General features: G+C 48.1%; 3 protein-coding genes and 1 long non-coding RNA gene across 5 annotated transcripts; 3 read left to right on the forward strand and 1 right to left on the reverse strand.

Moving 5' to 3' along the window:
• Window positions 1–1,173: 1,173 nt before the first annotated feature.
• On the reverse strand, window positions 1,174–77,534 carry Rsph14 (radial spoke head 14 homolog). The gene is made up of 6 exons (XM_042666345.1): window positions 77,293–77,534; window positions 75,426–75,528; window positions 71,475–71,593; window positions 5,345–5,570; window positions 3,311–3,447; window positions 1,174–1,415 (listed from the first exon to the last, which is right to left on the reverse strand). The coding sequence occupies exons 1-6, from the start codon at window positions 77,489–77,491 to the stop codon at window positions 1,174–1,176; spliced, it is 1,026 nt and encodes a 341-aa protein (XP_042522279.1). The 5' UTR covers window positions 77,492–77,534.
• On the forward strand, window positions 12,296–64,280 carry Gnaz (G protein subunit alpha z). 2 transcript variants are annotated; one of them, XM_042666343.1, is made up of 3 exons: window positions 12,296–12,442; window positions 35,283–36,480; window positions 62,312–64,280. In XM_042666343.1, the coding sequence occupies exons 2-3, from the start codon at window positions 35,758–35,760 to the stop codon at window positions 62,654–62,656; spliced, it is 1,068 nt and encodes a 355-aa protein (XP_042522277.1). In that variant the 5' UTR covers window positions 12,296–12,442; window positions 35,283–35,757; the 3' UTR covers window positions 62,657–64,280. The 2 variants fall into 2 exon arrangements, with proteins under 2 accessions (XP_042522277.1, XP_042522278.1); XM_042666344.1 differs by lacking the exon at window positions 12,296–12,442 and adding an exon at window positions 17,320–17,389.
• Window positions 77,535–84,841: 7,307 nt separating the features above from the next.
• Rab36 (RAB36, member RAS oncogene family) lies at window positions 84,842–108,192 on the forward strand. Its single transcript, XM_042666251.1, has 11 exons — window positions 84,842–84,947; window positions 86,584–86,673; window positions 88,548–88,639; window positions 98,130–98,195; window positions 99,444–99,545; window positions 103,570–103,634; window positions 105,191–105,242; window positions 105,807–105,888; window positions 106,099–106,189; window positions 107,088–107,207; window positions 107,636–108,192. Exons 2-11 carry the CDS (start codon window positions 86,605–86,607, stop codon window positions 107,698–107,700), a joined length of 804 nt encoding a protein of 267 aa, XP_042522185.1. The 5' UTR covers window positions 84,842–84,947; window positions 86,584–86,604; the 3' UTR covers window positions 107,701–108,192.
• Window positions 108,193–111,991: 3,799 nt separating this feature from the next.
• LOC122095849 lies at window positions 111,992–112,532 on the forward strand. Its single transcript, XR_006145224.1, has 2 exons — window positions 111,992–112,120; window positions 112,375–112,532. It is a non-coding gene; the product is annotated as an uncharacterized LOC122095849 (long non-coding RNA).
• The last annotated feature ends 9,674 nt before the right edge of the window (window positions 112,533–122,206 follow it).

Genomic DNA, 122,206 nt, shown 5'->3' on the forward strand with positions numbered 1-122,206 from the left:
TAAGTTCCTCCAACAAAGGTTGGTACCATTATTGCTCTCCAAAACTAGGGGAGCTGTCACCTGACCAGACCTGACAAGACAGGGTAGAGAGACAGAGGAAGGGGCTCTTTCAACTGCTCCCCTGCCTCATCACCAAGTCTCAGTTTCACTGAGAAGAAAACCACAGATGGAGACACTGATAGGAGGCTAGACATACCATAGGGCTACCCTGTTGTGGGACCAAGGTAATCAAGGAGGGTGTGGTGAACTTCAGGCTAGCTCAGGAGTTACCTGTTCTGATGACTTCCTTGCACTGGCCAAGAATAAAGCTGTTTAAGGTAAGACCTTAAGGAAGAATCTAGAACCTATCACTATCAGTGTTTAGTCCTGGATGATCATCCAACTCAACATTCCCTAGGAAGAGCCAGCATCAAGCCATACCTCTTACCTTCCTGCCTGCCATTCAGTGTGGGACGAGAAAGAACTGGCCAAGCAGAGCACTGAAGAGGTTGTCCAAGAGGGCTATGTCCATCTGTACCCCCATAAACCTGATCATTTCAGTGTCTGGAGCTTGGATGATACCTGACCCTACTGTGTTTCTTCCAAAAATCCAAGCCAGCTCCCTACCCCCACTTACCTCTTGAAGGGCTCACTCCTGATCTCTACTTCCTGAGGCAACTCTGGGCCCCCAATGGAGCAGAGATGTGCAGACCAGCTCCTACCAATGCCAACTCTGAGTTGTGCCTATGCTGCCTAGGACCTGGTGCTTCTGGCCCTGATATTCTTTTCCTCCCTCCCTCTCTCCCTCCCTCCCTCCCTCCCTCCCTCCCTCTCTCTCTCTTTCTTTCTTTCTTTCTTTCTTTCTTTCTTTTTTTCTTCCTTTTTGGTCAGTTGTGGGGCCTGAACTCTGCTCTTCAGCTCTAGGCTAGCGCTCTACCACTTGGACCACAGTGCCACTTCTGCCTTTTTCTGCTTATGTATGTAGTGCTGAAGAATTGAACCCAAGGTCTCATGCATACAAGGCAAGCACTCTACCACTGAGCCACCTTCCCAGCCCCTGATATTTCTTCTTTGGCAGGCAAGATTGATGTGACCATGCTGCAGAAACATAAACTGGGGCCCAAGACAAAGAGATTCAGTCCGTTTATTCAGGTATGGAGGCTGCTTAGCAAATGTGACCTGATGTAGGGCTCATCAGGGTTTCCACTCAATCACGTCGAGGGCAATACTGGCTGCCCACTGTATGTTCTCATTCTTCTCTGTCTCAAGCGCACGGAAGACTGGTACGTGAACCTGTAGTAACTTTCGGCCCTCGGGGGCCTCCGCCAGCATGGTGAGGGCCTTGGTGGCATTCAGGCGCACTTTGGTGCTAAGTTCTGGGTCCAGCAGCTCCAGAAGTGGGGGGATAGCATCCGCGTCCAGTGCTGCATACTTCCCTGTAAGCAAGGGGTTTGCTAACCAGCCTCTCCCAGGACCACTTCTCCCTGCCCTCATGCCTTGGTGCAGTCTCAAGGGGAAGCACCCTCCCATACCCACTCAGCTTCTCCCGCCCTATCTCTCTTGCACTCTACTGCTAAGTCAGACTTCACCCCTTCCCTTCTGCCCTTCTAGCCCCTAAGTAGCCTTTCCTCCTCACCCACCCTGTTCCTGTCCTAAAATTCGTTCTCCTCAAGAAATACAAATGGTCTTATTAAAATGGAAAACCAATTGGTCATGTGGCAAATCCTTCTTGAGCAACCACTCTTCACAGGTGTAATTTAGTGATGGAAGCTTAGACTGAAATATTCAGGACCCTAGGTCTGATCCCCAGGACAATACAAAATAAACCAGAACAACAACAATCTCATGGTGCCAGTCTGCAGGGAACACAGACTTTAATTTGTATAGGAGACACTCTCCTGAAGTCTCCACCAGCTCTTCTTTCCTCTGTGTGTGTGTGTGTGTGCGCGCGCGCGTGCATCCATGTGTGCATGCATGCCTAACACTCTATGTTGATCCTCAAACCCTTCCTAGAGGAGGCTTTTCCCCTGTCATGTGTTCCTCACTCAGTACTGAATTTCTCTGCATCCATTGTCTCTCGTGCCAAGTGAGACACCTCAGACCTCTGGGTTCCCACTATCCAGCTCATGGCCAGATACATGGCAGGGCTCACAGACCTTCAGCAGGAGTACCAATAGGAAAATATGTGGCTCATTTCTCTAGGTTCTGGCTTTGGCATCTCTGGCCATTGCTTGAGTCCCCACAGGCCCCTGGCTATTCGAGCAGTTTCCTCCACAAGAATCCTGAGGTGCTCCAAGATGAAGACACAGGGGATGATTCTGCTCCCTGTGTACTCAACCTCCTCTCTATACAACAGAAAGGTGAGCTGTGGACTCGAAGATCCAAATCTCTCTCAAGTTCCATCATTAAGGTACAGTGAGAAGTTTCCAGCAGAATCTGTCTTTGAGAGGCTTTGCAGCATGCCCATTACAAATCTGAAACTCAGAGAGTCCTCCATGGTATACAAAGAAAGCACAGTGCACAGCATTGGTACAGGTGAGTTTGGGCCAGCCAGGAAGATCAGACAACTTTAGAAGGTCTTGGTATGGAAAGCTAATCCTCACCCAATTTAAGAAAAATAAATTATGATCAAGAAACACCATAGAAGACTAGATAAGACAAAAAGAGAAGATCCATTTCAATATAAAATCTGGATATGGTGGCACCTTCTGTGGTCTCAGCTACAGGGAAAGAATAAGTAGGAGAATTGGAGTCCAGGCTATCCCAGACCTCAGAAAAACACAAGATCCTACCTGAAAAATAAATTAAAAATAGTTTCTCAAATGGTAAGAGTGGCTGTCTAGCAAGCCTGAGACCCTGTATAGTATATGTTTAGTTGTTCATTTGTAAAAAATAAATAATCTGAAGGAAGGGAGAGAGAGGAGGGATGGAGAGAAGGAGGGAGGGATCATCTAGTCAAGGGTTTGTTCTGAATCCCTGATGAACAGAATCACGGATCAAGGCTCACAAAGGGCCTGAATCCGAAGTGGGAATTCCAGGCCCAGTGAACAGCCTGGTGTGAAGAGAGGCATCTTAAAGTGAGTGACTACTGAGGGGACCACAGGCAGCCTGCAGTATCCAGGAAGAAGAGAGAAGGCTGGGTTTTAGACAAAATCTCAAAAAGGTTTCAGTGATAGGCCAAGAGAGAGACTTTGATGGAGCCTCTAGGGTGTAGATCTGGGATAACAGTTGGCTCTTGAGCATGGGAGGCATGAGTTTTATAAAGCTTTGTGGCTGATGGGAGACTCCCAAATGGACCCACTCCCACTTAGGGATCCTGGTGTGGCCTTACCTTCTGTGGTCACTGTAGCATACATCAAGGCCCCTGCAGCGTTGGCTCTCACCTCCGTGCTGATGTCTTTTAGCCCATGCACCAGGATGGGGATGACATCATACTTCCACACCTGGTTCTTGCCCTCCAAAGGGATGCTGGGAAATAGAGAGGACAGCTAGGGGCTCTGCTTTGGGAAGGAAGGTGGTAAGGCCTAAGATTGCCCCACTGCCCACAAAAGGAAAGGACCTAGGTTGGGACTGCCCTTTGTAGCCCAGAACTAGCCATGGCCAGAGCACCAGGGCACAAAGGAACAGAGGTGTGAGCTGCTAGTGAAGGTGAGATCAAGGGACTAGGAGGCAAAGGGACCTTGCCCCATGCCATCACTCAAAGAAGAAACAAGACAGGTTCTTCTTGGTTCCAAAATGTAGAGGTGCAGAGTCTAGGGTGTAAACCACAACAAGGCCCATTTGATACTAGCAAGTCAGCTAGTAAAAACCAGGCAGTGAGCAGCCCAGTGCTGGGCACCTGGAAGTGGGAACTTAAACAAGGTGACTTTTAAGTCACTTCTCACTCTAGCATTGTAAGAAGCTGTGAAAAGAAGGTAGACTTCCTAATATTTCCCTCTAGGAGAGGGCCAACACTGTCCTCTTAAAAGAAAAGGCTTTCTGGGCCAGGGAACAGTGCCCACAAGCCCCATAGGAATGCTGCAGTACATACTCATTCCAAGGATTGGAATTGCAAGGAATGTAATCATTGCAAGGATTCCTCCTTCACCTTACTGAATCAACCTTTCCAAAATCTCAGTTCCCAGACAACTCTGTTTTGTAAAACCCAACGTTTCAAAGGCATATGTGTTCCATAGGAACACTGGAAAACGGGCTTGGCAGCCATTCACTGTGATGCAGTGAGGCTGTTAGGACTTTCTGCTCAGTGGACCTTACCCCTAGGTCACTTGATCAAGGATGCAGAACCCTGGGCCCACCTGCAGGAATTCTCCTGGTTCACTTATGTATCACGTGTGAGCTATGCCTCTAACAAGTGGCATTTGGCCCTATACAGATACTGAGCCAGGAGCAGGACTTCTCCCTCTTGACCCTGTTGACATTTGGGGCCATATAATCCATGGTCTGTAGCAGTGACAAAGCCAAGGCCTGTCCTCAGGTAGCATACTGTGTGGGTAACACACAAAATGGTAATAGTGGTAAAACACAAGCCGGTGAAGGGGCTCCAGGGGTGCTAGAGAGAGGTTACTCTCTCCAGGCCACTCCTGGAAAACCTGGTTGGGAAAGATCCTCTAGGCAAAGACCTGAAGGATGAATGGTCTGGGCTAAAGCCTGGAAATATGTATTCTGACAACACACAAACACAAATGCATGCGCGCGTGTACACACACACACACATACACACCCACCTCTAGCAAGAATCATAACTGATAGAAAACAAAGACTTAGAGCTATAACTAAGGGGATATGGCTACAGACAAAGCAGTGGGGCTCTGGGAGTTGGTCATAAGCAGTCATAGGAATGAAAGGCCTTGTGTTCACAGGCCAGGATTCAGATCATGATCCCATGTGGCCTCCAGCAAGCTACTAGATCTTATACCTCAGTTTTCTCCCCTTAAAAGAGAGCCATTCCTCTTACCTGTCTAAGTGTCTACATGTACAACTTGTAGACAACTTCTGGCACACTATGGTCACTTAGTGGCCAGAATGTCATTATTAGCACTGGAGTTTTGTTTCCCTTCCTCATGAAAGGAGGTGACCAACTGTCTGGGTTAGTCTAGGAATGGGGTAGGGAATGGGTCACTGGTATAGAGGACACTGATGGGCCAAAGGAGAAAATGGTCACACTAGTAGAAAAGCCCATATTCCATCCCAGCACCCTCTTCTCTCCAGGACACAAGGACAGAGGCCTTTGGCCTCTGGGGAAGCCCTAGCTGGAAAAAAGACCTGCTGCTGGCCTGCTGTTGGGCCAGTGGCAGCTTAGGTGCCCTCTCTGGAGCTTAGCGGAAGCCCAAGGGAATAGCTGCTTTGTCCCACCAGGTCTTCTCACCTGATGGCCATAAGTGCTTCAGCAGCCTTGCTTCGGATGTTTTCATTAGGACTAAGGAGTTTCTCTTTGAAGCAGGGGACAGCGCGGCTGCCCAGTGCCTCTGTGGCATCTTCCTGCAGGCAGGTTGCCAGTGTGTCCAAGATGAGCTCCTGAATATTTTCCTCCTCCCTCTGCAGCTTCCATACCAGTGCGGGGATCAGGCCACAGTTGACAATACCCTGGGCCCCTGCAGGACAGGAAATAGTACAAGGATGAGACCTTTCTCCTCCCCCAATGGTGATTGGCTGCACAAGTAGGGTAGAGGATTGGCAGGGGGACTTGGCAGGCAGTCCTGGTAACCAGGCTATCTGGCCACACACTGGAGGCTATGTATATAGCCATGACTGGAGCTGAGGCTGAGAGATGAGCCTACAGGGGTTACAAAGGGCTCCAGCCTTTGGTTATCTGCATTTCAGGAGCATCAGCCCTATATAGGAGTGCAGTGGTCAGAGAAGCAACAGCTCATTGCCTTAAGCCTAGGCACCTAGAGGCTCATGTGGGTGAGAGATGATTGGGTCATCAATGGACTAAACTATGAATGAGTCAGTCACCAGGTTCATGTCAACAATCCTAGCTACTCAGGAGACTGAGATCTAAGGATTGATGGTTTGAAGCTAGCCCTAATAGGAAAGACCATGAGACTATTATCTCTAATTAACTATCCAAAAAAAAAAAAAAAGCAAGAAGTAGAGCTGTGGCTCAAGTGGTAGAGCACTGATCTTGAGGGGACAAAAAGTTTTAATAAGTCATTATTGAAAAAATGAGTCATTACTGAATGGGCTATTAAGAAGTAGGGGCCTAGCTGGAAGAAATAGATCATTGTATGCATGCCTTTGAAAGGTGCCCACAGCCCATTTCTCCCCTCTTCTTTGTTTTTGTTTTAGTACCAGTACCAAGACTTGAACTCAGGGCCTTGAGCTCTTGGCTTTTTTGCTCAAGACTGGTGATTTACCACTTGAGACACACCACCACTTCAGGCTGTTTGTTTTGGTTTTGGTGGTTAATTGGGCATAAAGAGTCTCTTGGATTTGTCTGCCTGGGCTGGATTTGAACCTCAGTCCTCAAATCTTAGTCTCCTAAGTAGCTAGCATTACAGACAGGAGCCACCAGTGCTCAGCTCATTCTGTGACTTGCTCTCTCATTCTCTGGTTCTTTCCCTCTCCATGCTTACTGGCTACCATGAGTTCTGACCACCACTTCTAACACCTGTTATTTACTCAGAAATGTGGAGACAAATGACTATAGACTGAAATCTCTGAAACAATGATCCAAAGTAAATTTTTCCTCTTTTAGATTGATTCTCTGAAGCATTTTGTCATAGCAAGGAAAAACTTATCTTCTCTTCCCTTATAGTGTGTGTTTGGAGAGGGGTGAGACCAATCTTCTTTCCCATTCAAACATGTTATAGATGTTGGAGATGTCATGGACTAGATGTCATAGATACCACAGAAACGAGGAGTCCAATGGCACAGCTAGGGTACAGATACTAAGAGAAACACAGTAAAGTAGATCCCATACGAAAGCTCTGCCCTGTTTACTTTGGCTCTCCTCCCTCATCCCTCCTGAGAAATGCCTCCATGGAGCCATCTAGAGAACCCACAGCCTGGCACAGACAGAAGCCAGAGGGGCCCAGAATCTCTGAATAGCCTTTCTAGCCTTAGGGATGAGGAAGGAACAAGGGGCAGCCCTTGTACATGCCTCGCAACCCACTCTCCTCACTACTGCCCTATAGCTAGCCCTCTTTCTGTCTTCCCAGTAACCTATACTGCCCACTGAGAAGATGTATAGATGTGGTTATAGATGTATAACCACTGGGGGAGATGGCCACTAGCAAAAAAACTCTCTCTTCCTTCTGCCCTCCCTAGCTAAATCCTCTAATTTACTCTAGAGAGACAAATAAACAGGTTAATTAACCTAAAGGTCTCTGAGTGCCAATTAGCACTGGGGATTTCCTCTTTGAAGACATAACCTTAGCCTTCTTCCCTTACTCCCTGAGGACATCAAATGGCGGGTGCCCAGGGCCAGGGGGTGAAGTGGCAGAGCAGGCTGTCCAACAGTTCATACTGCCCCCCCATGCTCCCTGACGCCCAGCTGCTTCCTGTGGTCTCTGGTTGGAGCAGCTAGCTCTGCCCCATTTGTTCTCAGGGCACTGGGAAAACAGTTTCCTCTTGCTCCAAGTGTGTTAGGATTTGCTTTTTAAAATTTCATACCCACATGACTTTCTCACCTCTTTAATGGTTTTATTACTGTAATAAAGTCATCCAAATTAGCAAAGGGAATATATGTGTAAGGTTTTTTTCCTTCTATTCCCCCTCCCTATCTCTCTCTTTCATGTATCTCTCTCTCTTTTTTGTGCCAGTACTGACTTGAACTCAGGTCCTGAGTGCTGTCCCTTAGATTTTTTGCTGGTACCCTACTACTCGAACCATAGCTCTACTTCTGACTTTTTACTGGTTTGTTGAAGATAAGAATTTCAAGAGAGAGGAGGCAACAATGCTTGATAAGAAATGTACTCATTACCTTGCCCATGTAATTGTAACCCCTCTGTATGGTATTTTCACAATTTAAAAAAAAGAATCTCAAGAGAGTTTTCTGCCTGGGCTGGCTTTGAACTCAGCCTCCTGAGTAGCTAGGATAACAAGCATGTGTACCCAGTACCTATCTGATGTGTGGGTTTTGTACCTCATCCCAAAAACAGTTTTCATGTCCAGATTTCCAAATAAGCCTGGGTTGATTCTTGAAAGTGTCCTCTTCAAGCTGTGTGACCTTGGACCAGGTACCTAACCTCTCTGAGTCTAGTTTTCTTAAGCACTGAAATGAGCACAATGGCAGAGGGTGAACAAGAAGAATGGAACAGGAGCCTGATTAGAATCTCTCTAAGCTTCCCAGGAAATATCAGCACAGGTACTGTTGCTTAAACTGCCAGGAACTGATGTCTGAGTTGAGATGGCCACAGGCTGGGGAAAGAACAAAAAATGGTAGTTGAGATGAAAAAGATCAAAATATTGGAGGTGATTATCTCTCCTGCTCTGCTCCCCCTTGGTGAGGAAATCCAGGCCCAGAGAAGAAGCTCGAATGTCCAAGTTAGCACAGCAGATGGAGACAAAGCTAGGGTCCTCAGCTACTCAGTTTGTGTCTTGAGCATCTGTCTCAGGGACCTTCTCCTAGAAATACTCAGCAACAGGACCTGGGTTCATTTTGAGACAGAGGGAGAAAATTAAAAATAAAACGCGTGCCGGGTGTGCCTTTCTGCTCGCTCACTTTGCTTCTCTTCAGCTAAAAGGAGAGTGGCGGGCCTGGCTATTTATAACTAACCCAGATCCACAATTGCTTGTTCATGTAGGGGCAGGGCCCATGGACCCCAAGGAAACAACCCATACGAACCCATCCAGCTGCTGCAGATGAGAGGAAGTGAGGTTTGGGAGCAGGCAACAGAGAGGGACCAGCTAGGATGGGGTGGCAATGTGCAGGCAAGACCCTGGACACTGAATAATCACAGCAGTTTGAGACTTCCCATTCTACACTGGGGGAGTAAGAAGTTGAGTGGGAGAATCAGTTGGGTCAAGCATTACCGAACTGATTGTCACACAGATAGGGAAGGAAATCCAGAGTCATGAGGGCTCTGGAAGTGCCAGAAGAAAGGCCCAGGAAAGTGTGTCTGCAGTGAAGTAGAGGATAGTCCAGAAGGGCAAACAGTGGGAAAGACAAAGGTGTGTGTTTGGAAGGAACAGGAGGAAAGGGAGCTTGACTAGATGTGAGGGATGGCAGATGCCCATAGCATGGAGTCACCTGCAACCAACGTTTGATCATTTTGTGAGAGCGCAGGGGTCAGCCTGCTGTTCCTGATGAGTCAGGAGGCTTCCAATGGGCATTCTTTTTCTTGCTACTATATAAAGCCCTAGCCATTGTCTCTTAGGTTCTGGTACCAGTCCTGACCCAAGATCCTTCCTGACTCACTAAAGTTCCATCCTTGCTCCCTATCCTCTCCTACCTTCTCTCCCCCCAGTGCTGCCACCTGGCACATTTGGTGTCCCCATAATCCCATGGCCAGAGCAGGCTCTGTGCTGAACTAGAACTCGGACAAGCTTTTCTACTTTTCCTTAATTCTTTTAGACTAATTGATACTTTCGTATTTGATTATTCCCTGAGTAGAGCTCACATGGTCTGTGAGACCATGCCAGAAACAATATGAAACAAAAGCTTGCTGTCCATCTTCTCAAATTTCAAAAGCTCATCTTAAAATTTTTCAGGGGTGTCTGGTGCCAATGGCTCATAGCTGTAATACTAACTACTCAGGAAACTAAGATATAAGGATCTTAGTTCGAAGCCTGTCTGGGCAAGGAAACTTATCTTCAATTAACCACCCAAGAGCTGGAAGTAGAGCTGTGGCTCAAGGTGTAGAGTGCTAGCCAAGAGAGAAAAGGCTAAGGGATAGCCCAAGCCCTGAGTTCAAGCCCCAGTACTAGCACGAAAGACACATAGAAATAAAGAATGGGGGAGATGAAAAGAAAAATCTGTAGTGGTTCTTAAGTCTAACTGAAAGGCCACCAGTCAGGGATGACTATCCCTATTCCTAGTATTGGTGCAAGCTTGAGCACCAATGTGGCTGAGCTGGTCTGGAACATCTTGGAACTTACTTCTCTTCAACCTCCTTTCACTAGTTATCTCCAGTCCTACTGTGGCCTCAAGGCAAGCATCTCTTCCTTAAGAAAGCTGACCCCAGTGCTCAGTGTTCCCCTTGCCATTGCCTGAAGAGCCTTGGTGGGTCCCATCCAACAGCCAGCCCCATAGGACTATAATGCAAATTAGTTCTTTCCACACCTGCTTTAGAACCACAAGGCCTATCAGGAAGAGACAAGGTGTAAATCCTAGAACTCTGTGCCACAAGGAAGAGGCTGATAATAAATAATTGTCGTATGAATGAATATAATCTTTAATTTACTACCAGTAAGACCATCTCATTTCACCTCACCTTGATGTGGTCTCCAGGGAACAGGTCAGGGAAGCAATAACCAGAACCAGTGGACCCCTTAAGGGGCTAGCCTCTGATTTACAGCTGAAATGCAATAAGGGGTTTCCTACTCTTGTACTTGGGCTTGCTCTTTACAAAAAAGTGAACACTGAACCCTTGGCCCTACAGTAAAAACTAACTCTACTCATATCTGACTGTGCAAATGTGTGTTTCCCATGAACATTAACCCTACTAATTGCCCTTCCAGGAGCCAGTGTCTTTTTTTTTTTTTTTTTCACTTTTGAGAAAACAGTTGTGGTCAGGGACCACAGTGCTGGGCTCTGAAATTTCTCCCAACACAAGGTTGGCCTGACACAGGCTGGTGGCAGAGCAGACATGTACACCAAGTAGCTTTTCAACTGCTGGGCAAAGTCCTTTAGTTCTCACTGGCCATCCCAAAGGAGCATGACTGTGGTTCATAACCAACATCTATCTGCTCTTAAAAGTTTAGGCAGTAGCCAAGCAGGTGGCTCATACCTGTAATCCTAGCTACTCAGGAGGCTGAGATCTGAGGATTGGAGTTCAAAGCTAGCCCAGGCAGGAAAGTCCATGAGACTCTTATCTCCAATTCACTACCAAAAAAGCCACAAGTGGAGCTGTGGCTCAAGTGGTAGAGCCCTAACCTTGAGCAAAAAAGCTCAGGGACAGTACCCAGGCCCTGAGTTTAAGCCCAGGACTAGCACAACCATAATACATGGGCTATGACTTTTCAGGTTTCAGCACAAATGTCAGAGGAGGTTATGGGATGATGTGTGCAGGCTAGAGTCACCCAGCGGGCAGAATCCAACCCATGCCCCTGCCTTCTTACTTCAGACTTGGCCTAAGGCCTACTATCCCATCTGTCCAGCCCATGGCCAGTTCCAGTGCTTCTGCTTAACAAAGGGGGAAATCTAAGTAATTTCACTATGAAGATGTAAAGTGACAAGAAAGGGGCCAATATTGGGTGTCACATTTGTATTTTGTCAGGGATGCACTAAGATGCTTATGCTTCATGCTACAAGGATGAAAAAGTCAGCGTAGCACTAATACCTTGACTGTCCGACCTGAGCCTTTTAAGCACTGAAGTGAGGGGTTCCTGCCCATAAATAGGATCTACTTGAAATAGAAAGCAAAATTGCTTAGGCTCAAGTGCATGCTGCAGGGCTCCGAGCTACCCAAAGGTGTCAACAGGGGAGCTGGCTCCCTCCTGCTGGGACCAGCTCCTAGAAGAGTCCTTATGTCCCCGACAGAGTGACAGCCTCTTCCAGGGATGCACAAACCTCACCGAGTGTTCAACCTTTAGGGTTTGCGTTTGTCTTTCACATGTCCTAGAGGGCTGTCACAACAATCTAGTGAAGCAAGTGCTACTGGATACTTTGGAAATAGAAACGGTGGGAGAGGTTGGTGGGTTGTCTAGGGTCGCAGAACACAGGAGGAACCCACTTGGGGTTGAATGAAGTTGGGAAGAGGCCAGCAGAAGGGGGAGCGCGCAGTGGAGGGAGCCAGCGCCATTGCGGTTTTCAGATTGGGTCTCCCTAGTTTCTAACAGCAACTCTACTGGAGGGGGAGTAGGGCCTCGGCAAAGTGGCTTGGACACTTGGCGCGGGAAGCGCGTGCGGGACTGCGGCGCGCGCAGAGCCAGACCTCGCCCCTGTCTGTTGCCATTGGACCCTCGGTGCGTCCGTCGGCCACACACGCCCAATGGGCGATGAGCCGGCGCTAGTGGAGGGGCGGCGGCGCCCGGCGCGTGGTGCCCGGCGGGCGCGCGGCCCTCCCCCGCCCGCGGTTGGCCTGGCAACGCGCTGCGCTCGCGGCTCCGCCCCCTGCCGGCGGCGGCGCTGCGCGGGGCGGGCGGACTTGCGGGCGGGCGGGCGGCTGGCGGCGGGCGGCGCGGGAGGGCGGGCGGAGGCAGCCAGGCCGACCCGAGTGTGTGCGCCGCCCGCGGTCCGGTCACGTCCCCGCGCGGGTGTCGTCGCCCGCGTCGTGCGGAACGAGGAGGCTGCGGCCCGCGCTCGCCGCCCCGCCCTGCCCAGATCAGCTCGGCAGATGCACGGTGCCGCGGCCGGGAGGTGAGTGAGCGGACCTGCAGCCGGGGCGCACTCGGCGAACCCCGGGAGGTCGGGGGCGCGGTCGGGGCGCCACCCCACCCCCACCCGGGGCCCTGCCTGGGCCTTTGTGCTCGAGATTTCTCGGGGCTTGGAGGACACCAGTGTCAGGGATGCCCCTCCGTGGTGGGGGGCCGGCAGGGCGCGGTTGTCTGCCAGGTGGGCAGGGGTGGGGGTGGTGGCCGAAGGCCTGACAGGTGCCGGCGGGAGGGAGGCGCGCGGGGCTGAGGACTCCTCTGGAAGGGGCGACTGCGGGCCTGCGAGGATGGGCAGGGGGCGGCTAGCATGCCTCTCGGGGCCTCAGAGCACCCAGAGCGGCCTCGGGTGCAGAACCCAGGCCGGACGACCTGCAGGAGCGGCGCTAAGGCGGGGTCTCCCGCCGGGGATAGAGGGGCGAAGGCGACCCTGGGTGGCCGGAGCGCCAACGCGTGGCCTTGGCCGGAAAGGAAGAGAGGGCCCCGAAGGCCTGGGCCTGGGGACAGACAGATCGCAGTTTTCGGTCATTGCTCTTGGAGCTAGCAGGTTCCTAGGAGGCATTTAGAGCAAGAGAGGAGTATCGACCTGGTACGATTGTAATATGTTCCCAGCTCAATATTTTTTCCCTTAAAAGGCGGTGGGGGTGTTTGAGGGAGGGCCTGAGAACTGGGGTTCGGTATCCTGCAGTGAATGCCAGAGGGGCTCTGCCTTTAGGGAGGTGCTGAGACTGTCTAGGGTGACGGTGGCAGGAATCTGTCTAGGCCGAGAATTGGGACTCCTATTACCGAGAAAAGGATGGGAAGGCAGTTCCAAACAAGAGTAGGGTTCCCTGGAGTCTGAGTCTCAGGTGTAGGGACTGGCCTGGTAACTGAAGTCTGTCTGGCTTGGGGAAGCAGCTGAGCAGCTGACAGGCTCCTTTCTGCCTCAAATGATTTCTGTGCCCTGGAGATCAGTCCTGCTGCCCTCATCCCTGTCTGGAAGAAGCTCCTTTGCCAAATTCAATTAAGCAAATATTTTCCCTCCCCCCCCACATACACACCCTGCTTGGGTGGACAGAGTGGGAATGGACTGAGACTGCCCTCCCAGGACTGACTCACCTCCCCATAGGGAAGAATTGTCTGTGCCCAGATAACCCAACCCCCAGTGCAAGGCACTTGGGAGTTGCCACCAGCTTGGTTCCAACCTGCCTGTGGGCAGTGACATTTGAACTGGAGCTTGAAGGACACTGGCAGGATTGGGGTGGGCATTGCAGGCAGAGGGGAGAGAGTAGATGGAGACTAAGAGGAGCTTAGGCAGCTGGTTCTCGTGGGAATGCTAGGCTTCCTTGAGAAGGAATCAGAGGTATGGAAGGAAAGGAGGTAGGAGGCTTCACAGGACTGGGAGGTCTGGGGAAATGGAATGACCCCATTGCTTGTTAGCTGTCTGCCCTGATGGAGACTGCAGCCTTTGTATCTCTAAAAGGGGAACCATTCTGAGACCTTTTGAAATGAAGTGGGCTTGGGAAAGAACTTTAAAGATCAGAGAGAACTAGTTACTTGAAATCTCCGGCTGCCATTCCAGGCACCCTGTCCTTTGGGCAGGGCCAATGCTCTAGGTAACTATCCAGCCCCTTTTTAAGCCAGGAAGGAGCCATTTGTTTAGGGACAATGCTTAGCTAGTGAGTCTGCGTCTTTTGCTTGTGGGTATTTGAGATTTGTGACTATGACCTAGGAATATGCATCTAGGGATCAATAGGGGGTATAGAGGGCTGGCTCCTGTTTGCATGAATCAGTGTGCCTTCAATGTGCCTCCTTTGGAATGATGAGATACTGGCATTTGGTTTAATTCTTCCTGTGTGTTCCTCTAACAGATGTTGATTTTCTGCAACAGGCGGTGAATAAGACAGAGTTCTTCCCCCTTGGAAGGCCAGAGTTACCTTCTGCCCTAGATCTGTTCCCTCACTTACAGAGTGGTTTGCCCCTCCCCCATCTTTCTTTGCTCTGTGGGTCTGTCTGTCTCTCTGTCTTTGAAAGGGCTGTTTATTACTCATTTGGGTAGTATCCCCCCCTCCCCTGCCTACACACATTTTAGCTAAAGCCCAAGAACCAGTAGTAAGAACAGGGCCTGCCTGCATGGAGTATGTGGTCTGTTTTTCCACTCGACTCATCCAAGGGGCCTGCTATGGACTCTGGTTTGGAGACAGAGATAGATTCCTCTTCTGTGCTCTGCCTCTCAAACTTGTTTCCCAAAAGAAAAAAAAAATGGCTTGGTCTGGACATCAGGAGCTTCTAGGGTGATTCTAGCAAACATCTGGGTAATTGTAAAGACTTGGCTGCTAAAGTGGTAGGCCTTCTCACAACTGAACTCAGAGCATGGCCTCAGCCTAGCCACTCAGTTGTCTGGTGTGTGAATTTGGACAGCTGTGCATGTGGTTTCCTTCCCTGGAAGCTAGGATAAGGCAACCTGGGAGACATAAACACTCTGCCTATAAAGGCAAGCTCACAGACTCTGACCGCAGCAGGCAAAGGGGAACTCTGAAGGAGGCAGATTAGTGTACCTATCTTCCAAAACCCCAAGGAAGGAAACTGGGGTAACAGTAGAACCTCTAGGGCAGCCTTTGAGTCCTATGCTTGACTAAAATTAATATGAAGGGAAATAGAGGCATCAGGGCAGACGCCAAAGGTCAGTCCCCAAGAGCTGCCACACTACAGCTGTGTGGACTGGGAAGGGCAAAGGGGCACCCAGCTTCTCATGACACAAGAACTCCAATTTAGGTATAAAGAAGAGGTAGGATCAGGCTCTGATCCCACTGCCTCTTGATCCAGTCCCATCTTCTCAGAGCCTTCTTGTCCTTATCTGTAAACAGAGCCATAAGTGCCCTGCCTAGCTCCCACACCAGCCTTCCCACATGTTTAGCCCCTTGTGTTGTCCACAATGGCAGTGGAAGCTCTTCATAAGAATGAGCCCACAGGGCTGGGAAGGTGGCTCAGTGGTAGAGTGCTTCCCTTGTATGCCTGAGGCCCTGGGTTCGATTCCTCAGCACCACATAAACAAAAAGAAAAAAAAGCCAGAAGTGGCACTGTGGCTCAGGTGGTAGAGCCCTAGCCTTGAGCTGAAGAGCTGAGGGACAGCGCCCAGGCCCAGAGCTCAGGCCCCATGACCAGACCAAAAAAAAAAAAAAAAAAGAATGAGCCCACAGGGATCATATGTCAATTCTGGAGCACACTGGAGCTGACACCAGCCCTCTTATGAGCCTGAGGAGCAGAACCCTAACCTTATACAAGGCCTTCATTCATTCATTCAGCTAATATTTACGAGTGTCTGCTGCATGCTGGCCCAGGGGTATGGCAGGGATGCAGTGCCCACTCCTAGGGCTCACATCTCATATACGGACAATAACACATGTAACCAAGAACAGGGGGATGAGCACCTTGCTGTGTGGAACACTGAAACCAGAAGCAGGGGTGAGGACATGACGTCTCTGAGGTGGGACTAGTACAGTGCCATGGAGTAGCCCTAGGCAAGTTATGTTATGTTCAAAGAAGAAGCATACTAGGAGGGCACAGCAGGTGCAGAGGCATTGAGGGAACACTGCTCAGCTGCTAGAAGCCCTGCCAGAAGACCAGGTGGCTAAACCTGGGCATAGTGTCATAGACTCATAAACTAATGCTTGGTGGGGAGTTTGAGACCAGCCTAGTTACATAGCTACATAGCAAGAGCTTGTCAGAGAGGCAGGGGGAGGGGGGAGGAGACAGAAAGAGCCAGAGAGAAGGAAGGAAGGAAAGGAGGGAGGGAAAAGCCAGATGACTGGAGCCCAGTGTAGGTTTGTTGGTAGGTTGTCTGGGAGGATTCCTACTTCCAGTGAGATAGGTAGGAAGACCTGTTTAGAGCAAAGGGGAGACTTGAACTAATTTATGCTTTTCAAAAGAGCTCTGCTGGGCTTGGAGTATAGCTCAATGGTAGAGTAATAGCCTAGAAGGGGTGAGGCCTTGGGTTCTTACCCCACCCCCACCCCGCACCTAAAATAAATCAAATGTATGCATGCAGGCATGCATACATACATACATACATGCCTACAGACATATACACACATTTACACAAAGACCTCTGTTGATATGAGAGAGTAAACTGAGCTAGAGGTAAGACTTGAAGTTATCTATAGCCATGTTACATTTCAGGTGAGGAAGATGAACAGAGAGGTGGGAACAGCAGAGATGAGAGGTGGCTGAATTAGAGATTCATTTTCAAGAGTGGTAGATCAGACCTGGTGATGGATAGAGCTTTGGCTCTGGCTGAGGAATACATGGACGGTCTCATTTGTGAGACACAGAGGACCAGGAGTTGATCTAAGATCCTAGTAGATACAGGCCTATGCAGTGGCCAGAGAGAAGAGTGAGGCTAGAGCTAGCAACCTGGAATCTTTGACATCAGAGTTTGAGAGAAGCAGCTAAGGTTACTTGAGGATCGAAGGTAGATGCGTCCTAAAGGTGCTGGTGGTGGGCTGGTGAGCCTGTGGAGTAGGAGGGCCTTCATGATGTCCTCTCAGGAGTCTGGAAAACAAGGCATCCAGAGGATATGTCTCCTGAAACAAATACCAGGGCAGATGGGTACCTGGGGACTGAGCAAAACTGGCAGCTCTGGCTGCACAATTTATGGAGTTATTAAGACATTATTATGCATTGCATGATGGTGACATGTCACAGGGCATTAAGCCTACCGTGGGGTCCTATATGACTACTTAGGTGTGTACCTGGGAAACTGGCCTGGTCCTACAGACCATGGGGACAGTACTAAGGCTGTGGTGGGTAGAGAGAAAAGGCCTAATAAGGGCATGATGTGTCCTCACTCCTTTTCTTTCCCTTTCCTTTCTCTGAGTGGCCACATGGATTGGGACCAGTCAAACCCAGCCTGCGATTCTTGCCCTAGCCTCCCTGTCCAGGAGCCCAAAGTCACAAAGTAAGTGAAGAATCGCCTGCAGATGGGGAAGAATCACCTCTTCCCCCTCTGTTTGTACATCCCCAGAATCTAGCAGCCCCTTGGTCAGCAAGTAGCACATCTGGAAGTCAGCCAGAAGCAGACCTTGTGTGAGCACGGCTGGCATCTGCACACAATGGCTTCCTTGAGTTCATCTCTTTTCCACAGGAGTCTGCTTCATCACGGAGTTTTGAGTTATTTGCTTCTAAATTAAGGTATAACTCTCTTTTAGAGATATCCCTGGAGAATTCATTGAACAGTGCTAAGAACTAGACTGTTAAAAGCCACAGTGCAGGGAGGGGCCTTACAAACAGTGGCAACTTGCTGTTTCTCCTAGCAGCCTCAAACCAGAAACATGGCCTAAACCTGAGAGTTCAGCCTGGTCTCTTATGATCATGGCCATGCTGGGGGTGGGGGCACAGTGGTCAAGAGAACTTTTCAGACCCATGCTCCTGGGGTAGAGAGCTGCCAAGACAGGGTTCCTCAGTGGGGCCAGGTCTGAGTCCTTTTACCACCTTGTTGAGGCTTCCTCTGTGAGTCATGAAATCCAAAATCCCTCAAAATGTTGGGAGGGTGGAGTAATGGACTGTGTGCATGCTTTTCCAGAGACAGATATAGGTGTTCTCAATGGTATGAAGCACAGAAAATCTGTCCTGGATTTCATAGCCAAGTGCTTCCAGCAGGCCAGTGCTCATCTCATCTTCTCACCACTAGAGCTGCCAGCACAAGGACAAAGACTGTAGATGTCCAGGAACCTGAGGGTTCTCAGCACCTTGAGGTGGCCCAGCCTCCTTCTGCACAGCCTGGCTCCATTGCCTAGTTGGTCATGAGAAGGATGGTGGAGGAGGCCTGGTAAGACCTGAGCCAGAGCCAGCATGGCAGTGCTTCCAGCTCTTAAGCCCTGGCCTGTTCCACATAGGCCACATCCTTCCAGCCTGATCCTTTCTCAATCCACCCCTAGGAGAGGGAGCTTGGGGACTGGATTCAGCTCCTGCAACCAGTCCCCTTGGACTGATGCTATATACACCTCTTTGGGCCTCTGTTTTCTTTTCTTTAAAGTGAGAACAGAAGCTCATAGGCTACAAGTTCCCTTCTATGCTAACACTAGGCTGGTGACTGAGAGCTGGCTGCCAGGTCAGGTCCTTAGTGGAGGTGGCATGGGAACTTGCCATCTTTGCACATGCTTGGTTTTTGCCTAAAATTATTGTCCTCCAGCTGCTCTGGTTTTTTTCTCCACAAAGCCAGCTGGGCCTTGCAGCTGCTACTCCTTCTCAGATATTGCCACATAAAAGGAATCTCTAGATCCTCAACCTCATGCCCACTTGAGGCTTGTTGGGGCCTGTCTGTATTAATGCCTGTGCCCCCTACATTCTCCAGTGTCCCTTCCGAATGCTTTCTTTCCCCTTGGCACTTGTCGTAGTCTATATGCTCCATATTTTATTTAATTATTGTGTTTTCTTTTGTCTTCTGGGCTTCAGTGTAAGCTCTGTGAGGTAAGAATTTTGCTCCGCTTGCCTCCCAGGATGTGTCCAGGAAGTCCTTGTGGACAGTGAGCAAGCACTACCAAGCAGACATGCCCCCATTCATCCTGTCTGAACAGTATAGGATGGGCACCTTGGGTTGACTACACAACACAAACCATCCACAGGTAGAGACCACAAACTGGGTCCCATCTGGCTCAACCATGGTGCACTTGTCAACCAGAGGTGAGAGGATTGTCTGTCTTCTTCCACTGAATTGGATGATTCAGGCTGACACCTGGTGTCACCTTCAGTGATATGATGTGCCTCATCCAGGACTTGGTCAAATGTGGGGAAGATTCACATAGTTATGACCTACAGAGGTTTGTCCATAGGAAAGTGTACTAAGAACATGAGACAAGACTCTGCTAGAAATAAAGGAACATGGTGATAGCAGAGTGGCCTTTCCAGATGCTCATGGATCTTGCTCCCTAGGACAAGGAGCAGCCTGTCCGGATCTGGGTCTGCCTATAAAGGTGAACCTGGTAAATCTTTTCACTTTGTAAGCCTTGATTTCCTCAACTTTATTGTTTGGTAAGCATGCATACATGCATGCATATGTGTATGTATGTATTTATACAGTGCTAAGTGTGAAACTCAGAGCCTCACCCATGTTAGGCAAGTGGTCTACAACCGAGATGCACTCCCAGCCTACCTCACCCTTAACATAAAGGCTCTGGCTGAGTCAGGGTACTGAATAAGAAGTTTTTACTTTCTATTCCAAACTTGGAGTGGCTGCCCAAAGCACAGTGCTGAAGAGGATTCTAAGGGTATATTGTAGCTCAGAGAGGAAGCATAGCATGGTTGATTATGATGTCTTTAGCAGGTCCAGGAGTCAGGGTTAAGACATGCTTGCCAGCAGCTGGCCAGTCTTGAACCTTTTGCATCTGGCCCTTTCCTTTCTCGTGCCACACCCCTGAGAAAGGCAACTTGAGTGTTGCCCTATCTCATCCCTATCTCTCCTTCCTTGGGAACAGTGCCCCTGGCCCCATACTAGATGAGGATTTCCAGTGCTCCATCCTCAGTGCTTCCCCAGCTGACATATGGAGTTTATGAGCAGCTCAGATCATTATTTGTTGACTCTTCTCCTCTTAGCTGATTCCTTGCCTCCTGCCTGGCCCATGACAATCTCTGTACACAGAATAAATGAATTAACTGGTGAAGAAGAAAAGGCAGAGTCTCAATCACTTAGCAAGGTTGAGAGCCTATTCCTAGACATAAAGTTCACATAGGGTTTTGTTCCAAAATGGATCCCCAAGAATGCTACCTGTCTATATGGATCAGGTGACAATGAAAGGAGGTACTAAGCTGTGTCGAGTGTGGCCACATGGGAAGAGGGAACAGGGAGAAACGTGGTATGTGAGTTATAGGCTTTTTGTCCTATGGGGGGACCCATTGTTCCTATCTGACGTGGGCCATGGAATGCTCCATCAGCCTTCAAAATGAGAATATCCTGCAAACTGCTGAGGTGGGTGATCTCTGGAGACCCTCTTTGATGCAGGTTTGAAGACCTAGACTCCTCAGCACCTCTTATGGTGCCGGCTCCAGCAAGGCCTGAGATCCTCGTGGGAGAAGCAGCTTGACTTGAGCTGGTGGCATTTGCCCTTTTGCTCCTTTGCTATTATGGGGTTGGATGAAAGGGAGGGAGGTGGTGAGGCCAGGGAAGCAGCAGTCTCTAGATTAGAGTGGGGGCTTTGTGTTGATTGACTGTCCTATACTTCTTTCCTCTCTCCTGCTCCACTCTGTATGGCATGTCCTTTCTAGCCTTAGCTGTTCTAGCTGTGTGTCATCTCAGGCATGTCCCATCTACCTTTCCTGCTTCCTGTGGCTCTCTGGACTGGTTACCAGGACCCTTACCATCCATCAATGCTAGTGTGGGTCCAAGTGGCCTGTCCCCAAGCTAGACTTTCCCTCTAAGTATGGCAGCCCCCCCACACCCACTCCATTACCTCTGATATGCTGTGTAAACATATTTCTCGATAAAATGCCGGGAAGAAAAATAATTAGAGTGTTGCCGCCATTATCCAATTTCTGATTAATCAAACTCTCTTTGTCCTCGGCCAAAATCTATTCATTTCCCTTAAACACTGGGCCAGTGCCAGGCATCGATTTCCTCTATGATAACACCATGCACGCACACACATTCCGAGCCCTGCCCTTCCCTGCCCTGCCCTATGGCTGGGACTGAACAGAAGCACTGAAGGGGCTTCTCTTGTCCCTACCTATCCCCCAGCTGCACACATTTCCTCTGGTGAGCCTCTTGGTCATAACAGCACCCTCATCCCTGCCCCCTGCACTGGAGGGGGCTGAGCTTGCCCTCTACTACTTGATCTCAAGCCCATGTATGTTCTAGGATAGGATAAGCTGCAGCCCTAGACCCTGAGCTTTCCAGGGTTTGGGGAAATGCCCCTATCACTGGCACAGGAAGGAGGCTAAATGCTGGGTGGGAAAGGGGCAAGAGTGCAAAGTGAGCTGAAGAACTACATTGTGTGTGTGTGTGTGTGTGTGTGTGTGTGTGTGTGTGTGTGTGTGTGTTATGGGAGCAAGCTTCCTATTAACACAACAGAAACCTATGCTGGGTGGGAAAGGGCCAAGAGTGCAAAGTGAGCTGAAGAACTACATGTGTGTGTGTGTGTGTGTGTGTGTGTGTGTGTGTGTGTGTGTGTGTGTGTGTGTGTTATGGGAGCAAGCTTCCTATTAACACAACAGAAACTTCACCCCAGAGGACTTATGAGAAGACATCCGTTGGGCCTGGTGGCAGCCTCACACTTGACCATCCACATACCATGTGCCCCCAGCAGAAGGGCCTTTCCAGAAGACTGAACAGATTCTCAGGTCATCCCCTCTCTGCCCTCAATTGACATGGGAGGACTTAGTTACAAGGGATTGAATTTCCAGTACCTGGAATATCTAGTACTTGTAGGCCCATGGGATATGTCAGTGAGCAAACAGACCAGCAGCCCCTGTATATGGTGCTTCCACTGTCATGAGCATTGTGGGAGAAGCAAATGTGGCATTAAATCTGTGGTGGTTCTGGAAGAGAACTTTCCAGATGGAAGGGCCAACTGTCACCAAGACACTGAGAGACAGCTATGAATGCTGGAAGTCAGCAGGGAGGGTATCAAGGGGCTAGCACAGCACAGAGTAGAGGGGAGGCAGGCAGATCTGATGGCTCAGATGTGTCCTCCTTAAAGGCCACTCTGCCCTCCTATAGACAATGCAAACCTACTCCCTTGGTCCAAACATCCATAGCACTGTCCCTTCTCAAACACCACTGAATGCCTCATTTGGGAGGACAAAGAGCCCTGGAAGGACTGTGACCATGGCTCCAAACTGCGATGGAGAAGGACAGAAGGCTTCAAGCACAAGAGAAACCCACTGTGTCTTGTTTTTACAAAGTTCCCCTTGGCTATTGCTGGAGCACTGAGTTCATGGGGCTGTGGACAGTTGTATTGCCACTGCAGTCTAGAAGAGAGGCTGCGCGGTGTGGGCTCCATAGTCAGGGTACCCACCAAGAGCTTTCCTGGAGTCTCCAGCCAGACCTGATTCTGACCTGAGGTACCAGACCCTGTTAAAAAAAGGAAGTGGGGATTGACCTCCCTTAGGACCCAGTCATACCACTTCTAGGCATCTACCCTGAACAGGAACCAATATACAAGGACACGTGCATCTCCATATGTATTGCAGTACTGTTCACAATAGCTAGGATATGGAAACAACCCAGATGCCCCACCACAGATGAATGGATCCAAAAATTGTGGTATCTATACACAATGGAATATTATGCAGCCATTAGAAATGACAAAATAATGGCATTTGCAGGGAAATGGATGGAGCTAGAAGGAATCATGTTAAGCGAGGTAAGGTAAGCCAAGAGCAAAGAGACAAAAGGTACATGGTCTCCCTGATAAGTGGATGCTAAATCCAAAATGTTAGGTGATACAACAAAACTAACAGGACTTAAGAAACAAAGAACTCCTACTCATCTGGTCGAACCACTACTAAATATCCCCATGCTGCTGATCACATGTATGGTGTATAACATGTGTACACCGTTATATGTTATAGACTGTGATAGACAATTTGCTCCTGGAAAGTTAGAATGAACTTGTGACTTTAAATGAGCATCATTATTCCACAATACTGCGAAATTCGGGAAATTATGTAATCACTTAATCACAATCAAAAAAAAAAAGAACCTGGGGAAGGTAGAGAGGGAAGGGATGGTAGGGGGAAAACAATGGAGGGGGTAACAATGCTCAATAGGAAGTGTACTCATTACCTTACTCATGTAACTGTAACCCTCTGTATAGTATCTTCACAATAAAAAAAAAGGAAGTGGGAAGCCAGGCACCGGTGGCTCATGCCTGTAATCCTAGCAACTCAGGAGGCTGAGATTTGAGGATTGTGGCTCAAAGCCTGCCCAGGCAGAAAAGTCCATGTGACAATTCATCTCCAGTAAATTACCCCCCAGCAAAAAAAAAAATCCAGAAATGGAGCTGGGCTGAAGTGGTCGAACACTAGCCTTTAGCAAAATAGAGCTCAGTATAGTGCCTAGGCCCTGAGTTCAAACCCCAGGACCAGCACCCCCACCCAAAAAAAATGAAATAAGTAGAGGGAAAGCATGCCATACATGCCACCGTATCCTTACTAGAGCTGCACTGTCAGTAGTTCTAGTCCAACAGTTCATCACTACACCCCTCCCTGAGGGTGTAGATACTGATTGAGTCTCTTCTCCATGCTTTTAGAACCCCTTCCTGAAATGACTAGGACGATCTGCCTTATTCCCTCAAGGTAGCCAGCTAGAAGGCCCTTCTAACCTATTAGGCCAAGGCTCTGCCATGACTGAAACCTCACTGTGCCCCGCTTCTTCTCTGATCCTGTCTTGGGTCCTTCTCTTGAATATTTCTCCTGAACATTCTCCATCTATTGGTCACTGGCTTAAGAATGCCCACCATGTTTGGCTAGTGCCACTTGAGGACTTTATCAAGATAAGTTGAGGGCAAACTGTAGGCTTAGACCCTCTTGGGAGAGGCCTGTCACAGGCAGGAGGACCAGGGCCAGCTCTGAGCCAAATCTGCAGCAGTAGCTCCCAGTGCAGGGGTTCTACACTGCTGGACTCAGGAGGACCCACAGCATTTGACAAAATGTACATTCTTAGGTCACAGAAAGACCATAAACCTACACCTTTCCGAGCATCCAGTTCCCTGGGTAAGTTGGGTCTGAATATATAGGTATGAATTTAAAAGCCTCAGGAAACAGACTTTGGGGAAGAGCAAGGAAGAAAAAGGAACAGACAAATGGAAGGGACTGCTTGCCTTAGGAGAGGGACAGAGAAAGGGGCTGCAGGGAGGCCGAGAGGGCCTGGGAAGGAGCCAGACTCTCAGCTGGCCCCATGAAATCCTCAGCAAATAGGGTTCAAGAGTAGGAGGGATGGGATTGTTGGCTGTCACACTCAGTGGCAGGGGCAGGAAATTACAGGGACCCAGAATGATAAAGTCAGATTTCCCACCCAACAGAGAGACCCAAAAGTCAGCAATTAACTTTCCCTCTGGCAACTGAGGGGCCTGGGGCAGAGCTTCCTAAGGCAGCAGTCCCTTTGATGTTGTTCTCATTGAAGGCTCTACATCTTGGCTGTCATTTCCTCCTTCTCTTATAGGTAGAAACTCTCCATTTTATCTACTTATTTACTCCTGGCTCAAGGAAGCATCTGGCCTGATTTCCTTCTGAGTCAGTGTTCTTTTGGTGATGCTATCACCTCTTGTCTGGCCAGCCTTGGTGGCTGTAGGCCAGAAGAGTGGACACGTGGCTGAGCGTGTCCAAAGCCAAGACAACACAGGGACACTGGAAAGAGCCTTGTGGTGGTCTCAGATTAGCACAGAAATACACAGCTGGAACACAGGCATTGACTAGGGCCTGTTTGTGGATGGGGACAGTGGATGTACTAATTCTGCTCATTCTACTTGCATCCTAGTTCTAAAATAAGCAGAGAGATTGGAGGAGGCAAAGAAAGGGAGACCTGCTGCCAGTTTATGGATGAGGCAGATTGTGGGGGGAAAGAGGAGCTAACCCAGTAGCCTAGTCCCTGACTTGGGTGACAGCAAAGAACCCACAAACATGTCCCTTATCAGTAATATCTTACACGCACACATGCTATCATTTTTCAAACATTTGCAGGAGCCTTTGTGATAAGTGAAATGCAGAGTCATTTCAAGCCTTACAGAAAACTGGTGAGATACCCTTTTCCCTCTGGCATCAGCTTGCTGGGTGAATCCTTGCTGGAAGGCATGCTGGCTGGTATCCATGGCTGACTGAGCACCCAGGCCAGTGGGCAGCCTTTGATACCCTCCAAGCTCTTTTGCTTTCACTCCTTTATGTCAGCTGTGTTTGTCCTAAACCTGTTGTCCTTGAATATCACATAAACCGATAGAAGATGAATATAAAATAGGCTTCTGTTCAAATGAGAGTAGGTGCTTTGGAAAGCTTCAAAAGCCATGGTTTAGTGTAGGCAAATAGTGAAGTGTGAGGACAGAAAATTCTAACAACCTGGGGTTTGAATTCTGATTACTTTGCCACCTCAGTGATGTTGGAGAAAGTTAACTAGATGTCACACTGGTGTGCTGTTGTTTGAGCAAGGACAGTGCTGGCAAATCCAAAATGTGGGCCTGTGCTCCAGGTAAAGGTCTTGACCCTGACTCTCTCTGCATCGAAGTATGTGAATGAACCTGTGTCTGTTTTAAGTGCAAATAAAACATTTAGAGCTATTGCTAGCACTTCCTGCTGTAACTCACTTTTCAGTAGAGCAGTCAGCCCAGCAACTCCAACTCTGAGGGTAAATTTTGGTCATTAATAGATATAAGATCCAGGCATTGATTCGCATCTATAATCCTGGCTCCTCAGAAGGCTGATATCTGAGGATCTTATTTTGAAGCCAGCTTGGGCAGGAAAGTCCCATGAGACTTTTATCTCCAGTTAACCACCAAAAAGCCGGAAGTGAAGCTGTGGCTAAAATGGTAGAGCACTACTCTTGCACAAAAAGTGTTGAGGGGAAGCATATAGAAGCTTTAGGAGGACTGTTGCCCCACATGTGAGAAGGAACTAGTAACTGTTGAGTTTGAAGTCCTTGATGGACTAGCTTGCAACTCTTGAAAGGCCAGGGTAAATACCTGCTTTAGGAGTGTGTAGGGAGTAGGAGCCAGAGGACAGGGAGAAGCAAGGGACGTGATCGAGAGACCTGGGTCTGAGTCCTTGTGGTGAAAGCTTGAAGAGCCATTGTGGGTCAGCAGAGATCTAAGGTCCAAGGCATGATATGGTTGTATTCTGGTGTGACCCCTCTGTTGCACGCTCCTGGAAGAGGTCATGCTAGGTAACCCTCAAAAGGAAGTACTGGGAAGCTTTGAGCTCTGCATATTTTTTGGTATTCATCCATCTACCCATCCATCTGTTCTGCAAATTTTTTCCCAGCACCTGCTTCAAGGGAAATAGAGCTGGCAGCTGGGGCAGAGGGGCAGAGCAGGAGCCCAGACTGGCTCCCAATGGGGACGCTAGGAGTACTATACATACAGTCTGGTCAGGGCCAGGCCCACTACCAGTTCTATGCCACACTTAGTTCAAGGTCACATGACACTGAGTGGCAAAGTGAAGGCTGAGTGCCCTGATCTTATCCAAGGAGGACATTTGCAACCAGATGGGCAGGCAGAGGACTGTGGGTACAGGAGTAGAGAGATACAGCCAAGGTAGGAGCTCGAGGGTAGCCTGTCCCAGACTCTTGTCCAGTGACACAGGCATTAGTGTGAGTAGTTTTTATCTCTTCAGGAAGATGTGGCTTTTTCGTCCCAAAATACGTGTTGTATCAAAAGCCTAAAGCCATCAGGCCCTTCCTATAGGCAGCCACACAAAGAGGCTGTGCCCATGTGGGGCAGTGGGGAGAGTGCACAGGGTGCTAGTGGCCATGTCTATCAGAGGGGGAGAGGGCAGCGGGGTGCTGGTAACTGTGTCCATGGGAGGGGAAAAGAGCAGTGGGGTGCTGGTAGCTATGTTAATGGGAGGAGCAGAGTGCAATAGAGCAGTGTCCTTAGAAGGGGAGAGGGGCAGAATGCTGGTGGCTGGGTCCATTGGCAGATGCAGAGCAAAATGCAAGATGGTGGCTCTATCTGTGGGGGTTCATAGTGCAGTGAGGTACTGCTGGCTGTGGCCATGAGGACAAAGTGCAGTAGGGTACTGCTGGCTATGTCCACGAGAGAAGGAGAGTACAGTGGGGCACTGGCGTTGTCCCAGATACTGACTGAGCACCTGCTTCTTATTGGCACTGCTTGGTGCTGGGCTGATGCTTTGAGAGCAAGGCAGCCCTGCTGGGGCCTAGTGGGGAGCTGGACAGCCAGCCATTTAAAGAGGATGCTTCAGATAGCTGAGCTGGAAAAGCAGGGAATTTTTGTCTACACCTGCCAGACAAGCATGGATTCAGTGCCAGCTTGCCCTTACCCAGCACACAGTGTGGTTCAGTGTGTTGCCTCCCCAACAAGGGTCCACATGCCATCACATACTGCAACGCGTAGAGACTGCAACATGAAAGTGCTTCTCCCCTGTCCAGGAGCCCAGACAGCCCCGTGCTGTCCCACAGGGAACCTAACCCTGCACTGCCCTGCCCTGCCCTGCCCAAGAACACTCAGTCTGTCCACATCAGCTCTCTGCTCCAGGTGTGAGCCTCAAAAGCTTTTGAAGGGCAGTTCTCGGGCTTAGAACCCCACCTTTGAGATGCAGATGTGGTTTCCAGAGGCTTTTCCCTCAGACTGCTATGATGAATCCTAGAAAAAATAGACTGTATGTTTTGCTGCTCCATCTGTGAGATTCTCTAGATGCTCTAGAAGTTATTCTGGCCCTTCATGTCCTCAACTGTTTCTCACTCACACCTTCTGCATCTTCTGTGTCCTGGTCTCCATAGCACTAGCCTTCCTTTATCAGGAATATCCTGACTGACTTGTTCATAATCCTTCCAACAAGAATATGAGCACCTAATGCACATGCGCAACCTCTCCTCACCCATTGCTCTGCTGGGTTCTTTGCCCCAAGCAAGACTACACACACTGGAGTTGGGGCACGATATTGATCATCACCAGCTGATTGATTGCTCATCTGCACAGATCTAAGGGTGAACAGCCTCAAGCTGTTGTACATGAGCTGGGTTATTTAAGAGGAGTCAGCAGAGCAGTGGAGGACACCCCGCTGAACAGGCCAGTGGAACTGAGCCAGAGTGGATGACCCACTTTTCTGCGACAAGAGGTAGCCTCTGGCCTGAGGGTGAGGGGTACTGGCAGTTTTAACACATACCACAGACTGAGAGCCCCAGCCTACTGGTATCCCAGCAGAGAGGGCCTCTCTAGCTCCAAGCTTCTCTCTTGCTCCAACCATATTTCCAAGAGGCAGTGGGGAAGAACCCAGCTTCTCAGAGCAGGGGGGTTATGACTGTATGAGGTGACTAGAGGCCATAACTGTTCTAGCCTTTCTTATAAGGAAGCTAATTCTTTTGATTTCTCTCTCACAGTCCTTTTCCTTTGAGGAGAAAGTCCTTCTTTGGGGCCTGTGTGACTCTCTTGCCTCCAGCAGGTGCTAATCTCTGTTGTTTAACAAGCAGGAAGTGGCCTTGCCTGGCCCTCATGCAGCAAAAGCAGTTCCTTTACACTGTTGTATAGTTTCAGATGGCTTCATTTTGACAAGTGCCTGGTTTTCCACTAAAGTTGGGGTATGGGGTTGTTTTTAAAGTACAGTTTAAGGAAAAAAAAGGTCTATTAAAAAAAAAATAACAGCAGGTACTACCCAGGCCAGGTTAGACTGAATTCTGGGTGTACTAGTGGGTAATGGGTTGGGTGAAAGCCTGGTCTCCCAGCTAAAAGGCCCCGAGGAAGTCTCCTCTTTAAACTCTAGTATCTATCTGCAAAGATCTGGTTGTCCCTCAGACCTATTTTTACATGTGTACAATCACAACAAGCAAGCACCTCAGCGACAGCAGCAGACGTGCTAGAGGTACAGCTGTCCCCTGAGTGTCTCTAGCCACAGGTCTAGCCCAGGCTCCCTCAGCACTTGCCACCTCCTGGTAGCCAAAAGATGCAAAGCACAGCTGAGCTCCAGATGGGATACAAGGTCTTCTCCCTGACCCCACTGTGCCATCCTCCCCTATACACATGTGCAGTGCTCAGCCAACAGCTGTCTACAATCATGTGTGGATGGCTCCTTAAAGAGACTGTGGACATTTCAGTGATGTGCTTGGAACATCTGACTGGAGAGGGAAACCTCAGCCCTGGAGAGGGTCTTTGCTTCTCAGGGGGAGAGGCTGGGCTGGCAGGGAAAGGAAGTTAGAGCTAGCAGGAGAGCCAGGCAGCACTTAAGAACACCTGGCTTCTAAGAGACTACAGGGAAGTGGCTGCAGTGAGGAAGAGCCTTGCAGGCCCAGTCTAGGCAGGGAAAACCTGTGAGAACGTGCAGTATGTCAGCTGTGAGCAGAGAGTGCAGTTCCAGTAAGCCAGGCGTGAAAGGGCAGTGGAAAATGTTTCCTTATTAAGAGGGAAGGAAACTGATTATCAGTGGTGGCTGCAGGCACAGGCTTTTCTGGATCCTTTTTTAAAGGCAAGGTCTTACTATGTAGCCCAGCCTGGCTTGTAACTTGTGACCCTTCTGCCTCAGTTGAGATTGAGTGCTGAGATTACACACATGTGCCAAGACACTAAACCCAAACCTTGGTTTCTAAACTACAGTTAATGGTGGAAGCCAACCTGGGGTTGGGGGTGGGTAGTACTGAAGGTTTAGAACCCACTGTTGAAAAGAAGGGGGGTAGAAATATCTAAGATGAGCTCAGGCTTTCAGGCTTGCACACTGGCCTGAGAGGCCAGCAGTATATGAACTGCTCACATGGCTCAGGTATGTAGGCTCAGGAAACTCTGTGTACATTCCCTCCTGCTGTTCCTGCACACTAAGGTACCAGCTGAATGTAATGTTGGGGGTCTTCCCACTCTGCCTAACATCCTCGTGTGAGGATCTGAAGAGCAACCACCACAGGGCCAGTCTCTCTTTGCCCACACCAGATCACCACAGAGTAGCCATTGGTGTCCAGAGGTGGAACTGAGAGGTGGCAGGGCCACTGCTGCCAGGGAGATGTGTCAGAAAACTAGGGTAGTATCAAAGAGCTTGGCCCCTGTTGGGGTTTCTAGGCATGGCCAGAGACAGGCACAAACAGCCTCAGGGTAGCTCCTGTAAAACAGGAACAGAAACCCTCAGACACCACCAATCTCCATGCTGGCAGGGCCTTGGCTGGGCACAGGATGGCAAGAACTTAAGGATTCAAGGTATATGCTAACAGAGAAACTGGAAGTCCATTAGTGTGCTGGGGACGCAGCCTCACTACCCTTGAGGCTTCTCTCCACCATCTTCAGCAGGGTTGGCTTATATGAGTGGCCTCTTGTTGGGCCTCAGACATGACCATGTCTCATCTAGTCACAGTTGAATACTGATTATCTCCTCAGTGAGCACAAGCCATCTTCCTGGGAAAGAATTGGTGAGTGGAGCACTTCCCATTGGCCAGGCTGGGTGGGGGTGGGGGGGTGGAGGGTAGGCTTTTCCTATAAGGATAGGAAAGAGTGTGGCAGGCAGCGGGTCTGGAGAGTGAGAAGCTATGCTCCCCTCTGTCTTGCAGCTTGTCCCTAAGGAAGTGTGGGGGTGCTGTTGAGGGAGCCTGCCTGTAAGCTGATAAGTCTTTCCATCCTAGAGTGCCCCTGGCTTAGCCTGGCTTGGGCAGCAACACCCTGGTGACCTTGACTGCCTTCCCCCACCTCAGAGGGGCCAACTCACTGGCAGCTGCAGATGAAGGGAGATGCTTTCTGGGGAGAGGTGTGGGGTGGGAGTGTGAGGAAGGTCAGAGCCGGAGTTCCACAGCCTGGTCCTATCCTGGTGGGTTCAGAGCAGCCATGAGTGTTGTGTGGTCAGGGAAGGTGGGGTCTGCAGGGGTGGCAGGCCATGGGGACAGGTTAGGAAAGAGCAGTGGCAACTAGTATAAAGAGCATCATGGATGCCAGGTCCCTGGGAAGGGTGGCACACTGTCCCTCCACAGCTGTGCCTCTGTGCTGGCTCAGAGTTGTCACTCCATCCCAGAAACAGACCAGAGAGGCCCACATCTAAAATGGGCAGCATGATGTAAGGACAGCCAGCCTGCCAGTTGAAATGAGGACCAGGGTCAGGAACCCAGGGGACAGACCAGAGGCGTCTTAAAAAAGGACGGCCCATGTGTGTGATGAAGGGTCTGCCCCTAGAACTAGAGGGAGTGAGGTCTTTCAGGGCTGGAGAATGAACCCAAGGGTCAGTGACTAGGGTGAAACTGGTTTCCAGAGATCTCAGGAGAGAACAGGACAGCCACATATGCAAGCTGGTGAATTAATCATGCTCTCAGTGCCTCTGCTATGCATATCTGATACAGGGCAGGGTGTAATGGGCTGGCTGGACTCACTGGTTGGTCTACTACACACATCTGTACTGAGCTCCCACCATAGTAGGACAGGGTCCCGCACTGGAGGGTCAGCTGACAGTCCCCCCAACACCTGCCACTTCTTGCTGCTCCCAGCCCACTGGCCAGGCCCTGATACCTTTTCAATACCCAGCCACTGCTCCATCACCAGGCACTGCCCACTGTGCAGCATCTCTGTGCTGATACCACTTGCCCAGCCTGTACCACATTGTCACCTTCCCTCCTAGATGTCTATCCACAGTAACCTCCTCCAGTCCAGTCTCAGCCCAAGAGCCAGAGAGCAGGCCATGGCACACCACACCTGAACCTTGGCTTGCTTCTGATTGCCAGACTCTCAGACTAGCCAGGGACATTCCTAGCACAGGCCCTTTGCACTGGCAGTGGCTTCCTCATCACATGTTTATGGTCATCTTACCTGTTGAGATGCTAGCCCCACGCACATTTGCAGATGTGCATCCTGCACCCCCACCCATTACTCTGCTTATGTAGTGCTGCATTTAGTACCTTCTGTCACTCACTATTTATATACTGTTCATGGTCTGACTCTGCTCTTCTAGCTGAACAAATTCTAGGACTAGGTTTTTGCCTTGCTTAGCAACTCTAGCTCCCCCTCCCCCTAACCCCACTGCCAAGTACCATGCTGTGCAAAGTAACAAGGAGCCATTAGTTCATCTCTTTCCAGCCCAAGTTGTCATGTCACAGCCAGTTCCCCCCCCCCCCGTAATCATCTCTGTACCTAGACACCACATGGAACTACCCAGTACATGTGCAACTGCACACACACACACACACACACACACACACACACACACAGAGGAGTCTACCCATTACTGTCACAAACATGCACCTGCACTCATGGCTTAAAACTCTTCAGTGGCAAGCAGGGCACCAGTGGCTCACACCTGTAATCCTAGCTGCTCAGGAGGCTGAGATTTGAAGATGAAGGTTCAAAGGCAGCCCGGGCAGTAAAGTCCATGAGATTCTTATCTCCAATTAAACACCAGAAAACCGGAAGTGGCACTGTGGCTCAAGTGGTAGCGCGCTAACCTTGAGCTGAAGAGCTGAGGGACAGTGCCCAGGCCCAGAGTTCAAGCCAGATGACCAAAAAAAACAAAACAAAACAAAACAAAATATTCTTCATTGGCTTCCTCTTCCTCTTCTTTGATGCCTCTTCCTCTCACCTGTTACCTCTCTCCTTTCTCAGGGCTTACTGACACAGCCCACATACATCACACAGAGGGGGTACCCCCCTGCTACCAGGCCTAACCCCTGTTCACATAGGCCTGTCTGCTTTGTAGAGCCAGAGACTTCACAAAGCTGACCTCTCTCCTAGCCTGGAGGGCAGAGAAAGGGCCCACAGAGAGGGAGGCATAGGGCATGGAGATACTAGTGGCAGAAGGGGGGGGGGGGGCGGGAATGAGGCCCACTGGCAGGAAGGCACTGAGCATGAGCTGACCTATGAAAAGCAAACAGTACTATTCAGAAGCCAAGAGGGGTTCCTGCAGACTAGAGCAATGAGGAGGCTGTTGAGGGCCTGCCACGCACTGGGTACTGCTCACCCTGTTCTCCTGGTCAGGAGGTGCAGCAACAAGGTCATGTGGGTCATATGTTAACTGAGGGCTGCTGTGGAGGCAGCAGTGAGGCTAGGGCAGCAGCAGAGGATAGTAAGGTGTGATGCTCATAAATCTAAGGGATAGAAGGAGAGTAACTGCTATGTACTGGCACTTGCTAGTCTGGTACTTGCCAGGTAGCAAAAGGTGAGGTGCATACCTGGCCAAAAACATATAAAAAATGAGTTTTCTGAGAGCCTCAGGTTTGACTTAGGGAGAAAGGTGCCATTAAAAATACTATTGAAAAGGACAGCGCCCAAGCCCAGAGTTCAAACCCCACGACCAACACACACACACACACACACAAAAACTATTGGAAAGCCGGGCTTCGATGGCTCACACCTGTAATCCTAGCTACTCAGGAGGCTGAGATCTGAGCATTGTGGTTCAAAGCCAGCCCAAGTAGGAAACTCCATGGACTTTTATCTCCAATAAACCACTCAGAAAACCAGAAGTGGCACTGTGGCTCTAGTGGTAAAGCACTCGCCTTGAGCTGAAGAGCTGAGGGACAGTGACCAGGCCCAGAGGTCAAGCCCCATGACCGACAAAAAAATAAAACTATTGGAGCCCAGTGCCAATGGCTCACACCTATAACCCTAGCTACTCAGGAGGCTGAAATCTGAGGATTGAGGTTCAAAGCCAGCCTGGGAAGGAAAGTCAGAAGATTCTTATCTCCAATAAACCACTCAGAAAACCAGAAGTGGTGCTATGGCTCAAGTGGTAGAGCACTTGCCTTGAGCTGAGGAGTTAGGGACAGTGCCCAGGCCCAGAGTTCAGGCCCCACAACCAACCAAAAAAATAATAATAATACTATTGAAGGTAGGTGGGTCCAGGACACAGGAGAGAAAGGAGGCCACAGTAGCTGAGAGAAGCCAGAATCTGGGGCCAGGGAGAGATATGGCACCAGGGCCAGTTCAGAGCAGGATCACTGGGATTCGTGGAGGAAGGTCTATAAGAGATATGAAATAGAGAGGGGCACAGATAACAGCTAACTGGATGATCTGAGGGTTTTGAACCAGGCTGGAGAGTGAAGATTGTTTCTAACACTATCTAGAGACAGAAATAGAGACCCTTTGCTGTTAGGGCCTGTCGGCCTGGGGTCTTCCCACCTGGGACCTGCTCTAGGGGAAGAGAGTACTGGAGTAGTAAGAGCATGACTGTGGTAGGATGACTGGAGAGAGGACATCAGGAAGGAAAACAAGAAGTATGCAGTATCATTAGGCGCCACCCTGGGCTCCCAGTCAGAGACAGAAGCCTGAGTGGAGGGACCTAACCCTACCATCCAGAAGGCCACAGAGGTGTCCTAGGATGTATTCCTCCCCCATTCTGGTCGACAGGTAGCCCTCAGAAGCCTGGATGCTATAGACCTGCCCAACCTGTGAGCACAGCTGTACCTCATTTCAGTGCCTTGGCCTAGTCAGGGTTAGTGAGAATGGGGTGGGGGGGGTGGCTGGGCTCCTCTGGAATGCCTGGACCTAGCAATTCCCAGTGCCTCAAGAACTGCCCTGGCCTATCGCAAACACACCTCACCATGTCTCCCTGTTTTGTTGACTGTCCCCTTCCTGAGCCCTAGCTTCCCTCACACGACCAGGAGTAAGACCACCTCTGCCCTTCTCAAGGCCTGACCCCCACCTCCAGCTCTTGTCACTCAGGCATCCAGTGACCCCTGGCCTGCAGCCTTCAGCTTGCTTTGGCCCAGTCTGTTTGCTTAAGAGTTGACCCACAGACTGCCCTTGAGGGCAGGCAGGACAAGATTCCCCTCTAGACACATCCTAGGGATCTAGGCCTCCTTCAGGCCTCCAGTCAGGACCACATTGTTAAGTAGGGTGGGACTGACCTCCCTCAGTGCTGTGGAAGAATGGGAGTACAGGGCTTCATCGCAGTTATGTTATAGAACCCTCAACAAACAAGGAGGCTCAGGGAAGGAGAGGCCAGCCAAGTCAGTAGGCAGGGAGCCTCAGCAGAGTTAAGTCCACCAAAGAGGTAAGCAGGTGGGGGATTGAACACTTATTCCCCTCCCTCATGCACCTGGCTTCAACTGTCTTGGCAGGGAGTGAGGCATGAAATTGGTGTCAGCTAGGAATGTCGGGTTTACTGTGGTTTGGTCACTACCCTTACAACACCCCCAGAACAGCAGGGAACTGTTGGATTATCCCTGTGTTTTCTAAGATCTGTGGGCTTCTCCCTTTCCCAGTCCACCTCATGGGAGATGGCTCATGCTGTTCTCTGTTTGGCAGGTGAAAGGCCGGATGCAACGCAGGGAGCCGGAGCAGCCTGAGGCAGGGGGGCCACCAGGAGTGCAGGGCCCTCCAGCCGCGCTTAGCAGCATCTCCACAGCAACCAGCAACCAGACGGCAGCAGCCTAGGCAGACGCAAAAGGACTACTTCCCACCGTGGCCAAGGAATGACAACGGCAAATCAGGCCACAGCGCTGACAAGGGAGGTGGAGTGTCACTAGAAGGGAGGGTGCGGCCACCGCCCCACTGCACAGAGCGCCATGCTGGCTGGAGAAGAGGCACTGGGGCAGGGGCTGCAGTGTGTCACAGTATTGACCACAGTTTTGCCTTGAACACTCCCAAAGCACCTGGCTCTTGTCTGCTGGGCACACCAGCCCACATTTCAGCATCCCTCATTGCAGCCGTCCCTACTTGGTGGCCAGAGGGAGAGGCGCACAGTCAGTGCTCCCACATCTGGGTCTGCCGCTGCCGGACCATGGGATGTCGGCAAAGCTCAGAGGAGAAAGAGGCAGCGCGGCGGTCCCGAAGAATCGACCGCCACCTGCGCTCAGAGAGCCAGCGGCAGCGCCGCGAGATCAAACTGCTCCTACTGGGTACTAGCAACTCAGGCAAGAGCACCATAGTCAAACAGATGAAGATCATCCACAGTGGTGGCTTTAACCTGGAGGCTTGCAAGGAGTACAAACCCCTCATCATCTATAACGCCATTGACTCGCTGACCCGCATCATCCGGGCCCTGGCTGCCCTCAAAATTGACTTCCACAACCCAGATCGTGCGTATGATGCAGTGCAGCTCTTTGCACTGACTGGTCCAGCCGAGAGCAAGGGAGAAATCACACCTGAGTTGCTAGGCGTCATGCGGCGGCTGTGGGCTGACCCTGGGGCACAGGCCTGCTTTGGTCGCTCGAGCGAGTACCACCTGGAGGACAATGCGGCCTACTACCTGAATGACCTGGAGCGCATCGCCGCACCAGACTACATCCCCACCGTGGAGGACATCTTGCGCTCCCGGGACATGACCACAGGCATTGTGGAGAACAAGTTCACCTTCAAGGAGCTCACATTTAAGATGGTGGATGTGGGTGGGCAGAGGTCGGAACGCAAAAAGTGGATCCACTGCTTCGAAGGTGTCACAGCCATCATCTTCTGTGTGGAGCTCAGTGGCTATGATCTGAAGCTCTATGAAGATAACCAGACGGTGAGTAGAACCCAGATTTCTGTGCTTGTTCCTGCTGGGTTGGGAATCAGGTGGACTCATGTAGGCAGGGAGAGTCTGTAGCTGGGTCAATCCAGCCACATGATGCCTGTGATGGCTCCAGTGAGATGGGGGTGAGTGTGCCCCTCCTGCTGTGCTCAGAGAACACAGTGTAGAACACAGTGTCTTGCAGGCACCACAGGACTTGCTAAGATGTCAGCCACAGAGGGGCACCCTTGGCAAGCAGGGCTATGCTGGGCTTAGGAGCCTTGTTTTGACCTAGGTAACCATGCTCTGACATTCCCTCAGCACATTGACACCCTCCAAATGAGGCCGCACACCTCTGGGCTCCACAGACGGTGGTCTGGCTCACCAGGCAGCCCCACCTCTCCCCATCAGGTATAGCCTCCCTCCATGAGTTGCAGGTAGCACTAAGTGTGCCCTCATGGCATATGCTGGCCCTGCTGCCCAGGTTCCCAGCTTGCTCCCACCTCAGTGCCGTTAATAGATCATGCCTAAACTATGGCAGCCACAGTACAAGAGAGGACAAGACTCGATCAGGCCTCATTTTGGTTCACATGGTGGTCTGGCAAATCCTTGAAGTTCTTACCAACACCAAATAGCCTGTGGGTCCTGGAAATAGCTATCACTGCTATAACCCCATCTTGATCCTAAGAATCAGGTGGTGATGGAGTAAAGAAAGTTTAGTTCTAGGTACCAGAACCTGGGCTTGGAGTCCTGGTGGTAGAAACTCAGTAAGTGTGTGGGCCAGGGTGGCTGTTGGATTCTTTGAAGTGTTCGGCCTACACTGAGAAACACTGTGTGCGGAAGATTAGAGTCATGAAGTAGATGGGGGTGACCTGAGGGAGAATTGGGTTCAGTACTGAGCTACTGGGAGCTTGAGAGAAGAATTACTAGAGAGAGGGAGTGAGAAACTCCTGGCAAGGAGATGGAAGGCTAGCAGGCACAAGTCTCATTAAGTCTTGAAGTACCTGGGTGCTCAAGAGTAGCAGTAGTGGAAGCCATGTACCAGACAAGTGACCAGCATGGCCAGGTTCAGCCCACCCTAGAGCTGTCCTGATCAGCAAAGCTTGTTACCAGACAAACACTCAGAACCTATACTAAGAGAAAGACCTTTAAGCCTGCAGGTAAGTAGAATGGGAACAAAGAGGGAGTCCTTGAGGATCTATGAGTGTGGCTGTGGGTGCCCTGTAGTTCAGAGAAGATGGCACAGGTGGAGGTGGGCACAGTACCTTCATTGAGTCTTGTTAAAGCAAGTGACAGCTTTATTCTTTGGATCACCCAAGCACTGTAAGTTCAGCCTGCACTCCTTCCCCTGGGAAATCTGTGGAAAGGCTGCAGGATGTGACCACCGTGCTGAGAGCCTGAGCATTCTTCTAGGCAGAGAGGGTTGGTGGTCTTTTGCCAGGTGGCAGTGACAGCAGGAGTCAAACCTCTGGGTGTTGATGGTGGCCCCAGTCTAAGTCAGGTGATGAGTCACAGGTGCTCCCAGTCACGTCCATCTAGGAGTAAATGGTCTTTAGGGTTTAGTTTGTTTTACTCCTCTGCTGTCCCACCTGAGTATCATGTGGTTCCTGTAGAGATGACATCCCAATGGATGAGCAAGATGAGACTCCTTTAATGAGGCACCACTATGAAGTAGCTGGGCTGGGCCTGAGGGATGGTGTTGTGGCAGTTCTGTCAGTCGGCAGTCACACAGGCTCAAGCTCCTGTTCACTTCTTCTATTCCCTGGGGCTGACTAGAAACTGTTCTCAAGACTTCTAGATCCAGATGGGCTGCTTCTAGATCCAAATGGGTTGCCCATCCCTCATCTCCAGGGTCTGCATAGCAAATTCTCTTAGAGGCATTCCTGACCCCAGCCCATCCTTGGCAGCCTGTGCCCAGAGGCGTGCCTGGATCCAGGATGCCTTAACACTGAGTTTCATAGAAGAATTGGTTGTCACCTTTGCTCTTTGAAAATGTCAGTTAGGTGGCAATGTCCTCAAAGATGAGTCCAAGGGGGCTGGGAAGGTGGCTCAGTGGTAGAGCACTTGCCTTGCATGCCTGAGGCCCTGGGTTCGATTCCTCAGCACCACATAAGCAAAAAGAAAAAAGCTGGAGGTGGCGCTGTGGCTCAAGTGGTAGAGTGCTAGCCTTGAGCTGAAGAGCTGAGGGACAGCACCCAGGCCCAGAGTTCAGGCCCCACGACCGGACCCAAAAAAAAAAAAAAAAAAAAAAGATGAGTCCAAGGCCAGATTTTTGCCTGCTCCAGGCCCTTATGCTTCACCTGGCCTATGCCACTTCCCCAGCAACCCCTCCCTCAAATTCCATTCATTAACAGCTTGTTTTGCTCTCCTAGCACCATTCTGTCCAACCTTAAGCTCATGACCATCTTGTCTTCCGATTCTGTCAGGACTGTCCCAAACACTATCTCCTTGGCAGCCTTCCCTTCCCGCCCCCCCCTCACTGAGTCACTCATGACAAAGTGGGTCGCTGATCACACATGAGCAAACCAGCACCTGCTGGTAGGGCCCAGTGAACTTCTTGTCTCTAGCCTTCTCCAGCCCTATCCCCATGTTAATCTTTGTTTGCTTCAGCAGTACTAGAGTTTGAACTCAGAGCTTTTTGCTTGCTAGGCTGGCATTTTACCACTTGAACTATATCTCCAGCACAGGTTTCTGCTGGTTATTTTAGAGATGAAGTGTAGTGAATTTTTCTCCCTAGACTGACCTCAAACCTCGATCCTTCAGATCTCAGCCTCCTGAGTATCTAGTCTTACAGGCATGAACCACCAGCACCTGGCCCCATGTGCATCTCTGTGAGACCCATATCTATCTCCTGGAGAAACTAGGCTCTGAGGTGGCATAGGGTGGCATTCAGGGTATTTTCTAAAGGGAGAGGCTGGCAACTGGAAACACATACACACACACACACACACCACACACACACATACACACACACACACACACGCCCCTCATCTCCACATCCTAGCAAAGTGGTTGTTCGCCAGAAAAGGAAATTCTTGATTTCTGGCTGGAAATTCACTGGCTTCCAAATGATTCTGACCTTTCACGCTCTACCAGTAATATCTGAGGATGCAAAACAAACAGGCTGCTGAGGAAAGACAATACCCTCCCATGCTTCCTCCAGCCAGCAGCCGGCTGTGCAGGGTGGGGACAGCACTAAGGACCTGCCTGTTCCTCCAGCTGGGCCAGGGATAGTACCATGGATACTAAGACAAGCCTTCCACCGTTTGCTCTCTCTTGGAATACCCTGAGCTGGCCTCCAAGCCCCAATAAAGACAATTCAGCCAAGAACAGACCACGGGCCCAGTGCCAAGGGTTGGCCACAGCTCCTCTACATCTTTCTTGCTCAGTTCCAAGGCCTCATCTTCCCTCTAATGGAGGCTGGCATTCCCCTTCTGCCCCCATGCCTGGAGAAGCATTTACAGCCCCCCCCCCCCCCCAGCCCGCCTGCTGGCTTTTGCGTCAGCATGTTGCCAAGGAGAACATTAGCATCTCTGGGCTCCCGGCTGCAGAGAGCACAGGGCAGCACCTTAGAGGCAAGGGAAGGTTGATTCCCAGGCATGCATGATCTGTGCCAGAGCACAGCCAAGGAGCTGTAGCCACCCTTAGTCCCAGAAGGATAGGTGATCTGACTGCCTGAGACCACTTCTCCTTGTAGGCCTTCCAGGCACCTGGGGCTCCCAAAGCCAGGTAGTGTTCCAGTGTTCTCTTTAATACCCACCTTCCCTCACCCCATTTGACATCGAGGCTAAGATATAGTCCAGTGATTTGTGGAAATTTCTCTTAGCACTGTCCCCTAACTATAATGTGGCAGTACCTGTTATTTCTGTCACAGGCAGGGGCACTGGGGCACAAATGCAAGGCAGTGCTGTCCAGCTGCCAACTCCCACCACCTTCTCCCACCAAGAACAGCCCTTCTCACTCAGCCAGGCCCAGGACTAGGGACTAGGTCATTTTGAGACCTCAGGAGATCTGTGGACAAGGAGGAGAGGTAGAAGTACTGGGTCCCAGCAGCCCATGTAGATGAAGAACATGGCTCAGGACAGCAGGAGTGCACCCTCACTCCCCTATCAGAGGCACCCCAGTGTCAGGCAGCATTCTTGCTCCAGGCCTTTGAGGAAGTGGGTGACTGCCACCCAACCTCTTCTAGTGCAGAGCAGCTTCTGGGCTCCAATGGCCACTTATGGTGGAGGGATCTTCAGAAGGAACAGATTAAAAGGCCTGGTTGTAAAGTGTCATATGTTCTCATGTGGAAACCCACAGGGAGCTCACTGCCCATTTCCCAGTGGAGCTGTCAGCATCCCAAGCCCAGCAGGCAGGCCTGTTGTGTTCCTGCGGTATGCCTGCTGTGTGTGTATGCTGAGTACCCACTGTGGAAGCCCAAGGTCCCTGCTGGGGGTTGGGTATGAGTTTGAGCCAAATTCTAACTGCATGAGGAAGGGGAAGGGAGTCACACCACCATAGCTGCCAGAGACACTAGCTCCCTCCTGCCAGAGCCAGTCGAGAGTTCCTAGAGATGTCCTTCATTTTGCTTTTACCTGTGACCACCTGGAAGCCACAGGTGAGTTGGGCCACAGTAAGGCTCACCTTGGGAGACTAGATACCCTTACTACTTATTGAAGAGATAGTTGGTCAGCATGTCACAGAATTAACTGGACTCAGGGACATTTGCTTTTGGAGAGGAGGCAAGTTCTGCAGGTAGTGAGTGCTATAGTGGCCAGACTCCAGGCAGATGGCTTCCAATGACCCTTGGCATAGACAGCCCCTCCTACCCCCAGACAGGTCAAGCAGCCTCTGCGTAACCTGCAGAGGGATGAGTACCCACCACATGGCCTGTTCTGTGAGCTCAAGACCTGGCACACAGTAGGTGTTCAGTGGACTAGGCAGGAGGCAGACTGGTTTGGGAAATGCTACAGGCATGGGGCTCTGGCTTCAGCTCTTCTAGGATAGAGTCATGGGTGCTGGTCCCTAACAGGTGATGGGGAGAATGCCCTGAGAAGTGAGCTGCTAGAAGTGGTCCCATAAACATAGCATGTACCAGACCCCCTAGCCGCTGTGGTTTGTCATTTAGCCTGAGAAGACAGCTTGTTTTTTAGTGCTTTGGAAATGGAATTTAAGCTAGGTGTGGTAGCACACATTTGTAATCCCAACTACATAAGAGGTAGAGATACACCTCAGTTTAGGATTAGCTAGGAAAAGTGAAACCTTAACTAAAAAAAAAAAAAGAAAAAGGGTTGAGGATACATGGCTCACGGTGGTAGAATGCTTGCAAACATGAGGCCCTGAGTTCAAACCCCCATACCACCAAACAATAATAATGGAGTTTAAACATCTGTGTCATAGAATGAGGCTGGGGAGGAAGGAGGGAGATGGGAGATGTCTGTAGTCAAACAGGCCCTCGTCTGTTAATAACGGAGTTGTTTATATCTGGCCAAAGGAGAGATTTTAAATGGGAAACAGGTAGGTGTGAAAAACCTCTTTCTCCCCAACATCCATGCTTGGAATTGGAAGATCCCTTTTAATGTCCTTAACCAGCCGGCTGGTTGAGAGCCAGCTAAGGCTAAGAGGTTACATCATATGCTCAGAGGCCATCTCTAGTTCTCGGGAGAGATTCAGCACTCCCACCTGGAGGTTCTAGAGATCTCCTCCCAGCCATTCCCCCATTCTGAGGGTGAAAGGGTGCTCCAGGAAAGGCCTTGGGGGAGGGGCATAGGCTCCGTACCACCCTGCGGGCCACTCTGGCCAGCCTCCCTTCCAGAAGGATGGAAAGCAGTTACAGTGCAGCTTTGGTTATGTGAGCACCTATCTAGGCTGGCCCTGCTTCTTCTCCCAATCAGTGGCAGGATCACAGGGAGCTTCAGGAGAGCTGTCTCCACCCTGCCTCCTGCTCTTGACTCAGCCTAGGTAGTAGTTCCAGCCATAGTTTCTAATGCTGAGAATTGTGCCAGAAAGGCCTGTGGCCCACCCACCAGAAACCCACCACCTTTCCCCCTCTTGCTGCTGGAAGACCATGATCTCATTATGTGCCAGGATGCATATAGTTTGTCCCCTCATATCCATAAATCATAGCAACCTCATATGGGACAATGGAGACCTCCTGGGCCAGAGACAAAGGTAGGCCAGGCTGGCAGAGGGTCCTGGATTCTCGGGGATGAAATGACTCCAGGGGCAATACCATTTTGAAACATTCCACAAAAAAAGTGGGAGGCAGGTGCACAGAGGCAGGTGCAGAGTAGGGGAGAGGGTTCAGTAGGCCTCATACAGTGAAAAATAGTGTCTTGGCTTCACAGTAAGTCCCTGTGAGGCAATGGCTCCAGCCTAGGATAGGCAGGTAAAGAAGCATGTCCTGGCACAAAGCTAGGGGTTTGCCAACTGGCATTTCAGAACCTTGGGTTGGACCACCATCCCTCTGCTCCTGGGGAACAAGGGGCATGAAGCCACAGTGACCCTTATCAGTTGCAGCTTCCATTCTTCTCTCATCACTGGGGACTTCCAAGAGCAGAGCTATTCCTTAGCCCCCTTGTGTGGTAGCTCTTGCCTTGATAGGTTCTCATTGAGCCATTAACCAAAAGGTGGGATGGAGTCTGAGCCCTAGGCTTGAAGATCTGCTGTGTAGGACATCCCCTTGCCCCATATACCAACCCACATCTTCCTTGGGTTCCTAATAGGACCTTTTCATTTATTCCTGTGTCTTCCCCTTCGGAGGCTAGCTCTCATTCACTGTACCACTTCCTACTGTGTCACTAGAGGTACCCAAGACCTAGGCTGTCACTGAACACAGCTGGCCTTGGCAGAATATATATATATAGGAATGCCATATTGGTCCTTGGATCTCTGAGACCAGTGGCCATGCTAAAGCAGGAAGTCAACCAGCTTGGGACTTGGTGGAGATGCAGAGCTGATTCCCATTTTTGGCTGGGGTCAGCCTTTTGTCCAGGTGCTGTTTAAGTTTAAGGAAGGATGGCAAACCACCTGCTGGTGGTGCTTGCCCATCCCGAAGAGGGGTTGTTGAGACTGAAAATATGGGTTAGCAGTGGCAGAGCCTTACTTTCTTACTGCCAACCCAGTGGCTGTAGCTGATTTATATACCAGATCAAACGCCAAATTTTCATCTCTAGGAAGTTTATGAGCTAACATCTAACTGATAGTATCAGAGCAGCCAAGTAGCAGTAATTACACCACAGAATTGGCACATTACAAATCAATATAACCCCACCACACACATACACACACACATATCACACACGCGCGCACACACATGCGCGCGCGCACACACACACACACACACACATACCTTGTTAAATATTTGCCAGCACTCCAAAGATAGTGAGTCCTCAACTCCAGTGGGAAGAATCATACCCAGGTCAAGCTCAATTATTGATAAATTATTGGTTCACTGTTTGAGGATAGTGGTCTTGGCTTTCCATCCACCTCTGGTTCCTCGGTGATTCCACTAACCACACAGTATTTTTGTTCACATTGGTCCTATTGGAGAAGAGTTATTTTCCAGAGTGGCTCTACAGTCCTTCTGGTCCTTACTCTTGTTCTCCTTTGGCAGATTTAAGAATTCTACTATGCCGAGAAGCAGCTTCAGAACTGAGAGTTCAGCATGCTCTCTGTCATCAGGTAACATGAGAACAAGCCTTGTGACATTGATTCAGGAAGTGTCATGCCCAGAATATGCAGGCCCCAGACCCAAAGAGGAGCATGTTCTTCCCTCCATGAGGTCAGCTGGGGAGAACCTGAGTAGCTGGGGAGGACCTATGGCTGGCCATGTAACAGCCCATGAAAAAATGCTTGGGGCCCAGAGACCAGCTTGCAGAGAAGAGGATCCAAACATGGGGAGCAGGGCCTAGGTGAATAGGACAAAGATGTGGATGGTAATCTGATCTGGAAAAGTTCAGATTTATACAATCCAGCCTATAAACTATGGGGTACAGGCTGGGCAGCCAGCAAAGGAAGGACCAGTGGGGCCTTTTGAGTCTGTGGAAAGCACAATAGTGTATATGCATAGCACCCTGAAGGGAGAAATGGGGCACCAGAAATCCTGCACCAGGGGCAAAGAAGGATCAGGAGCAAGGTCCTAGGTACCTAGCACTGCCCAGGACAGGCAATACCAACTGAAAACACAGGAATGGCAGTACTGGGGTTGGTTTGCATCTTCCCCCTCAACTATCTGTGCCATCCTTTGTGCCTACTAGGTGATTTTGAAGATGCCCCTCTGAGCTGTGCCAAGAGCTTCAGAGCAAAGTGGCTTCCCACCTCACATTCACTCAGCTGTTCCGGGCAGTGGTAATTAATTTCCTGAGTGCATTAGCCCTGCTCATTATGCACACATCAGACTAGCTATGGGTTTTAAGATTCAAAGTATTATTATATAAGCCAAGAACTGAAAAACTTTTCCATTTATCAATAACAGAATCCAGGATGGAGGCTGAGAGAACAGGGCCTTCACTGGCTTGGGGGGCCTCCCGGTCACCAGGGAAGGTGTTGGGAGGTCTGCCACCCAGGCAAGTTCTGTTAACGGCATCTAAAAAAGAGGATAGTAGGTAAGACAGGACACCTAGGTCCACCTAGAGACAGAAAAGAAGCTCCCGTGGTGAGAATACAGGACCCTTTTCATCCATCTATGGAGCACCCAGGCCTCACAGGCACCAACCATCTAGTTTCTGAAGGGATTAAAATGATGATCCTCCAAGGAAAGGCCCCTGGGTATCTGAGGGAGGCATTCAGTACTGGACAAGAGAGGAGGGGACAGGGGACAAGATTAGGCTAGGAGCCTGGACTTCATTGCACCCTGAAGTTAATGCCTTTGCAGCTGTGGCACGTCCTCTAATTTCATCAATAATGAAATTACTAATGAGACAGGCACCAATGGCTGACACCAGTAATACCAGTTATTTTAGGAAGTTGTGAATCGTAGTCAAAGCCAGCCCAAGCAAAACAGTTTCCTAGACTCCTCTCCAAAATAACCACCAAAAAATCAGGTCGGAGCAAGTTGAGCAAGCAATGGGCCCTGGGCCTTATGTCCTGAGATTTCCCCCAGAGGACAACTTAGGGCCCCAACCCCATATACCTTTCCTGTCTGTGGTGTCCTGGGAGACCACTGTGCCCCACAGAATGGACCTGTATGCCTGACCCAGGAGACTCGGAGCCTCCACAGCAATTTGGCAGGTCTCTGCCCACCACGCTGCTAGCCTCCTTTGAGCAGTGACAGATGAAAATAGAAAACTCAATACCAGTGCAATGTTCCTCAAGAACCATGGGCTTTTGTGTCCCAGGGCCCCAGGACACCAGTTGGAAAGAGAGTGCTCCAGAAATACTGAAAAACACAGCCTGTGGTTTGGGGGTGGCATCTCACCTGTGGCCAATAGGACAGAAAGCAAGGGAGGTGACTATTCCACATGATCCTGCATTTGCCACCTGCAGGGCTCCAAGCATGTCTGTCTCCTATTTCTCTTGAAGCCTCGTTTGCCCAAGGAGGGGTTGCAGAAGGCGAAGGGGCACAGTCCAGCTCAGCCAGCCTCTGCTCTGGCTCTGCCTCTGCCTCAGCCTGGACAAGCTCATCCAGCTTTGCTTCCTTGGCTATGAAGTGGGGCTTATTGTGGCTCAAGGTAGAAATGCTGCTTAAGCAGAAATAGATAAGTAGGGTGCTGGTGGCTCACTCCTGTAATCCTAGCTACTCAGGAGGCTGAGATCTTGAGGATCACAGTTCAAAGCCAGCCAGAGTAGGAAAGTCTATGAGATTTATCTGCAATTAACCAACACAAAGCTGGAAGTGGGGTATGAACCAAGTGGTCAAGTGCTAGCCTTTAGCTTTAAAAAGACTCAGAGATCACACCCAGTCCCATACATAGTTCAAGCCCCAGAACTAGAAAAGAAAACAAAAAAGAGGGCTAGGAATGTGGCTTTTGGTAGAGTGCTAGCCTTGAGCAAAAGCAGCTCAGAGACAGTGCCTAGGCCCTGAGTTCAAGCCCCAGGACTGGCAAAAAGAAAAAGGTAAGAGAGAAAGGAGAAAGAGAAGAAGGAAGTTGAGGAGGAGGAAGAAGAAAAGGGAGGAGGAGGAAGAGAGAGGAAAGAAGGAAGTTATGAAAACCTGTAATGTGGCTGAGAACTGAGCACCAGCTTTGGGATTTAGACCTGGGGGGGGCGGGGGTCAGGGCGGGGAGGGGGGTCAGCAGGACAGCGAGCCTCTCCCAGCCCTAGCAGCCTACACATAAAATACACTTCCCTGCTGGGAACTGTGAGAACCTGAGGGGAATATGGTGGGTGCCATCTGCCATCAAGTCTACCAGCCACTGAGTTTTTCTCTCACTAAAGATTCTTCCAAGTACCACTTCATAGGCAAGCTAATAGGCAGTGCCCACATACAGCATGAAGCCTGGAGGTCTCAGAGTAAGGAAGCTAGGGCACCATGAGCCTGATACAGAACAAGTTCCTCTCAGGAACATGCTTCCTTGATGGGGATCCAGTGAGGGCTAGGTCTCTACTAGGCAATGTGGAGCCGTGAGGCCTTGAGATCCTTGAGCATTTCACCTGACAGTGTCTTCCCCTGAGGACAGCACAAGACATGGTGACCCAGCCTGGCCTGTTCGCTTGCTCTTTCCCCATTCTGTGTCTGCCTAGTACCCTGTCTGTGGGCACAGCTGCTGGGGTAGCTCTCATACCTCTGCTGGGAATCCTTCCTCAGCCCACCTATGCCTTGGCCACCCGAGATCCCGACTGTGGCCCAGCTTACATGGTACTTTGAGTTGTTAGCCCTACTCTCAACCTTATTGCCTGGCATGGCAGGATGGGCTTAGACAGCCATTAAGTATCATGGGTGAGGACAGGAGTGGAGGTAGGGACCACTCAGGAAGGAGTAATGCTTGACATGCAAGAACATCATTCTAGTGAAGAATTCAGACTCAGAAACCCTCATGAAAATAGTTGTCCCTGATGGGGCAGAGGGCTCAGAAGATGCAGCCAGAGTAGATGTCATCAGCTGATAAGAACCATGTAGGTATGGGGTATGTCTACTGCAGTAACAGCACTGCATCAGGGCTTTTCTTACCTACTTACTAGATTGTGGCTCATAACCTACTACCCAGGTTTTACAATACACCAGAAAATGGCAGCCTGCAATGTGAATATGGCTGCTGCTCTAGACACATCCAATGACCAGGCCATTGGCCAAGGATGCAAAAGCTCTTTTGTCTCCTAGAGCTGCTGCTCAGGAAAGTCAGAAAGCTCCATCTTGGTGCTGTCTACTATCACACACTTCTTACAGCTTCTGCAACGGGACATGTGAAGTTGAGGCCTGTCTAGACCCTCCTACCAGCCCTCAGTCCTCACATCTGTAAAGCTGTTGCATTCTGGACAGAATCTGTCCTCCATCTCAACAAACGCAGTGATGGTTAACTGGAGTTAGAAGCAGCCACTCCCTGGTTCCAGTAAATTACATCTCCACTGTATAGCCACTCAAGCACACCTGTTTGCACCCTTCTCGAGGGAGGCTCTTTCACTGCAGCCAGAGTTTGGACGGGGCCTACACTTGCTCTAGCCCTCCCTGTCCTGCAGATGAGATGCTGAGTGAGAGTGGTAATGTGCCAAGTGTTTTGTCTCTTCTCCGGAGGATGAGCATTGTTGAAATTCATCTTACAGGCCACACACACAGGTTCTGTGCTTAGACTCACTCTTCCTTATTGTTTCTCATGTCCCTCGCAGGAATGAACCCAGACCTGCTTCCAGTGTCACAGCCTTGATGGCTACAGTTGTGAGCACAGAGCATTCACCTTGCTGAATGGGCCAGGCAAGGTGCTGGCCTGGGAATCCCAGGGATCTTCTGGGGCTGAAGTAGAAAGAGTATTATGTATCAGTTTCCTTAACAGCCTGTGTCTATATTGACAGCCTCCAGTCCACCAGGCTCCTGCATCCTGCTGTCTGTTAATTTCCTGTCAGTGACTAGCAGCAGGAGCACTTAGATCAAGCCTGCAAGGTTCAACATTGAAACAAATAAGAGACAATTCTCATTTCAGCTGAGGCAAAGGCAGGCTAGGACTCTGCAGGAGGTGGTTCCTCCTTGCAAGATGGGAGAACATGGGGGCTCTAGCACCACCACCACCTGAGCGTTATCCTATAGTATGGCAGCCTGCCATAGTATGGCTAGTCAGGCAGCAGGATTCGGCAACTCCAAATCCATTTAGGGCAAAATGTTCCCAGCATCTTGTGAGAATTTGCTGTCCCAGAAGTGGGACTTTTGGATCATTCCTGAATCACACCATCTGGTGCCCACTGCCCATGGTCACAGTATTCCTGGGGCTCTCCCTCTATGGGGATCTTGGTCAATGTGTATTGAGATGAGTAGGGTCTCATCAGGCTCTTAACACCCTGCTTGTTACTTGTGCTGAGTTCTGGTGAGAACAAAAAGCAAAACTAACTATAGAGCACTGCACCTATGATGGCTGCACTCAGACTCCTGGAAAGCCCTGTCAGGTGGGAAAAACCCCAGTGGGACACAAGCAGTTGTTCTGGGCGCCATGCCATCTTCAGCTCATACTGGGCTCCCCAGGTGGATAGGTCCCTGCCTCAGAGTTGTTGTGGAGCCACCTTTGTCCTTCTGGACTGCCCAGGTCCAAGCTGGCCAAACAGCCCAGCCCAGGCTCCCTCAGCCCATCATCCAGTTCCTGAGGTTTTGGAGCAACTCACGAGATGTGTTGTGGGCTCAGCTATGGAAAGCGATGTGCATCATAAATGGAAATAGAAGAGCAGGAGATGTGAATAGTGGCACTGAGCCTTGCCCGGGATGTGTGATGCCTTGCACAGACAGTCTCTTAAGTGCCCCAAACCTACAGGAAGTGGCACCTCCACCAGACAGGACAAGAAACTTGAAAACCAGGAGCCTCCTGACCTGCAGGTCCCTTCCCTCCTGAGGAGGACCCAGGACCTGACAGGATTGGAAGGCAGCACAGCCTCTCTTGCTGTCACTTAGGGTTACCCCAGCCCCCACTGTACCATGTACAGGTAAACAGAATGTGGCCAGGGCTGAACTGCATGCGGCAGGAAATAACTCTGTACTGTCTCCGGCAGGTTCAGAACAGGGCCTTTCCAAGCCATTAGGGCCCCAGTTACAGCTTTACCAGCAGCCTGTTATCTTGTTTAAACAGCCTTTGCTATTTGAAGTGTATGTCTGGCCAGTGCGGTTACTATGAGCGTTGGCCTGTCACTGGGCACAGTTGGGTACTTAAGGCTCTCACTTGTTTGGAACACAGCCCTACCCCAGTCTGCAAGTCAGGGAAGCCTCAGTGGCGCTACTGGCTACAAAGCTTAGTGACTAAACCCTGAGAGTCTTCCCGTCCCCCTGTCTGCAGCCCTAGGAGCAAGGGGGCCGAGGTTAAGAGAAGAGGCATTGAATGAGGGAAGAGAATTGCTAGCCCTAAGGTTGAGAGAGCCCTGTGAAATCAGGGCCCAGAGCATGTCTGACTCCAGGAGTTGTTAATCTTTTGTGTCACTTGCTAATCTTCATTTGAATGAGGCTGGTTCTGTGGATTCAGGCTGTTTATAGGTGGCAGCAGCAGCTGGGATAGGGAGCAAGATCCAAGCAGTTGGGTCACGCAATGTTCCAGCCAGAAGCACAGGGTACCCAGCATAGCATCACCATCATGGAGCTGTGTCTTGAGGTCTCTCTACACATAACCCCAGGGGAATGGCAAAAGGGCCCTAAATCACAAAGATGAACCCCAAGTCATCACCTGCCAAAGTATGAGATCAGATAGTTCCTGCTCATTTTAAAGCCTGTACCTTGTTGGTGTATTACCATACTGACCCACTGAAACACAGCTGTCATGAGGAAGGATGCAAACCCAGGCCACCTGTCACTGCAAAGCCAGGTCCGGCCCAAGCCTGCTATGGGGGAGGGAGGCCCTCGTCCCACTCCCTTCACTTGTCCCAACCTCATCTTAAAAGTCCTCATGGAAGCCTACAGGCCCTTCCCCATCCAGCCATGGTCAGACTTCCTATAACATGCTAGGCTTAGAGTAGATTCTGTACCCTATAGGTAGTGCCCAAACCTAGGCTTCTTCTCCTATGGGAGGTTAGCTCCAATCTTCCATGGCCATCCCAGACAGCCCTTTGTGCTACCTGCTTCTCAGATTGCATAGAATGGTACTAGCTTCCCCCATCTTTTTGGACAACTGATAGCTTGTTTGTCCCTCAAGGCAAGGGAATGCTTTGTATACAGTAGTTTATGAACTATCTGGGCATGACCTCCAGAGGTACAGATGTGTCTGAGAGGCTGAGCTTGCTTCACAGTACAGACCCCATATGCCCTCTGGATGCTCAAGTACCTTCTTAAGCCCTCTTTGCACCTATTGGGTGACTAGGACATGCTGGGCTCCAGCTTCCTCTTGTGGATTTTTGTTTGTTTGGTTTTTTTGGAGGGGGAGGTCTGGTTGTGGGGCCTAAACTCTGGGCCTGGGCGCTGTCCCTCAGCTCTTCAGCTCAAGGCTAGCGCTCTACCACTTGAGCCACAGCGCCACTTCCAGCTTTTTTCTTTTTCTTTTTCTTTTTCTTTTTTTTTTTTTGCTTATGTGGTGCTGAGGAATTGAACCCAGGGCCTCATGCATGCAAGGCAAGCACTCCTACCACTGAGCCACCTTCCCAGCCTTGTTTGGTTTGGTTTTTTTTTTTTTTTTTATGCTAGTTCTGAGGCTTGAACTTGGCCTCAAGCTCTTGCTCAGCTTTTTCACAGCTGGCACTCTGCCACTTGAACCATGGCTCCACTTCCAGCTTTTTACTAGTTAATTGGGTATGTGAGTCTCATGGATTTGTCTGCCCAGGCTGGCTGCAAACCAGTCCTCTCCTGAGTAATCAGGATTATCATAAGCATGAGCCATCCAGGTCCAGCTCCTCTTGTTTCTGCCTGCTGACCATGTCATTTCACAAAACCACCACTGTCTTACAGCCACCAGGACCTTTGAGGTAAGATGGAATTCAAGGAGAACCACAGTAGCCCACAGTGGGCCTGGCATTAGGGTAAGTGAGCAGCCCTGCAGATGAGCAGAGGATCCAGCTCTAGGCAGCCTCGAGACAGCCTTTCCCTCTACTCCTCACTCTGCAGGGCTGGGTCTTGACTTGCTAAGGGGCCAGTTACTGCCCTTCTAGGCTGTCCCCCACCTTCCCCACTTGCCAGTACTACCTGGGGAACCTGAAAGGTGAAGTGAGCCAGGGAGAATGGATTCAATGGAAGAGGAGTGCTGAGCTGAGTTTGTGTCTAACCAAAAGGACCTGAGAGCAAGGGTACTGAGGGCTTCTGTTTGGAAGCCTGTGGCTAGGTCAGGAGACAAAAGAACAAGGCAGCGTGTAGAGCTGGGGTAATAGAGTGGCTGGTGGGGAGACAGAATGGGAATTGGGATCACAAGCCAGTTGTGGTTGGAGCCAGAGTACTCTCCGATGTGGGTAGGGCTATTTCCATCTTCCTTAACATCCCAAGTACTCATATGACCACAGGGGCAGCAGTGTATGGAGGCTTCAGGGTCAGGCTTGGTGAATAGGTGAGGCTTCTCCAGCTTGGACAGCAATAGAAAGCAGAAGCTGGGCCTAGAGGGTAGACAGGCATAGCCCAGGCTCTCCTGCGCTGGTGCCCTCTCTGTACTACCCATGTAAATTGCCCTCTGGCCTGTGCTGGGCTCCATCATCATTAACCATCATTAAGCCAATTCTCCAGCCCATCAAGGCAGTTTTAGGTTTCTAGGAAGAAGAAGAGAATGCTAACCAGGTTGGACTAGAAGTGACCCTGGCATCTAGCTCTGTCTCCAGATACCTCCTCCTCTCTGAGGCCAGTAGCGGAGATAACCAGGCCTAAGGGATGTCTGGGGCTCTTTGAGGCAGGGTAGTGGGCCTGGTGGTGGTCCAATTTCCATATCTGTGAAAGAGGAAGGTTGTGGGAGCCCCATTAGCTTTCTCTCCCTGTAGCTCCTTATTACTGGTTCACTAGTGAACAGAGCACAAGGACACCAGGGCAGTCACCACCACTGAAAAAGCCAAAGCTAAAATGGCTACAGGGTGTGTAGGGTAAGATAACTCAAGCTCCTCTCCATCATGCTCCTTTAGTAACAAACACCATACCACCCTGCACCTTCCCCCTAGCCCCACTTCCCTGCTTACTACCTGCCCATCAGGCCAGGGAGAGCCAGGTCCCCTAAATCCCAGAGGTTCTCCCACTACCCCTAGGTCAGTGGGCATTGGATGCTGTCTGCGTTCAAGGACCAGCAGCTTCCTTTTCCTGCCTTTGGTTTAGGTTCCTCTGTGAGACTAAGGGTGGAGGCATCCTCCCCAGTTGCCATGGAAACAGTATTCTACTGAATGTGTGCTAATGCTGAGCAGAGGGAGGGGCCACTACTCCTGAGCAGAAACTGCTGTTTCCACCTTCCAGAGGGGCTGCCATACACCTGAGCCTGGCAGGCACACATCTCCTGTGGGTGGTGGGACTGGTGGAACTATGGGTACATGTCTAATTGGATTAGCTGTGATTCCATCCAGGTGCTGGGGTGCTTTCGTATGTCCTACCCCAGGAGCCACTTGACTGAAGGGACAGGATAGCATCAGGATTCCAGCAGACAGTAACTGGGAATGCTTGGGAAGGCCCTCAGTACTGCAACTGCGATCAGAGATGACTCGTGCCTTGCCACCTGCTTCTGCACTGGGCTTCTTCTGGGAAGCAGCACTATACTGCCTGTTTGGGTTTTGTCTGGTTTCCCACTGGTTCCATTACTCCCATGTGTCATAAACATGGAGCACAGACACTGGCCTCCTCACCACAGTCTATTTGGGTTTTTTTTTTAACTGTATTTTTTTTTGTCTTTTCTTTTTTTGGTACTGGGGATCGAACCCAGGACGTTGCACTTGCTAGGCAAGCGCTTTGCCACTGAGCTACATCCCAGCCCCTCACCACAGGCTAAAGCAAAAGGGTAGCTAGTTACTAGAAAAGAGCTGCAATCACAAATCTGAAGGCCCATATACTCATACTAGACCTGTTGTATCCAGAGGCAAGAAGAGACCCTGGAAAGTCTCAAGGGTTTGGGGCAGGACCCAAACCTGATATCTGTGCCAAATCTGATATCTGTGGGATACTATGGGGCCTGGAGACACAGAGGTCTTGCAGAGGTATCTCAGAAGCGATAGGGTTGCCTTGACCAGGGCCAGCTTCACAAGGACAGCAGATCAACCCAGACCACTATAGTAGCCATCTCAGATGAACAGTTTGGTGGGGTGATTGGCAGGACTGGGGTTTGAACTCAGGGTTGCCAAGCACTTATTAGGCAGTTGTTCTACCACTTGAACTGCACTCCAGTCTTTTTTGCTTCAGTATTTCTTTTTTCAGATAGGGTCTCATGGTTTTTCTCAGGTCTGGCTTTGGCTGTGATCCTCCTACCTATGCATCCTATACAGCTAGGATTACAGGTTTGCACCAGTTTGTGGAGATGAAGTCTCACTAGCTTTCCTTTGTCCAGGCTGACCTTGAACTGCAAGGTCAGCACCTAATCTCCACCTCCTGAGTAGCTAGGATTACAGGAATAAGCCACCATGCCTGCTGTACAGCTTGTTTTACTAAGTTATGACCTGAAGAATAGAAAGTGACACACTCAAGAGTTGCACTGCTCTTTGGCAGTTTGCCATTTGAGCTCTAGAACGCAGGTCAACAAGGACCTACCAGGCCCTCTCCCCAGGGAACTGGCAGGGATGTGTCCAACAGAAGCCTTTCCACAGCCAGCCCAACAGTGATATCAGCAATGGACTTTCTCAAATCTGATGATTCTTTGTCATTTCCAGACATGGTATGGCAGTGGGAGTGTGTCCTGAAGTGCCAGGAGCCTGGAGCACAGGTTTACATCCTCAGATGATCCTTGCTTCTGCCAGCCTATTGTCCACAGCACAGTTGGGCTGTAGGGGCACCCAGGAGGTGAAAGGCACTGAGAGAGTGCTTCATTTCTCACCTAGCTGTATTTATAGGTTTCAGGGCCCCTTGTGGGTTTCCCAATTGTCATTGTCCCAAGCATTGCTGGAAAGGTTTCTAGAAGAATTAGAAGAGGCATTCCTCCCTCTCCCTGAGAAGATGCCAGACTGACTAGGGGGCCCAATGCCTCATGGGTCATTTTGTATCTTGACACATTTGGCGGTGGCAGCCCAAGACTCTGGAAAGTCCAGGCACCCATTCACTCAATATGTCTTCATAGGATTTGTAGCTGAAGAAGTGGAGGGAAGAAAGCAAAAGAAAAGCATGGAAGTATGTGTAACCAGGTACCCACCCAGCAGAATAATGACAGCAAGCTGACAGGGATGAGGAAAGGAGAGATGGATACTCAATGGGACATTTGGCCAAGCACTCTGATGGGTCTGGTAGGACACTGAGATGCAGGAATAGTCCTCTGTAGTGCAGGAACACAAGCATGCACCTGCAGCCAGAGTGGCTAGGGTAGGGTAGAGAACCTGGCAGAGGGGTCTAGACAGGTCCAAGTGCTGAAACACAGGAGAATCTGCAGGGGAGGACAGGATTTCCAGGTTCTAGCAGAGGCCAGGAGCAAAGAGAGAAAACAACACCTAGAGGCAAATTCCAGCATCCAGCTTCCTGAGCTAATAAGGCCCTCAAGGGTTCACTCTGAGCATAGCAGTCTTTTTCTACCCAGCCCACTTTTTGGGACCCTACAGGGTGTGTCAATACCTGGGCAAACACCCTGGCCCTCAGACTGGACAGCTGCTTGGCCTTAGTGCTCTGCCAGAGGAACAGGGTGTCCAGGGCCTAAGTAAATGGCCTCTTAGTGAGAGCACATGGCCTTAACAACACCGGCCCTGTGTCCAGAACCCTCCTGCCTAGATTCTCCCCTTCTCTGCCTGACTCTGGCCAGCATCACCACCATATCCCCACCCACCCACTCTACACAGCTGAGCCACCAGCTGCCACCCCGGAGCTGGCACCCTTGCCTCCATTCCTTTGTCCTGAGGGTAGGTGCCAGCCAGGTATCACCTCTGCAGGAAAGGAAAGCAAAGTCAGAGAAGCACAGGGCTGCAGTGAGCCACAGAGCCTGTTATATTCTGGGCCTCGTCTGTCCTGTCCTATCTCAGGCACATTGCACCTGCCTCCTACAGCAAGCCAGCAGGGCCTGCTGCCCACCCCTGCCACCTTACAACTGTCTGCCACTTGCAGGGGAGAAGCACACACTGCCCTCACCCAGAAGACCTGTTCTCTTTGAAGACAGTAAGCTTCTTTCTCAGTGGCTACCACCATCCTCAGAGTAGCCTTTTCCAGTACGGTCACACTGTTCCACGCTATAAAAGCTTTCAATGTGTGTGCCGATAGCACATTGCTGAGGTCTCTTCACCCTCTCCCTACTAGAGAATTATGGATTACTTGTGTCCTGCACTTCCTGCAGCCATGACTCAGGGTAGACCAGGGTAATATGAGGCTCTTCATGCTTACCAGTCCCAGAACACTAGGCTCTGGGTCTCAATTGCTTCACCAGATGGTGGTAGAGAGGGGGAAGGGCAGTCCTACACTGAGGCTGCAGATGTGGGAGGATATGTTGGTCACCGTGTCAACACAACACACACACACACACACACATACACACATGCCCCTTGAGTCACACCTGCCCAGCTGGCAGGCACCCTCATCCCTGGATTTCCTCTAAGTCTTTTATCACAAAGGGAGGCTCAGAAGGTGCCAGAGGTTTAGCTGTCACTTCATAAAGATTGCCAGTGTGAAGTCTAGCCCATGTGAAACCTCTGCTGTGGCTGCTCCAGTCAGGGTGCTACCCTCACAGCCTGGCACTCTGTTGCTCCGGCTGGGCAGCTGTGGGGCTGGCTCTGTTGAATGAATGGAGTTCATTCATATCCCCAGCCCTGCCCTACTTCCAAGGTGAATTCACTGTTTCATGAACAAACACTCCAGGCTTTTCTATGATAGGCTGACTTGAGCCTCTCAGACTCCAACTGAGAACTTCGTTCACAGATGAGGAAAAACTAAAGCCCACAGCAAGGGTGTCTCTCCCAAGGAACTGTCTGACACCAAATCCCTACATCCCAGCATGCCCTCACTACAGCTCTGAGCCTTTGCCCACTCTTCACCTCCACCTCAAAATCCCAGCCAACACATTCCCTACTGCTGCAAGCCTTGGGTTGCACTTAGCTTAGACTCACTGTCAACAATTACCAGTGCCGGCTGCTGGCAGTCACCTGGGCCTGGGTGTGGGAACCACATGTGTCCCACTTAAGCCTTCTTGTTGGGGGGGGTGCATTGACACAGGCTGCTTTACCAAGTTGGGATGCTGGGGCTATTTCTAGCTAAGAGCCTGTCCTTGTCATCCACTCAAACAGCACCACACCAGTTTACTCTGCTCACCTGGAACACACCTGCCCAGGGAGAGGACTAAGAAGAGCTGTTTGCAGGTCATCACACCAAGGTCTACTAACACCAGAAAGACCTCAAACCTTGGTTTCATCCCTGTTTTCTGTGAGGGCTGGGCTTGAGATGTCTGGTTGGAATAAGATGTTCTTGTCCTGTGTTGTACTCTAGTAAGCTCTGTCGTGGGCCAAGTAGGATGAGGACCTGGTGGGGAGGAAGTGGAGGGAAGGCCACAACCTTCCACAGACAGCAGCATAGGTGTACTTCACTATACTGCACTGTAGTGCCTACTGGGAGGGGTATGCTGTATCAAGAGGCAGAATGTATGCTGCGCCAAGGCCCCTCAGCAGTTCTCCTGTGGCCAGCACATAACCTGACCGGTTATCTGGGGACAAATGGTAACTTGGGAAATGGATCCCTGGGGCTGTTGAATATCCCACACACTGGGAGAAGCAAGGAGGGGTATTCGGGGAGGGACGAAAGTCCCCAATGCAAGGAGACTAACCCAATGTGGAATAAGGGACCACACATCACAGGCTGGCCAGCATGTTACAAGGTCCACGTGGTCAGCAGTGTGGCCTTGGCCATCTGATCTCTGGAGTCTCAAAGCCAGGCCAACCTGGTCCTGTGGCTGGCACTGAGGTGTTCTGTCACTAGCTCACTCTGGTTTGAAGAGTCAAGGCCACTTCCATCCCACTGAAGCCCCTCCCACAGACCTCAGTAGTAGAGGAAGTCCTCACAATAGCCCTGGCATCTTGCAGATAAAGAAACTGAAGCCCAGAGAGGGCAAAATAACTTGCCCAGGGAAAAGCAAACTCTAGCATGAAGAGTGGACTCAAGGCCTTGTGTGCATACCCAGAGTGTCTGCATCTGTTTATGCATCTGAACAGCCTCTCAAGAGGCTAAGATCTGAGAAGCACAGTCCAAGCCCAGACAGGAAAGTCTGAGACTCTTAACTCCAATTAATTACCATTAAACCAGAAATGGAGCTGTGGCTCAAAGTGGCACAGCACTAGCCTTGAGCAAAAGAGCTCAGGGACAGTGCCCAGGCCCTGAGTTCAAGCCCTATGGCCACAAATGGGGGTGGGGGAGCAGGCATGAGATCTCACATACACACATACCCCACTCTCAGTGGTGATGAAACAGGCTCAGGCAGGTGTCACTTGGGGGTAAAATAGGTTCCGTAGCATTAAATGTATTTAGACCTATCTGAAGATCTTATTTCTCATAAATGACCACAAAATGACTATATCACCCCAGGGAGTGGTGCCCAGGCTCCTATCGGGAATCATCTGCTCTGTGTTACTTATGTAAATATGCAGGCATGCCCCAGCCTCCTAGAAGGTGCCATCTCACTGCTGAGTAGGCCCTGAAGAGAGCTGAGTGGGCATTAGTCCTGGGCTGGCATTGCAGCAACCAGTGTCAACTGCACTTCCAACTGTGGCTCCTCCAACTACAGCTGCAGAGCTAAAAGCAAGGGAACTTTTTTGCTGGAAGAGACATTGTGGCTGATGAAAAACAGGGTTCTCCACTGAGCCTGGAAAGCACGTGAAATGGAAGCCTTCCCCTGGCAGCAGGGGCAGCTCTCTACTCAGGTCACTGAGAAGAATGTCATTACTGGACATGGGATGTGGTAAAAGTGGTCAGTTAGATAACTCCAGTGCTGCCTGGGTCCTTGCCCTGGTACCCAGCAGCCCCCATCAGGCTGCTTGGATAGTGTCCAATACTGACCTACCACCTTCAGACCCCTCATAGCAACTCTACCCCATAACAGCAAATGGGCTGAAATAGAGGGAAATAGGTAGAACTCCTCCCAGGCCATGCATGCCCACTGAGGGGGTGAGGAAACTCCAAAGACCAGCCTGGAACTAGGATCTTCCACAGACTGCAGGGAGGTGGATGGGCTGCAGGGAGGAGCCTGGGGTAAGGTCCCACCGGGGGAGCCCAACATGCACGGGTGGGAGGTGCTGCAGAAGGCCGGGAGCCCAGGCAAGAGGCATGGCCTGGCTTCAGTCCTCCCATGCTCATACTCGTGCACCCTTAACGTAGTTTCCAGAGTTACATCCTGAAATAGCACATGCTCCTTCAATGGTTGTGTTTGTTTCAGTCTGCCTACTTGTCTGCAAGTGGGGCTGCAAGAACACTGGAACACACCCGTTGGCAGGCACGGGACAAAATAGGGCTCCCACACACACACTTCCGCTAGCTTACTTAGTTACAGGCTTTTCTTGTTAGCTTTAGCCGGGTCCTCACTGACTGCCTGTGGTTCCTAAGCCTCCCTGCCCCATCTCTGACAGCCACGGGCCTCTGGGCTATGTACAAACTGGATAGGACACAGCTTCTGCCTCACTCTTGCCAGTCCCTCAGACCCTGTGAGGGGGACATCACAGCACCACCCCAACTGTGCTGGGCCTTCTGGGAAGCCTTCCCAGTGTGTACACGCATCCATCTTCCAGCAGTGGGGTGTCTGTATGCAGCAAGGATTAAGCCAGCAGAGGGACTGAATACCCTGGCTCTCCTGAATTCTGCTGGGCAGATGATGAGACCAAAGATGCAGGTGACTCCACAAAGAACATTTTACTAATATTCTTTGAGGCCCGTCATTTAGTGGCAGCCCACTAAATGATGGTCAACTTGATTCACCATGATTTGTCCTAAGTAACAGAGAAGAAGCCAGGAGGCCCCCAAGTACCAGCAAAGCAAAAGTTGCTGTGGGGTGTGAGGATGGGGTGTGTGTGCAAAACACTGTAGTCAAGGACAATGGGCCTTCCTTCTGCTACCCTGTAAGAAACATGTCTGCCTTTCTGTGGTCTGAGTCAAATGCATGAGCTTAAAGCTTTAGGGTCCCCACAGTGTTGAGTCATTGTCAAGGAAGCAGTTCAGACCACTGGGGTTGAAGGGATTCATGGTGGATTAGGATAGTGGAGCCCAAGAGAAGAGTGGCCAAGATGGCTTCAGTGATGGGACAGTCCCAAGACAGTCCAAATAGTCTGTTGTACTTCTCACAGGGCTCAGCAGCTGAGCTCTTGGTCATCCTCCGATTTCTGACCAAGAGCTTCTAGGCTGAGCAGGATATAAGACACACTCTCTGCTGTCATCCCAAGCAACCCAGAATGACTTGAGGCCAGCCCTTACCCCAACTTTGTGCTAGCCTTTGAACCCCAGGACATGCTCTACTGATGGCCAAACCATCCATCTCACAGGCTGGCCCACCCCTAGAAGGAGCCTGCTTTCCCTGCAAGGCTCTGCTCCTGCAACTCCAAAGCTGTCAGCCTCAAGACTCCCAGCTCGGCTCCATACCTCGCAGAAGAGCCCTGAGCCTGCCCATGGCCTTTGGGCCCAGAACATGCTCAGCAAGTGCTCAGCGAATTGACAAATATGTGTTAATAGCCATATCTGATACAGAATTTAGATTCAGAAGCATAGCCCCCAATTATGACATCATTTCTATGAGAAGTGACAGCTCCATTCCCACAGTCATCTTTATAAAGTGGTTTCCAGGAATCCATTAGAGATAATGATTCTCCCAGTAGAATGTGACATTCCTAGACCACCACTGATCTTGCCTCTAGAAGCTGGCATCCAGGTCCAGCTGTGGAGGGGTGCTAGCTCCCTGAGAGGTACTACTAGAACTGGGGACCTGCCTCCTGAGAATTCTCTACAGACAGGTCAGTTCCAGCTCATACCCCAGGCTTTTTGGAGTTTCTCTTATCCCGAGCTTATTTTAAAGAAGGAACAGGATTGGATTTGAAAAAACAAGGGCTCCTAGGTGGACGCAGGCTCCCATTTTCTTCTCAGCATAGAAACTGCAAAGCCTATACCTTAAGAACACAGGCTCTGGGAAAAGTTTCTGTGTGGGATCCTCCTGGACATCCCCACCTCATGGCAGCTTTCTTTGGGTTTACCCAGCAGGAGCCATAAGCCCAAAACTCCTGGCCAAGGGGCTTAGAGCACTTCCTGCTTTCCAAGTCCGTTTGTCTGTAAAGTAGGAGTCAGAAATGGGGGAAGGTGAATTGGAAGGACAGTTCACCAGCAGTGATTACCAAGTGGCAGTTCTGAGTAGTTAATTCCTTACTGGAGCAAGAATTGTCAATCTTGCCGGGTACCGGTTGCTCACTCCTGTAATCCTAGCTACTCAGGAGGCTGAGATCTGAGGATTGCAGTTCAAAGCCAGCCTGGGCAAGCAAGTCCATGAGACACATACCTCAAATAAACCACTAGAAAACTGGAAGTGGCACTGTGGCTCAAGTGGTAGAGCGTTAGCCTTGAGCTGAAGACCTGAGGGAAAGCGCCCAGGCCCAGAGTTCAGGCCCCACAACCAACAACAAAAAAAAATTATCTTGTGGGGAAGTCATGGGTTTGGAAGCCAAAAAAAAAAAGCAATACAGTCCTTTAAGCCCGGTTACTGAAAATTCTCAAAGGAGAGAGAAAAGCTGGATGCAGGAGCTGAAACCTGTAATTGCAGCTACTTGAAAAGCAAACAATAAGAGGTCATGGTTCAAGACCAGCCCATGCCCAAAAAGTTTTGGCAAGACTCCATTCCCAGGTACGGTGGTACATGCCTGTCATCCCAGAAATGCTGGGAAGCACAAGTAGTATCACCATCTAGACCAGCTCTGACTATTTCAAAACTTAACAAACACAGACATGAGTAGTGGAGTAGCTCAGTGGCTGCCTGCATCGCAAGCATGAGGCCCTGAATTCAGACCCCGGTACTGCCAAGAAAAAGTAAGAAAGGTAAAGTATGAGGGACTGCTCTGTGACTTGGTACAGCTGTCCCCTGGGTGCTGCCCCACCCCTCTCTGCATATGCTGAGCCTGCCCTATCCAGGCCACCAGGGAGGGCAGGGAGACGCAGCTGGCATAGGGCTGGTGCTTTACTCCCAGCTCCTGGAAACTGGATATTCGGGTTATAAAAGGAAGTACATGCTGCCCCTCAAAGGTGCCATATGGTAGGATCATAAGTCTCAAAGTACCACGTGAAACCTAGACTTCCCATGATCTGACAGCAGCTCCCATGGAAGACAGGCTTCAATACAGGGCCGAGCTGGGCTGGGCTGGGCTGGGGACAGATTGGAGACAATGGGTAAGGCTATGAAGGGACTGTGCTGGGCACTGCCACAGCCCTGAGGCTACACCAGTGATCATCTCCACTTGAGGAGGGGCCCCAAAGGGGAGAAAGCCCCTTCCAATCACATAGAAGGCTCTCAGTGATGTAGGCAGCATCAGCTGTTTCTAAGGAAGATGGATAAACCCATTTGACCTGATAGAGGAAGGGGCTCCTGGTGCAAGAGGATGCTTTCTCAGGGGCCAGCATTGGGCTGGCAGATCCTGCTAAGGGAGCCTTCCTCCTGGCAGGGCTGTAGGGCTAGGATCACTGTTTGCTGCATCCCCTGACTCATGCCAAGCACTTTTCTCCACCTCCACCCAGAGTCGAATGGCAGAGAGCCTGCGCCTTTTTGACTCCATCTGCAACAACAACTGGTTCATCAACACCTCACTCATCCTCTTCCTGAACAAGAAGGACCTGCTGGCGGAGAAGATCCGGCGCATCCCGCTCACAGTCTGCTTCCCGGAGTACAAGGGCCAGAACACGTATGAGGAGGCCGCCGTGTACGTCCAGCGGCAGTTTGAGGATCTGAACCGCAACAAGGAGACCAAGGAAATCTACTCGCACTTCACCTGCGCCACCGACACCAGTAACATCCAGTTTGTCTTTGACGCTGTGACAGACGTCATAATACAGAACAATCTCAAGTACATTGGCTTATGCTGAGGAGCCAGGCCTGTCTGGCTTGCCTGTGGTGAAACCCACGGGGTGTTACACCCCGACTCGTGCTAGAGAGGCCCAACTCAAGGGCAGAAAATGGGGGGGCCTGAAGAATGTCATCCCCCCCGTCCCTTGGCCTTGGCCTCCTTGGCCTCAGGTTTCTGCAAACAAATATATATGGATAGATTGCTAGGTAGGTAGCCACACAGGCGCACACACACACACACACACACACACACACACACACAAATCTGGAGATGTCAAAGTTCTCCAAAGCATTGAGGTCTCTTGAGGACATAGGAAGCTACTGTCACAAGTTCACTCCAAGGCCATTCTGTCCCTTCACTCTGCCTTCTTGAATTGGCCCCAGTCTGCATGGGGTCCGCGTTGGACTTCTGGGGAAAGGCGGCAGGGTCTGGGCTAAGTTGAGCCAGTGGTGCCCATCACTCAGAAGAAGGCCAGCTCACCACCCAAGTGCTGGACTGGGGACCTTGCCACTGAGCAGTAGTGAGGATCAGAGCAGGGATGTGTCCCTTCCCTGCTTGGCCGCATCTGACACCATAGCCTCTCTGCACAGTGTTTGTCTCAGACCTGGGACCTAAGGGGCCAGGTTAACAGCACTAACCAGATCTCCAGCCACTCCCAACTGGTTTTAAACAGCTTCAAAATATGCAGCGAAAATCCACACAAGCAAATGAGTGGCACATATTCCTTCAAACTAGGCCAGCTGGCTTTCCAGCTTTTCTTCTACTAGTCTGATGTTTTATAAACCAAAACCTAGTTTTTCTTCTCTGACATCTTTTTTTTTTTTTTTTTTTTTTTTGCCAAATCTTGTGGTAGTTCACAGAACTACAGAAATTTCCAATGCAATTGAGTATTCTTTTTTAAATGCAGATTTTCAAAATATAATTTTTTTCAGGTGGTCCTTTTTGTGTCTGGCTTGCGGAGTATAAAAGTTGTTATCTGGATGATTCTGTCCCTCTGCTCCAAAGAATTATGGGGTGAATGGCCGTCCTGTGCCACCTTGTGGGACACTTGTATATAAGCCTCTGCAGTGTCCTCTTGTTATTGGTGCAGTTTCCTGCTTTGTTTTTATTTAAGAAAAATAAATGTGACGTATTTAAAGAAAGGTTCTTCACCTAGGAGCGAATGAACAATAGCTAAATGTCTTGGTATTTAAAGCGTAAATTATTTGTGGCTTTGCTGAATGAAGGAAGGGGAGGCGAGAGATGGCGCTTCCCCACCCCACTTCCCCGGTCCCTGCCTGCCCCCAGCCGTCCACAGGCTGGGAGCTGCTACTCCTGTGAAGGCCTAGTCAGTGTTGTGGCCTGAGGGAGGCCCTGCTGGGACCATGTACTCTGGGCCTTCCCATCCTGTCCCAGGGCCCTTGGACACTGGCCTTGAAAGGACCTTGGCCCAGGGCCCCATGTAAATACGCCTCCCATCCCCCTGCTGCTGAGAAAGGGAGGTTCCCACCAGAGCCCTTGCCAGAGCTCCTCTCCCCTTGTTCAGTACCCATGTGTCCAAGGGCAGTGAGCAGAATCACAGCCAAGGACTTGAAGAGAGATACAGAGGGAAAAGAGGAGCTGGTGACCATATGAAAGTCAAAGATTGTCTACTTTAAGAAAATAAAATACCCTGAATGAAGCCAAATCTTGCTTCAGTGTACTGTGTGTGTGACTGGTGTGTGCTACACTTGGTGTCATGGGGGCAGGGAGGACCACTGGGGACACCTTCCATTCTCAGGCTCCTCTCCTCCCTCCCTCCACATCTCCACACATTTGAAATGAATGCCACTTTGAAATGAATGCCAAGAGTAACCTTAGGAGGATGGAAGAAGCAAAAGGTTAGGGGGTGATGATGGCCTACTGCTCCCACAGCCATCTTCCCACAGCCACCTCTATGGAGGGCTGAGTCCTCCCCTCACCACAGAGGGACACCTTGTTGGGAAGGAGCCATCTCACTATAAGGCAGCCCCTGCAGGGTGCTGCAAAGGAGGTGTTCCCAGGGACCCAAAGCCTGCTTGTGTGGTAAGCGGCATCTTGGGGTCGAGTGAAAACAGTGATTAGAAGGCAAGGTGGTGTGTCCATGTGCCGCTGCAGCTCACCAGTGGTGAGGTGACTCTTTTTACCGATGAGGAAAGGTACCCAGCATTGGGTCCCTTTAGGTCATGAAGCAATTGGTCAGGGATTTATTTCCCCAAACCAAAGAAATGTACTCCCCCTAGAGGAAGGGTGTAGTACCTTCTGGAGCCCTGGGGCTCTGTCCTGCCCTGTACCTGGATGGGACAGGGATGCAGGGGGAGAGCTCAGAGCCCAGAGTTACCCTGCAGCCTCTTCCCCAAAAGCAGAACCTGAGTGGAGAGTATGACATACACATGTGCACATGGACACAAACACAGGCACCTCTGTGTAGATACACGTACTCAGACACACACAGACCTGGTCCTGGCCAGGGAGGATTTCTTTCCCACCTTCCCACATCACTAAATGGCAAGAACCCAAAGGCACTCTGATTTAAGATGAAATAACATGTGACTGGAAATCACTGAGGCTTATTTTGTGCTTTTAATACCAACTGTGAAAATGAGCAGGGCTTTCACCGTGAGCATCTTTAACCTAAAAATACCCAGCTACAGAGAAAGTAGTATTCTACCTTCCTTCTTGGTGTGTTCAAGGAACAGAGGCTTCCTCTTATTCCCAGAGCCTCATGAGGGCTCCATCATTATGGAAGACCCTAGACTCTCCAATCCCCAATGTTGGGTCTCCCTACTGGCTCTTCCCATCCCCCATGTCCACTCTTGTTTTCTCTGCCTTAAATATCCTTTGCCAGTCCCCCCCCCAACACACACACACACTGAAGGCACCATCCTCTACCTGACTTAAGCCTGACTCCCACCTCCAGTTTCCTCGGGTAGAATCTCCTTGTCTTTCCAGGCTGGTACTCTCCTCTGAGTTAGGAAATGTGTGTGCCTCCATCTTGAGGGCCTGACCCAAGTCCAGGCTGTACACATAGGGTTAGGAACAGGAGGTTCTACCATACTTCTGCCAATTGTGGGCTACAATCTCAAGGCCTGGCATGAAAGCTGGCAGGTAGATGAGTGAGGCCAGACTCACAAGTCCCAGGGGATACCTCCGGGGCTGGTAGTGAGATACTTTCAGGGAGCCCTAGAGGTAGGTTCAATTGCACTCCAAAATACAGAGCAAGTGTTTTCCATATCAACATTTGGCTTCTTTCCCCCTAGCCACTAAGTGAGACCTTCATGGGGTTGACAGAGGTGGGGTGGCAAGGATTAGGGAACAGGAGCCAGAGAGAAATCCTGGGTAAGCACTGAGAGCCTGGATGACTAAGAGCCTCTGCATGGCAATTGTCTCTACTATCCTGGTTTCCCCTCTCCTAGCAGGGCACCATCTTGGAGCATGAGCTGTCCTGAAGGAATGGGTGAGAGGCCTGCCAGAATGATCCTCAATCCTGGAGCGCCCTCTTCTGGTTATTTGAGGAACTCATGCAGTGAATTGTCTGGGGCAAGGATTCAGAAGAAAGACCTTCCAAACATTCTCCCACAGAAATCCCATGTTACAGGAAAGGAAACTGGGGCATGGTGACTGGAATATGGCAAGGGTCCACACATTTGTTGAATCCATAGGTAATTGGGTGAGTGAACTGTAGCAAGAAAACAAATGATCTCTAAAATATGACATAAAACCTGCAATATTGGTTTAGTACTGGCCACCTGTTGGTTGTTCTGCCAGTCACCAAGAATGCCACGGTAAATGACCTTCTAGTATGTCTGTTGACAGAAAACAAGGCTATGCTGCAAGCTGGCTGAGCCCTGTATCCAGATTGTCCAAGCTACACCACACAGGTAACAAAATCCAGGCTGTATATCACACTCTGATAAGATGGTCACTGAAAAAGAACCTCAGACCTCCCCACCACCACCACCTAGAATCTCAGCAAGGATGCTACCTGAGGCACAGCTGTGCTGGCCAACCTGAATTACAGGTCTCAGAGTCTCCTCTGAAGGAACTTACTAGGGGGTCTGCCACACTGCCTCCCTTCTGTCCATCTGTCCAGCCATGCTCTCAGCCCCCTCCATTGCTGTGCGTTCTCACCAGATTGCACCAGGCTGCCCTTCTGGGAACCTACAGACTATGAGTAGCACCTAGTACACCATGTGAGTAGGGTCCTCTAGCGAGGTTTTTGAGGTTGGATACCACAGACCCCTGCTCCTCATGTATGTGGATTCCTGAAAACTGCAGGGAGATGAAAGATATTTGCCAGAACACAAATAACCTAGAGTTTTTAGAATCCAGGCAGCACTAGGCATTGGTGGCTCATGCCTGTAATTTTAGTTCAAAGCCAGCCCAGGCAGAAAACGCTGTAATCCTCTTGTTTCACATTAAATGGCTCTACCAATGGGTTCAAGCGGTAAAGTCCCAGCTTTGAGTGAAAAAGTCAAGTGAAAATGTCAGGCCTGAATTCAAGCCCCAGTACAATTTTAAAAAATAGCAGAGTTCAGGCAGCATAGGTTGGCAAGGGCTAGGAACAGACATAACTCCATTCAAGGTAACTTCAAAGTGAAATGTGACAAAGAAAAACTCCTATCTTGGTAGAAAATATGACAGTAGCACTGCTACACACCAGTGTGTGTAGTGTGATCTTCCCAGCTTGGGGAGGGGGGCAGAGACTGAGAGGAGTTAATGTCAGGTGAGCAAGAATTTCCCAAGGCCTAGTGGCACCCTCCCCAACAGAACTCTTGGTACCATCCTTCACATGTACCAGGAATCTGCTCATTCCTTCCGCAGCCCAGGGGCAGAAACAACCAACATGGACACAAGTGCCCAAAGATAACGCAGCAGAGGAAATTAATGACATAGAGCTCTGTGACTTCACAAGGATACATCTCAAAATTACTATAATATTACTTCATCCTTTTTTACTTACATATAGCAAGAGCCACTCACACAGTTTTAAAATACATAAAGCAAGATGTTGTATACATATAGTCTCCATGTAATTTACATCTGTGATAACAAAGAAAGACAAACATTGAAGATATAGTCACCACATTTTTGATGGCTTGAGGGAAAACAGGAAGGAAGTATGTGAAAATGATACAAATCTCAAGCAATTATAGGATAGGATTGAACTTTACAATCTGACAAGGCTGGCTGATTGTGCCCGGGTTCATTACTATCAGTATAACAGTCTTGGATGAGAGCAGGAGATCTCCTCTCTCCACACCTCAAAAATGATGGAACCAGACTCTGGCTTGCACTTGGGGTTCTTACACAGTGAGCACAAGCCATTTGTTTAGTTAGGCCCTGGTGCTGATCCTTCATGGAGACATATTCTACCCCAGTGGCTTTGGAGGCCTGGCACACACAAGAATCAGCCAAACTATGCAGGGTCCCACTCCTAGAGACTAACTATGATGCCTGGGGTTACAGTGATCTCTCTCTCTCTATCTATCTATCTCTATCTCTATCTCTCTTTCACACACACACACACACACACACACACACACACACACACACACACACACACAAAGTTTACTGCCCTCAGGCAATGAGGGGATGTCAGCTGACATAAAGGTTGCCCTTTTAGCAGGTAGTTATTATTCTAGACTCCCCAGTTATCAAGGCCAGTCATTTAAGGAAAATTCATGCCAAGGGGGAAGGTGCCCTCAGTGAGTGTGCACCCAATATCCCAATATTGCCTGTGGAACTGGCCTTCTTTTTGTTGGTGGTGGTGGTGATGATGGTGATTGTGGTGGTGATCATGGGGCCTGAACTCTGGGTCTGGGCGCTGTCCCTCAGCATTTCAGCTCAAGGCTAGCACTCCACCACTTGAGCCACACCACCACTTCTGGCTTTTTCTGCCTATGTGGTGCTGAGTAATCAAACCCAGGGCCTCATGCATACAAGGCAAGCACACTACCACTAAGCCACCTTCCCAGCCCCGATCTGGCCTTCTTTATTAAAAAAAAACAAAAAAACAAAAAAACCAGCCAGGTGCTAGTGGCTCATGCCTGTAATCCTAGCTACTCAGGAGGCTGAGATCTAAGGATCATGGTTCAAAGCCAGGCTGGGCAGGAAAGTCTGTGAGACTCTTATCTCCAATAAACCACCAGAAAACTGGAAGTGGCATTCTGACTCAAGTGGTAGAGCGCTAGCCTTGAGCTGAACTGCTCAGGGACAGTGCCCAGGCCCGGAATTCAAGCCCCACGACTGATAAAAACAAACAAACAAAAAAAAAACCTCCAAGCCTGCAGTAGTGGTATTTGGCAGACACTATGTTGAAAATGAACTTTACAACTTGTGGGTGGGGATGGAAGGGGAAAATTGAGAGAGAACAAAGGAAGGGAGGACACTGTCCAAAAAGAAATGCACTCATTACCCAACTTATAAAACAGTAACTCCTCTGTACATCACTTTTCTAATAACAATTTAAAAATTAATTTTAAAAAAGCACCATATACCAGGTGCCAGTGGCTCATGCTTGTAATCCTAGTTACTCAGAAGACGGAGATCTGAGGATCACAGCTAAGCCAGCCTGGGCAAGAAAGTCTTTGAGTCTATCTCCAATTAATCACAGAAAAAGCCAAAAGTGGTGCTGTGGTTCAAGTGGTAGAGAGCTAGCCTTGAGCAAAGGAGCTTAGGGAAAACGCCCAGGCCCAGAGTTCAAGGCCCAGGACCAGAAAAACAACAACAAAAAAAACCAGCACCACACTATGTCACTTTACAAAAGACAGTGTTTCAAGGCCTCTGCAACTAAGCATGAGGACATATGTCTGGAGGTCTAGCTACTTTTGAGGTTAAGGTAAGAGGATGGCTTGGAGGTCAGGACCAATCTGGTCAATATTGCAAGAGCCTGTCTCAAAACATAAAAACTAAAGGGCCTCTCCTTTATTCACTGGGGAAATAAATATTAAAACTAAAATAAGATAGTAATACTCACTCACCAAAATCTCAGAAATAAGACTCTAGAAAAGATAGTGGATTTCTGAGTAAGTAAAGGTGGAAGTGAAAACTGGTGTAACTATTTTAGAAAAACATCTGGCAACATCTTCTAACATTAAACGAATTTATACCCTGCCAGCATTCTATCCCTAGATACATCTCAAAATAGAGGTAGTAAGACTGTTTCTAGCCATTATGCTTATTGGTAACCCTAAGGAGACACAATTCAAGTGCCTGGTGACACAAGATGGATGAACTGTAGCATACTCACATAATGCAAATGCCAAAATTCAGCACAACTTGGCACACATTAGTAATACATAACATACATGAATCTCAGAAACAAACTACTAAGTGAGAGAAAGTATTACAGACTAAGCAGGGCTAGTGGCTCAAGCCTATAATCCTAGCTACTCAGGAGGCTTAGATCTGAAGATTGAATTTCAAAGCCAGCTATAGCAGAAAAGTCCCTGTGAGACTCTTATCTCCAATTAACTACCAAAAAACCAGAAGTGGAGCTATGGCTTAAAGTAGTAGAGTACTGGCCTTGAGCAAAAGAACGCAGGGACAGCACCCAGGCCCTGAGTTGAAGCCAATGACCAAACAAAAATAAATAAAAGAAAGTATTACTGATGGTATGTTACCATGTGAAGTTGAAAAAGAGATAAAGTCTAGGCTAGGTTATGACTCAGTGGAAGAACACATGCTTAACATGGGAGGCATTGGGAGCCATCACTAGCACCATTTAAAAAAAGAAAAAGAAAAGCAGAATAGATGGATATGGTAGCTTAGTTCTGTAATCCTCGCTATTCAAGAGGGAGAGATCAGAGGATCAAGGTTTAAGGCCAGCCCCGGCATAAATGTTTACAAGACCTCATCTCAACAATGACTGTGCATGGTTGCATAAACGTGGTCATCCCAGCTGCTGGGGAAGCACAATGGCTAGGTGTAATGGCAAACACCTGTCATCTCCAGTGACACAAGGAAACACAAGTATGAGGATCAGTCCAAGCTGGCCTGGGAAATAGAGCAAGATCTCAAAAATAGCCAAGATAAAAAGGAGGTGGAGGTATGGCTCAAATGGTAGTGCCGGCCTAGCAAGGACAAGGCCTGAGTTCAGTCCTCAGTACTACAAAAAAAATATGAATTAATCTATGGCATATGAAGGGCTGTGTATACTATATGTTCCTTGGCATGTGTGTGTGAGTATGTAATTTTTTGGTGGTGGTGGTGGTCTTAGGGCTTGAACTTGGTGCCTGGACACTGCTCTGAGCTTTTTTTGTTCAAGGCTAGCACTCTACCACTTTAAGCCACAGCGCCACTTCTGGTTTTCTGGCGGTTAATTGGAGATAGGAGTCTCATGGACTACCTGCCTGTGATGGCTTAGAACTGCGATCCTCAGATCTCAACTTCCTGAGTAGCTGGAATTACGGGCGTGAGCCACCAGCACACAGCTCATTAATTATAATTCAACCAAATGTCCATTTATTTGAAGGTTTATTGGGGAGGTGCAGATGCTGGGGATGAACTCAGGATTCTGTTCATGCTATGTGCTATGTAGACCTTACATCTGAGCTACATCTCAGTTTTTTCAAATACCTGCATGATACCTTAATGAAAAGGTAACTTCCTTGTGGTTGTTGTTGCTTCTGTTGGCCTAGCTGTGCTGCCCAAGCTGATCTCAAACTCCCAGGACTCAAGTGATCCTAACCTTGGCCTCCCAAGTAGCTGGGACTACAGGTGTGAACCACTATATTAGCTTAAAGACAAACAAACCAAGAAATGCTATGGTCTGCGATAAGCAGCAGCCTTGACATGGAGCTGGGCCCACCAGATCCACGTGTGAGGCGCGAGCCTACCTGCAGGCAGCTGAGACAGGTGCTTGAAGGCAAGGTGCATGTTCTCCCGGCAGAGGTTGTTGGGGTCATTCAGCAGGTAGGACAGGGCAAAGATGATGTCATGCTCTAAAAAGCCGATTCTAGAGAAAGGAAGATGTATTTGGGGCATAACTAAAGCCATTCCTGGAGGAGACCAAGGAAGAACAGAACAGGTCAGCGGCCCTGCCAGAATCTATACCAAGTGAAGCCAGTGAAGACCAGAGGGAGACACCATGTGCCAGACTCCCCAGTCTGCATCTGAGCAGAGCAATGTGATTGGTGTGATGGTAAGACTCATGCTCACACAGCACTGTCCCCTTTCTAACTGTGATGCAGACTTGGGTCCTCTGTGCCCTTGGCTTCTTGTTTTTGCCATCCTGAGCCTCAGTCAGTCCCAAAGTCTGTACAATTAGAATGAAAACAAACAAAAAACAAAAACAGAAGCCCATAACCCACATTGCTTGATTGCGCTCACCATCTCTCTATAGCTCCAAGGAAGAGAGCTGGCAGGCCCAGCCTACAGCCCTCTTACATCTCTGGTCTTCTTCTAGCTGAGTTGTGAGCTTCCAGAGACCAAATGCCTAACTTGGGACCTATGGACGCCTTTTATGCTTACTATAATTGTATAGAAGCTAATTAAATATTAGATATGCCAATTAGATGAGAAGAGTTTTATTAACAGGAAAAATTTGAATTTTCCCAACTCCAAGTGTTGAAGACTCAAAAGTCAATTGGGGTGTGTGTGTGTGTGTGTGTGTGTGTGTGTGTGTGTGTGTGTGTGTGTGTGTGTGTGTGTGTGTGTGTGTGTGTGTGTGTGTGTGCCAGTGCTACTAGGAAACTATTCTGCTTGGCTGGCTTTAACTCCTGAAGTAATTGGTATTACTGGTGTGAGCCATTGGTGCCTGGCTCATTTGTAATTTTATTACTGATGAAATTAGAGACAGTGCCACAGCTGCAAAGGTATCCACTTTGGGGTGCAAAAAATCCAGGCTCCTAGCTTGATCTTGTCCCCTGTCTCCTCTCTTGTCCACCACTGAATGCCCCTCAGCTACCCAGAGGCCGTCCCCTGGAAGATCATCATTCTAATCCAGTATCTGGGGGAAACCTCAAGATATGAGGGTCAGAGCCCAGGCAGACAGTGAGATGAAAGGTTCACACCAGAGAACTCAGCATTTTTATTAGTTGGCAGGTTATGTCATAAACTTCTGGCTGGACTGGCCTCAAACCATGATCATCTCAATATCTACTTCCCAAGTTGCTAGGATTACAGACATGAGCCACTGTACCCAACTCAGTGTATCTTTTGATTTGGAGTATCCCTTACTTTTTGACCTTGAATCATGATCCTCCTGATATATGCTAGAATTATACACATAAGCCACAGTACCCAGCTTTGTTTCTTTTAAGTAAGCTGAGTCCATTGCATCTGGGAAGAGGGTTTCTTGGGTTACATTTGTCAAGCCCCCATCTCTTTTAAAAAAAAAAAAGAGCCTGGCACTGGTAGTTTGTGCCTGTAATCCTAGCTATTCAGTTCAAAGCCAGCCCAGACAGGAAAGTCTGTGAGTAAGTGGAGCTGGGGCTCAAGTGGTAGAAGGCTAGCCTTGAGTACAAAAGGTCAGAGACAGTACCCAGGCACTAAATTCAAGTCCCAGGACTGGCACACACACACACAAAGTACAAGTTTATAATCTCAGCTCCTCAGGAGGTATGTCAGGAAGCTTGTGGGTTTGAGGCCAGAACAGAAAAAGTTAGCAAGACCCTATCTCAAAAACACATGATAGATCACTTGCCTAGCAATTGAGAGAGACCTTGGGTTCAATCCCCTAGTTCAACAAAAAAAAAAATTACTGGGCAACAATGGCTCACACCTATAATCCTTACTACTCAGAAGGCTGAGATCTGAGGATTGTGGTTTGAAGCCAGCCCAGGCAGGAAAGTCTGTGAGACTCTTATCTTCAATGAACCACCAGAAAATAGAAAGTGGCACTGTGGCTCAAAGTGGTAGAGCACTAGCCTTGAGTGGAAAAGCCCAGGAACAACTCTCAGGCTGAGTTCAAGCCTCATGACCAACAAAACAAAAGCCTGTAACCATTGTGTGCCCACAGCACTGATCTTTCCCTACTTGATGTCAAGTATGTGAATGAAGGTGCATTATAACCATGGCATTGTATCACCCTAGACCCATGTGCATACCCCCTATTCATACTACTTCATTCCAGGGCTGCATGCAGGATCAGGTTGTAGCAGGTACCAAGGAGGACTCCCTGGGTCTGAGAGAGCTTGAGAGCAGGATCCAATGACTGGTTTCTTGGGACATCCCAGGACTCGTGACATGATGTGAAGCCTGTCTCAATAGTTGCCTGTGGTTTACACCTACCAAGCGCAAAACTAGTCAGCACCTTGCCCTTGGAGTTGCCCTTCCTTCTTTCAGAGCCTGGGAATACTGGGCAATGTCTTCTTTATACAGGAGACTGGGGCAGGGCTTTGAAGGGTATAAGCAGGGTTCTACTTTGTGTGTGTGTGTGTGGGTCATGGGTTTTGAACTCCAAGCCTGGGCGCTGTCCCTCAACTCTTCAGCTCAAGGCTAGGCTCTACCACTTGAGCCACAGCACCACTTCCGGTTTTCTGGTGGTTAATTGGAGATAAGAGTCTCATAAGACTTTTTTGCCTGGGCTGGCTTTGAACCACAATCCTCAGATCTCAGCCTCCTAAGTAGCTAGGATTACATGTGTGAGCCACTGGCACCTGGCTTTTTGGGGGAGTGGGAGGAGGGGAATTCTACTTTTAATACAAAATAAAATGAATGACCTCTGGTAAGCAACATAGACTCGGCTGATATAACAAAATTCCCCAAGGTTGCCAACCCAACTCCTAACCAAGTACTAGGTGAAAACTGTTTGTGTGTGTGTGTGTGTGTGTGTGTGTGTGTGTGTGTGCGCACGCACATGTGTGTGTGTGTTTAACTCAGAGCTTTGTGCTTGCTCAGCTTTCTGGCTCACAGCAGGCACTCTGCTATTTGCCTCCAGTCTGGCATTTTTCTGTTTAGTTGCACCTGGAATCTCAGACTTTTTTTTTCTGCTGGAGCTGGCTTCAAATCATGATCCTCTAAGTCTCAGCCTCCTGAGGAGCTAAGATTGTAGGTGTGAACTACTGTCACCCAGCCTAGAAGAAAAAGGTTTTAAGTATAAAATGTAAAGCTTTATACAGGCAAAGGGATATTTCCAGGTCAGAAACCCAAATAATCTCAGTATCAGAGAAAGACACGAGGCTACCAGCCCGGACCAAATGTGTGCTTTAATGCTGATATTTTAATGCCCACATAGAGACAGGAGCCAAAGCCACAGGCCCTGTGGGACAATCTAGAACATAGAACTTGGCTCCCCATAAAAAGCTTTAAAAAGGCAAAACTGTTTCAGGTGTGGAATCTGACCTTCCTTCCCATCATATGTGGGAAGCCAAGAATTAAGAGCTACCATAAAAATTAATGTGGAACAGAAGGTCCTGTTAGGCACTCACAGATGCAACCAAAACACCCCATAGAGAGGCATGTTCTAACCAAATAGAAGTCCCACCAAAGACCAGTGCTATAGACAAAGGCTCAGTACTGGTACTCGAGGTCATTCAAAGACATCCACCCAAGTGGGTGCAGCTTCCAAATGGGGCATTTGGTACTCAGGAGGCTGAGTACAAAAGATTGCAGTTCAAAGCCAGCTCAGACAGGAAAATCCATGAGACTCATATCTCCAATGAACCACCAAAAAAAGTCAAAAGTGGCACTGTGATTCAAGTGAAAAAGCTAAAGGACAGCACCCAGGCATTGAGTTCAAACCCCAGTACCAGCACGTGTGCACGTGCACAGGTGAGCTCACACACACATCACATCACATCACATCACACACATAGTGGTATTAGTTTCCAAAGATGGCTGCCCACCTGCCCACACTATGGGTCGCTATGATGTGGAGCACCTCAGTGGTCTTTATCCGTACCAGGTCATCACCATCCTTCAGCAAGACCTTCAGGCTCTCCAGACAACCTGTTGAGACAGAAAAAAGGCCTTTGAACATTTGCCACTCCAAGAAGTCAGCTAGCCCAGAAGCCAACATATGAGTACGATTAGACAATGAGAAAGCACCAGAGATTCTATTGCTCTAGGACGTTGGGGAATCAAGTCGGTTACAGAGCCCTGGAGAATCACAAAAGGGGTTCACAGACAGGAATCATCTCATCTAGTCCTTTTGCCATTCTCCCTGTACACTTTCTATTAGCATCTGCTCTCAACATCAGCCAAGGAGGTTAAGAAAATGGTTTTGTTTTTTGGTTTGCTTGCTTTGCCATTTTTTGTGTGTCTATGTGCCATTATTGGGGCTTGAACTTAGGGCCTCAAATTCTCACTTGACTCTTTTGCTCAAGGCTGGCACTCTGCCACTTAAGCCACTTATCCACTTCCAGCTTTTTGATGGTTAATTGGAGATAAGAGTTTCAGGGTAGCCAAGTGCCAGTGGCTCACACCTGTAATTCTAGCTACTCAGGAGGCTGAGATCTGAGAATTCTGGTTCAAAGCCAGCCTGGACAGAAAAGCCTATGAGACTCTTATCTCTAATAAACAATTCAGAAAAAGCCAGATGTGATGCTGTGGTTCAAGAGGTAGAGCACTATCTTGCTGGGCTGGCTTCAAACTTTGAACCTCAGCTCTCAGCCTCCTGAGTAGCTAAGATTACAGGCATGAGCCATTGACACCTGGATTGCATTTCTTTGATAGAGGTCAAACTATAACCATCTCCCCAACTAGTCACTTGACCTCTAGTGAATTACAACCTAGAAATGTTAAATTTAGCAAATAAAGATCTTGCTTAATTTATTGATTCAACAATTTTAGATTCACACCCCTTCTCTGAACCTCAATTTTCTTTTTTTCTTTTCAATTCAACATGTCAGTCTATGTGTATAATGCATCTTGATCCATGTCATCCCTTCCATCATTCTTCATTTCTCTCAACCCCATCCATTCCCTCAAGTTACCTGATTCTATTTTCACATGTACATTGAATATTATGGCCATTTTTTACTGCCCTTCTCCTCATTCATCTGCCCTCTTCCATTTGATCTGCTCTCTTCCTGACCACATATGTTTTAGCTTACTAGTATTCGTTTTATTAAACTGTAAATTAGTGACTTAAAGGAGTTACACCATTGGAATCCTCCCTTTTGTATAACATGTTTTAGTCAATTTATATAAATATATCTGCAATGACTCTGTGTTTTCATGTATGTTTATAATTTAGATCTAGCATCTACTTATGAGAGAAAACATGAGCCCTTTGTCTCTCACAGCCTGATTTACTTCATGTAACATAATTTTTTCAAGGCCTATCCATTTCCCTGTGAATTACATATTATTCTTCTTAATGGATGAGTAAGATCAAGTGTATTTGCATGCCATTTTTTGATCTGCTCATCCATTGTAAGATATCTGGACTTCTTCTATAACTTTGGTATGGTGAATAGTGTGGCAATGAACATAGATGTGCAAGGTGTCTTTACTGGATTCTGACTTATAATCTTTTGGATAAACGCCCCAAAGTAGTATCTGAACCTTGATTTTCTTGTGTATAGATTTAGAATGTTCTTTCCCTTGTGGGTGGCCACGGTGAGGACTGAGATAAACCAGGCATTGCAATTAATGCACTGCTGGGTTTAAATCTGGCTCATTCTTTTCTACCCTTATTATTCAAGCTCCACCACTGTCTGAGTCATGCCATAACCCCAGTCATGGTCACCTGGGCGGTAACATTCTCACCTATCTGGATGGCCTCGTAGACATACTCTGGGTCATGCATGAGGTCACATAGGGCCACAAGGGCTTTCTGTCTTGTCAGCAGGATGGTTGATTGCAGTTCTCTGTTCAGCTTGGGCAGGGCTAGGCAGCCATAAGCAATTTCAGCCTGGGCAGGATTAATGTTGGGAGGTAGATACATGGAGATCTTAGCATGAGCCATCTTTACACAGCTGCAAAAGGCCTTCAAAGCAAAACTCTGCAGAGACCCTTGATTAAAAGATATACAGAATCTGTTGTCATTACTACTGTGATTTAAAATCTACTTATCTGATCCCCAAAACTAAACTATGAGGACAGGCTGATGGGTATTTGTGTGTGTGTGCACGCGCATGCGCCAATACTGGGGGCTTGACCTCAAGGCCTAACATTTTTGCTTGGCTTTTTTGCTCAAGGCTGGCCCTTTGCCACTTGGGCCCTCTGCCACTTCATACTTTTGCTATTTAATTGAAGATCAGAGTTGAATTTCTCTGCCCAGTGATCCTCACATCTCAGATTCCTGAGTAGCCAGGGTTATAGTTATGAGCCACCAGCACCTGACTTGATGGGTATTTTTACTCCTATTCTACAGATGACCAAACTGGGGCTAAGGGCAATGAAGAGATCCACTTAAGGTCACAGGGAAAGTAACATAACAACCCAAATTGCAGACCTCAGTGATCTCCCATGGCATATTACTTAATGACAGAAGAAACTACTGTAATAGGCTGGGTCTTCAGTCACTAAAAGCAAGCAAGCAAAGAGCAAGACGGTCTCTCCATTTAGTGATTATCAGTGCCAGCAATTACTAGTATCTAATTCAATTACCCCATAAGAAAAGGACAATATCATGTACATTTTACAAATGAGGAAACTATGATGATGTCAAGCAGCTCGCTGGAGGTCATGAAACTGGAGGGCTAGAAGCCATTGTTCAAGTCCAGTTTTAAGCCAGGCACTGATAGCTCACACCTGTAATTCTAGCTACTTAAGAGGTTGAGATCTGAGGACCTTGGTTCCAAGCCACCTGGGGCTGAAAAGTATGTGAGAATCGTATCTCCAATTACTCAGCAAAAAGCCAAGAATGGAGGTATGGGTCCTATGGTAAGAGTACCAGCCTTGAATGAAAAACTAAAGTTTGAGTGTGAGGCCTTGAATTTGAGCCTCAGTACTGCACACACACACACACACACACACACACACACACAGAGTTCTACTAATTTACCTGTCAGGGACCCATATTCACATCTGCAAAAGGGAATTACAGTTAAAAGATGATTTCCTTTTATTCTACGCATGTGCTTTGAGCAACTATAGACAGTGTGACTTAGTGGTTAACCAGCTTCAAGCCTAGTCCATGGGTGGCCCTTGACAAGTTACTTCCTCCATCTGGGTCTTTCTGCAGCTGTACAAAGAAAGTAATAAATAGTATATACTGGCCCTTTTCAATGTTGTCATATTAACTGATAAGCCTGGCTCACTGGAGCTTGAGATATATTGGCCATGGTTATTATTATAATTGTTACTGCATTTAGTAACATGTACAGAACTAGTCCTAAAAGAACCTCTCTTAGAAAAAAGGTTAACTAGACTCGGGTACCCAGTATCAGATGACAAGGGGAAAAGAAGAAAGGGCTGGGAAAGATACAGCAGTACCTTATATGGGCTCCCCCTCTCTTAGGCCTGAAACAGAGGCTTGACCTCCACTAAAGGGCACACGATGTGGGAGTTTTGCCACAGATGTTGGGATGTTGAGACTTGGACCCGGTGTGAGACGGGGCAGGTCAGAGCACAACCTCTCCCGCCCTCTCCCCTCCCCCAACAGCGCCCCTGACCCACAACCACCGCCTCACCTGACTGAGCCAGAGGTCTCCAGGCACCCGCCAGCAATGGGACGCGCCTGTTGCTAGGTAACCTGGTTGCCTAGCGACTAGGCAGCAAGCGCTTTGTCCAGCGTGCACGCGCTTGTGCTCATTGTACTGCGCAGGCGCCCCATCTACTGGACCTAAGGCTGGCTGCAAGGTGGGAGCAATACTTCTCCGCAATGTGCTTTACAAGAAGCAAAGGGAAATGACTTATTTAACTTTCTCTTTACCGGATGTTTTGCACGACTGACAGTAGAGCCAGGAAGTGGAAATAGAAAGGACTGGGGGCATGGCTTAAGTGGCAGACCACTTGCCAACTAGCAAGCCAGAGGGCAGGAGTTAACAACAAACAAACGAATACATGCATACATACATGTCCACAAATTCAGTAGCGTCCCCCAAATCACACAGACTTGACCCCAAGACTTGGCCCAAGCTTCTTGATCCGAAAACTGATAATGACAAAGATTTATCTAACTGTTGACATAATTACTTTTAATTACAATAGTTTTTAAACATTAAAAAAACTTTCTGGGCCTGGGAAGGTGGCTCAGTGGTAGAGCGCTTGCCTTGCATGCATGAGGCCCTGGGTTCAATTCCACAGCACCACATAAGCAAAATATATATATATATATATATATATATATATATTTCTTTCCTTTTTGTGTCTCTCAGTCCCATCACTCCCGCATACTAAGGAGCTTGAGAATATCTTTACAGCCCCAGGCAAGGTCATCAAATTCCTTATGTCAGTGACCACAGGAGTAAAACAATGTTCAGGACAGCAAGACTTCCAACTTCAATCCAAATTAATAAATAATCTGGTAGCTTATACTTACCATATTGGCACACTATCTCTCCCTAATTCTCTAGTTAACTCCCATACCCACAGATGTTGGGAATTGAGCCCAGGGCCTTAAGGTGTGTGAGATGAGTGTTCTACTGTACACCCCAGCCGCTGTTTACTTTGGAGTCCTCAAAAAAAACAACAACCTCCAGCTCACTAAAGATAATTACTATGTCTGTTCTGTTTCTTTCTCTCTCCAGTACCAGAAACCTACCAGGAAGCTTTTGTTATGTGTAGAACAAATGAGTGATTAATGGACTTTACATTCTAAAAGCATTTTTGAGCCCAGTGCCAGTGGCTTGGCTCATACCTGTAATCCTAGCTTCTCAGAAGGCTGAGATCTGAAGATCATGGTTTGAAGCCAAACAGTGCTGAGAAGTCCCCATGAGACTCATCTCCCATTAACCACCAGAAAACCAGAAGTGGTGCCCTGGCTCAAAGAGTGCTAGCCCTGAGCAAAAGAGCTCAGGGACAGTGCCCAGGTCTTAAGTTCAAGCCCCATGACAGAAAGAACAAAAGAGGAGGGGGGGCACTGGGAAGGTGGCTCAGTGGTAGAGTGCTTGCCTTGCATGCATGAGGCCCTGTGTTCAATTCCTCAGCACCACATAAGCAGAAAAAGCTGGAAGTAGCGCTCTGGCTCAAGTGGTAGAGTGCTAGCCTTGAGCTGAGGAGTTGAGGGGCAGTGCCCAGGCCTAGAGTTCAGGCCCCACGACCTGGAGAGAGGTGGGGGGCAGGGGGAGAAGAAAGAGAGAGAAAAGAAAGAAAGCATTTTCAACACAGAAAATTTAGTCCCTTAACTAGAAGCTAAATTCACAAAAATAAAAGAGCCAAGTTTTGCAGAAAAGGAAATTAGGTTTGTGAATTTACCAGGCAAAGGAGTGCAATGGGCTACTATCTCAAAAGCTGCAATCCTTATCCCAAAATCAGGTTAGAATTTTAAAGAAAAGGGAGTGGTGCTGTAGTTCAAGCAGTAGAGCATCTCCTTGAGCTGAAGAACACAGGGACAGTGCCCAAGCCCAGAGTTCAAGCCCCACGACCAACAAAAAAAAAGAATTTTAAAGAAAAATCCCTGCTTCTTTCCAAGCTGTTGACAGTACATGGGCTAGACTTCTATTTATACTTGCTGAGAGGCTTGAATTTGGACTGCTGATTTCCTAATGCACTGCTGTTAGTCTCTGGAAGTATATGTCTTGAACATTCCTTCACTCAGGTCGTCACTGAGATAAGAAGCATGGTGACCTTGCCTGATGCTGAAAAAAAGATGGGCTTTAGTTCTCCTGGTTAGGTGGGGGGAGACAAAAAAAATCTTTAAACTTTCATGATTGAACAAGGAGTGCCTGTGGCTTATGTTTGTATTCTTAGCTACTCAGGAGGCTGAGGTCTGAGGATCATTGTTCAAAGCTAGCTTGCCTAGACAAATCTGAGAGTCTTATCACCAATTAACAATTAACAACCAGGGAGATGAAGGGTAAACAAAGGAGGAGGCTGCAATGCTTGGTAGGAAATGTGTGCATTATCCTGCCCATGTAGTTATAACCCCTCTGTACAGTTCTCAAATAAAATAAAATTTAAAAAAAAAAAACAACAACCAATTATCAACACTGAAGTATGGCTCAAGTGGGTAGAATTCCAGGCTTGAGGGGGGCGGGGTGGGGAAATGGTAGAGGAGAGTACAAAGTCCTGAGTTCAAGCGTTAGCATTGGCACAAACAAATAAATAATATTTCTTCAATGGATCAAGAAAATCACACACACACACACACACACACACACACACAATGGAATTTTACTCCTCCATCACAAAGAATAGTAATATGTCATTTGCAGGAAAATGAATGGACCTGAAAAGAAACATTATGTTAAGTGAAATAAATCAAGTTCAAAGAGTCAAAGAGCATCATGTTTTCCCTCATATGTGGAAGTTAGAGCTAAATTATAAACATATACAAAAGCTTATAGAAGATCATATGCATATAGACATAAACATATTGTCTAAAGTATGGTATACACAGAAGAGGTTTGCAATTGTTTAACTCCTAACAATTTAGAGTTTAACCAAATGAATACCAGGAAGCTAAACTATGTGTTGACAGGAACAGGGGATGTCAAAGGGTGGGAGAGCAGATGAAGAGAGGAAAGAGGGCCATATTACAGTCGTAATATACAATGTAGGTATGTAAAAATGGAAGTTGGTAACTTGAGGGGATGGTTGTGGTCGGGAGAGATGGGAGATAGCAATGCAAGAGGTGACATTGATCAAGATGCATTATACTCGTAAATTGATATGTTGAATTGAAACTCTTGTACAACTATTTAAATATAATAAAGTTTAAATTTTATAATTGAACCGTTATTGGAAGTGAGTTAGGTATTGGGTTTAAAGTATAGTTCTAAGCGTATTTAGGCATTTGCATTGATACTTTCTCCATTCATGTGTTACCAACTTCAAAATCACTATTTTTGTAGGCCATGCAGCTGAGCAATAAATTATTAGTTTCCCACCAGCTTTACTGTAGATAACATCTCTGACTGTGAATTCTAATAACAGTTGCCTAGTTATTTGTTTTGCAGGGATCTGAAGGGCACTTTTATTGAAAACATTGACTGTTCACTTGGATCTGCAGGTGTCTGATGGGTGACTGGCACAGAATGAAAAGACATTGTGTCTGTCTTCCACTTTGCTGCCCTAAACTTTGGGTCAAATTCTATTCAGCCTAGCATGCAGCCATGTTCATTACCCATTGGAACTGATCTACCTTCATGCTATTTCAGCAACAGCCTCAAGCAGCAGCTTAAGCACCTTGAGTCCTGTGAACCCCATCCGTATGTTATTAAAACACCTGATTCCTTCAGCTTCTACCATACCCTCAAACTCCTTAGCACCTGAAGTCATTCAAGCAAGACGATGACAGCCTGTCAACCTACCCCAGCAAATTAATAAGGGGCAGCTTCTCCCTGTGGTTCAGAAGCAGCCTGGTCTGTCACTGCTCCTTTCCACTCCCAAGCTGAAAAACCTTGCCTGTATTCCCTGAATACTTAGCTCGATTTCATTTGTATTGTTTCTATGCAAGAAGACCCAAGTCTTAGTAACAATATAATTCTCACAAGAAACCCTTGAAGTAGATAGGACCATCTCAACTCTGAGTAAACTGAGTAAGGAATAGGGAACACCTTAGCAGTTGAAACTCAGCAACAAAAGCATCAAACATCAGCCTCCAGCACATTTAGTTTTTTTGCTGTTGTTGTTTTGTTTTGTTGCTGGTTGTGGGGCTTGAACTCTGGGCCTGGGCACTGTCCCTCAGCTCTTCAGCTCAAGGCTAGCGCTCTACCACTTGAGCCACAGCGCCACTTCCAGCTTTTTTTTGCTTATGTGGTGCTGATGAATTTTCATGCATGCAAGGCAAGCACCACTGAGCCACCTTCCCAGCCCCTCCAGCCCCTTTAGTTTTGAAGATGACTGACTTAGGATCTGTGTACCAAGGATCTCATATTGTGATGCAATGCTCCTATTGCTGTCCTTCAAAGGAAAATGGTGTGTAAAGCACTGGGCTGATTCAGAAAATCTGGATTCCAATTCTAGTTCTAACTCATTTGGCAAATATTTTTGAATGTGTGTGTTTTAGTTTCCTTGGCTAAAAATGTTCTATTCAGCAGTACAATTCAAGCAACTTTTCAAATCGGGGAATCTTGAACCTCTGATAATCTGTTACATGGTTTTATAAGGGCCTCTCCATGCCTACTCTAACCTAACACAACTCATCTTCCATATAGAAACTAGTTCAGAAGATGAATGAAATCTGTGTGTGTGTGTGTGTGTGTGTATGTGTGTGTGTATAGAAACTAGTTCAGAGGATGAATGAAATCTGTGTGTGTGTGTGTATATATATGTGTGTGTGTATGTGTACCAGTCTTGGGACTTAAAATCAGGGTCTGAGCACCATCACTGAGCCAGGGTAGTTCTCTGCCACTTGATACTTCTACTTCTGGCTTTTATTTGGTTAATTGGAGATCAGAGTCTCGCAGTTTCCTGAATCAGCTGGCTTTGAATCCTAAACCTCAGATCTCAGTCTCTTGAGTAGCTAAGTTATTTATTTATTTATTTATTTAGTGCTAGTCCCGGGGCTTGAATTCAGGGCCTGGGTGCTGTCTCTGAGCTTCGGGTCTCAAGGCTAGCTAGCACTCTACCACGTGAGCCACAACTCCGCTTCAAGCTTTTTTGGCAGTTAATTGGAGATAAATGGACTTTCTTGCCCGGGCTGGTTTCGTCGAACCGTGATCCTCGGATCTTAGGCTCCTGAGTAGCTAGGATAACAGATGTGAGCCATCAGCACCTGGCAGGAGTCAGCTTTTTAAGCGCCCATTAAGCAAGGAAATTAATTTTCTAGTGTGACCGCCAGAAGCCAGACATGACTTTCAGACAGCATTGGTTCCAAACTACATTGTAAGATCCGTAGATAGCAGACATAAGCCATGTCTGTCTCTTGCTACGGCAGAGTACTTGGCTGCAATCAAGCATCAATACCACTGCACGCGCTGTGATTGCCACCACCCTCACAGAGCCTGCAGTCCTCAGACCTCGCCCCATAGACCTCGGGCCTCACCTACTGAACTCCCTGGTCCCGCCCACCGACAAGTATCTAGCTCCGCCCTTGTTGCCATGGTGATCTTCCGCCCTTCAACCGCATCCGGAAGTCTCTGAGCCGGTGGGCGGGACCCGGGGGGGGGGGAAAAAGGCTATTGTTGCTATGGTGATGGCCTACCGGAACTCTTTCCTCCATCAGTCCCCTCCCCTCCCTCCGCCCCTCCCCCCGACCGCTGGGATTCGTCAGACGCCCGCCAGTCCCGCGTGTCCCTCGTTGCTGTGGTGACTGCTCAGCGGGCGCCGCGGAACTTGAGCCCGGGAGCTCCGAACCTCAGCAGCCACCGTGGGTGAGTCGTTTTTGCTCGCGGTCCGAGTCTCCGCCTCTCACCCCATGCTCACAAGTTTCAGAGGTTCGGACCGCGAGGATGTGAATGAGGCCTATGGCCCAGGGCCTGCTCCCTTCTTTGAGGATCTACGCCCCGAGCTGTTCTCCCAGAGCAGGTTCAAATGGAGGACAAACTGACCTTGGTCAGGGCCGCCCTAAGGCAGGTATAGCAAGGGAGCTGCACGGGGAAAAGTGATGATGAATTAACTTGAGCTGGAACCTGTGTGGGATGAGACTTTCTGAAAAAAGGCCTGAAGCCTAAAGTCCCCAGACAACTCAGAGCCTTCATCCTTACTGGTTCTGAGCCAGGGACCCCCTGCCCCACCCCTTTTCCACTACCTGAGCTGTGATCCACAGATGGGAGTTTACCTCGTGGGAGGTAAGTTCAGAGAGGTTCAGACACCTGTCAGGAAAAGACCGAGTTTAATGACTCCCATACCATACTGACCACAGATTGAGAGAGATGTTCTGACTTCCTGTGTCCACATGGCCTCTGGAATCTGGATAGCCTCCAGATTCCTCTCTCCTGACATAGAGGGAAGCCTAAAATCTGGTTCTAAAACTAATGAAATACGTCTTTACAGCTTTCCAATTCTTGTGGAACAAAAATAACAACCAAGTTGATAGAATTTAATTGATTTTATTCGTGATTCTATAATCAAGCAAACTCCTATGAAATAAAGTGTTCTGATGAGTAGAGAATAGTTTGTTTTGATTGTGCCAGTAACTAGAGTTTGAACTTGGCCTCACACTTGCTCCACCACTTGAACCATACCCTGAGCTTTTTCTAGTTCTGTTTTGTTTTGACATGAAATCTCATGGACTTTCCTACTCAGGCTGGCTTCAAACTGTGAGACTTTGGATCTCAGCATACTGAGTAGTTAGGAGTCACTGGTACCCAGTTCACAGACTCTCACTCTATACCCCAGGCTGGCCTCAAACTCCCCATCCTCCTTCCTCAGCCTTCTAAGTGCTGGTTGAACCACTGCACTTGGCCAAGATATTGGTTTTGTAGATAGATGGGTGAAAGCAGAAATTAAGCAAAAAGCAAATAGATGTTTAAAGATTACTTTCTTTATAAAACAGGGGACACTTTTTCTTTTAATTCATGCTGGATCAGATAGACTGGGCTCCCATAATTGTTGTGAATCTCTTGGGTTTGTTTTATTTATTTATTTACTTAGGTTCGTCATGGGGCTTTAACTCTGGGCTTGGGCACTGTCCCTGGGGTTGCTGTCCCTGCGCTCTTCAGCTCAAGACGAGCGCTCCACTGCTTGAGCCACAGCGCCACTTCCCGTTTTCTATTGGTTTTATTGGACATAAGAGTCTCATGGACTTTCCTGCCCGGGCTGGCTTTGAACCGTGATCCTCAGATCTCAGCCTCCTGAGTAGCTAGGATTACAGGCGTGAGCCACTGACGCCTGGCCTTTGTTTTTATTTTTTTAACTGGTCAGGTTTAAAGTTCAGTTTGGTCATGTAGTACCTAGCGTGCATGCCTTCCTTCTGGGTTGATCTAGTCTGCTGGTCACTAGTGCAGAAGGCTAGTCCAAAAGGATGACCTCTATAACTTTTATAGAACACTTTTTTCCTCTGGTTAGTTCCACAGATCTCTTAGAAGAATGAAGTCCTCTCTGATGCCTCTGGGTCCTCCTGTGAGCCGAGACCGTGTTATCACCAACTTTCCTAAGGTAGTCTCATAAGACCAACCTTTTTAGTCTTCACTGCTCTTGTGACCATGGGCCTTATCGAGCTTTCCCAGTTTACACTCAGGCAGATGAATTCAAGAAATCTGTCTTTTTGAAAAACTGAAAGACTGCACATTGACTTCCTCCAAAGAAAGCTAGTGGTGATAGAGGCAGCAGAAAAATGGTTATAAGTCAGTTAGACAGTACTAGTTGTGATTCCTGATTCATCCATCACTAAACTGTTTGACCATGGGAAATTACTCAATCTCTCAGAGCTGCTGTTACTTACATGAAGATAATGCCGCTTCCATTGGATACCTTGCTTATGGTAAACAGGAACTTCTTGTGGGTGTTCCTTGCTGTTCTCAGTGTAGGACTCCAGAGGCTAGAAAGTGGCTCAGTGATAAAGCACTTGCCTTGCAAACACAGATCCTGGGTTCTATCTCCAGTGTGCACATGTACACATGTATACACACACACACACACACACACACACACACACACACACACACACACACACACACACACACACACACAGGAAAACAATGAAACTGTGCAATATGGTTGAGCGAACCTGTAATTCCAACACTCAGGAGACTGAGGAAGAGGGGTCTCTACTTTAAAACCTTATCTCAAACAACAAAAGTCAGCATTCCCAGTTTCTTGTCATCAAATCCAGAGCTTTCTCATTTGCAATTCTGTCTTCAGCTTCTGTTGAAATCTCACATCTGTATTACAATCTACTATTAGTTGTAGCAGTCCATCTTCTGTGGTTACCTTGGGACAGCCAATGGCCTTCTAAATCTTTGGCTTCTATGCCTAGGCTAGTAATCAGGAAAGAAGTGGCTGAAGCTCTGGATATTGTGTCTGAAGCAATTTCTTCTTCCCCTATCTCCCTGTTCCTTCACACACTGGAAGCCTCAGACATTGGATGGTTCCTCTGATTTTCCATTTTGAAGTTGGGTTGTTTTTCCTCTCTGGGTCTTGCCAATGGAAACCAGGGACAATGGAGATAGACATTTCATCAGTAGAAAGGAAGGGAAGTATGATTGGCAGAGAATAGTCTAGGTTGCATGGGATGAAGAACCCTGTTTATAGAACAGGACAGCAAGGATCAGAGAGGTAGAGAAAGTTGCTTGACATCACATAGTCCAACATGGTGGAGCTTGGATTTGAACTGGCTGCCTCTGGCTCCAGAGCTCCCAACTCCAGTGAGGCAGCTTGAGACATAAATCCTATTTTCAGAGAAGGGCAGATTTCCCCATCCCACCCAGAGGTCACCAGGGACTGCAGCTAACTCCCTTCTGTATCCCAGAGCCACACCATTTCAGTAAAATGCACACGTGTGTGTGTGTGTGTGTGTGTGTGTGTGTGTGTGTGTGTGTGTGTGTGTGTGTGTGTGTGTGTTGGTACTAGGTCTTGAACTCCAAGCCTGGGTGCTGATTCTGGCACTCTACCACATTAGCCACACCTCCACTTCTGTCTTTTTGCCCAGACTTTCCTGCCCAAGCTAGATTTGTCTGCCAGGCTGGCTTCAAATTCAGATTCTCAAATCTCAGCTTCCTAAGTAGCTAGGATTACCGATGTGAGCCACTGATGCCCAGCTTGCTGAGGACTTCTTAGATTGGACTGGATCCACATAATGCTTCCCAGGATAAGTCCTTCCATTTTCCTGTCTTTGAAATCAGCTCACATTTCCTACCCTTTAGTCTACAATATGACAGAGAATGGAAAAAGCTAATTAGGCTACTTGGCCTCAAGGCCTAGGAAGGGAAGGAGGAGAGAAGACTGTGAAGTTGGTCATCCCTTAACGCTTGGCTCAGTTAACAAACTGCACTTCTTCAGGGCATTATGTTTGTCTGTCTGTTTCTTTGTAGTGGTACACACCTGATGCCTGCCTGCAGCTCAAGGAGCACTTCCATGGGCAGGTCAGCACCGCCTGCCAGTGCAGGAACACAGGAACTGTCGGGTAAGCATTGTGGGGACTTGGGTTGTGGGGAAAATGGACAGAAGGAACGAGAACATAAATGAATATGGGAATGAGCCACACAGGCTAGGGCATACTGGGGTTCATTGGTTTTGGGTTTGGTTTGTTTTTAGACCTTTTCTTTGAATTCAGACTCCTGGGCTTGCTAGATAGGCATTCCATCATTTAACCCCACTCCTCTAACACTTCTGTTTTTATTTTTATTTATTTCTGTGTACACACAAATAAATATTAATGAGAATCTACATATATATATATATATATATATATATATATATATATATATATATCGATATATATGCCAGTACTGGGATTTTAGCTTTTTCCAATCAAGCCTAGTACTCTACTACTTGAACCACAGGTCCACTTCCAGGTTTTTACTGGGTTAGTTGGAGATCTGAGGATTGTGGTTTGAAGCCAGCCCAGGCAGAAATGTCTGTGAGACTCTTACCTCCAGTAAACTACTCAGAAAAAAAATGGAAATGGTGCTGTGGCTCAAGTGGTAGAACACAAGCCTTGAGCACAGAGAGGCTCAGGGACAGTACCCAGGACCTCAATTCAAGCCCCCGGACTGGCAAAAAAAAAAAAAAAAGTATCATAGACTTTCCTGATAGACTGTTTATGAACCACAATCCTCAAATCTCAGCTTCCTAAGTAGCTAAGATTACAGATGTGAGCCCCCAGTGCATGGCTTTCTTTTCTTTTCTTTTCTTTTTGTTTTTTTTTTGGGGGGGGGGTCCGGTCGTGGGGCCTGAACTCTGGGCCTGGGCACTGTCCCTCAGCTCTTCAGCTCAAGGCTAGCGTTCTACCACTTGAGCCACAGCGCCACTTCCGGCTTTTTTCTTTTTTCTTAAGTGGTGCTGAGGAATCGAACCCAGGGCCTTGAGCATGCAAGGCAAGCGCTCTACCACTAAGCCACCTTCCCAGCCCCTTTTCTTTTCTTTTTAAAAAATCAGTATACTTTAGTATGCTCATCCCCTCTTATCACTATTTTTTACCCACCTCCCTCTGAAAACAATTTCAGCAGATTTCATTGTTCTATTTTCTTTTTCTTTCTTTTTTTTTTTCTTGTCGTGGGGCTTGAACTCTGGGCCTGGGTGCTGTCCCTCAGCACCCAGTCTCACGGACTTTCCTGCCTGGGCTGGCTTTGAACCACGATCCTTAGATCTCAGCCTCCTGAGTAGCTAGGATTACAGGCGTGAGCCACCAATATATTTTCATATATTCATGCAAAGTATGTCAAACACATTCATCCTCAGCCACCATGCCTTGTTACCCAAAACCCTCCAGCTGATACCCACCCCTCCATCCTATAGAACCTGTTTTGCTTTTCTGTTTAATGTGTATTCATTGTACCAAGGGGTTCAACCAAGATATTTGAGATGTGCACAAGTTTTGCTTTGTTTTGCTCAGATAATCTTCTCTATTGCTTTATCTTTTCCCACCCTCCAAGCCCTTACTGATTAACAGATGTCACTGAGACTCTTTATGCTATTTTCATACATAGTTGCAGTGTATCTTTTCCCACCCTCCAAGCCTTTACTGATTAACAGATTTCACTGAGACTCTTTATGCTATTTTCATACATAGTTGCAATATATTTCAATTATTCACTCTCTGTCCTCTTCTTTTTTCTTGTTGGTTGCTGGGCTTGAACTCTAAGCCTGGGGACTGTCCCTCAGCTCTTCAGCTCAAGGCTAGTGCTCTACCACTTGAGCCAAAGTGCCACTTCTGGTTTCCTTAGTGGTTTATTGGAGATAAGAGTCTCACGGACTTTTCCTGCCCAGGCTGGCTTTGAACCTCGATCCTCAGGTCTCAACCTCCTGAGTAGCTAGGATTACAGGCATGAGCCACCAGCGCCTGGCTTACCCTCTGTCATTTTTTATCCCTTTCCCTTTACTCTCATCCTCTTAAATAATTCCATAGTTAAATTCATGTTCTGTGTATATAGATATATACATATTCATATTATATATAACTTTATGTGTATCAGTATATATACATATGTATATGTATATAGACATTAAATGTATGTTTTTATACATTATATGCATATAGTGTCTATATACATATAGACATTAAAATGTTTGTCTTTTAGGTCTAGCTTCCACATATGAGTGAAAAAATACAATATTTTGGGGTTTTTTTAATTGGCTTGTCTCAATATATCCTCCAGTTCCACCCATTGTTGTGCAAATTACATGATTTCACTTTTCTTTAAGACTATATAATATTCTGTTATATGTATGTATATATAGCTCATCTTCTTTATTGTTGTTTGGTATCTCAGCTGATTGTGCCATTTGGCTATTGTGAACAATGCTACAATAAACATAGGTATATAGATGTCTTTTTGATATATTGATTTACACTCCTTTGGATTTATGCCAAATATTGTATAGAATAGGTCTAGTTTGGTTCTTTTGACCATATTGATTTCCATAGTGGTTTCATTAGTTTGCAGCGCATGAGGGTTTCTCTCTCTTTTTTTTTTTTTTGTTGGTTGTGGGGTTTGAACTCTGGGCCTGGGTACCGTCCTTGAGCTCTTCAGCTCAAGATAAGCACTTACCACTTGAGCCACAGCACCACTTCCGGTTTTCTGGTGGTTAATTTGAGATAAGAGTCTCACAGACTTTCCTGCCTAGGCTAGCTTTGAACTATGATCCTCAGATCTCAGCCTCCTGAGTAGCTAGGATTACAGGCGTAAGCTCATGGCACCCAGCTTAAAGGTTTCCTTTTCCTTGTATTCTCACCAGCAATTGTTACCCTTTTTCTTGATGAATACCATTCTTACTGGAACGAGGTGGGATCCTAGTGTAGTTTATAGCTATGGATATTGAAATTTTCTTCATGTACCTATTAGCCATTTGCATCTCTTCTTCTGAGAACTACCTGTTCAGTTTGCCTGTGTATTTATGAATTAGTTTATTTTTTCTTTTGCAAGTTTTGATATTGACCCTTTGTTGACTAGCTGGAAAAAGTTTTTTTTCTCATTCCATGGGTTGTTTTTTTGTTCTGGTAATTGTTTCAGTTTCCTGCAAGGTGAGAAACAGTTTGGGGAAAAACCATTTGTTGAAGAAACTGTCTTTTCTTCAGAGTGTGATTTTTGAATACTTTGTCAAAAATGTGTTGACTGAGTCTTCTTTTGTGTTCCATGGTCTTCTGCTCTGTTTTTGTGTCAGTACCAAACTGTTTTGTTACATAGCCCTGTAGTATGATTTGAAGTCTACTAATACTTTCAGCAGCACTCTTTTTATTTAGAATTGCTTTTGCTCTTTGGGGTCTTTTATACTTCCATATGAATTTGGAGATTGATTTTTTTATTTGTGTGAAGAATAGCATTGAGACTTTCATGAGTATTGCATAGAATCTAGATTTTATTGCAGTGGTATTGAATCTAGATTGCTTTTGGCAGTAGAGCCATTTTCAAAATATTAATTCCTCTACCTATGACATGGAAGGCCTTTCCATTTTGTTTTATGGATCCGTTTGAGGAATATTGGTGGTGTTCTTTAAAGGTGTGATAGTATTGTGCAGTGAATCTATCAGGTTCTGGATTTTCTTTGGCGCTTCTTATTGCTTCAGTCTCATTGTTTGTTGTAAATCTGTTTAAGCGGCTTATATATCCTTTTGGTGTAATTTTAGTAGGTCAACTGTTAATTGAACATAAGAGTTTCATGGACTTTCCTTCCCAAGTTAGCTTCAAGCCACAATCCTCAAATCTTAGCCTCCTGACTAGCTAGGGCCTGAGCCACCAGTGCCTGGGTCCTCTGCTATTATTTTATTGAGTAGGTTCTCAATGCCTTTAGTTTATATTTCTTTATTCTATAACATTGATTCCTAGGCTTGCTATTTTGATGGTGTATGAGAGGTCTTGTGAGTTTCACTTATATCTTAAGGTGTTTTTTTTTTCAATATTTCTTTGATCTAGTTCCTTTTCTTCAGTGCCTGATACCCTGTTCAACTTGTTCTTGTTAGGTAGGCTTTCAATTTAGTTTTTTATTTGGGTATTGAGCTCTTCATTTCCTTTTCAAGATTTGTTTCTTTATTGAATTCCTCTTTTATAACCTACATTGTCTTGTTTATGCCATTCAGTTGTTTGTATTCTCTTTGAATTTACTTAGATGTTTAAACATCACCTTGTTTATTTCATTGACTATTTTTTAGCTCATTGTTTGGACTTTCTTCTTCTCATTATCATTTAAGTCCTTTCTTGCAGAATTGTTGGCCTTTAAGGGAGACATTTTCCTTGTTTATTCATGAATTTAGTGATTCTTCTCTGGAACGTGTGCGTCTAGGATCTAGTTTTAGTGTAGAGTTTAATCTCCTGTGCCCTTTTAGTTGGTTATTTCTAACTAGTTACTTAATACTGGGTAGTGACTGGGTTGTGGTATATTTTTTGTTCCTAGGTTGGAGAAGTGCAGTTCAGTGATCAAATAAATCACTTACAATACTCAAGGCACTGTCTCTGAAACTCTTCTCCAGTCAGGATGAGGAAGCTTGATTGCAAAAGCTATTATAGTTGATAAACAACCTTGTGTTTGTGGCAATCTGTAGTGAAGAATAGTCCCCAGTATCTTTAGATGAACATAGAAGCAAAGATGTATTATGCTCTTACATCGGAGTCAATTTCCCATGTCATAATCAAAGGGGAGGTAACGCTTGGATCTCCTCACTTTTTCTATGGCTGGGGTTGTTTCTCTGCTAGTTTCTTTGTGCTTCTTGGTTCTCTTCCCCTCTTTTTCCAGAATCTAGTCTCTTGTGTTAACACCAAGTTCTTCTCTCTCTCTCTCTCTCTCTCTCTCTCTCTCTCTCCCAGTCGTGGGTTCTGAACTCTGTCTCGCTCTTTCTTTCTCTCTCTCTCAGTCGTGGGCCCTGAACTCTGGCTCTGGGCACTGTCCCTCAGCTCTTCAGCTCAAGACTAGTGCTCTACCACTTGAGCCACAGTGCCACTTCTGGCTTATGTGGTACTGAGGAATTGAACCCAGGGCCTTGTGCATGCAAGGCAAGCATTCAAGCATTCTACCACTGAGCCACCTTCCCAGCCCCAAATTCTCTTTTGAGAAGTCAAAATGGCAGCTGCTTCTAATCTGCCAACCTTCCCTGCCTCCTTTATTTTGTTTTTGAGATAGAATCTGACTAATTTTGCTTGAAATCTTCCTGACTTTAACCTCTCAAGTAGCTGGGATCACAGATGTGTGCCACCACACCCAGCTTATTAGGATTTTTTTGTTTTTGCCAATACTGTGGTTTGAGCTCAGGGCCTGGGCACTGTCCCTGAGCTTCTTTTGTTAGCACTCTACCACTTGGGCTCCACCTCTGGCTTTTGGGGTAATTTATTGGAGTTAAGAGTTTCACAAACTTTCCAGCCCAGGCTGACTTTAAACTGTGATCCTTAGATCTCAGACTTCTGAGTAGCTAGGATTGTAGATGTGATCCACCAGTGCCCAGCTATATTAGGGTTTTTAATCTGGCCTTATTGACATACCTGTGCCATGTGGAACAAACTCATGAAGATGAATTTTTAGCCTGAGAGCTCAGGTCTGGAACATCTTTCTTCTTCCCATAACCTCTCTTTTCCCTTTGGAAATTCCCCAAAAACATCATAGAAATTGCAAGTTTGCTTGTCTGGATTCTTTCCTAGAGCCAACCCATAAAAGCCAGGGATATATGCCTGGTTCCTGCTTCTGCAATGCTTGGAGGAGGAGATTAATAACATCAGGTGGGCCAGGTTCTGGTGGCTCACACCTGTAACACTAGCTACTCAGGAGGCTGAGATCTGAGGATCATAGTTAAAAGCAAGCCCAGGCAGGAAAGTCTGTGAGACTCTCATCTCCAATTAACCACCAGAGCTTTGGCTCAGAGTGATAGAGTGCGAGCCTTGAGCAAAAGACCTCAGGGACAGTAGTTAGTCCCTGAGCTCAAGCCCCATGACCAACAAAATAAATAAGTAAATGACGTCAGGTGAGGGTGGTGTTGCATAGCAAGCACTTCATGTGTATTGCTCCTTGTCCCTGCACAACAGCACTGGAGGAAGAACCCAAGGCCAGATGACCCGCAATGACATCCGGGTAATAACTTCACTCCTGCACCTAAATGAGAGGGACACCCAAATGAGGGTAAATACAGCCCCCTGCCCTCTCAGATGCACTGACATGAACTGTAACATAAAAATGCCCTCTTGCAGAGGAAGTATCTGTCTGATATATTCCCAGGTCACTTCAACCATTGAGATCCTTTAAGACAGTACTTTAAGAATTTCTAACCAGGCATAGTAGCTCAAGCCTGTAGTCCTAGATTTTTGGGAAGAGGGGAGTGAGATATTGAAGTTTAAAGTCAGCCAGTCATAAAAGTTTGTGAGACTACATCTCACTCAATGCCTGTATATAGTGGTGCATACCTATTACCCTAGCTACAGGGGAAGCATAATATAATGGCTGAGCATAGTGGCCTGTACCTGTTATCGCCAGTGACACTAGGAAGCACAAGAAGGAGGATCATAGTCCAGGTCAGCCTGAGAATAAAGTGGGACCCTACTTGGAAATAAATAGCACAAAAAGGGGCTAGAAGCATGACTTAGCCTTGAGTTCAATCTCCAGTACAGGAAGGAAGGAAGGAAGGAAGGAAGGAAGGAAAAATTCTGATCAGTCACCAATGACTCATGCCTATAATCCTAACTACTTAAGAGGCTAGGGATAGGAGGATCCTAGTTTGAAGCCAGCCTGAGCAGAAAAATCCACAAAACTCAACCTCCTTAGATGGAAGCCTGGACTCAGTGCCTGTCATCCCAGCAATGAAAGGATTCTAGAGTAGATGGACGACAGCTCAGAGATATGCCCTTAGGAGAAGTGAGACCCTATCTCAAAAATAGTGAAAACAGGGCTGGGATGTGGCTCAAGTAGTAGAACACCAGCTTAGTAAACACAAGTTAGGATTTGTTAGGACTTTTTTTCTCTTTTCTTTTTTGGGGGGGAAGGGAGGAGGATTATTCTTTTTAAAAAATTGTTATAGCGCCAGGCGACGGTGGCTCACATCTGTAATCCTAGCTACTCAGGAGGCTGAGATCTGAGAATCGTGGTTCAAAGCTAGCCCGGGCAGGAAAGACCGTGAGACTCCTATCTCCAATAAACCACTAGAAAACCGGAAGTGGCACTGTAGCTCAAGTGGTAGAGCGCTCGCCTTGAGCTGAAGAGCTGAGGGATAGCGCCCAGGCCCAGAGTTCAAGCCCCATGACCAACAAAAATAAATAAATAAATAAAATAAAAAATAAAAAATTGTTATAGCTAGGCACCAGAGGCTCATGCCTATAATCATAGCTGCTCAGGTGGCTGGGATCTGAGGAGGATGGCTCAAAGCCAGTCCAGGCAGAAAATCCATGAGACTCATCTCCAATTAAACACCAGAAAACTGGAAGTGGTACTGTGGCTGAAAATGATAGAGCACTATCCTTGAGCAAAATAAAGCTCAGGGACAGCACCCAGGCCCTGAGTTCAAGCCCTATGAACAACAACAACAACAAAAAGTCTATCTCAAACCAGTAGCTGGGCAGAGTGGCCAGAGCCTGTTATTCTAGCTAGTGGTACACAACTGTAACTCTTGCCACTCAGGAGGCTGAGATCTGAGGATCGCAGTTTGAAGCCAACCAAGGCAGGAAAGTCCATGAGATTCATATCTCCAATAAACTACTCAGAAAAAGCTGGAAGTGATGCTGTGGCTCAAGTGATAGAGTGCTAGCCTTGAGTACAAAGAGGTTCAGGGACAGTGCCCAGGCCCTGAGCTCAAGCCACAAGACCAGCAAAAAAAAAAAAAAGTTATAAAGATGATGTACAGAGAGATTATAGTTTCATAAATCAAGTAAAGAGTACATTTCTTTCTGGAAAGTGTCATCTCTTCCCTTGCTGTCTCCCAGTTTTTCCCTCCCATCCCCACCCACAAGTTGTTCATTTTCAATAGTGTCTGTACCACTGTTGCATTTGTTTGCCCTTTGTCCCTCCATTTTTTTTCTTTCTTTCCTTCTCTTTCTTTCTTTCTGTTTCTTTCTTCCTTCCTTCCTTCCTTTCTATTTTTCTTTCTTTCTTTCTTTTTTTTTTGTGGGGGGGGGGTCCGGTTGTGGGGCCTGAACTCTGGGCCTGGGCGCTGTCCTTCAGCTCTTCAGCTCAAGGCTAGTGCTCTACCACTTGAGCCACAGCGCCACTTCCGGCTTTTTTCCTTTTGCTTATGTGGTGCTGAAGAATCGAACCTAGGGCCTCAGGCATGCAAGGCAAGCGCTCTACCACTGAGCCACTTTCCCTATTTTTCTCTATTTTTCTTTCTATCTTCTTCTTCTTCTTTTTTTTTTTTTTTTTTTGTCAGTCGTGGGGCTTTAACTCTGAGCCTGGGTGCTGACCCTCAGCTCTTCAGCTCAAGTCCAGCACTCTACCACTTGAGCCACAATGCCACTTCCAGTTTTCAGGTGGTTAATTAGAGATAAGAGTTGCTCAAACACTTCTGCCCAGGCTGGCTTTAAACCATGAACAATCCTCAGATCTCAGCCTCCTGAGTAGGATTACAGACATGAGCCATCGGTACTCAGCTTCTTTCTTTTTTTTAATGTATGAGCAGTTTGTCGGGTGCTAGTGGGTCACACCTGTAATTTTAGCTACTCAGGAGGCTGAGATCTGTGGTACAAAGCCAGCCCAGGCAGGCTTATCTCCAATTAACCACCAGAAAACCAGAAGTGGTGCTGTGACTCAAGTGTTGAGCGCTGGCCTTGAGCTGATGAGCTCAGGGACAGAGTCCAAGCCCAGAGTTCAAGCTCCATGACCAATAAAAAAAAAAGAAAGAAAGAAAAAGAAAAAGAAAAAAATATAAGAGCAGTTTACACCAAGGGACCTCAATCCAATTTGCTGAGGTCTAGTCCAGATGTACAGATGTTTGTGTGCTGCTCATGGTACACTGCTTGGCCTGTCCTGACCCAAGTGAACAGATGACAATGGTGTTTTGGGCAAGGAGTACATTCTGGGAAGGAGCTGAGGCACAAAGCCGCAGGGTATATATAGAAGGAAAACGCAGGGCTGCCTGCTTGCTCCTAATGCCAGCGTCTCCCCAACATGGGTTCTGTGTCTATGCCTTTGGTATAGTGCTCCCACCATCTTGGATGTATCTCTTTGCTTCCACAGCCCAACCTGTGCTCTGTTCTCTGCCCCTTAGCCTGTGCCTCAGCCCATCCTCATTTCTAATTCTCAGGATAGTGACTTTGGGCAAGTAGGGTCAAGGTTATGACCTGAGAGACAGAAGAGTCTCCAGAACAAATGCAGGTTCTTCCCCCTTCCCTCAAAGGGCCAGAGAAGTGAAGATGGAGGGGCTCAGCAGGGTGGCCTGTCCTTCATCCAGAATGGCAGGCTGTTACACAGAGCTCAGGGAAGGAAGGGCCTGTATATTCTGAAGACTTTTAAAACCATGCTAAAGGGCAACATGGACATATTTCTCCCAGGCTTAAACTCTCCAAGGTGGTTGTTGTTGGCGATCTCTACGTGGGGAAGACTAGCCTCATCCACAGGTATGTCCTGCCAGCTTCCTCCTCCCTAGTTAGGTCAGCCACAACTCTTAGTATCAGGTTGTCACACATTTACTTGGGAGGCCTAGATAAATTGTCATTGTAGGAAATGTTATGGTTGCTGGAAAGACCAGCCAGATGGGAACAGGACCAGGAATTGGGGAGAAGATGGCATTGACAGCCAGGAATCCTAGGAGGTTGGCACCGATTGACTAGCTCCCTGGGCCCTCAGGCTGGCCCTACATTGCCAACCCTGGAAATAGAGCCTCAGTTTCTCTGTTTGTCATCTGAGCTTCTGTAGTCTTCTTCCCCACAGCATTCTTGTTGGCTACCCTGTTACTGTGGTTTAGATCAGTGTCCACAAGACTGTGGAAGATGGTAGAATCTTTTAAGATGTGAGGCCTAGTGGGAGGTCCTTAAGTCATTGAGAGTGTGTCCCTTAAGGCAATATCAGCACCTTTTTTGGTCCCTTTTTCCTTTTGTCATTTGCTTTCTAGCCTTGAAGTAGTTGATTTTGCTCTTCCAAGGACTCCTGTTATTATGTGCTGCCCTGACACAAGCCCAAAGCCACAGGGCTAATCAATGTGAGACTGGAACCTTCAAATCTCTAAGCCCAAATGAAATTTTTGTTTTGTTTGTTTGTTGTTGGTTGTGGGGCTTGAACTCTGGGCCTGGGCACTGTCCCTCAGCTCTTCAGCTCAGGAGAGTGCTCTACCACTTGAACCATAGCACCACTTCCGGTTTTCTGAGTAGTTTATTGGAGATAAGAGTCTCCATGGCCTTTCCTGCCCAGGCTGGCTTTGAACTGCAGTCCTCAGATCTTAGCCTCCTGAGTAGCTAGGATTACAGGCATGAGTCACTGGCACCTGGATGAAGTTTTTCTCTGAATAAATTGATTATTATAAATTGACTAACGCACCTAACCATCCACTGCCTCTGTGGATGCTCCCCCCCTTTTTTTTTTGCCAGTCCTGGGTCTTGAACTCAGGATCTGGGCACTGTCCCTTAGCTTCTTTTGAACAAGGCTAACACTCTCCCATTTGAGCCACAGTACCACTTACGGCTTTTTCTGGTACTGAGGAATTGAAAGTAGGGCTTCATGCATGCTAGGCAAGCACTCTACCACTAAGCCACATTCCCAGCCCAAACCCTCCTTTCTTTATAGAGTCTCTATTGGTAGATTTTATTTGCCTGTAGACTATGCCCACTTTTGTAAAGTTACTTCCCTGATGACTTCCTCAACTCCTACAGGTTCTGCAAGAATGTTTTTGACCGTGACTACAAGGCCACTATTGGAGTAGACTTTGAAATTGAGCGTTTTGAGATTGCTGGGATTCCCTACAGCCTGCAGATGTAAGTCACCACTGTGTGCTTTTCATTTTCACATAGCTTGTGGGTAGACTTCCTAGAGACACCTGGGAAAGGGCTTGGTCAGCTCCTCCATGGTGTTTTGCACCATGGTGCCTAGCAAGGGCCCATCTAGACAAGCAGAGCCTGGGATGGTTTGAGAAATCAGGCTTCATGACTCCCCAAGATCCTAACACTCCCTTACTTGTTTTGTGTTTGTCTTGGATCTGAAGAAAGACAGTTACAGGCTGACCTTCCCATTCACCTGCCCTGATGACGTCCTGATCTTGCTAAAGCTCAGGTCCCCTCCCTGGGCTCTGGTTTGTTCCTCCCAAACTGGATCCACAGGGAACTCCCATGACTGCAGAGAAGATAGGGTGGCCTCGGGCAAATCTCTCCTGACCTCTGAGCCCATTCCCCACCGGTAAAATGGACCCGAAGTCAGACCTTTCTCTGAGTCTTTCTCAGGTGATGGGAGATGTTCATCTTTCCCTCAATAAGGAAGTAACTACTACTTCTTCTTGTCAGTTGTGGGGCTTGAACTCAGGACCTGAGCACTATCCCTGAGCTTTTTCACTCAAAACTAGTGTTCTGTCTACCACTTTGAGCCACAGTGCCAATTCAGATTTTCTAGTGGTTAATTGGAGATAAGAGTCTCACAGGCTCCCCTGCCTGGGCTGGCTTTGAACCATGATTCTCAGATCTCAGCCTCCTGAGTAGCTAGGATTACAGGTGTGAGCCACTAGCACCCAACTTAGAAAGTAACTTCTAATCCCGCCAGCTAATTTTTGTTTTCACCACTATCTTCACTACTATAGCCATGCCTCTGCCTCTTAATACCCACTGGCTTAGCTCTCTTCCCTTCCAGAAAGCCCAAGGTTTCCCTAGGGCTCACCATTTCTCACCTCAGCCAAAGTGCCAGGTGTTTGGCCCTTTCCTCCCCCTTCCTTCTGCCACCTACAGACTGCTTCTGAGCTACGCAGGTTCCAGCTGCAAGCACATGCTCTCCTGCATGGCCCCTCTTCCATCTCTGTGCTTCCACTTGGCAATAACTGTCCATATTTTTTGTTTTTTTTTTTTGTCGGTCGTGGGGCCTGAACTCTGGGCCTGGGCACTGTCCCTCAGCTCTTCAGCTCAAGGCGAGCGCTCTACCACTTGAGCTACAGCGCCACTTCCGGTTTTCTGGTGGTTTATTGGAGATAGGAGTCTCACGGTCTCTCCTGCCCCGGCTGGCTTTGAACCTCGATCCTCAGATCTCAGCCTCCTGAGTAGCTAGGATTACAGGCGTGAGCCACCAGCGCCCGGCTAACTGTCCATTCTTTCCTGCATTCTCTGGGCCTCTGCTCTCACCCACAGCCCCTTTCTTCTGCCCTGGGTTCACCCTCTATCCTCCTTTCCCTACCTGAGCCTGAAGATCCTTTTTGTTTTTTTTGTTTTGTTTTTTTTTTGTCAGTCGTGGGGCTTGAACTCTGGGCCTGGGCGCTGTCCCTCAGCTCTTCAGCTCAAGGCGAGCGCTCTACCACTTGAGCTACAGTACCACTTCCGGTTTTCTTGTGGCTTATTGGAGATAAGAGTCTCACAGTCTCTCCTGCCCGGGCTGGCTTTGAACCGCAATCCTCAGATCTCAGCCTCCTGAGTAGCTAGGATTACAGGCGTGAGCTACCAGCGCCCGGCTGAAGATCCTTTTGGTGTCTGCTCCCAAGTCTGCCCAGACAGTGCCCCAGTGCAGTTTTGGAGCTAGATGATATCATTTTGTCCCATAGTAAACAGTCAGTCCAGAGCAAAAGACATGGTGTTTGGCAGAGCTGTGGCACTAAACGGGTTGGAAGACTGAGAAGAGCAAAAAGCCAGTGGAGGAAGCCCAGATGCAGCCCTGCAGAGATGGCTGGTGGCCGGTTTCTCCTGTGGCTGAAGGCTATATCTAATTAGAGGACCCAGGGAAAAGCAGAGAACTGTTCTGCTGTAGCCTGTCAGTGTTTTATGTTGAGATGGGGCCACCCAGCTGGCCCCATCTCCAGACACGCCCACACAGTCTCCTTAAGGGATGAAAGAAAGCTGGGAATGTGGCTTAGTAATAGAGTGCTTGCTGGGTTCCATTCCTCAGTACCACATAAACAGAAAAAGCTGGAAGTCATGCTATGGCTCAAGTGGTAGAGCACTAGCCTTGAGCAGAACAAGCTCAAAGATAGTGCCTTGACCCTGACAAAAATAAAAATAAAAAAGAGAGATGAAAGAAAATATGAGTGTATTATTGAAGGAATGTAGCCAAAGACTACATCATATTGGATCACTAAAATTAAAAAACAAAAAACAAAAACCTTCAGACCATTGATATCCTGATTTGTCTTATCAGTTTTACTGAGAAAAGTTAAATTATGATCCATTGGCTTTAACTGGGGATGAAATGTGGAATGGATTTTAGGCTCATCTCTGCATATTGACCACTAGCCTGTCCTAAGTCAACAGAAGAACATCACTGGGCACTGGTGGCTCAATGCCTGTAATTCTAGCTACTCAGGAGGCTGACATCTGAGGACCACGGTTCAAAGCCAACCCAAGCAGGAAAGTCTATGAGACTCTTATCTCTAATTAAACACCAGAAAACTGGAAGTGGCACTGTGGCGTAGGTGGTAGAGTACTAACTTTAAGCTGAACAGCTCAGGGACAGTGCCCAGGCCCAGAGCTCAAGCCCCATCACTGACTTAAAAAAAAAAAAATCCATCCTAATCCACTTATCCATCTTCTTCTCTTTGATACCATGCCCATCACAGACATCATTGATCCAGGATTCAGCTTCTAAGTCCATCTTTTTTTTTTCTGGTACAAGGACTTGACTCAGGACCTTGTGTTCTCACTTGGCTTTTTCACTCAAGGCTAGTGATGTACTACTCAATCCACAGTTTCATTTTTGCCTTTTTTTCTGATTAATTGGAAATAAGAATCTCAAGGACTTTACTGCCCAAGCTGGTTTCAAACCACAATCTCCAGATCTCAGCCTCGTGAGTAGTTAAGATTACATGTGTGAGCCACTAGTGCCCAGCTCTAAGTCTGTCTTAACAGCTCTGGCTTTCTGGGTCAGAGTTACCCAGGTCCCTAAAGGTGAAACAATGCCTTAGTCATACACAAACAAGTGACTGATACAGCCAGCCAGCTGAGGGCCTAACCTGGCGCCCCAGGAAGAGGCTTCATTCACAGAGCATATGCTCTCTTACAATGTCAACCATCATAAGATCATATGCTCCCTCATAGTGTCACAGTCAGAAAGGCCTAAGTTGCAATTCCATTCATCTGGGCAGCTGCCTTTCCCATAGGCACTGTGATTCCAATAGAGAATCCTCTTGAGGTACCTATGAGGGATTAGCTAGCTGGGAACAGATAGAATTGACTCATACAGTTACCTTTTTTAATGCTGGTCTTAGGGCCTGAGCTTGGGACATGGGCTCTGATCCTGAGCCTTTCTGCTCAAGGTTAGCACTCTACCATTTGAGCCACAGCTTTACTTCCATCTTTTTGGTGGATAATTGGAGGTAAGAGTCTCATGGACTTGGCTAGCTTTGAACTGCAGTTCTCATATCTCAGCCTCCTGAATAGCTATGATTGCAGGCATGAGCCACCAGCACCTGGTTCACACAGGCCCTTTTGTGTGTGTGTCTGTGTGCCCATACACTGTGTGCCAGTACTTGGACTTGAACTCAGTGCTTGGGCACTATCCCTTAGCTTTTATGCTCAAGGCTGGTGCTCTACCAATTGAGCCACAGCTCCACTTCTAGTTTTTTATAGTTCGTTAGATATTGGTATCTCTTTTCTGCCTGGGCTGGCTTCAAACCTTAATCCTCAGATCTCAGCCTCCTGAGTGGCTAGGCTTATAGATGTGAGCCACCTATGCATAGCTTTCACACAGATATTTTTTTTGAAGCCCATGTGAGGCTAGTACAGTTGTACAGGTCCTTAAATTTCTCTCCCATGATCTCAGTAGCCTCCTTGCTTAACCTGCCTCTACCATTTTCCTTTCTCTGTCTTTACTTTGAAGCTGGGACACAGCTGGGCAGGAGAAATTCAAGTGCATTGCATCTGCCTACTACCGCGGTGCCCAGGGTAAGCAGCCATGATGGTGGGGCCTTCACATGCAGCATGAGGCTCTCTGCTGGAATCAGTAATAAGAAGCACCAGTTTGCTGTTCTCCAGGACCCACTGAGGAAATTCCAGTCAGTGCTGGGAGATAGTGGGGGAAGCTGCCTTCAAGCTAGGGCCCTGTTGGGCTTTGGAAGTCACACCTCAGGGAACGTGTGGTGGCAGGTGCTGGCTGCTGGTATCAGCCTGTTTTCAGCTCAGAAGGATGCTCAGAGAGGGTTGTTTACCAGGGGTTCTAGAAAAGAGCAACCTTAGACTCCAGGGGGAGGAGAGAAAAGGCTTTACCTGGCCTAGCAATGGAGTTAGGAGATTAATCCAGAGATGAAGGAAGGATGAATCCTGCAGGATTGGCAGATCTCAAGTAAGGAACCAGCAGGGCTCAGTGCCTACTGCTAACATGGCCAAGTATAGCCTGGCACTGGGGAGGGTTTACAGTCAGCAGAGGAAGCAGCATAAGCTCTCCATACCAACCCTAGGAAGACAGAAAGGAACTCCAGTAGAACTCTAAGAAAGACCCCAAATCAGGTGTAAGAATCACAACATTTTCAGGTTTGAGAGAAGAAAAACCAGGAAACCATAGCATCTCACCTAAGCCCTGGATTGGAGGTCCAGCTCAGCCATGTCCACTATGGCCTTTTTTTTTTTTTTTGCCAGGCCTAGGCACTATCCCTGGGCTTCTTTTGCTCAAGGCTAGCACTCTGCCCCTTGAGCCACAGTGCCTCTTCCAGCTTTTTCTGAGAAATAGAACCCAGGGCTTCATGCATGCTAAGCAAGCACTGTACCACTAAACCACATTCTCAGCCTACTATGGCCTTTTGAAACCTTCCAGCCCCTCTAGGCCTCTCTCTTCCTGAAGGGATGCTTCCTTCCTGGGGCTAGTGGTGTGAAGTACTTTCACATCTCGGCAAACAACAGCTGGGCTGCCATCATGAGCATGCTCAGGATCCTCCCTCTCTCTGCGGGCCTCTAGAGAGCAGGGGCTCCCCATTAGCTCCCCAGAAATTTGAGTTCTCTGAAGCCGGTTGTTACTGTCATCACAATCTTAACTGCTACTAGTCCTAGTTCCTAGGACTACTAGCTTTTCAAAACAGCTGTCCCTGCTTATCTTCATAGTAATTCTGAGAACTAGAGGTATCCTTTTCACCATTTTATCATTTCCTCACCAGATGGAGAAGCTGAGGTGCTTAAAAGTGAAGGCCTTCACCTAAACTTCCTTTGTCCAAAGTGGAAGAAATTCTTTTTGCCAAAACTCATGTGGGCTCATGTGCTCACTATCTACCTTGTCCTGCCTCTCTAGATTTCACCCTGGGGCTCCGTACAGTGGAAGGGCAGGTCTCAGACGATAGCCACAGAATTTTTGTTCCCCGGCCTCCACCAAGAGGTCCAGGGGTGAGTGCCTTTGGGCTGCCCCAGAGATTCCCCATAGTCTGGAAAGGTGAAAGATGCTGGTAGGGAGCCTTCTTTGTCATTGTTAGCCCTGCTGGTTGTGATTGGTTGTTGGTATTTCCTCCCATGTCCAGTGATCATCACAGCATTTGACCTCACTGATGTGCAGACTCTGGAACATACCAGGCAAGTAACCCAGGCTCTGCAACCTCTGCAGGGTCCCCCAGGTTCCAGAAGCTTCCTGGAAGGACTCTCCAAACTTAGGCTCCTGGAACTGGCCCTTTGACCATAGATTTCAGTGACTGGTTCTCACTTGTGAGAACCAATTTTCCACACACTGATCACTAACTGTCTTACTACCCTCTGACCTAAGACTTGTCCCTGACTGCTGCTCAGGTACTCATGAGCCAAAGTACCAACAACACTTGCTTTACTAGGCTATTGGCATCATGATATAAATCCAAAGCAATTTTTAATGAAGAGGCCTCATATACTCACTTTGCCCTGAACCCTGATAACCCTGAGTAGGGTTCACAGCTAAGAACTGGTTCTTGATCACCACTGATCAGTGCCTTTTATCTCCCTCAAAGTCCATGAGACCCTATTGGCTACAGATTCTCCTGAGCCAGTGTGGACAGTGCTTCCTAGCCTTGTGGCAGACTTGAGTTTGCCCCCAGATCCCTAGTCTTCCTTGGGCCTCCCTGGGAGAGGAAGGTGACATCTCTCAGCCTGTCATTCTGTGCATTCCAGGCAGTGGCTAGCTGATGCCTTGAGGGAAAATGAGGCGGGTTCCTGCTTTATCTTCCTTGTGGGAACCAAGAAGGACCTTTTGGTGAGCAGATTGAAGCTGGAGGCCTAGATGGCTCTTGGGAAAAATGCCTGTGATTTTGTCTTAAGTTGGAGGTATGGAGATGGTGCTTATGGGCCATGGGCCTTAAAGTAGAAAGAAGGGAGAAGTCGAGTTCTTCTGCCAGGGGCCTTCTCCCAGAGATCTCCCTGCAGAAGGTCTCGAACACGAGGCTATGAGGGCTACTTCTCCCAGTCAGGGGCAGCATGTGAGCAGGCTGAAGCGGAAGCTGTCCACCTGGCCAATGAGATGCAAGCTGAGTACTGGTCAGTGTCAGCCAAGACAGGTGAGTTGGGGCCAGAGGATGTCCTAGAGCCAGTCCTGATGTGACTACCATGATACAGAAATTCTTGTGTACCCATCTGCAGCTTTGGTCATGTTGGCATGACAGCCTAGCTGTGCTGGTGGTGACTGGCAGTGCCTTCTGTTGCCTGAGAGGCATCTTCCCTCAGAGGTCTAATCCAGGGACAGAAAGAATTGTAACCCTTTCCATTCCTTGCCAGACCACCATGTTCTCTAGCACCCCCACCACCACCTTGGGTCACCCAATATCTTCAAGCCTCTGTCTCCTGCTGTGGGAAACAGTGACTGGCTGATATCCTAAGGGCATCTTTCCTGTCCTGTGAGGACCCATCCTCCTTTATCACAGTAACAGAAAGTTCACTGAGATCTTACTATGGGTCAACAAGACTGCCCCATGCAGTAGGATAGTTTTAGTAGCCCAAGGGCCTTGTTCACATTGGGTGCTAGAACTCTGCTTCTTCCCTGATAGGCAGCTGCCTCTACCTGATGGAAGATAGACAGATGTCAGTCTTCAGCACATGGGATGTTCTAGTAGAACAGAGCTTGAAGTTCTGGGCTTCACTGTCCTCAGTCTGTCTTGAGCTCTACCTGTCCTAGCTTCCAGCTCATAGGAAGTGTTCCTTAGCAACTGATTGGAAGAGTAGATGCTAGGAACTGGGAAAGCTTGGATTTGAGGGAATAAATTGGTGAAATCAGGAGAGAAGCCAGGGTGGAGGTCTCTGACCACATGGATATGTAGGGCTGCACCCTTCTGTGGTCACCGTTACTGCCAGAGATGCTCTAGAAGGGGCCATAGCCAACCTGAGGGTGGACTGGCCTGGCTCCTGTACCCACATGCATCTAGCGAAAGCAAGAGTCACAGCTATCTCATGGGTCCCCAGGAGAGAACGTGAAGGCATTCTTCAGCCGTGTTGCTGCCCTGGCATTTGAGCAGTCAGTTCTGCAGGACCTGGAGAAGAGGCACAGCACCCGGCCTCAGGTCGGCGACGGAGACCTCATTCGTGCGTATAGGCCTTGCTGATGAGTCTAGGACACAGCCTGGAGGCTGGAAACCATACCTACCATTCCCTTCACCCAAGACCCTGCCATTCCTTTACCTTGTTCTCTTTGACTCCTAATCTCTGAGCTGTTACCTGGCCTCAGGCTTACAGCCTCTTCACCCCACCTGCGAGGCCCTCCTTGGCCCACACCAGGTATCCTGAGCTCTGTGGATAGGTTCTGGCTTTGGCTCTCCCAGTCCATTCTGTTGCCCACTCAGTTCCACTACCTGGAATGCCCCACCCAGGCCTTTTGCCCTATGCCAAGTCCTCTAGACTATGAAGAGCGGGTCGAGAGATCAGGCTCAGGGCATCAACTACCTGGGTTAGATAGCCCCTATCCAAGGTCTGCTGCTGGATGCTGGATTCATGTTCTTTTCCTCTCCTTACAGGAATGGAGGGAAGTATATTAGAGACCCAGGACAGCAAGAAGTCCCCCACCCTGAGCTGCTGTTAGCTGGGCCCAGTGTCAGAGGCATCCACTTTCTGCATGGGCAGTGGCTTCTGTGACTTTTGGAGGGGTGACATGGAGTCTAAATTCTGCGGTGTGTCTGTCCTCAAACTGTGGTGGGTCTGTCAGGTGGCCTGAGCTCATCCACTTCTCTTTAACAGGCTGGGAGCCATTGGCTGCTGAGTGTTCTGCACTGCCTGACTACTGGGGCACTTCAGTGATCTGAGAGACCAGTCCTACCTGCAGGAACAGCAGACAGTCACCGGTGTCTCTCAAGGCCTCGGTTCTGCACTAAGAATACCACAGTGCTGACCCCACGTCCATCACCCATGGCCCACATTGGTAGTCAATCATGGTGCTGTGTCCTGGAGATCTAGATAGGGCCTCAGAACTGGTTCCCTTGCAATGTTCCAGGAACCAGGACTTTGTCTGAACTGAAAGGAACCCACTGCTGTCCCACTTGGGAGTTTTCTATGATCAATATAATTTGAAGTTCTGGGTCTCACTGTTCACTCACTGGCCCTCTACCACAGACTCTTAGGACCCTGGTAGCCCTGTTGCTTTCAAGGGCAATGGACAAAAAGGAAGGTCTCTCAGGCCCATCTAACTGATCTCCATTCCCATTACCTCTGAGATCCCTGTGACTGTGCCCTCCAGGACAGTGGGTAAGGACAGCAGAATAAGCCTCTGGCTCACCTGGAGGATGGATTTCTTTTACCTTGCTGGGAGATGAAGATTGTATAGCTGCCCTTCGAGTAACTCACTCAACCTCCTTTGAGCTTGGCATTGCCCTGCTTTGTCGTCTATGCCATGCCCACTGCTCCTTCCACTTCTCTCTCCCACTAGCCTGCATAACTCTCAGGACTACACATCTTTGAAAAACTTCAGAGTATCTAGCACATTCCTTGGTTCATTACTTCCTCCAGTACAACCCAGGGCAGGCAGCAATGCCACCCCTGCTTTCTGCCTAGAGGATCTGCCCTCCGCACGCCCCTGTGTCACTCCTCCTCAGGGTCTGCTCTGACTTCATTGCTATACCCTCCTTCTGCCATTGGCAAGTGAGTGCATCCTGTGTCCCTGTCTACTTCTTGTTGATGATGAGAATTTGGGGACTGGTGTGCCCATATGCACCCTTCTCCTAGTACCTAGCACATCACATCCAAGTGATTGCCAAATATCAGGAACACTGGCATGTTTCCCTGCCCAGTATCCTTTGGCTGAAATTGTAAATATATATATATGCACATATATTTATATATATGAGTGTATGTATGAAATGCCTTTTTATAGAAACCACTTTTTAATTTTTATTGTTATTTTAAAGGTGACATACAGAGGAGTTGTGCATTTCTTTTTTTTTTTTGGTCTGGTCGTGGGGCCTGAACTCTGGGCCTGGGCGCTGTCCCTCAGCTCTTCAGCTCAAGGCTAGCGCTCTACCACTTGAGCTACAGCGCAACTTCCAGCTTTTTTCTTTTTGCTTATGTGGTGCTAAAGAATCGAACCCAGGGCCTCATGCATGCAAGGCAAGTGCTCTACCACTGAGCCACCTTCCCAGCCCCTGTGCATTTCTTTTTTTTTTTTTTTATTTTAATTGAGAACATACTGTACAGAGGGGTTACAATTACATGGGCAGGAAAATGCATACATTTCTTACCAAGCATTGCAGCCTCCTCCTTTGTTTACCCTTCACCTCCCTTCCCAGCCTCCCCCCTCCCCCCCCACCCAATCATACCCCCCCCCCCCAACGACATTGTAAAGCTGGTTTTGACATGACATTTTGTACTTCTCATTGTTGCAACAGGTCCACCTAAATCCTTAAACGACTTGTTTGTCCCCGTCTCCTCCTCATGTTATACTGACATCAAATATAGTGAAAGCGGGGGTTACACTGTGGGGGAGGGACATACAAAGCAACAAAGAAATAATATTATAAATGCGTTAGAAACACATGCATGAAAGAAACAAAAACATTAAAATACATATTTGAGGGTTCGTTTTCCTAACATCACATTCTCTGACTTTTTCCGCTTGACTCATACCTATACTAGATATTGCAAATAAGGGAAACCATGGGACCTATGTTTCTTTGGGCCTGGCTTACTTCACTTAATAGAATTTTTTCCAAGCCTTTCCATTTCCTAACAAATGGGGCAATGTCATTCTTTCTGATGGAGGCATAGAATTCCATTGTGTATATATACCACATCTTCTTGATCCATTCATCTACTGAGGGGCATCTGGGTTGGTTCCATATCTTAGCTATGGTAAATAATGCTGCAATAAACATAGTTGTGCTGGTAGCTTTAGTGTGGCCTTGTTTGTGGTCATTTGGGTAAATGCCCAAAAGTGGGATTGCTGGGTCATTGGGGAGCTCTATATGGAGTCTTTTGAGGAACCTCCATACTGCTTTCCAAAGTGGTTGAACAAGTTTACATTCCCACCAACAATGAAGTAAGGTTCCTTTCTGTCCACATCCCCTCCAGCATCTGTTGTTGTTAGAGTTCTTGATTTTTGCTGTTCTAACTGGAGTCAGGTGATATCTCAATGTTGTTTTGATTTGCATTTCTTTTATGGCTAGGGATGTTGAACATTTCTTCATGTGTCTATTGGCCATCCTTCTTTCTTCTTCAGAGAAGCTTCTCTTTAAGTCTTTCGCCCACTTACTTATTGGGCAGTTGTTTCTTTGAGGATTTGTTGTTGGGTGGTTTAATTTTTTGAGTTCCAAGTATATTTTAGATATGAGACCCTTGTCCGTTGTATGGCTAGTAAAGATCTTCTCCCAATCCATGGGCTTTCTATTGATCTTGCTAGCTATGTCATTTGCCCTGCAGAAGCTCTGCAACCTTATACAATCCCATTTGTCCAACCTTTCTTTGATTTGTTGTGTTTCCGGGTCTCTATTCAGAAAATTTCGGCCTGAGCCGAGGAGACCCAGGGTTTCTCCTATTCCATCCTGTAATGTTTTCAGAGTGTCTGCTTTGAGTTCAAGGTCTTTGATCCATTTGGAGTTGATTCTGGTGCAGGGTGATATAGAAGGATCTAGCTTTAGTTTTCTACATGTAGTTAACCAGTTTTGCCAGCACCATTTACTGAAGAGGCTGTCTGTCTTCCATTCTATTGTTTTAGCTCCCTTATCGAAGATTAGATGGCTATAGGTCTGTAGGTTCATTTCTGGGTTTTCAATTCTATTCCATTGGTCCTGAGGTCTGTTCTTATGCCAATACCAAGCTGTTTTGATTACTATGGCTTTATAGTAGAGTTTGAAATTTGGTACTGATATTCCTCCAGCAGTGTTCTTTCCGTTGAGGAGCGTTTTTGCTATTCGGGGTCTTTTATTGTTCCATATGAATTTTTGGATTGCCTCTTCTATTTCCTTGAAGAATGAGGGTGGAATTCCCTGTGCATTTCTTGTATGACAATGTCCCTCTTTACCTCACAGAATCACTTAGAGGAATTACATGCTTAGTGAAAAATACAAGGTAATACCAAAGCTAATAAAATGTGGAATGGAAGTTCCCCCCATGTTAATCACGCCTCCCAAAGTAAGCATGCATGGCTAACAGTTGGTTTCATGCCTCTGCGTTATGCTTCTGCATGCATACCACCATGGTGATTGGCTTGTGTCTCTAGAGTGACCTTGTGCTGTACACACTGCCTGGCAGGCTGTCTTCCTGATGGCTACCTCCGGTCCCTCTCATACACTGAGCTTACTTTTCCTTGGTGTGGATGAACCATCCTTTATATTACCTGGCCTATACATGTGTCATCTAGTTTGATTGGCTAGTTATCAGTTTGAGCTCAAGGTCTCCTGCTTTCTAGACAGGCATTCTTCTACTAGATCCATGGCCTCTGTCCTTGCTTTCAGTTCTTTTTTTTTCCTCAGTAGGGGCTCCTGCTTTTGTGCGGTATGGGGCTTAAAATTCCCAGACAGAGTCTTGCTGGCTCTTTGCTTTATTTTCTTGTTTTGTTGTTACTGTGTGTGTGCCAGTACTGGGACTTGAACTCGGGACCTGGGCACTGTCCCTTAGCTTTGTCATTCAAGGCTCTACCACAACTCTACTTCCAGCTTTTTGGTGGTTAAGTGTGTCAGACTTGTCTTCTTGGTTTGCCTTTGAACCTTGGTCCTCAAACCTCAGCCTCCTAAGTAGCTAGGTTTACAGGAATGAGCCAATGGTGCCCAGCTTTGGTTCTTTTTTGTGGTTGTGGCCTATTCCACTAGACCACACTGGAGATCTATTAATGGAGGTGCTTAGGTTGGCAGGTTATAGCAGAAAGTGTCACAAGGTGGGAGTAGCCAGCCATGGCTGCTTTCCTCCACCTACCCTTTCCTTTGGTTTTCAGGCCCCAGGAGGATGGGTCATCCTGCTATCACCAGATCCTAAGTTAGAAGGGCACTGTTTCATGTATACCTACACCTCTGTAAAAGGTCCTTTATTGGCCGGGCACTGGTGGCTCACGCCTGTAATCCTAGCTACTCAGGAGGCTGAGATCTGAGGATCACGGTTCAAAGCCAGCCCGGGCAGGAGAGACCGTGAGACTCCTATCTCCAATAAACCACCAGAAAACCAGAAGTGGCGCTGTAGCTCAAGTGGTAGAGCGCTCGCCTTGAGCTGAAGAACTGAGGGACAGCGCCCAGGCCCAGACCCATGACCGACAAAAAAAAAAAAAAAAAAAAAAAAGGTCCTTTATTAAACCACTCATGTTGCCCACTGTGGTGTGCCAGCTGCTTCCTCTAGGAACTAGCTCACTATCTCTAGTTTCAAAATCTGGCCAGAAGCATGAAGACTAAGCTCACCATTGAAAATAAAAGGAAGAGACTCTGTTTCCCTGTTGGCTAACATGGTGTTGTCTTAGAGTGTTAATGCTGCTTCACCTCAGTATCTAACGCCAGGTAAGTTATAAACAATGAGATGTTCATTTGGTATAGAATGATCACATTCCTAGTTTACTGGCTCCATCTCAGAGTTTTGTTTTTTTATCTTTTGTTTTAGGGTTTTTTTTGTTTGTTTGTTTTTGTCGGTCGTGGGTCTTGAACTCTGGGCCTGGGTGCTGTCTCTCAGCTCTTCAGCTCAAGGCTAATGCTCTACCCCTGAGCCACAGCGCCACTTCCAGCTTTTTCTGCTTATGTGGTGCTGAGGAATCGAACCCAGGGCCTCGTGCATGCAAGGCAAGCACTGTACCACTGAGCCACCTTCCCAGACCTGTTTTATTTTTTTTATCTTTTGTTTATTTGTTTGGTGCCCATCCTTGGGCTTGAATTCAGGCCCTGAGCTTTATCTGCTGAAGGCTAGTACTCTACCACTTGAGCCACTGCTCCACTTCTGGCTTGTTGAGTGGTTAATTAGAGATGAGTCTCACAGACTTTCCTGCCCACACACTTTAAACTGCAATCCTCGAATCTCAGACTCTGAGTAGCTAGGATTACAAGCCACCAGTGCCCAGCTTCTTTCCCAACTTTCTGTTCATCTCTCCATTTGTGTCCTCTCCTAGAGACATCTTCCTGTCCCTAATAGCTTAGGAGGTAGAGGTCTGAAAAGATGGAATATTTGAATACCTTCTTCATACTCCCGGTCTTACTCCTACCTCTGTCCTACCCTGGCTTGGGTCTAGTCCCAGTAAGATTCATATTCCAGATGGCTTTACCATGGGTAGTCGGGGAGGGTTCTGCATTCCTTAGATATGTCCATTTAGATGGTCTCAGTGCCCTGCTGCCCAGAGATGTGACTGCACGGCTCAACCATACCCAGTCATCCTCAGATCCCCAAGTGGAGCCCTTTCCTATCACAGCCTGCTTCCCATGACCCATGGTGTTGAGAAGTCTCCTCCCAGCCCAGCAACCACTGTGACCAGGGTGACCAGGCTCTTAGTTCCAGCCTCTCTCAGGCTTGTGTCCAGCCCTACTTCAGACCTCTAGAGTGAAGAGAAGACCATTAGAATCCATCCAAATCACACTATAGCCTGGGGGAAATGAAATGGGAACTACTCCTAGATGAACCTCACTGAACACCCAGATGCCTTAAACCAGGATGACGCTTATGGTCCTCTAACATATAGGTAAAGGAAGCAGACAGAAAATAGATTAAATTCACATGGTCACTCATGCACTTCGTGGGTATGTATGTGTGTGTGAGTGTGTGCACACATGCGCACATTCACGCGCACACGTGCAAGCATGCTGGTATTAGGGCTTGAACTCAAGGCCTTTAGCTTTGTTTTTTGCTCAAGGCTAGAGCTCTCCCACTTGAACCACATCTCCATTTCCAGCTTTTTGGTGGTTACTTGGAGGCAAATGTCATATAGGGTTTCCTGCCCAAGTTGTCAAACTGTGATCCTCAGATCTCAGCCTCCTAAGTAAGTAGCTAGGATTGCAGATGTGAGGCACCCCTGCCTAGCACATTCACTATTATTACTATTATTCTTTGTTGTTGTTGTTTTGAGATGATGTCTCAGTTGTAGCCCAGGTTGGCCTATATATCACAGTCCTCCTGCTTCAGCCTCTGAGTACTAGGATTATAGGCATGCACCACCAACAATTTTTGTTTCTGGTCCTGAGGCTTGAACTCTGGGCCTGGGAGCTGTCCCTGAGCCTCTTTGTGCTCAAGACTAGTGCTCTACTACTTGAGCCACAGTGCCACTTCTTCTTTTTTTTTTTTCTGTGAAGTTTATTGGAGATAAGAGTCTCACAGACTTTCCTGCCTGAGCTGGCTTTGAACCATGATCCTCAGATCTCAGCCTCCTGAGTAGTTAGGATTATAGGTGTAAGCCACCGGCACCTGGCTACCACCAACAATTTTCATTCATGAATTCCTACATTGCCTTTTCCTAGCCCGGTCCCCTGCATTCTCCCATTTACTACTCCTAGAGTCCACATGGCAGGTGACAGAACAACCTGCTTCACAGGTGACCTGACTTTAAGTGACTCCTGGAGCCACACAGACTGGGACCAAGAGGCAACTCTATCCAGTTATAGTCCTGGGCCTCTCTAAACAATAATAGGTAGACACACCATTCTAGGCCTGAGGAAGACTATAGAGAGGACCTGGAGACAGGAAGAGTAGACCTGATTTTTGGGGGGCGGGGAAGTGGAGAGTATTTTAGGAGAAGAAACACAAAGAGGAGCTTTTCTTCTATGTAAGAAATTATTCTAGGATGGCCCTGAGCCCCACCTAAGAAGCCCAGGGCTTGAGGTACTGTCCTAACATACAGCCCCTTCCTAACAACTCCAAAGGCTCCTCTGCCATCTGCTGTGACATCCCCATGTCACCTCCCATATGTTAGGCCTTCCCCTGAGGGAAGCTGATGGGCAGATGGGAAGTGTGGCTGTCACATTGCCTCCTTCCAGGCAGATCCTTCCCAGCCTCTAAGTCCAGATGCCTCCCTGGCATTCAAGGATACCAGCCACCTGTCTGAGCCTGTGCCCCAAGCAGGTGTTAGCTTTTCAATCAGCCTGCCCACCTCTCAGCGGTCTGGGATGCAAAGCAGGTCTGGAGCTCTTTACTACCATGGATGGAGGGAATCCCTGACCTGAGGGTGTTCTAAGCTGCTGGAAGTCAGACTGGATATCACACTGGCCATAACAGGAGCAGAGCAAGTTTGTTTTATCTCAGCCCCTCCTCTCCCTGCAAAGACTACAAACAGCAGTCAGGAGATTCCACTGGGATTCCGCTTGGATATAAGAGACCTCATCAATAATTCTGTAGAAGGCAGGGGACTTGCTGTGAAGGGACTTGGGAGGAAGGTCTGGCATGCTCCACTGGGAATCTTGGCCAGCAGTTCCAGAAGATTCTCTTCTTACTTAGCAAGGATGTCCTAACATATCCCTGCTCCCAGCTCTGGGCCAGGGGTTCACAGGCCTGGGGAGGGGGGTGCATTGTCCAGCACAGCACCAGCAATCAAAGCTAGAGACCAGTTGTATTGCTGACCCTGGTTTTCTGTTCTTGCCCCTGGCTCCCCAGGGCTGACATAATAGATGATGGATAACAGATGATGGGAAGGAGGGGTCATGTGATCACATCTCACTTGAAAGTTGTTCTCCTTCAGCCTCTAGCTAGGATAGAGATGGTAGTGCTGACCACACAGAAGGAGAAAGGTTTTGGAGCTAGCTCTGAGTATGTCTTAAGGCAGAAAGCCCTGCTATATTTAAGGGGCCCCACCATAGCCTGAGGGTACAATGGTCACTTGTTTGGGTCTCTGGTAGGCTGAGCTCAAATCTGGGCGTCCACCTATTGCTGTGTGATGGGAAGGTCACTATCTCTCTGAGGTCCCGTCTCTGTGCCTTGTTGAAATGGATGGCTGTAAGAATGGAAAGGAAGTGGCACTGTGGCTCAAGTGGTAGAGCATTCGCCTTGAGCTGAAGAGCTCAGGGACAGCACCCAGGCCTGGAATGGAAAGTAATTTATGTCTGTGGAGGCCTGGTCCCAAGTCTGCCATCTGTGAGGGCTAGGTGGATGGGAGCCCTGAAAACTGGAATCTCAGGCAGAGGGCCACTGTGCCCACCCATATAACACCTTCAGGTGAATTAGAAAAAGAGTACTATGTAGTTTCTCAAAAAGTGAAAAACAGCTGGGCACCAAAGGCTCACACTTGTAATCCTAGCTACTCAGAAGGCTGAGATTTGAGAATTTTAGTTTGAAGTCACCCTAGGCAGACAAACTGACTCTGTATCTCCAACTAACCATCCAAAAGTCAGAAGTGAAGGTATGGCTCAAGTGGTAGATTGCTAGTCTTGAGCAAAAAAACCCAAGCAAAAGTACAAGCACCCTGAGTTCAAGCCCCAAACCCTGCTTCCCCACAAAGTAGAACATGAAGCCAGTTGCCTATGGCTTACACCTGTAACCCTAGCTCAAGAGGCTGAAATCTAGAGGAGCATAGTTCAAAGCCAGCCAGGACAGAAAAGTCTGCAAGATTCCATCAAAGTAACCAGTGAAATGCCAGGCTAGAGGCATGGCTTAAGTGGTACAGCACCAGCCAAGTAAGCAAGCCAAGCAAGAGGGAGGCCTTGAGTTCAGACTCTGGTACTGGCAGAGAAATGCATTGTCTTAGTTTGGGCTGTTATAAGAAAGTATCATAGTCTAGATGACTTATAAAGAACCAAAGTTTCCTCCCTCCCTCTCTCCCTCCGTCCACCTTCCCCCCTCTCTCCCTCCCTCCCTCCCTCCCTCCCTCCCTCCCTCCCTTCCTTCCTTCCTTCCTTCCTTCCTTCCTTCCTTCCTTCCTTCCTTCCTTCCTTCCTTCCTTCCCTTTTTCCTTCCTTTCCTTCCTGCAGCTTCTCCAGAGTATAGAGCTCATTTCAGCTCTACTGGCCTTGGGACAGTACTAAATCTAGCCCATGTCATTCCCAAGGTCACAGAAGCTGCTGGCCCAGGAGTTTTCCTTCCTTACCAAGTCTATCTCCCTCCAACTCTTAAGTCCTTAGTACCACCCTGGCCAGTCCTTTCTCTATGTCTCTACTTTCCTAGTCCAGCCCCTGCTTCTTCCCTACTTAAGGCCCTGTGAACTGGGGGAGATTCCTCATCCCCTTGTTGGCAAACACCAGCTCTTCAGAGACAAAACTCCACTTTCTGTCCGTATTTTTGTTTTTTCCTTTTTTTTAAAAAAAAAATCTGAGGATGTGGCGCTGTGGCTCAAGCAGTATAGCACTCGCCTTGAGATGAAGAGCACAGGGACAGTGCCCAAGCCCAGAGTTCAAGTCCCACGACCGACCAAAAATAAAAAATAAATAAATAAATAAAATAAAAATAACTTTAAAAAAAATCTGAGACTGGGACTCAAATTCAGTACTTAAAGGCCTCCAGCCCCTCTCTCTATGGCTTTTGAGTACTCCTGTGGCAACTGTCTAATGTGGAAGACCTATTGGTGAGCAAGACTAGGATGGAAACAAAGTAAAAGAAAGGACTGGACTCCCAAGACCATTCTAGAAGAGGAGCTCACAGAGCTTACACATGGATTTGGTAGAAAGGACCAACCAAAGGGCTGACAGTGGGACAGTGTCTCTGAGGGACAGCCACGTGAGGCCATGGGTACCTGGGAGAGGCAGATGGATGGGCAGATGGTGAATCTGCAGCACCAAGGAGCCATGGTAGAGACATGTATGTCCTTGGAAGATCTAGGAAGAGTCAGGAGTCTGGGGAAGGCTTTCCTGGGCAGGTGATACCTGAGCTGGTGCTATGAACAGACAAAGACAAGGAGACTTCAAAGTTATGGGTATGTTCAAGAAATGGCCAGGTTAGAAAATAAGGATGGTATGTTAAGTAGGATGAGAGATCAGAAGCAAGATGGCCTTTTAGTTCCTTTCCACCACAATGGGCGTGTTCTATCATCTGTGTTGAGCATTACAGTGGTCACTAGTTCCCTTGGTGATTACCGGGCACCAGCTATAGGAGAACTGCATTGTAATGAGACTGAAATAGCCACAATGACTGCTGTCTTGGACAGTGTAGTAAGCTGATGGTGACTTGCTTGGATTTGCTGGTGGGTGACTGGGGTGCTCCCTGCAGTGGCCCAGCTCAGACCCTCTTATCATGATCACACACAATAAGAACCTATCTCTCTTTGGGTTATGTCCTCTTCCAGACCACACAAATAATCCCCATTCAACTAGTATAGACTGAACACTTACTATGTGCTGAGCACTTGAGGACATGGGAGGGGGGCGGTGAGATCAAGGGTCTGTGTTACGGGCTTAGAGCTAGCAGATACAGACAGCAAATTAGGAGTTACACAGTATTATGTGTAGACACCATGTTCCTCCTTCCTCTAGTGAAGGATAAAGAAAAGGAGAAGGGAGGAGGGAGGGAGAAGAAGGACAGAGAGAGAAGGAAAGAGAAAGCTATATTGAAAAGAATGGGAGGTTTAGAGAGGGAGTGCTCTCCTGAAAGTCCTGAGGATGAAGGACCAGAGGCACTAAGGGGAGGGGAAGGCTACTGGTTATGGGTTTGTGTCCAAATAATTTTCTATGTCAAGAGGACAGAGCCTTTCCTTGTTGTTGTTGTTTTAAATGTACTATGTGACTTTTTGTTTTCTTTGTATGTTCTTCTCCCTATGGTATATCCCCTGTTGTCACTGTACTTGATTTTGGTACCCTGTATCTTGTATATACATTTGTCTAATTTGGGAAGGGGAAGGGGAATACCAAAACGCTGAAACAAGGACACAGGATGACTTATTGCAACAAGGATACCCACAAGACAGTATATTGGAATTCAACTTTACAACTTTGCTGGGGGAGGAGTGAGAGAGGAGGGGGAGGGAAGGGGTAACAATGCTCAACAAGATATGTACTCATTCCCTTACTCATGTAATGGGAACCCCTCTGTACAGCATCTTTACAATAAATAAAAAATTTAAAAAGAGAACAGAGCTTGCAAACCCAAACCAAACATCTTCAGAGTATCTGTTACATGGTAACTCATACATGTAACACATTTGTTTATATGTAAAATATTAAAAGTTGAGCACAAAGCTGGGTGCCAATGGCTCATGCTTATAATCCTAGCAAAACAGAAGGCTGAGGTCCAAGGATCATAGCTTAAAGCCAGCTCAGGAAGGAAAGTCCATGAGACTCTTTTTTTTTTTTTTTTGGTCTGGTCGTGGGGCCTGAACTCTGGGCCTGGGCGCTGTCCCTCAGCTCTTCAGCTCAAGGCTAGCGCTCTACCACTTCAGCCACAGCACCACTTCTGGCTTTTTTCTTTTTGCTAATGTGGTGCTGAGGAATCGAACACAGGGCCTTATGCATGCAAGGCAAGCGCTCTACCACTGAGCCACTTTCCCAGCCCCTCCATGAGACTCATCACCAATTAACCACCAAAAGCCAGCATTGGAGCTGTGGCTCAAGTGGTACAGTGCCAGCCTTGAGGGGAAAAGCTAAGAACAGAGTCTAGGCCCTAAGTTCAAGCCCCAGTACTGTCACAAAAAATGAATAAATATATATAAAGAAAGATATAAAAGTTGAGTGGCATGGGCTTATAGTTTCAGCTACTTAGGGGCTGAGGCAGAATTGCTTAAGCGCAGGAATTCAGGAGCAATGTGACAAACATAGTGAGACCTCTCATCTCAAAACAAGTAAATGAGTGAATATAAAATATTCAAATGAAGCTAAAGAGGGGTATATGAACCAGAGAATGATATTTATAGATGAAGTCTTCCCACCAAACTCTCCCTTTCCCCCAGTCATTTAATGATCCTGTGAGCCCTAATGAACCCCAGATTTCCCCATAGAAACCAAGGTGTCCAAACAGCACAAGAAAGAAAGAATTTAGAACTTTGCCCTTTGGGGATTTTTTTTTTTCTGATGGGTGTACAGCAGGGTTCAGAAGGCCTGGGTACTCATTTTGCCTAGTCCATCCGCTGGGTGACTTGAAGGCAGCTAGCATTGTTCATGATCCTGTAAAGTCAGTGTTTTTTTTTTTTTCTTCAGTATAAGGATTAAGCCCAAGGCTTCCTCCTGGTAGGCAGTTTATCTTGCATCTGAACCAAACTCCCAATCCCTTTGTATTTTTCTTTTAGAGATAAGGTCTACTTCTCTTTGGCTAAACTGACCTCCTACTCTCAGTTCTTCTACTTCTCTGATTTTTAAGTTGCTGGGATTAAGGAATGTAACACCACACTCAGCCATTTCTTTGTTTCTTTGCTTCTTTTTTGTTTTTCTTTTTCCTTCCTCCCCCTCCACTTCTTCCCACCAACCCCCCCTCCCGGGCTTGTGGGGCTTGAACTCAGTGTCTGGGTGCTGTGAGCTCTTTTTGCTCATAGCACTTTGAGCCATAGTACCACTTCCAGTTTTTGAGTGGTTAATTAGAGATAAGGGTCTCATGGACTTTGCTGCCTGGGCTGGTTTCGAACTATGATCCTCAAATCTCAGCCTCCTGAGTAGCTAGGATTACAGGCATGAGCCACCAATGCCCAGCTTATTTTTTTCCCTCTCTTTCTCTTTCTCCCCCCACCCCCACCCCGCCTTTCTTTTTTCAAACTGGGGATTAAATCCAGGGCCTTGTACTTTCTAAAATACCACTGAGCTACATCCCCACCCCAGGTCAGGATTTATTCTGCCCATTCTGAAGAAGAGGTTACAGAGAATGAGAACACTATTCACCAGTTTACTGGGATTCTTGCGCTTTTCTATCCCATGGGCCCCGAAATAAGACAGCACTGGCATCTCAGTTTCTTCCTCTGCAAAATGGGATATTTAGGCAGGAGATGAGGTTAGCTGGGAATGAGGGAACCACCAGTGCAGGAAATTGGTGAGACCTGCAGAGGGCAGCAATGAGCCATGAAGCTGCTTTGGAACCTTCAGGCTGGGTCCCCAAGGATGGTTTGGCCCAGCCATCATAAACACACCATCATTGCCTGGAACCTCATGCTATAAATTCAGGCCTATTTTGTTTGTTCCACCCAGGCACTTTATACAAGGTGCTCACAGTATTTTACAGATGAGGATAATAGTGGCCTAGAGAGAAGGGAAGGGAATTGGCAAGGTCACAAAACTGGAAGTCAAAGACAGGAACTGGGCCCAGACTATCTGGCTGTTAGCTCTGTTTAGTTGTTGTTGTTTTCTTTTTCTTTTTCTCTTGACTGGAAATTAGGGCATCTGTTTTTCCAGACACTGGAACTAGAAGGAATAACCTCTCATATCCACCCAGGATAAGAGTTTCCGAAAGCAGATGCTAGGGTTCTCATTTCAGTGCACAGCAAACTACTAAGATATAGAGAGGGAAAAGCGATCAGGACTCAAGGCCCAGTTCATTGGCTGCCAAATCCTATTTTCTTTTCCTTTTACTCAGCTGGCAGGTTGAGTGCTTTCATTTTGTATTCATCTGACAGTATGCTCCACGGTGTGTCTCAGATCTCAGGGCTTCCTAGAGGATCATCAAAGATGGAGTTTTTACTACATGCTCTGGGATTTCTGACCTTTCGACTAAGCCCTGTGGCCAAGGTAGAGGCTGATAACCCCTTTAGGCAAAGACTAATTAGGTAAGTTCTGTATCAGCTAGATCTGGGAAAAACTACACTGGCTTCTGATACTCACAAAGACACCACCCAGTGCACCTGTAGGTAGAAGTGGCGGTGAGTGATTTAAAGGGGGGGAGGGGGCAGAAGAGGGGAGGATAAGTCCTAATTATCACCCTGTGCTATATGTGTCTGGCAATCCTGTGTGACAGTGGTTGCTTCATTACTCCCTCCAGGCTTGTTGGCACACTAGCTGCTGCCTCAGTGACTTAGCCTGGTCTTAGCTGTCTCACTGGGTGACCAGCCCTGGCCAGCTCCTCTCTGGATTAAGCCCCAGTTGGAGTTTCTTAGCGTGTTGCTCAGGTCCCTAATGCTGGCCAGGGTACCAGGCTTTGGTGCAATGAGCTAGGTATTCCAGGTGTGTGGAACTAGACCAAGACCTTATGAGACATCCCTAAGCTGACAGGCAGGTTCGCTGCCGGCGGGGCTTCAGTTTCCCTCCGCACTCAGAGGACCGTGGGGGGAAGCGGCCTCCCAGAGCCCCCCCCATCCAGCACCCGCGGCGCGGTCC

Source organism: Dipodomys spectabilis, unplaced genomic scaffold, assembly GCF_019054845.1.
Source record: "Dipodomys spectabilis isolate Male_0828 unplaced genomic scaffold, ASM1905484v1 ptg000363l, whole genome shotgun sequence".
NCBI classification, from domain to species: Eukaryota; Metazoa; Chordata; class Mammalia; order Rodentia; family Heteromyidae; genus Dipodomys; species Dipodomys spectabilis.

Coding starts and splice junctions, on each gene's coding strand:
- Rab36 (XM_042666251.1), top strand. CDS start 86,605: ATGAAGTCCTCTCTGATGCCTCTGGGTCCTCCTGTGAGCCGAGACCGT. Junction 99,546..103,569: donor ATTCCCTACAGCCTGCAGAT/GTAAGTCACCAC, acceptor TTTACTTTGAAG/CTGGGACACAGCTGGGCAGG. Junction 107,208..107,635: donor CGGCGACGGAGACCTCATTC/GTGCGTATAGGC, acceptor CTCTCCTTACAG/GAATGGAGGGAAGTATATTA.
- Gnaz (XM_042666343.1), top strand. CDS start 35,758: ATGGGATGTCGGCAAAGCTCAGAGGAGAAAGAGGCAGCGCGGCGGTCC. Junction 36,481..62,311: donor TCTATGAAGATAACCAGACG/GTGAGTAGAACC, acceptor ACCTCCACCCAG/AGTCGAATGGCAGAGAGCCT.
- Rsph14 (XM_042666345.1), bottom strand. CDS start 77,491: ATGGCTCATGCTAAGATCTCCATGTATCTACCTCCCAACATTAATCCT. Junction 75,529..77,292: donor CTACGAGGCCATCCAGATAG/GTGAGAATGTTA, acceptor CTGTCTCAACAG/GTTGTCTGGAGAGCCTGAAG. Junction 71,594..75,425: donor GCGACCCATAGTGTGGGCAG/GTGGGCAGCCAT, acceptor TCCTTTCTCTAG/AATCGGCTTTTTAGAGCATG.